Source organism: Heloderma suspectum, chromosome 13 (genome assembly GCF_057233095.1).
Source record: "Heloderma suspectum isolate Gila_16-S chromosome 13, 16-S_ref, whole genome shotgun sequence".
NCBI lineage: Eukaryota > Metazoa > Chordata > Lepidosauria > Squamata > Helodermatidae > Heloderma > Heloderma suspectum.
Window position 1 is genome coordinate 3,141,912 of NC_139470.1, and position 142,470 is coordinate 3,284,381.

General features: G+C 47.4%; 4 protein-coding genes across 13 annotated transcripts in view; 3 read left to right on the forward strand and 1 right to left on the reverse strand.

Moving 5' to 3' along the window:
• The first annotated feature begins 1,782 nt into the window (after positions 1-1,782).
• On the forward strand, positions 1,783-68,828 carry CORO1C (coronin 1C). Of its 10 annotated transcripts, none has more exons than XM_084819887.1 (11): positions 1,783-2,482; positions 33,648-33,847; positions 47,059-47,181; positions 56,674-56,803; positions 59,169-59,350; positions 59,859-59,978; positions 60,990-61,094; positions 64,560-64,705; positions 66,589-66,646; positions 66,755-67,000; positions 67,902-68,828. In XM_084819887.1, exons 1-11 carry the CDS (start codon positions 1,783-1,785, stop codon positions 68,019-68,021), a joined length of 2,130 nt encoding a protein of 709 aa, XP_084676013.1. In that variant the 3' UTR covers positions 68,022-68,828. The 10 variants fall into 10 exon arrangements, with proteins under 10 accessions (XP_084676013.1, XP_084676010.1, XP_084676006.1 ...); XM_084819884.1 differs by lacking the exon at positions 1,783-2,482 and adding an exon at positions 10,967-11,120; XM_084819880.1 differs by lacking the exon at positions 1,783-2,482 and adding an exon at positions 10,967-11,053.
• Positions 68,829-77,033: 8,205 nt separating this feature from the next.
• Positions 77,034-84,001, forward strand: SELPLG (selectin P ligand). Its single transcript, XM_084819888.1, has 2 exons — positions 77,034-77,286; positions 82,295-84,001. The coding sequence occupies exon 2, from the start codon at positions 82,301-82,303 to the stop codon at positions 83,771-83,773; it is 1,473 nt and encodes a 490-aa protein (XP_084676014.1). The 5' UTR covers positions 77,034-77,286; positions 82,295-82,300; the 3' UTR covers positions 83,774-84,001.
• A 33,885-nt stretch (positions 84,002-117,886) lies between these two features.
• On the forward strand, positions 117,887-131,186 carry TMEM119 (transmembrane protein 119). The gene is made up of 2 exons (XM_084820365.1): positions 117,887-118,030; positions 126,656-131,186. Exon 2 carries the CDS (start codon positions 126,666-126,668, stop codon positions 127,590-127,592), a length of 927 nt encoding a protein of 308 aa, XP_084676491.1. The 5' UTR covers positions 117,887-118,030; positions 126,656-126,665; the 3' UTR covers positions 127,593-131,186.
• Positions 131,187-138,520: 7,334 nt separating this feature from the next.
• The window catches only part of ISCU (iron-sulfur cluster assembly enzyme), a 4,657-nt gene continuing 707 nt past the window's right edge, over positions 138,521-142,470 (reverse strand). The window contains exons 2-5 of the mRNA XM_084819575.1: positions 141,467-141,580; positions 141,192-141,302; positions 139,943-140,021; positions 138,521-139,438 (exon numbers count right to left, since the gene is read on the reverse strand). Of these exons, the coding sequence (XP_084675701.1) occupies positions 139,341-139,438; positions 139,943-140,021; positions 141,192-141,302; positions 141,467-141,580 (402 nt within the window). The 3' untranslated portion in view covers positions 138,521-139,340. The remainder of the gene's footprint in view (positions 139,439-139,942; positions 140,022-141,191; positions 141,303-141,466; positions 141,581-142,470) is intronic.

Below are 142,470 nucleotides of genomic sequence, written 5' to 3' on the forward strand. Positions count from 1 at the left end.
CTGTGTGGAGGCTGATCTTTGGATCTTTAATCAAAATCACTCTTCATTTGGGGGAGATTTACAGGAGTTTATTATTACCAGAGCCTCGATCCAAAGGGGGGACTCTTTAACCCAACATTTCCAAATGCGCAGCATTTAAATAGGAGTTTGAATATGTGTGGTGTCTGTGAGGAATCTTAATTCCCAGAGCTCCTCTGTTTACCTGCGGAATGTTTTTGATGCCACAGTCATTCACTTAGCAATAACATATTCCTGCAATGTATCTCCAGCCCAAATCTCTCTCCCTCTGTCCCTCCCCCCGTCCCTCTCCCCACCACTTTGCCCTAGATGCCTTATTTTTCCTATGTACACTGGGAACCAGCCCAAGGTCCCAATATTAGGCTGTGCGCTGCACACTGTCTAAGGAAGGAGTGTTTGGGTAAAAGCGATTTGTGATGGGGGAGATTATCTTTAAAAGCAAAGCAAAACAAAACAAAACCCCAGTGGAAGGGGAGGACACTGGCTTTCAGTCTCTCCAAAAAGCCACAGAAGAAGGTCCAGTCTCCAATAAGCAGAGATACAACAATCTTGACCATAAATGACTGCAAAAGGCGGACTGTGAATCATCATTGCCAGGCTGGCCTCAAAAGGCAAAATCACTAGAAATTGCCAGAAAAGATTCTTGCAACCTGTTCCTGGGAAGGAAAAAGGAACTGGAGGGGGAAACGTGCTAGAATGTAATACATCCTTCCAGCAGAGGTCTGCAGTTACAAAACTGGGATTCGTTGGACTTTTGGATGTGGTTACTTCTGCTCAGGTGGGGAAAATCTGTGTAGTGCATTTTCTTTTAAAATATTTATGTATCCTGTCTTGATATTGAGATGGATGCTAGGACTCTTCTAGGGGTTGTCCATCCTTGATTTTTGTAATGTTAATAATATCACTGCTCATAAGCCCATGCTAAGAGGTTTCCAGGCTATTGGGTTTTTGTGTGTGTGCCCCCTCTCCTCACAATACGAATTATAAAAGGGAAAGTTGATGTGGAAGGTTCTGAACTGACTGACGTTTGGGGAACAGATTTCGTTTGGGTTCTTTGTCTGCACAGGACTTGGCCTAAGTGGTTTGGGCACTGCGCAGCTGATCATGGAAGCCGCCACGTGGCACCACTCGGGGTTTTTTCTCAACAGCAAAAGCATGACAAAAAGGAAAGACTCTCCTCACCCCAGAAAGACTTCCAAGATGAAATGTGATGACTATTTCTTGTCAACAGAAAATCAAATGGAGCACGAAGCTGCAGAGAGGAGCTGGCCTACGGATGGAGCTCATGGTGTTCATGTCTCCACAAAGAACTTACAAATGAGCAGAATAACAGGTGAGAGAGGCACAGCAGGGCAGCTGGCAGTGGCGGCACACTCTGAACAGTGCGCCGCCTCACGAGTACATGACAAGGGCCTGGAATGCCAAGTATCTTTGCAGGTGTTCCAGAGGCAGCGCTCGGAAGAAGCAGAAGGCAGGAAGGTGAGTGCTCTTTTGTACAGACTGGAGGAAACCAAACTCAGCATCACGACCCGAGAGGGAGAATTCCACCCATTTGACTTTCCAGAATCTGAAAGGAAAAGGGAAATGACAGAGCAGAATTGGCCAGTGGTTCAAATAAATAACTTTGGCCGTCAGGAAAGTTTTGAAAGGGAGGCTGCCGGTGGGAGCGCAGATATGATCAACACTTTCCAGGGGACACTGAGGAGACAGATAATGCGGTCGGACTCGGAGAGCAGTGTGGAGAATAGGCAAGTAAACAAGCTGATGTTGAACTCCCCCAGTGATGAAAACAAGGCCAGCGTCCTGAGCTGGCTGGGTGCTTCTGAGGAGCCAGGACATGGAGAGATGGACGTTCCCCCCGTACGAAGCAAGGAAGGATGGGGAGAACTGGTTGCGCTTCCAAACGGTCAAGGTGGAGGCTTGGGGCAGCTTGCTGAGTGTGCCTCTAGGTCTGCCAGAGCGCTGAACGGTTGCCACATTGTTCAGACTGGTGCAGAGGAAACGACGGAGGCGGCTGAGAGTGATAAGGTGGCCAAGGGCCTCGAGATAAAGGTGTCTACTGCTCTGAATCTTGCTTTGGCTTCTGGAGAGGCTGAAAAGAGTGACAGCCAATCCCCTGAGAGCGGAGAAGACCTTGGTGTCTGTGATGAGCTGGGATTCGATTCAAACAGCCAGGCAGGTTGCTTGCAAAGCCCTTGGACCGAAGCACAAGCAGCGGGGAGCTCCAAGCCCACGACAGTCATGGTGGTGACACTGCTACCCTCCTCTCATGATACCAAAGGAGGTGGCCCAAGTGAAACTACTGCACGAGAAGCTCCGGGAGAAGCAGAACGTCTGCTGCAAGAGCAAAGAAAGAGGGCGAAAAAACAAGAGGATGAAAAGGCCCTCAAAGTGGCAGATGTGAAGAAGACATTTGAGAAATGTAAGCCTGCATCGCGGAAGGCCGCAACACCTGCTAGAAAAGGTGAGCCAGGAGAGCTGGGACTGGTGCAGGATTGCCTGAGTTTATAGTGGTTGCTGAGAGTTTTTAACGTTTTTAGCAGCTGCCTTGATCCCAGAGCACACGAACACTGAGCAGGTAAGACAGTATCTTGTCTCTAGGTCAGCTAATTTCAAAATGCTGGATGCCAGCTATCGAGTTGCACAAAGCAATGCCGAAACAACAAAAAATAAAAAATGGATGCTGTTGTGTTGAAGTTTGTGTGTGCTTTGTGTGCAAAGATGACCATGAAGGAAAGCTTTAAAGTAATCTCTATAGGTTAAGTATCATGCAAACGAGAAAATAAACATGCCAATTCCAGTATTACCTTAGTACTAGTGGATGTTATTAGTACTAAAGTTCACAGGATCTAGTTACACTGTGGAACTTTCAATTGTGTTGAACTGGATGTGTGCAACTTTGCTCACTGCTTCCCTTCCCTTCCCTTCCCCTCCCCATCCCGCCAGCCCATCATAACTGCCATGGCTCTAAACCCAGATGAATACTTCAGCCAATGTTGTTTTATTCCTATTGGCACGTAACCAGAGCTCTCGGAGTCTCACGTACACAGAAAACATTTGTCCTACCCTTCTACATCCTTGCGTTGCTTGCAGAATGGTGGATCTACCAAGCTAGGCATTTTTACTTGCCTCAGGTGAGTAGCTAATTCCAACACTGCATCAGATTCCTTTGTTCCACGGTGTGACTTTAACATTGCGATTCTGGAAGGAGGTGGGTGAATTGTCTGCTTTCAACCTGGATTTTTCTTTCTAAAGCAATGGGCAACTTTTTGCTATTGCAACAGTCCCCAGAAGTGTAAACAGATATGTAACTGATATTCGACATCACATGATGAAGAGAGAGGTAGATTTGTAGCTAGGATGCTACAGATGGGCTTTGTTTGCAGATGTGTTGCATAAATCATACTGTTGCAATCAAGTAGATTTTTTCCCTCATAAAATAAATTATCATCTTAGGGCAGGGGTGGAGAACATGTGGCCCTCCAGATGTTGTTGGACTGCAACTCCCATAAGCCCTAGCCAGTATAGCCAATGGTGGGGAATGATGGGTGTTGCAGTCCAAGAACATGTGGAAGACCACAAGTTCCCCATCCTTATCTCAGGGAAAATGGAAATCCATTTTAATTTCAGTATTTAGCATTTTACAATGTTAATTAAAACAACACTTGGTTATCCCACGATTTGAAAAAGATGTCAACTTATTCCAGAAATGGTATACATCATGCCAGAAGAGATATTTTTTCAGTAGCATGTAGAGATGTGAAGGTCCGGGGGGGGGGGGGGACGGAAAACATCGGGGAAAATTTTTTTTCTCCCCCCCACCACTCCCGAGGACCGGTTTTTTTTTCTGAAAAATGGGAAAAGATGAGCAGCTTTGGATTATGAACTTATTTTTTTAGAATTTAAGAGAAAGTATTTATATATCGTTACTCAGCCTTTACTCTCCCCAAAATGATTTCTAAAAACTAGGTAATATGAACACTTTTATAGAAAGACTAGAGATGTAAGATGTCTGGAAATAAAGAAGCCATGGGGAAAATTATTTTTTTAATCCTCTCTGTCAGATTCCCAGCATAGTTAGTTCTTTCATTCCTTATTAAAATTATTGATCTAAAGTATATTTTACTGATAGACATTTATGCTCAGTTTCACAGCATGTGAACAGAGTCACCATTGTGCATTCTTGACAGCTTGGGTTTTGTTCTATAGAGTCTTGTGTTTCTGATGCTATAGCAGTCATTTATAGTCCTAATCTATTCAGACAATATTTTCTGATATTTCAATATTTCAACAATATTGAAAACAATATTTTCAAATGTACTGAGTTTACTCTTAGAAGTTTTAAAATATAATGATAATTTTATTAGCAAACTAAGGCATATCTAAAATAACATCAGGAACAGAAAGGCTGCTTGATGTTCCTAAAGCAGCTCTCCCCAACCTGGAGTCCCCCCAGATGTTTTGGACTACATTGCCCAGCATTCCTGACCATTGGCCATGCTGCCTGAGGCTGATGGGAGCTGAAGTCCAAAATATCTGGAGGCTACCATGTTGGGGAAGGTGGCCTTAAAGCAACAAAGTGACTTTAGATCTGTAAAGGGTGCTAAGAAAATAAGTATTGCTTATTTTTCAGTTTCCCCCAAATTTCCCATTTTTCCAAAAAATCCTGGAAAAAAGTTTTTTTCCCCATGGCCTCAACATTTCCAGAAATTTTACATCTCTAGTAGCATGGGATAAAACAGGATAGCACACACTGATACAAAAATTAACGAGGATAATTATTAATTTAATCTGCTGCCAGAAGAGATGGTGATCTCTTCTGGGGAGGGGAAGGGGGGGGGGAATCTGGAGAAGGACTTATCCAAAGGAGAATAATTATGTATCTGGATTAGAATCAAAGCCTTAGATGGTTTTGAAAGGGAATTAGACAAAGTCATGATGGGCTAGGCCTATTAATGGCTAATAGCCATGATGGCCATGTTTAGAAGAAGTATACGTCTGATGACCTGGTTCTGGGGGCAAACATGGGAGGGCCATTATCCTCATGCCCTGCTTTGGGAAATCTTCCCAGCAGTATCTGGCTGGCCACTCCTGTTGGAAACAGGATGCTAGGCTAGATTGACCTTTGGTTCAGAGAATAATGGCTTTAAGCAAGCTGTCTTCCAATGTCAGAGAGCGCGATGGTCTGGATTTGAGTATGTGATTACTGATAACCATAAATCCTTAACAGGATGAAACAGTCACTGATAGAGATGGTTATTTCGTATATATAAATGAAGGCTACAGTTCTCCTCTCATCTTCTAGTACTCCTTCTCCAAGCAGTGAAAACTGAATAGCCGTTTTGGCTTTTCAAGTCTGCACCATTGTAAATAACGGAGCCGTTCTGCAGAAATACAGAGGCCGAAAAAGATGCATGGCAGGTTCCTAGGAAAAGAAGGAGAGCAGGTGGATAAGTGCTGGATATAAACCCCATCTCCTAAATCAGCCTTCCCTGACCTGGTGCCCTCCAGATATGTTGGACTACATTGAGTGGGGGATGCTGGGTGTTGTAGTCCAACAAATCTGGAGGGCACCAGGTCAGGAAGGCTGCTTAGGAGATTGGGTTTATTTGGGATGGTGAGGCCTTATTTGTTATCCAGCCCTTCCTCCAATTGGCTAAGACACCCCACGCCAGGGGCTAGGTGGGTTTTCTCAGGCGGTCGGTCGTCTGCCCCAGCTCCAGGCCTGCTTAGCTTTGAAGACGAGATAGGATGACATTAGGTATCTTAAAGACATTCTCTGGGTCCCAGTCAGATTCCTTCTTCTTCTTCCTCTCCTAATTAATGTTCATGGCAACTTCCAGTCTGACCCCCAGGAATGCAAAGAACAGTGTGTGTGTGTGGGGGGGGGGGGCGGAATCTGGAGAAGGACTTATCCAAAGGAGAATAAATATGTATCTGGTTTTTTTTCCTGCCACTTTCTCCATTTGGGTGCTATGAATTTTTGGCAGCCAGTAAGAAGCAATGAAATGTCATTTCTGGACAGGCTGAATAAAACCTATTAAATCTGACAGAAGTACGATCTATTACAGAAATGATGGTGTTAATGTTAGATGTACATACACCTCAAACTCACTGAACTATTCATCACCTAAGGAAAATGTATGAACTGAGATATTATATTTTATTGATACCCTTGCTTGTCTTGTGTTCCTTATTCTCTGGCTATTCTCTGAGTTAATCACCTGTTACATCATATAAGGTCAAACAACAAAGAAGGACCCATCTGTTTCTTTAGCTAATTGCAGGTTTCTTTATTAGTGTCCCCATATACCATTGAGAACCCAGCCTTTTCAGGCTAAGTACAGAACATGGCTATAAAATAAGAAATAAATGGAAAGAAAATGCAGTTAATAAAATCAGTGCTCATTGGCAACATCATGTCTTGGTGTGTATCTTGACTTGATGTATAATAGGAAAGCCGGTTCCTGAGTTCCATCTCTTTGTCACATGGTAGCGTGACCAAGAAAGATAACTCAGGGAGGGATTATGCAAATAGGGTATCTCCAATGTCAATGGCTCCCTTCAAGTTCTGTGGAAGTAAACGAATACTGCAGTGTGTGTTTGCATGTGAACCTGTCCCATGACCAGCCCCCCCCACCCCCATCATGATGACAGATATTTTACTAGTACATGATATAAATATTATGACTAATAATCATTAATCACAAGTAGATTCCTGCCAACAACACCCCTTTTGAAGAACTGGATCCAAGCTCTCCAGTGGTTTTTCTTCATTTTCTAATTCTATAGCTCCTCTTCCTGGTCAAAAGTTGAATACAACAGCAGGTTGAGCCAAATATATTTCTTTCTTGCTATCGATTTCTTTAATATAAGAATATAAGAAGAGCTGTGCTGGATCAAAGACCTATCTACTCCAGCATTCTGTTCACATAGTGGCCAACCAGCTGCCCACAGGAAACCCACCAGAAGGACAGGAGTGCAATAACACTCTCCCACCCATGTTCCACAGCAACTGGTGTACTTAGGCATACTGCCTCTGATCCTGGAAGTAGCATAGAGCCATCAGGACTAGTAGCCATTGATAGCCTTATCCTCCATGAAGTTGTCTAAATCCCTTTTTAGAGCTGTCCAAGTTGGTGGCCACCACTAGATTTTGCGATGGTGCATTCCATAGTTTAACTATGTGCTGTGTGAAGAAGTCCTTCCTTTAAAACAACCTTACTATTCTATGTCAGTTCTATGAAACTGTCCTGGATCTCCCACCATTAAGCTTCATTGGATGATCCTTGGTTTTGGTATTATGAGAGGGAGAGAAAATGTCTCACTCTCCACTTTCTCCACACCATGCATAATTTAATATACCTCTATCACGCCCACCCTTATTCTCCTTTTTTTTCCCCCCTAAGCTTAACAGCCCCAAACATTGCAACCTTTCCTCAGAAGACGTTGCTCCAGCCCCTTGAACTTTTTGGTGACCCTGTTCTGCACCTTTCCCTGCACCTACAATATCCTTTTTGAGGTGCAACAGTCAGAACTGTACACAGTAGTATTCAAAATGTTATATCAAAAACATTATATATCAAAAGCTGGTGTAGTCCGTGTCAGAGCTGGATCCCTTTTAGGGCCAAGTTGTGTTCACTTCTATTATCCCCGGGTCATAAGCAGTGTGGGAAAATGAGGCAGACATATTAAATCACTATTAAATTGCCCTCTCTGGGGTTCGACAAAAATGGCTCTCCACTATAATTAGATGTCAGCACTTGGCATCCTGATAAGAATATGGAAGAGCATTGTGGCAAGGGACCATGATGCTGTTATCCAAAACACACCTGCTTTCACCTAGCTGCAACATCTAGGGCCCATTTTCTGAGATGCAATGCTATTTGTAATAAAAACAATATTCTATACTTTAAAATGGCTCTCAACTATAATTAGATGTCAGCATTTAGCCTCCTGCTAAGAATACGGAAGAGGATTGTGCCTTAAATAGCTGATCTCACCACACCAACTGAAAACTGGTCCCCTTCCCCCCCTTTAGAACATATTTAGTAGTCAGAAAATTCAAGAACCTCCCCACTCCCAGCCAACTGATATGTTTAAGGCAAATTCATCCTTGATGCTGGCGTGTTGACATTTGTTGTTAATTGCTGGACAGCAGATCCCTGCAAAAGCAATATGTACCTGCCTTTGACTCAAGTGCAAAGGGTTTACAACTGTACCAAAAGGAAATCACACCTGAACAGATGTGGCTCGCGTGTCCTGCTTTTGGGCTCCCCATGGGAGCACTTGGTTGGCCACTGTGCAAACAGCTTGCTGGACTAGAGAGGCTTTGGTGTGGTCCCATACGCCTCTTCATATGTCCTTATGCAAGTAAAAGGGTCCGTGTTCAATCTCTATCATCTCTAGTTGTTTTTTTAAAGGATCTTTGGTAGCAGGGCTAGCTAGGAACCCTGTCCCAGACTTTGGAGAGCCAATGCCAGTCAGTCATAGCTGGCTGGGGATAATGGATGTTGTAGTCCAACACATCTGGAGGGCAGCAGCCTGGGGAAGGCTGTAGTAGATCATACTGGGCTAGGAAGACCAATGCTCTGACATCATATCAAATAACTTCATATATTCCATAGGTTTACATGACCTTCCTTTTCAAAAGCAGGCCGCTGATAAAACATTCAAAACATGGGACTATTGGATAGCAGTGAATGACTGCCGTCTTTCAGCCTGCAAATAAAAGTAGTAATGAAAAGCCTGGACACAATAATGACTTGGAGGGGCTAGTGATCTGATGCAATCTATGGCAGCTCATGTGGACAGCAGTTGCTTACTGCCCCCTAAAGTGCCAATAGTACAGAAACAAGGTCGCCTGGGCCCAGGGTCTTCAAAAGACCACTTTCTCCCGTACGAAGATGCCCATGTAGTAAAATCATCATCTGGCGACCGGCTTTGAGTCCCTCCACCTTCGGAGGAGAGGGGGGCTGCCTGTCCAGGCAGGGCTTTTTCTGTGGTGGTGCCGCCACAGTGGAATGTTGTCCTCAAACATGACTGCCTGGAGCCATCTTGGATATAGCTCAAGGACGAAAACTTTCATTTTGCCCCAGCCCGCAAAGCCGTTAATGCCAGCTGGCTTTTTGGATGATATCTGTTGTAACACTGCTGCTTTTCTGTTGTGGTATTTGTATAATATTTTTAGTTTATTATTATTGGTATTGTGTATGTGTCCATCCCACTTTTATTATGGAAGCTACCTCAGATCTCAATAGGATGGAAAAGTGGGGTATGTACATATATAAGAACGGTAGACTAACAACAGATAATTTAAAATATATACATTTAGAGCTAAATGTTTCAGCTTCCGCCCTCATCAGTAGCCGTGACGTTAAATGGACGCCAGGATTCGCAGTTTGGAATGCTGGCAGATGACAGCTCCTGAGGAGAAAGAACAGAGGTAGGACGGGCATTATGCTTATGAATTGACCTCCAGATTAAGGCCGTTTGGACTAAGAGTTCTGAGTCTGTAGATCCAGAAGTTTTCCCTTTTGTCAAGCATGTCTGTGTCCTTTGCTCAGTTGGATGCAATTGTAGATCAGAGAGACTGCATGCAGCTGAGCTGAAATGTCTTGCAATAGGGCTGTTCTAGTTTTGGGGTAGGAATTGCCGATTTGTGGTTATGGAATCTTGTTCTTAGGTCTGTTGTAGTTTTCCCTGCATGCTACATACGAGATCCTTTTTTCTTTTCTTTTTTACAGTCAATTAAATAAATCACATTAGTGGAAGTGCATGTCACCCATTGTTTAATGCAGTAAGTTTTGTTAGTAACTGAGCTCCTAAAAGTAGTGGTTTCTTGGAGGTTACTGCAGCCATGCAGTCCGCTGACTTACAGTGGTGTGATCCTGGGTTGCAAATATCTTCCAGTGCAGCTTTAACCATTTAGGCAAATTGGGTGGTTTTCTGAATAGGACCCATGATGGAGAATTAATGGCTTCTGTTAAACGAGCAGGGTAGGATATGATGGGGTAACCATCTTTCATTTTCTGGTAGTTATTACGGTCAGCAGGATGATAGTCCTCTAACTTCTAGAGTCAGCCTTTGCTTCATAAAGGAAGGCGTCCCTGGATATTACGGATGCTTGGCGGATACTGTTGCTTCGCTGTCATGCCACTTTACACCCACCCTCCTCTCGCTCTGAACGTGCTTTACACCCACCCTCCTCTCGCTCTGAACGTGCTTTACACCCACCCTCCTCTCGCTCTGAACGTGCATGTACTCCACGCCCACCGCCAGCTGTCCACTTTTTGGTGCCAGGGTAGGGCCGTCCTGTACTCCCAGGCATTTAATGGCACAGGAGGGGGCATTTATGCCGGGTGCTTGAACAGGTCTAGCATTTTATCTCAGCCGTTTTTGGCTGTTCAAATCGCTTTTACGTTTTGCATATTTAAATTTTTGAGCTGCCTTGGGCGGTACTGAAATGAGAGCAACAGACTGCAGTTCTGCAGGGAACGTGTGAATCGAGGACACGACGGCTGCGCGTGTCAGGGGCGAACAGGTGCCGCCGGCCCAGGCGCCAGCGCGCGCCTCACAGTCGCCTCACAGGTGTCGAGCGCGCGAGCGGGGGCGCTCCTGAGGGGGGCTGGTCGCGCTGGCGGAGCCGCCGACGCCTGGAAGCCTATCGCCTCGCGCGCCGCTCTGGGCCCCCCCTTTCTCTTCCCTTCGGCGAGCGGATTGGGTGCCTTCGGTCCCGCGCTGGGATGCGATTGGCTGTTTCCCTCCCCCTGTCACTCCTCGTTCAATCTCCGCCTCGAGCGGGGAGGGGGAGAGGGAAAGGGGTTGGGCGGGGGGGGAGGAGGGGACCACCAGAGAGCATAGGGCGCGGTCCCGGGGGGCGGGGCTTGGGCCTTCCTGGCCCCGCCCCCGCCCCCTGGCGGCCGGTCGGTGCGCGTGTCAGCCAGTCAGTCAGAATCGGGCGGCGGCGGCGGCTCCGCGGGGCTGAGGGGAAAGCAGAGGCGCGCGGGGCGGCGGCGGCGGCGGGCGAGCTGAGGTGACGTGCTGACGAGAGGCGTGCGAGCGTGTCCGCGCGAGGGGCTGCGGCTGGGGACTGGGAGCAGGTGGGGAGCGGGGAGGGGGCGCGGGCACCGGGCGGGAGCGGAGGGAGCCGGGGGCGGGGCGTGCGGGGTCGCGGTCGGGCCGCCGCGGTCGTCGCCGGCAGCCGCGTCGCCCCTACGCTGCCGTGGATGTTCCCTGCTCGCCCCCGCTGTTCGTCTGCTTGCGCGCTTTCCCGCGCCGGTGTCATCGCTGCAGGCCCGCCGGCCCGCTCAAGCGGGGGCGCGCGCGGCCACGCACGCCCCCGCGGGCGCGGGCAGCCTGCCCCGGGACGCCGGACGCCGCCTCGAGGAGCGCGCGGGGACGGCGCCGGCCGGCCGGCCGGCCGATGCGTCGCGCGGGACCCGTAGCGGCTCGCTCTGGTCGTGGCTGCGTTTTGGAAGCGCGCCTTCTGAGCCTGCCTCCCTCTGCGCGGCGACGCGCCCCGTGCGTGTGCCTGTGTGGATATATAACGCGGATACGGGGTGGGAAGGTAACGTCGGGATGCCAGGTTTTGAAGCCGCGCGTGTGGGGGGGGGGCGGCGGGCGGGGGGAGAAGCAGGAGATGGGGGGCTTACAAGTAATGTTCGAATAATTCAGCACTTGGCTCCAAGAAAGAGCTCTCAAAGCAGCCTGTGCCAAAACATTGTCAAATAAGAGGGCTTAAAAGGGCAAGCGTGTATCGTTTAATGCGGAGAGGACGTGTGTGCGCGTGTGCGTGTCTGTGTAGAATTGGGGTGGAGGGAAGAAGGGGTAGGATTTGGGGTGGAGGGCTGGGGGGGGCTCCAGATGTGGGTGGGTGAGTGTAGGATGAGCACTTTAGTACAGCTTGGGGAGGTTGGGGGGGATGTCGTGGTGAGGGCATGTGAAGTTTGGGGGAACTGGGAAAGGTGGGCATGGGGTGCATATGGGGTGGGCATGGGGGACAGTTGCAAAGGAGAGTTGGGGGTGCCTGTGATTAATTGAGTTAGGGGGCTAATGATAGAGGAAGCATATGGGACAAATCACATATGTTATGTCCAGGCGGTCCAGAAACTGATAGTGGGTTGTGGGGGCATGCCAGCTTGTGGGGAGGAATTGGAAAAGGGGGGGTGTCCACCCAGATGGAGATAAAAGACGGGAGTTATGTGCTTTGTGTGTGGGGGTGTCTGTCAGCAGGGTGGAGTTTAGAATTGGGTGTTGATGAGAGAGGAGGGACCTGGGTGTGCTGCTCATCGGGTGCAGGTAATGGAGGAAGGCAGGGCGCGGCTAGGTTCTGGAGAGAGGCCACATGCGCTTTATGACAGGCTGGCTACCGAGCTGAGTGCAGGTGCTTGGGTGCAGATTGGATTGAGAGTGAAGGGAGGGCGGGCGGCAATTCATTGGGGCCGCAGGAGTAGGTGGTGTATCACGGTGATATGAGAGAGAGAGAGAGAGAGAGAGATAGGAGGTGTTGCATATGGGAAAAGGAATGCTCTGGGGAGATTGTCTGGCTGGGAAAGCCGTGTGTGTGTTTATGAGTGTGTGTGTGTATGAGAGCGTGTGATTTTTATAGCTTTTTAATTAGTAAAGAGCTGGTCACGGGGAAATGACGATGGCAGAAGGGAAGTGAAAACAGATTTTAGGAAAAGGAGTGCTGGAAATTGCTTGATGACGCTTGTTTCCTGTTGGTCTCAGAGCCCTGCTAAAAAAGGAGACTGTCACATACTGCTCCGTGGCCCTGAAGAGGCTTGCAATAGGGGAGGATTTTTTTTAAAAGTCTCTTTCAAATGTTTAATTGAACAATACAGCAGAATCTTTTCCCCATGGGAAGGGGAGGAGCATGTCACAATGCCTTCAGTCGATGTACAACACATCCTGTTGCGGAGGTGGACTAGGCAGCCGCGTCTGTTCTTCACAAAAGGAGGAGGAAAGAAGGGCATCTTTTGGGGAGAGGAAGGACTGTGAGATGCGAACTGGAATATTTTCTCTCCCCCTCCCTCTCCCTGCTAGAAGGAACCTGGCCTCTTTCCTCTGCATTTTACACAGATGCCTCTTGTGTGTCACAGGTGGTTTAGGAAGCATCCAGCATTGCACATTTCACATCTGAGGAATAATGTGGGTACTTCTGTGTGGGATGGAATACAATCCTTTTGTTCTTCAAATTGTGTACAGGAGGGAGCTGTTAGTTCCATACAGTGTGTGTGTGTCATCCAGCCAAAATGCCTCTCTTGGGGATGATGTGTAGTATATTGGGGTGGGGGTGGGGGAAGGATGACTAAGGCTAGACTTACTAGGGTGTAAGCCCCATAGATTTCAGTGGGGCTTCTAAGCGTGCATATGATTGTGTTGGAAAGCCTAAGTATGTTACATTTGTGCATATTCTTCCCCTGTTAACTTTATTGATTTTATTACTCACATTTATATACTGCATTCCTTAGAGGTATCAAAGTGGTGCCTCTGTCTTTATCCCTTTTCCCCTCTCCCTTCCTCCTCTTTCCCACCTGTCAGCATTTCGTTTATAAGGTCCTCAGAGTAGGGACCTGTTTTACTTTACCTTGTGCGCTATTCATTGATGGTGCTAATTAACAACTAATGCCAATAAACTTCTCTTACAAATCTTAAGACAGCAGATGGGTGTCCAAACTCATAAAACCTCAGCTGATTACCATTTCTGAGCAAAATGACGTTCCCTTGTCGCATGGAACAATGCACTGCTGTGGCAAAGCTGGAGAAAATGAGAACAAAAAGCTACAGTTGGCTAGAAATAGAAATAAAACTGACCGATGTAGTTTAGTTAGTTCTCATAATTAGTTATTTTGCAAAAGTTGAGGTAAGGCTGCTCTGCATATACAAGCAATGCTAAAGGCATCACTTATTCGCTTTGTGTGCGTATGTCTTTCTCTAATTAGTCCAGAAATACTGTGGTAACCATATGGTGATGTGTTTTGTAAGAGCCCTTCCACATGAAGGGTGTTCTTCGGTTGTGACCGGCATGGCATCTGTGCACAGCCCGTCCTGTTTCCTCTTTCCACCCTTGTGGCCACTGCCAGGCACCCAAGCTTTGTGGGTGTTGCATTCCCACTAATGGTAGCACAAGAAATGGCATACAACATTGTATCTTATTTTCCTTAGGCTGCTTTCCCCACTTTTGGCTGCATGCTAAGGCAGGATCATTCTGCTGCCTGTGTGAAGAAGAATCAGTTGATTGGGTGAGATTTTGTAGGCGGAGTACAAAGGTGGTTAGAGGTGGAATATGGGGCTGTTGGAAACTGACCAAGTAACAGCCCCTGGTAATAAGCATGTCAATGTCCTAGTTGTTACTTCCGTTGAAAGAAAAACAGTAAATAAATTAGATGGACATAGATGGGATTAGTTTCTTTTCATTTGTGATGTTAAACACAGGTTGCTATAACTTGCTGACATTAATTTGCGACTGTTGATGTTCCGTATTTACTAAAGGTTGTGTTTACAGTAGTAAAAGGTTAAGCGCAGTCACTTGACAATAAGGTTCAGCACCTCCCCCCACTCTCTTACACAAAGGGCTGCATGTTTGTTTTCCTGCTGTGCTAAGTAATCGTAACCTTTCATTGGCTGTCCGTAGACTTGAAGTTAGCTGTAATCAGCGTTTGTGTTTCTTTGTATGTGCTGCATTGGGATTGTTCTGTCTTCTGATACCTTTTCAAACATCACTGGATTTTTCAAGTTGAATCTTCATGCTTATTGCATCTGTCATGTCTGGGATGTGCTCCAAGCACGAGGCAAAGAGCGGATGTAACTCTGATGAAAAGGAAGGCCTGGAAAGCTAATATTGTATCTTAGTGATGTCGGCTGGAAGAGAAGGAGGGACAAATGATGCTTAATAATTGCATATTTATTGCATGTATCTTAAAATTGAACATATTAATAATCACTTCATTAAATGGCTCACTTGAGTGTGACGTGTCAGTTTGGTCCACTACAGTTGTTTGAAGCTTTGTTTTAAAGCATGCTTTAAATTATCTTGTATGTCTGTTTACTTAAAAAATTAACCCATTTAACCTTTGATTGGCTTGGAACATCCTACTGTGTACTGCTCCTTAGAGAAGTTGGATATACATGTACCACATGGTGAGCCTACTGCAGCCTTCCCGGATTTTGTTTTGGACTTCTACTCCCATCAACCCCAGCCAGCCTGGCCATTGGCTAGGAATCCTAGGAGTTGAAGCCCAAAATATCTGGAGGGCATCATTTTGAGGTAGAATGGCCTTGGGAGTTCTACCCAGAATCCCCCATACCTTTCTGGAATGCTCAGTTGTAAGGCTCATGTGTCCACTGCAAATACAGACCAACAGAAAACGAGATTGCATGTTGTGACTTTCACCAAAGAATCCTGGAAAGTGTAGATTTTATGAAGGTGCAAGAATTCTTTGTTCTAAATCCTAGATCTCCATCACAGAACTACAGTTCACAGGGTTATTTGAAGAGGAATAGCTTTGAAACCCATCCCATTTGATCTTATTTAAATAGGTCGACATCAGATGGTAGGGTTATCTTGTTACTATTTTCTTGGTGAAGATTGAGTTCGGTGAGAGATCTCTTGATACAGTTAAATTTCCTTGTCAGAACAAGCGTGTCTGAGTATACAAGGATAGCACATCCAAAGCAAATGCTATGTAGTATGCAGAGAAGATGAAGGGGAATACATTTTTTGTGTGCTGGATAAACAAATGATATCGAAAACTTGAGCTGAAATAGAAACTTCTGTATTTGAGACTTGCTTCAGAAAGAGCTATGCTTGAGTTCAGCAAGATCAGTATCTTTGTTAGGATGAGGGGCCACCAAGGAGGACAAATGAGAATGTCATTATTCTTTGTACAGCACCAGATTTTAAAAGAAGTCACCTGAGGGAGGGAAATTTGTCTAAATTAAGATTTGAAATGGGGTTAGTTTTGCAATTTGTAACTTGCCTGTTTGTGTTTAATGAACTACAAAGCCTGCTTGTCTCATCTGTATGATAACATGCACTGGGTATGTGTGCTGTCATTGGAGGGAGTTGATGTAGCACTTCTATAGGAAGCATTCCAGTCTGTGTGGGCAGAGGATGCATCTGGTCAGAATGTGGCTGGAGCATCTTTTGGTTGGCCCTTGGTATCCTGTGATTAAAAGAACCATGAGTATTCAATCTGAGAATTGCTGGGGACTGTCTTAATCTCTTGTAGTGTAATTAGCTTTCCTTTTCCCTCATCACCTTAACCCCCCATCCCATAATTCCATTTAAAAAGCAATGGCAATGAAATTAAAATAATGCTAGCAGAAGCCTTAAACCAATTAAAATGGGAGTATAATTGGGTGTCTGTTGAAGGGAATTATGAGCCCTCAGATGGAATCTTCTGGTGCTTGAGAAGAATTAGCTTCTTAATGTGCATGGTTGTGCTTAAAACAGCAACAGCAAAACACCATGCCATTCAGACATCACTAACGAGCACCAAGGCTCCAAATATCTCTGGGGGAAACTGATCCACTTTCTTCTAAACAGTACTACAGTGTCAAGGCTGAGCCTTAGGCAGTGCCCTGGGATGAACATTTCATAACTAGTCTGTAGAGAGTATGAAGTGATCCATTCCCCCATCTACCAAATCTCACCATTCATGTATTGGCACCATTAGTTATGTGGCGTCTTGGCTCTTGCAGGAAATTGAAAATGGGCCTTGCGTATGTTCCTGTTCCTGACATTGATAAACTCGACAGATTATAGTGAATGCAATTAATGCTACTGGAGATTAGCAAGAGATAAGTGGTTCAGAGCATGCACACACGGAGTGTGTTTGTGTGTGTTCAGTCCCAAGGGTGTCAAGATGGACTGTCAGTTTATTCACTAGTCTTGGACATAGAAGTATTTTCTTGAACTGAAGAATCAGTTGTGGGGTCTAAAGTAGCATGATAAGCTTTACCTTTCTTTGTTCACTTGAATATCTCATTGATACAAAGAAATACTTTTAATAATAGAAAATGGCAATGATCATAAAAATAATTCATTCTGTAATGGCTTTGATTGAAAAAGGCCAACATCATTACTGGGGTGGGGTGTAATACCAGGGGCCATTGCTACTTCCAGATTGTGAATTTATAGCTTTTGATGGTATTCATAGCATTATATTTCATCAGAGTTTGTTTTCATTTACAAATAGCTCTCAAAATACACCTGTTTTAAGTTTATATTTGGGCTAATGGAAGTAGAGAAACTTGTACAATACCTGGCTGCAGAGTTATTTGACAGGGGTAGGAATATTTCATTTATTTATTGCTTTAAAAGCCTATCCTACCTTCAGAGCAACTTATGAACAGTTAAGATCATGTAAAAACACCAACAATAATTAGAATTAATGGACAAGCCAAATATTAATATTTCTAATTAAAATTATTTTAAGAGAACAGCACCATCATAGGCTAAAAAGTAGAGCTAAAATGCAGTTGATATTAAATGTTTTTGAGAACAGGCCAGACTTTGATGGGTGCCCCATTGAAGAAAGAGCCAAAGAAATTTGTCTGGGGAGGGAATTCTGCAGCTGGGGCACTGTGATAGAGGAGATCTCTCTGGTAGCCGCCAACATGACCTCTCTTGATGGGGGCATTTGTAAAATGACTTGTATTATGATCTTAATTGACAGGCAGGTTTGTACAGGAGAAGGTGGTCCTTCAGATGCCCTGGTTGTAGACCAGGGGTGTGGAACCTTTTTCAGCCTGAGGCCGAATTGGTTCTGGGCAAGTGTGTTGGGAGCTGTATGCTGGCTGTGGCTGTACTGCAGAGTGGACAAGGCCACCCCGCTGTTGGCATGTGGCCCCACTGTGATTACCCAGACCCATTCATACACTCACACATATGCACACTCACATTCCCTCTGTAGATAAAAAGGAAAGCATGCAAAACACATATTGTGCGACAAGGAGATCAAGACTTGGTTGTAAGAATGAAATAACAGTGTAAATAATACTTCACTTAGTTGTAAAATGACATTGTTAAGTGATCAGATTTGCACCATTGTTTAGGAAATATATGAAGAAGTATCAGTGGAAATCTTGATTTAAATCACTTATTTAAATCTCCGTGATATAAATCGATCTGCCCTGCTTAGACTTGATTCTTGATTCATGGTTAAAACAGTGCCACCTTGCTTGAGCAAGCTCCTATTGGCCTGAGTTCAATAACCACACAGAGCTTTAAATTGCCAGCCTTGAAGCAGTAGAGAAATAGTAACCTTGATGCACTGCAGAATATCATTGTGCTCAAAAGGCAGGGACAGCTCACAGCCCATCTCTAAAATTTGACTGTGTCTGTACACAACACAAGTCCTAGGTGCACACTGAGCAATCTACCCTTTAGATTGCCCATGAAGAGGGGTTTTTTTGTTTGGTTTTGCTGTATACATTGAATATACTATGGATAACCCAAAATTATGCATGGTGTGAAGAAAGTGGATAGGGAGACATTTTTCTCCCTCTCTCATAATACTAGAACCCAGTGGGGTCATCTTATGAAGCTGATTGGTGGGACATTCAGGACAGATAAAACAAAGGACTTTTTCACACAGCACATAGTTAAACTATGGAAACTGCTACTACAAGATGTAGTGATGGCCACCAGTTTGGATAGCTTTAAAAGGGGATTAGACAACTTCATGGAGAACAAGGCTATCCGTGGCTACTAGTCCTGATGTCTGTATGCTGCTTCCAGTATCAGAGGCACAGTGGTGCTGGGGGACACAACTGGGAGGGTGCCATTGCACTCATGTCCTGCTTGTGTGTTTATTACAGGCAGCTGGTTGGCTACTGTGTGAACAGAAAGTTTGACTAGATGGCCCTTTGGTCTGATTCAGCATGGCTCTTAGTTTCTTACGCAATAACTCAGTTAGAAAGGAGGGGCGGGGGAGATTGTTGTCTTTTGCACTGGTAAGGTGTAAGCTGATGTTAAGGGTTTATAGGGAAGAGACTAAGGCTACATAATTAGATGTTTATTTCTTCAGGGTCAAAGTGCTTTATTTGTTGGCAGGTTTTTATCTTTGTTGCGGATTTTATATTTGTTGAAGTAAGTTGGGCCATATAGTTAATTGCTCATGTGCTTTCTTTAAGCAGTCAAGTAAGCTTAATATTAGCGACACTGATCATTTTTCAAGCAAAGCACTATTAAAAGTTTGAGAGTTACTAATCAAAATCTATATCTGCAGTATTACCAGAAAACTAAATGATGCATTAAGAACTGTACCTGACCATTTAAGAAGACTTCAGTGTACTGTTTACAATCTGCCAGGATTGCGAGCCCAGCCCCATTCCTTTTATTGGGTTTAGGTTGGCAGAAGGAGCTCTTGGGGATTTTTGTGTAGTATTTTACACAAATTGGAAATTTGGGCTCAGTTCCTTTTCTTTGCCATAGTTCCTGATCTTGAGAGACTCCTTTCATTTCATGCCACAGCACCATGGTAGAGCAATTTGGAGTGATATCTGAATCTAGCTGTGGCTCAGTTCAGATATCACGCTAAACCATGGTTTGCACTACCCACAGTTGAAAGCCAAACCAGGAATTTAATCAGGAAACCAGCTTCTTGTCTGCTTTTGTCTTCCATCAGCTTAGCTGACCGGTCCCTGGAGACCAGCGCACCATGGTTTGGCATGATTTCTGAATTGAGTCTGTTTTGCTGCTAACTCTCACTGGAGATGCACATGGAGAAATGTCTGACTCCCCCTCCTTGCCCATTCACCTCATAACTGTCCATTTGCCAAGGACCAGTGCAGCTTTGTTCTGCGCAGTGTTTCCCCCATTCTTATGGACATATTTTTACTTATTTTCTTGGAGTTTGGTAATTGAATAAAAAAGTCTGATTACCTTGTTCTGAATAAAAGGGGTGAGGGAACATGGGGGGGGTATATAGGAAGTGCTTGTAAGTGCTGTCTAGAAAAAAGGTTGCATATGCACCGTTCTCATCTAGCAACCTACGTGTCGTTGGTTAGGGACAAGTCTGAGACTCTTTCCTCTGCACTGTTGCTTGAAGAGCCTTCTTGTGTTTCATTGCCCTCTGACCTCACTGCTTACGATCTCCCCCACTACCCCATGTGGATGTGTACCTGGAACTAAGGGGAATGCTTTATGCATCTGATGACATGGACACTAGTCTAATAAAGCTTATGCCATAATAAATTTATTATCTTTAAGGTGCCACAAGACTCCTTGTTTTTGCTGTAACACAGACTAACACAGCTGCCCCTCTTGAAATAGTTCACTTAGGGTGCAATCCTATGCATGTTTAGACAGAGAAAAGGCCTACAACTCCCAGCATTCCCCAGCATTCTCTGTCTAAACATGCATAGGATTGTGCCCTTAAGTGCTTTATTTCTTAATTTGAAGAGCCCTGAAGTAAAAGCGGTCACCTGCCTTCACACCTATGTTTGTGAAATAACTGCCACCGTATATCAATCTTTTTCTTACTTGAAGAATGCATTCGCTTTGGTTTCTAAAATATGTAGAGGAGCCTTTATAATCAAAGCAAATGTACATCAAATAAGTGATGTCTCCCCCCCCCCCCGACTTTACATCTCGTAAGTGTACTTATTCTTACACTGATCAGTGCTCAAATTGCATGGGCAACATACACTTTAGGTTAACTATAGTGCTCTTCAGTAGCTCAGAATAGTGACTCTTGGATGAAAAGGGATAAAGCTTGAAGATAAAGAACATCTGTATAAGAGAGGAAGTGTGGTTGACCTTGAAAGCATTTGTTAAAACAGATGTTGGAGAGGCTGTAATTGGTACCACAAGTGGGGGATTTGAAGAAAAATTAACAGATTGAAACATCTAGATGTCAGTTTTTGGTTCTCCATTACTTGTTGCATGTTATGGCAGCAGGGCAGGAAACTGATGCTCCTGTTGGAAATTTGTGTGCTAGTTTGCAGTGGCAAGTCTGGAGAAATATATATTCTGTGAGGGTTACACAATTATAACTGTCTAAAAACGTTTACTAGCCTTGTGCAATTATCTTGAGCCATCGTGGTTTATGACTAGGGGCCATAGCTCAAGGGTAGAGTACCCATTTTGCATGGGACGTTACAGAGGGTTCCAGGTTAAATCCTTGGCATCTCTAGTTAAAAGGACCAAGTAGCAGGTTGTGTCAAAGACCCTCTGCCTCTTATACATTGTGTTGCAAGTCATCAGTAAACCATATTTCATAGCCTCTGAATTTTAAGGACTGTTGCCTCTTCTTTTGAGTTGAGTCTTCAGTAGATTGGGCGAGAGATTGTGGAGCTGAATTTTCTCTGAAACATATTAAGCATGTGTTAAGAATTGTTATGCCATTTCAACTCAGCCTCTAGTTGCTCTTATTTTGTTTGGTTTTGGTAGAACTCAGTTTTCAGGGCTGGGAAAATCCAGGCAGTTTAAACAGCTCTCATGCTAGTGTTTAAAAATATTTATTTGTATCGCAATGGGTGTGAGTTTTTCATGCTTAATATTGGCATCAGAATCTGCATATAGCTCCCTACCTAGCCTCAGACTTAATTTCCTATCATATTGACTGGATCATATTGAGTGACAATAGAAACTGATGTTGATGAGTCCTGAGCACAAAGGTTGGTACATGTTCATTTTAGTACATATATCTTGGCATATAAAGAGCCAATATTTCATATTTGTTTTCTAAGGGGCATATGTTTACTAAAATGTGTTGGAGGTGGGGAATAGCTATTTATCCTGCCTCACTGCTATGGTTACGATGATTAATGTGGAAATGATGAAATGTTAAAGCTTGGGCTTAATAAGCTGGTCTGATATCAAACTGGATCTGCTAGAGTAGGAAACCATTTCCCATACCTGCTGTCTTCTGAAATGTTTTTAGTGCATCTCATCAGGAGAATAGATGAGAGCTTAATGCATGGCAGAATGATATAAAATAATAGTATGGCATGGTCGTTAAAAATATATTTAGAAGAGGCTTCCTAATGGCATTGAAAGAGCAAAAACAAGCCAGTAAGAGACTGAAACAGATCTTTCTGCTTTATTAACCTTGTTGCACTGATAAGAAGACTAGGCCATCAGAAAAGAAATGCAGAAAAAGGCATTTTATCTGCATACCTGTCCTGTCTCTTGCTTTGAATTCTGGGATTGTTTTTTTTTTAATCTTGGCAGGATTGCTGGGGTGAGTTGTATGTGGGGAGGGAGAACTGGATTCTGACCTTCCTTCTGTGTGAGTTACTGTCACAGAAGACATGAGATCGGAGTTCCAATCCTGAGTCTTTGCTTACTGTGTTGGCGGCGGCAGCAGCTGCTGTTTCGGAAGCAACAAGCCACTATGTCCCTTGGGATGCAAGTAGCACTTTCTTTTTCTCCAGCAACCCCTGCTTCTAAATCTCAAAGCTGCCTGGGCTTTTAAGAAGTTAGACTAATTCCAATATAAAACATAAGGGTCTTTCTCTTTGCCTCATTTTAGGAAGGAGTCAATATTTTGTTTCCTCTGAATAGACATCATGGTTTCACCTTTACTGATAAAAATATAGCTTTCATTGTCGCATCACCCACCCCCTCTTTTTGTAAGCAGCTGTTTGGGTCAGAAAAATGTTACTTCTAAACACAATAAGTGTAAAATATAGCATATGCTTGAACAATGTGCAGTTAATCTGTAGGGCTCTCATCTCTGCTTTCCATATTGTTTGCATAATCCTAAAATGGTTTGCGTGTATTCTGGATTGTGAAACTTGCAGATTTCTGTTTTTCAATGACAGCAAAAGAAAGCAAACACACAATAGCCTGCATTATTGTCTCTCATTTGTGTCCATTGAAAACTTGGGACCAAGAATTTTGCAGAAATGTGGTAGCTGTTTTCGGTTCATGCTTTTAAGCTACACATTTAACAAGTTTCAGAAGACGGATCTTATTTTCTATTCGTTATTGTCTCCTTTAAGGTTTAGGTAAACATGACAACTGATTTAAACCAGTTACCCTGTCCTCTCTAGGTAGTCATTTTAAAGCAACCGAATCTTCAAGAATTCATATCAGGCTGTATGTGAGATGTGTGGTTGACTAAAAACAAACAACCCAGCCCAAATTCAAGGATGTGGGAACCTACCAAGAAAATGAGATTCCATTGGGAAAGTCTGGTCCTGAACACTCATTGGCAAATTGGAAATGCTTCAAGCTTTAGCCAATGGGCTGTAAGATAGCCTTTATTGGCCAGTTCACATACTTATCTATGGGAGTTCAGTATTTTTGCATAATGATTTTTTAACATAAGCCTCTAAGAGAGCAATTCTGTGGCCCCTAGGCAGCATAGCGGGGGATTGGATACTTTGGATTCCTGGATTCTAGGTTGGAGACAGTGCTAGGACCTGGGAGTCCGAGCTCGCCGCCCCCTTGCATCCAGTGCAGAGAACCGTGCTGGCTGCCACCATGAGGTGTGAGCAGAGGTGAGCTTGTAGAGGAGGGAAGAGGGGTGTGCCAGTGGGCGGGGAGGGGACTGGGGAAGCCGAGATACAAGCTATCCCCAGCCTTCATCAGCCTCCTTCTCTCCCCCCCTCCCACACACTTCAGCTAGATGGCTGTTTTTGCCCGCCTAGCTAAATTGCAGGGCGGGAAGTGCGCGCCTCCTGCTCTGCTTTGGATACTCATAAGCCTCTGAGTTTGGAGGCTTACCAATATCAAGGGTGGATCCAATAGGATTGTGCCCTGAATCAGTATAAATCATAGCAGCCTCAATGGCTTGTGGTTACACTTCTTAAGAGCAAGACGTGTGCCATACATGGATTCAATGGAGTTGGAAGTGCCTCTTCAGAAGCAGCAATATGTGCTTTGTTTAACCTTTAAAAAAAGTTGAGCGTATTTCTCATGATATGATGTTGCATGGGAGATAAAACACTAGTTTTGCTGCTAGCTGATGGAGGCGAGGTCCTCTCTGCGTAATATATTTATGCCAGTAGCTGTTGACGGTGAAAATTTTCATTCTTAAGCTTGCAGACCTACTCTACACGTAAAAGGAGCTAAAATTTGAAGTGGGGTGATCTTTCCCAATCTCTAGATTCTCATAACAAGGCAAATCCTTGTTAAATCTCAAGTGCCTGTGCACAACAATATTTAGCAAACAGTTAAATGCTTGTTCTCAAACAGTAACCCTTCTGAATGTTGGGATGTGTGTGTGAGATTTTTTGTTGAGATCACTGTTGCTGGTTGTGTTAATAATGAAATGGTTTGTCTTTGGAACTTTAAATTACAAGATGTAGGAAGATTTTGTTATTAGGAGCACCTCCAGCAACACCAGACAGGCCGCTTAACAAGATCAGCCTCGGATGGCCTTCTCTCTGTCCCATCAGCCAGGACAGCTAGACTGGTGGGGACGAGGGAAAGGGCCTTTTCTGTGGTGGCCCCCACTCTGTGGAACTCCCTCCCTAAGGAACTCTGTCATGCCCCCTCTTTAATGAGCTTCCGCCGTGCATTAAAAACATGGTTGTTCAGGCAGGCTTTTGGGGTGGGTTAGGGTATTTTAGAAAATGTTTTTATTGTAGAATTTTATTGTTTTAAACTGTTTTATTATATGTTGTACATCGACCAGAGTGGCTGGGTGACCAGCCAGATGGGCAATTAATAAATTTAATAAATAAATAAAATAAAATAAATCAGCAAGAAAGGTTTGGATTTTGTTCTGTTGCATAACTCTTGTGTAATTCTAAGATGCTCACTTCCTCTGTGATAATTGCATAATATGAGAGGCCTGGTGAGATGGAGCATGGCTTAACCCAATGGATAAAAATAGATGATTTTAATAATAATATTTTTAATCACATTTCTTGATTTAAAGCAGAATACTAAGTTTCCATTAAATAGTAACTAGGCTAACCTTAAATAATCTGAATATAAACAATTAGTCCTATGGATAGTCTTTAAATCTAATCACTGCCTCTACCAAATACATTGAGTTAAAGGAGGCTTTTTAATGTAAATGAAGAGCCAGTTTGATTGTTTTCTTAAGAGTAGGGCTGAGCCAAGTCAGAGTGAAGCAGGACTGAGCAACAGTGTCCAGTGCTCAGGTCCCTGTATTCCCATACTTAACCTCAAAAACTTTCATGACTTCTAGCAGTAAGAAAGACCCTACTTGGGAATATTTTAAAGACGTCCCTTCTGCAGGTATAAAAGGAAAGCATGCAAAATGTATACAATGCCAGAAGGAGATGGAAGGCCTCATTGTAAGGCTGAAACAACAGTCTAAATAATTCTCTACTTAGCTATAAATTGACATGGTTTAGTAGTCAGATTTGCATCATCGTTTAGGAAATATATGAAGAACTATTGATGAGAAACTTGATTTAAAACAATTAAAGATTTAAATCTTTAAAGTGAGCTTCAGCTATTGGGTGGTATAGAATGTAATAAATAAATATCTTATTTAAATCAGCCTTTTTTCTTGCGGATTAATTAAAGATTTAAATCACCATGAGTTAAATCAGTTCATTCTACTGAGAGCCCTTAACATCAACTTGTTCACTAAGGAACCACTGCATGTTGCAGAGGATTCTGGGGCATGTTATATGACAGAAAACTCAGTTCATGAAAGGCCTGACCCAGGTCTGTTGGGTCTCCCCATTATTCCGTGTGAACTTTGTACACCACCATTGTACATGGCATGTGAAGATACTGTAAGGTGTTCTTCAGGAAATCCTTATCATATTGTTGAGAAACCCAGGGCTCCCTGGGAACACAGTTCAGACATTGTTATCTTACATTCCTGACCACTGGCCATGCTGGCTGGGGCTGATGGGAGTTGAAATCCAAAACATCTGGAGGGTACCAGTTTGGGCAACCCATCCATGCAGAAAGGCACTTTTCCTTTTTCTGTCAGCTTCTTTTATGCTGATAACATGAATTGCCATAGCAAATGAACTAGAAACTGTTCTTGTGTATATCTGGAAGTGGGATGTTGCAGCAGCCGCAGAACCTCCCAGACTTCTCCTTTTGGGGAATTTGGTTGGTTTTTGAAGTGTTGCATCATCATATCTTCCAATGTTTTAGCCTGACGATAACAGACACTCCTGTTAATGCACCTGATGACCCATGATGTGGTATTGAGCGAGCAAGATGTTCCCTGGGAGTTTAGTTCACACTCTTAGGGAGTCTGAAACAATATTTTCAAACACCTTGACATTTAGGTAGGCCAAAGTGCCACATAGGACTGCATCATGCAAGACTGAGAGGGCCCAACTGCACTGCAAAGATGTTGTAGCAAAGTATTGTTTTACTGTGTCAAGTTTGATGAGCTTCCGCTGGGCTTTAAAAACCTGGCTATTCAGGAGGGCATTTGGGGTGGGTTAGGTTTTTTTAGAGTAGTGTTGTTTTGTTATGTTTTGTTCAGTTGATTATGTAAATTTGTTATTGGTATTGTATGCCACCTAGAGTGACTGGCCAGATGGGTGGCTAATAAATCTAATAAATAAATAAAGTTGATGTGTAATTTGGATTGTTCAAAACGTTGCTCAAGGTGAGATATAGATTTTGAGCTATCTGTTTGTTTTTACTGTCTGGCCTTCTGTAAGGATCTCATCTCCATGGGCTAAGCAGGATTTTTGCTCTTATGGTGGCTTTTCCGGTAAGTGTTCCCTAGCAGGATGTGTTTCCTCTTGCATAAACAGGTTGAAACCCCTTCAAGCTACAGAAGTACATCTGCTTGCCTCTTTATGCTGTCCTCATAAACAGGAAAATGGGCCAACTCTGAATACTTTTATTTTTTTGGTGACTGATTAGAACATTAGTACTTCCTTAAATATTCAATTAAGACAATCCTCCAAATATAATTTGGAAGACTGGGAACATTCTATGGACTGGCATTGGCTCTCCTCCCCTCTCATCTATGGCTTTCTTCCTCCTTTTCTAGGTTGCTCTTGCCATAGTTTGCCATGATGTCCAAGTTGGGCCAACTATGTTTGGCTCTAACTTCCAAACAATGATTTTCAAACTCACTTCAAATAATGGCTTGGAGGTTAGTGACAACCACGGTCCTCCCAATTTGGCTATCAGTGGAAAAGTCTTGTTAGAACATCCCAGAAATAGAGGAGGGAGCATGTGTCCATGGCATGTTCCTGATTCTCTAAACCAGGGCCTCTGCCTGTGAAATTGAAATGAGTTGATTTGGTGGAAGTGGCAATTCAACTAATGACACCGGAGAGCATTTTCACACACATGTGACTTTATTTGAATTTGTGATGTGAATGTAAAACTTGTATTGGTCAGAACACTGATTTTCTTGACAGTAGGTGTAAGCATTGCCAAGCTGTAAACGCACTTGCTTCCTCCAGTCAGGGCTGGTTTCTAGAAGCATTTACTGCCAGTATCCTTCACCACTGTACATTATTAAAACTCCACTACAGCATATGCTGTAGTGATGTTCTATATTAAAATTGTAGAAATACTCTGAGATTCACTTTCTTGTTTTTAAATATTTCAGAGTAAACATGGGCTGGTTGCAAAACTCCTGTTATTAAAGTAGGCCTGCACAACTTGTGACTCAGGACACCAAACCCAGCCCACCAGATGTGTGTGCTTCACACTGATGCCACCCCCCTTTGCTGTTGGCAGCAAAAGCAGGAGGTTTATTGAGAGTGCACCATATGTTGCTAGTGGGAAGGGTGTGTGTCAGAGTTGTGTGGGCCTGCGTGACAGTGTTCTCCATTTTGCCTGATGAAAAAATCTTTCTCCTGTTGCTTTATCAGTAGTGCAGTTGGTGCAATAAAAATCATGTCTGCTTTGTATCTCTTATTAGGTTAAGCTATGATGCTGTATGAACAAAGGGTGCTTGGATTTCCTTTTACCTTCTTACCAAACAGTGGTTGAGGGAACATTAGCCACATTGTGGATTTATGAGGCTGCAGGGCAGCTCATATTTGCTGACGGTCCAAACCACTTGTCCCAAATAGGAAGGGCCTTAAGCTGTGTCATTCCTCCATTTCTTCCTCCTCCTCAAAAAAACTCCCCCTAGCACAGGTAACCATTGCAGGTTCCTTCTGTCCTGCTGATCCAGATAGCAGTGAGCAAACCTTGGTGAAAGAGAGCCAGTGGCACGTTGCAGCCAGCTGGCTCCCCCACCCCCTTCTTTACCACAATGGGGGAGGGATGTGTTCTTGCAACATGAAAACCTACTTAGGTTAGAAAATTGTCTTCAGGGCTTCAAATGGAGGCAGAGAAGCCTCTCGCATTCAGGCACGAGGTAACCCTTGTTTAATTTTTCATCTGAATGCTTCATTGGACGTGCTTCAGGGGATCCATCACTCCTGCTTTTTCATAACTAGAGCCTGCATGTTTCTTCTGCCTGCTCTCCACTTCCCCCACACCTCTTTTGTTCTGAAAGGGAGCCAGATCAAAATGGCTCTGATCCAAAGCCAAGAATCACTCCCTTGGCTGTGGAAATGAAGGCTTAGAGAGGCTGTTGAGCATGTGTGTGTTCATCTTGCATAGTTTCTGTTGAGAATGATTCAGCAGCATAGCAGGGCAGCCTAGCAAGGTAAGTGTGTGTTTGTGGCAGGGGGGAGCAAAAATTAATAGGAATTTTACTAGTAATTTTAAATTTTCCTCCCCATTATTAGAAATGACTCCTTCTCGACTATCCCACCTCTAAGACCACTTGCCTTATAAGGGCATCAGGTTAGAGATGTGTATGAAGAAGTTCACCTTAATTCTCTCACGTGTTGAGATTAGTGAAGCTGGTCAAGAGCATTTTCCTTTTGAGTGCCAGAGCATTTATTTTCCTCCCCCACCCCCTCTCACAGTGAATTTAGATAGAGTGTCAGTATGAAGATTTGGACTCACTAGTGTGGGACTACTTCATTTCGGACTTGCTCGTTTTAGAACATCGGATTTATATAGCTTTTGGCTAACCTTGTGGGAGGAAATCTAACCAGTGGATGTTCTTGCAAAGCTGCTGTGAAAGTCTACTGGCCCAAGTGCAGGTTCTGCCTTGCCTATCTTATCATGATGACAAAACAAATACACAGATGACTCACCACAGACCAGGCAGCCCGAACTAGAAGGGGGGGGGGTGTTGCTGCCGAGAACAGCACCTGTCACGCGGGTGTGTGGGAAGTAGTTGAACGGAATGGGTGCAATTCCCCAACCTTCCCCAACTGCAGCTCCCATCATTTCCAATGGCCATGCTAGTTGGGCATGATGAGAGTTGCAGTCCAACACATCTAGAGGGCACCCCGTTGGGGGAGGCTGCTTGTAGTGCTTTGCTGTTGCAACACCATGGAGCTATTGGATAACACCCTTTCACTTCCCCATTCCTCTCCTCTTCTGGGTGAGTAATTTGGAGATCACAGACTAGGGTTCTCACTATATGTGAATTGAGCTGAGGCTGGGAAACCTGTTATTTCAAAATGTTTGTTAAATGTTGAAAAATACCTGGAGGAGAAATAAACAACAAGACAGCAAATAATCCTATATACGCTTATCTGGTAGGCTCAGTGAGACTTCTGAGTAGACATGTATACAGTTAATCCTTCTGTGTATCTTGAAATACGTTCCTAAGAGAATCCCAAGCAGATGACTTGGGGGAATGATAGAGACCTGAACATTTCTAATCCGTAACCCAAGACCATGGATGGGATATGATCTGGCCATATCTACAGTGCAAATGTCAGTTTAACTGTCATTACTCCCTCCACTCTTTAGAACATAACAGCCATTCTGGATCAGACCAAAGGCCTATCTTGTCCAGCATTCTGTTCCCAGAGTGGCCAACCAAATGCCCGTGGGAAGCCTCCAAGCAGGACAGGAGCGCAACAACACTTGGGAATTGTAGGTGCGGTCAGGATGCCAAGATTTTAGTATTCCCTTACAGAACTTCGGTTCCTAAGGTTCTGTGGGGAGAGGGAATATTTATGATTCCTTTAAATCCCTCCTCAAAACCTGCCTTTTAAAAAGAAAAAACCTTTGGCACAACTCCTTGGTCCCCACACCCTACTTCAGGGGTAGGCAACCTGGTGCTCTCCAGATGTTTTGGGCTACAACTCCCATCAGCCTCAGCTAGAAGGCCAATGGTAAGGGATTATAGGAGTTTGTAATTCAAAACAGCTGGAGGGCTCCAGGTTGCCTTCTCCTGTATGTGCGACTGAAATAAATGATGGTTCTTCCCCTGCTTAGCCTTGTCTTCTCCTTCCTTGCCAACCTCTGCCCTGCTCTGTCAAATTTCTAGAGTGTAAATTCCTCAGGACAGGCAACCTGTCCTCGTTATACTTTGTAAACCACCATGCATGTTGTACTATTTGAAGAATAAGAAGAAGAAAGTCAACCATCATCCCTTTAACCTGTAGTCTTGATATGCTCTTTGGCTCCTGGCCTTGAGGTAGGATATCTTGTATCTCAAGTTTCCATCCCTAGGAGATGTGGGAGATTTTGTCATTCTGAAAATCTCGAAGGAAGGATATTCCACACCCTCCACAGTCACTTTATTCAACTCCTCTCTTATTTAAACAGCAACAACATGATGATGTCTGAGGCAGAAATTGCCAGGCACTTTGTGCACAGATTAGTAATGTGGTAGCCCTGTTTGAAGAGAAATGTGGCCTACTATCTTTTACTAGTCTTGCTGTTGATAAATGCTTTTTTTTTTTTTTTTAACTAACGAGCCATCTGGGCTGCTGCTTGTAAAAATATAAAAATCTCACTAATGCAATTTAGAAAAGCATGTCACCACTGGCTTGCTTAAGACTCTTGGAATAAGATAGATGGAGTCTTTCACCTCTGGATCATTGTCTTGAACTCTCTTAAGGTCACTGCTAAATGAATGTCATTACCATTTGACAGCTGTTTGGCTTGTCCGGAAGCAGCTGGTGGTCTCCTTACTATTCCCAGGTGAACAGATGTCTGTACTGCAGATGCCCCAGCTCTGTGATTTGCACCCTTGTTATCAGTCTCCACAAAAAGACCAGAGTCTCAAGTCCTTATCCTCTCTGCAGGGCATTGTTTGTGTAGGTCATCGTTTTTGCAGGTTTAGGAAGTTTTTGCTGAGGCAGTTTCTTCTATGGATTGAAAAGCTGTCTCCATTGTTGTTAGCCTGGTAGCTTAAACAACTTCTTACTGTTTCATGTTAATGTTCCAGTTTCTCTGTGTGTGTAATGCAGCCTTCCCCAACCTTTTGCCCTCCAGATGTGTTGGACTGCAACTCCCATCATTCCTTGCCAGCATGGCCAACACATCTGGAGGGTACCGGTTGGAGAAGGCAGGTGCAATATCTATATCTTTTAGGTTTTCAGACTTCAAATCAAAGCTAGTTACTAGGCAGAGCTAGGCAAAGCTAGCACTCCTTAGAAGCCTTGGTCCTTCTAAATCACCTCTGTGTCACTACCAAGAACATTGAGATTTTGCTGGTAGCCAGCAAAACTGTAATGCTTTTAAAGCATTTTCTTTATTTATAATGCAACAGGTGCTAAGGATGACCTTTGTGATCCAGCATTTCCATGGATCTGTGCCCTCTTTTTGCCTTGAACAACATGTTCGTTTAGTTGATTCACATTCTTAACTATAGATGTGCAGGTCATTAACTTTAAAAAATGGGTCACCTTAAAGGTTATCTTTGGGTACATGCACACGATGCACTAGAAATTGAAAAGTGGGATCTGTGTATTAAACAGACTTCCCTTCTCCTTGTTTGCAAGCAGATTTGTGCGTAATGGTGCACCCCTGAGTTTGAGAGATCTAACATTTGATTCTGTTTTTCCCTAACCATTGTATTTATGGTCTTGTGCTTAGGTTTTTGTTTGTTTTTGCTTGGAATTTGGTGAAATCCTAGTAGGTAATCAGAAGAAATGGGGCCGCGGTGGCTTAGTGGTTAAGACGCTGAACTGCAGACTGGAAGGTCGGCAGGTCAGCAGTTCGAGACCCGAGTGCTGCGTGACGGAGTGAGCTCCTGTCTTCAGTCCCAGCTTCTGCCAACCTAGCAGTTCGAAAGCAAGAAATTGCAAGTAGATAAATAGGTACCGCCTTGGCGGGAAAGGTAACAGCGTTCCGTGCACCTCGGTGTTCAGTCATGCCAACCACATGACCACGGAAGCGTCTTCGGACAGCGCTGGCTCTTCGGCTTAGAAACGGGGATGAGCACCGCACCCTAGAGTCGGACACGACTGGTTGGGGACACCTTTACCTTTAATCAGAAGAAAGGCGTTCCAGTAGTTAAGGTCTTCAGTAGGATTGATATACTAGTCAATTGTTGGTCAAATATTGTCCAGTCGGTTGACCACCTTTTTGACTATGGCAGCCTTCCAATACATCTGGGTGCCCTCCAGATGTGTTGGACTACAATTTCCATCATCCCCAGCTGGCATGGCAGGCACCAGATTGGGGAAAGGTGAACTACAGTCAAATGGTCCATGGAGCTGTGATCCTGGTGATTCTTGAATAATTAGCCTACTGCCTCTTTCGCACAACTGTCTTTCAAAAACCAGCATTTAAAAAAGTAAATGCTGTTACTTTGCTTCAATGTCACTTTTAAAAAAATAAGTGTAGGGTGATCTGGATGTTCCAGGATAAAAACCAAAGAGAAGAACTGTTTAGTGAACCACTTGTACTTTCAGCAACCTTAGATAACATTACGTCAGAATAATTTAATACAATGTTTTACTTTCACTATTTCATAATAAGTTAACTAATTTGTTGTAATTAGCATAGGTATCAGACCTGCTGATGATTAGATTATCTGTTCATTCTGGTAAAGCTTTACAAATAGTTGACCATTATTTGACACAATTTATTTTTATTTAATTTGTACCCTGCCTTTCCACCAAGCAAATGGAACAATCATAGGAACGAAAACATTTTAAAAAGTAAAAACTTGATTAAAACACGAATAAAAGAAATACAGTAAAAACACAGTTAAAAACATGACACCTGTATTTGACCAGACAATTGAGCATCTTTTTTTAATTAGTCAAATGCTCAGTCTTGCTCCTTGATGGTTATTTTGGGCAGTACGTTTTTTGGCAATGTTTCTGTTTCTGACGAGATTTTGGACAATCATGTTCTGGATTTGGGCCTCTTAGATAATAAACTTTCCTTCTCAGGAAAGTTTATTATCTCCCAGGTTGGAGAGAACATATTAAGCATATATTTGACATCCTTCATGTACACTTTCTGTACAGTTCATGTTTCTACTGTAGTAAAGCAGATATTGCAAGATTCTGAAACAAATGAATTGATTTTGGAAAACAAGGCTGCAAGCAACAGTGCACTTATTCCAGATTAATACTTTGGGGCGGGGTGTACACTCAAAAATATATATTCTGCTTGATTCGCCCAGTACTGAGCTCTCAGTGATTGTAAGCCATTCGCTAAACTACAATGAACTCAGAAAATCAAATACGACAATTTTTAAAGAACAAAACAGTTAAATCGCAAAGTTAGAGGAATGGGTTATGGATTTGTTATTAGAACTGTTCCAGTTGCAAAGGGCCCAACGTTTGGTATTTAGAAACATATTGATAAAAATGGACTTTCTCTTGGCAGTGTAGCAAAAGAGGAGTTCTCCGGGCTGTGTTAGTAGGGGAAATCTGAGCAACAGTAAGCTATGCTGGTGTTCTGAATTTCCTATTCTCTTCTTTTGCAGAAACAATGAGACGAGTGGTACGACAGAGCAAGTTTCGGCACGTCTTTGGTCAGGCGGTGAAAAATGACCAGTGTTACGATGACATTAGAGTTTCCCGTGTTACGTGGGATAGTTCTTTTTGTGCAGTCAATCCCAAATTTGTTGCAATAATAATAGAGGCAAGTGGTGGTGGTGCATTCCTGGTTCTGCCATTACACAAGGTAAGTGTGTTTTCTAAAACAGTGTTTAACATGGTCCTTTAGTATTGCTCTGTCCAGTTACAATGTTGTCTGTTCCCTTCAGAATTAAAAAAAATCCAGTAAGTAGAAACATAGGTCGCTTGGCTACTTGAATTCAATTCTGTTGCTGCTGGCATTGCATTAGGAAGGAACATAGGAAGCTGCCTTATACCGAGCGAGACCATTAGGCCATCTAGCCCAGTACTGTCGAAACTGACTAGTAGCTTTCAGGCAGGAGTTTTTCCAGCAGTACCTGGAGAGGTCAGGGCTCAAACCTAGAACCTTCTGCATGCAAAGCAGGGGCTCTTTCATGGAGCCACAGTCCAAAGGACCCATTGTTTACAGTCATTTTGTATCTAATTACTGTCAGCCTGGGTTGTGATTTCAGGAAAACAATAAACACCTCCAGACCGTTTTGGAAGAGAGACCTCTTGGTTTTCTAAGTGGGCGGCTCTCATCCTTCGCTTGTTGAAATCGTGTTATCCTTCTGCAAAAATTTGTGCATTGTCCTAAAGTGCAACTCCATAATCCCTGACCATTGGCCATGGTGGCTGGGCTTATGGAAGTTGTAGTCCAAGACATCTAGAGGGCACCAGGTTGCCTACCCCCATCCTAGATGTATTATTTCACCTCTACTACAGAAAATGAGAATAGCCCTGTTCATGCAACCACCAGGTAATGGCGAACACATATGTGAGGAAATGGAATCAGGGGCAGGCCCTGCCCCTGCCTTAGGCAGTTTCAGCTGTTTGTGTGAACAGAATGTGCATGCATTGCCTTGTCTGTCTGTGCAGTTGGCAAACCTGCTTCTTGTGGACGTGTTTTGTGTGGAGTTTGAATTCAGAAGCTGGACTGAAATGAATTACAGTCTTTTTGTAAGGGAATAGGAAGTAAAAGGCACTTACTTAATTAATTTTGAGGATTTGTATCTTGTATGTCTGCAAACTGGGTTTAGCACTTCTGCAAACCGTGGGGTATCCCCGAAGCCTTGTGATGCCTCCCTCCTGTGTATGAACAGTGCAACAGCACTCACGGCCTGAACATCTGAAATAGAATGAATGATGACTGTCAAGGGAATAGGTTAGGTAACTTGAGTATTTTATACCCAAGGCCTTTCAAGATGGTAAATATCTAACCCTGATCCAACACCATGTTGTTTGTAGTAGTTATTTGTAGTACGTGCTAAGCAAAAAGGTCAAGCAGTGCTTGAGGGTGCATCTCCTGCAGCAAGAGACCACACTGCACAGATGTGGTTCCTCAGGAAAGACAAAAGGATTTCAAGTAGTCCTAGCCTTTTTGAATGTACCAGTTCAGATCCCAGCCTAGCAGGCACACTTCTTTCTGTGTGGGTCCTCTTAAATTATGGGCACTTTATGCTGAAGCCCCAGTGGCCTTTGCCAGGAATCTCTTCTTGCTTTAGTTGGCTGCTCCTACCTCAAGCAGATATGGCACACTTAAGTGGCTCTGTGCATAGCTGCCTAAAAAAGCTCTTGAGGTTGAAAGGGGCTGTCAAGGCCAAATAAATATATCGGATTTTGGGAAATGGCTCTGCACAGCACCTGTCTGAAATAGGATGCTGCTGTGAAGGCTTCCGTAATGCCCCTTGTGTTGAACGAGGATGGGTGAGAGAGCCAGGAGCAAGATGCATCAGGTGCTGGAGTAATGGCCTGCCAGAAATCTTGTTGTTGCACAGGCTGCTTCCTTCCATACGGCTTGCAAATTGAATGGCTCTTTTGTTTTCTCCCTGTGAACATTTTTACTGAGTCCTATCCCTGGTAGCAGAAACGGTAACAAGGAGCACAACCCTGCATGGAAGCCCAGACAATGTACCTAGTGGGTGGGTACTTTTGCCTATGCTTTGTGACCCTGATGTTGCCTTGGCAGACGAAGGCCTATTTCCCACCTCCTACATCCCAGTTTATTTATTTTTAAAAATGAGCTGCTGTGTGTGTGTGTGTGTGTGTGTGTGTGTGTGAGAGAGAATGCATGAGTGTGTGTGCGCACGCGCCTTCATCCCTGCCTCCACAGCGGCTGCTGCAGCATTTTCACTGATATGTCTAACAGCAGCCCTCACTGCAGGGCTCTGACAGTGGTTTTTACCATATATGGCCATTACAGCTCTTTGGGTTGGGAGCCGTCCTGAATAATTTCCACCCTTCGCTTTGATTGGCCACTTTGAGCCCGGAGAATGGTGGGATAGGAGCTTTACTGTAAAAAGGGAGAAGCAGCTTTGAGTCAAGTGGAAAGGATGGTTAACTCTTTGCTCCCTGGATTGTGTCAGCCATGCATGTGTCAGCTGAACCTTTCTTGGTTTCTTGTGTGTGTGAACGACTGGAAGGTTTAAATAATTCTCATACGGTTATCTTGGTGGACTTCCCATGCTGAATCTCTTGGCAGCGCTGGCTGAAATGTACTATGTATGGAATTAAAAAACAGTGGAAAAACCAGTGCTGCTAAAGCATCTCTGCTTGATTCTTGGCTCTGTGCCCTTTACAGGAAGGGAGGGAGGGATGTGCCATACGCCTGGGATGGCAGAAATCTCGGATCAGTAAATCACTTTGCATGTCTCTTTTTTCTTTTATCGCACTGAACAATATTTTTAGAATTCCCTCCCTTTTTAATGCAACATAAGGGTAAATAGGGAGCTTTGGAAAAATACTTAGGGCTAACCCCAAAATTGCAGCACTGCTGAGAGCTCCCCACCCCAAGACTGAGAATTCCTCCGGAACAATATATTTGTGGAGACTTGCAGTGATGTACATTGTCTGAATGCCAACAAAAGCACCACAGTAAATGGAACTGTGGGTGCATGAGGGCTCACCTGTTCTCTTTATGCCACCCTCTTCCCCTCAGCAGCGTGCAGTGACTCAAAGTGGGTTGCCAAGTTCTGCTGAGATCAGGGCATGTGGCGGCGGGTGGGGGGGGGCTTTCGGTACGGTAGTGATTCTTTGGAATCTTAATGTTGGCCATGCTCTTGTAAAAACAAGATGGAACTTTGGCTGGGGTGGGGTGGGGGTACTCTTGAAGGTCCCTGGGAATATTTGGAAGCTTGAATCAGAGGCTTACACTACTTTTCCTGTTCAGCCAGATGTTGTGAATAAAACTGGAAAGTTTCTTGTGTTTTTCCTGTTAGCAGCGCAGGCTTTCATGCAGTGAGCCTAGTTCTTTTATAGCCAACATCCCCAACCTGGTGCTCACCAGATGTATTGGACTACTACTCTCATTGGCCATGCTGGCTGGGAATGATGGTGCTTGCAGTCCAAATCATCTTGAGAGCACCAGGTTGGGGAAGGCTGTTTTAGAACATGTGTGTGACTGCACTCATTTTGAACTTCCCTTGCGCAGTGCTGCAGGAGTTGGTTGGAGGTATATCAAAAATGAAAAGTCCTCTATTTCTAGAGGGCTAGTAAATATGAACAGCAGATGACACGGTAAACCTTGTTTTTGACCCCACCACTTCAGACTGCAGGTAGGAAGCTAGGTTGGATATTTCTACAGAAAGAAAAAATCAGGCATGTAGAATTCTAGCTTGTCAAGCAGAAGTTTGGGCTAGATGTTGGGGAGCACTGTGTTAATTTTCTATGTGTAGGGAATCATTTTGTTTACAGAAGTGTTCATTCACATGTGAGGCCTCACCTGCACATCAAAGTGGTACAGTCAAGAAACGGGTTTACCTCCTGAGAGAACTAGGCCTCAGGAACATAAGAGAAGCCCTGTTGGACCCAGAACAAAGTTCCAACTAATCCAGCCTCCTGCTTCCCACAGTGGCTAACCAAATGCCTCTGGGAAGCCAAGGATCAGGGGTGCAGAACCTCTTTCAGCCCCAGGGCCAAATCCCATTTCTGAGAAGCTCCCAGGGGCCACATTCCAGTGATGGGTGAAGCTGAAGGCAAAACGGGTGGGGCCAACATAACAAAAGACCAGCCTCCTTTAGCTTGACACTCTTGCTGCTAGTAACAAGGCATTTCAACCTTTTAGAATGGGGGGAAAACTGCACAGAAGCCGGGGAACCACCAAACAACTGGTGATTGGGGGAAAGGGGGGGGGATGGCCTTCTGGGGAGCTCCAGAGGGGTGGGTGTGGCCCCCCTGGGAGGGCCTGAGGTTCTCCCCCCTGCCAAGAGCAAGACGTGAGTGCAGCAGCCCGCTGCCAACATTGCACTCCAGCTACTGGTATTCAGAGGCAGGATGACGCTGAACATGGCTTGCTGGGGAGCGACCGCAGGAGTGGGCTGTTGCTTTTGTGTGCCGCTTGTGAGTGTCCTGGAGGTTCTTTGGTTCTGTGATTCTGAGCACAACATGGTGCTTGGCTGGTACCTCTCTTAAAGCTGGATTTTCCTGTGTACGCCTCTTCCTTGTACACTTACGGATAGGATGTTTGCCAGAAATTCACCAGTCACTGAAATAAAAAGGACTGCGAGCACTTTCTTCTTCTTGCCTTAAATGTTCTTCTGTAAATCCAGATTCTTTGTTTTTTGGGCCAGTTTCTTATTAATTCCTTAACTTCATATCCTTTCAGAGGATGCTGTCTCCGGACTCATAGGGACCAAAGCAAGGAATTGGGGGCAGTTTCTACCCTTCTCCTCTTGTGTTGTTCTATCACAGTTATGGGCTGTTTGTATAATAAGTTCACTAGCTCCAGGGAATTTTAGGATGTCCTTATCATTGCTGTCCAAAACATTTTCCTTCAAATAAAAAGAAAACGCATGTTCATGCTTGGTTCTTCTTTAAGGCAACATTATTTGTTGTTTTGTAACAACACAGGGCATGCTTTGCTGTTTGTGGTTTTGGCCAAACGGTTCCTCCCTTGCATAAAGTTCAGTTTGGATTCTCTCCTGTTGTAGTTCATGTTGCCCCGTTTCAGAAGGGCCAGCTAGCATTTATCTACAAAGTGTATGCAAGCAATTTCATGTTGCCAGGGGTGGGGGGGATCATACCAGGACTTGCTTTTTCCCACTCTTCAAGTGTTCCTTCTGCACAATCTGCTATATAGCTTCTAAAGCAACCTTCCCCAGCCTGGTGCCCTCCAGCTGTGTTGGGCTGCAACTCCCATAATTCCCAGTCAGCATGGCCATGCTGGCTGGGTATGGTGGAGTTGCTGTCCAACACATCTGAAGGGCACCAGGTTGGGGAAGCTGCTCTAAAAGTATATGTTATATCTTTCCACTTGACTGACAGGTTGGCATATTATATGTATGGGAATGTTTCTGCAGTTGGATCAGTATAGTCTGTGTGAAGCCTCATCATCTTTCCCTGAATCTCTCCCCTGAATCCTTTTTTGAACTTAGCTGTATGTGTGTGTCTGCAAGAAGCCTTGACAGCAAATCTCTTGACATTCTTCCTGTGGTTTAGGTGGGGTGCTAACAGCAGTACCTCACTCACTTTTCCGCTTTTGAGGGACTGTCAGCACTTCCGCTCATAAACCTTGCCTATGAAAATGTTGGTTTTAGTTTGAAACATGGCATGGAAATTTGAAGTTTGGGAGCAAAAATGTTCTTCCTTTTTGGAAACTGCAGTATTTATTTTGCTGGGGAGGGACCAGAATTGGAAACTGCCTCTTTTGCTCTCTCCTTACAGCCGAATCTCTGCTGGCCAAATATGTCATGTCTGTATTGAGAACAGTGTGGAAGCAACTGTGAGTGTTAGGTCTTAGGAGAGAAACAAGAGGAGCTGTTTCTGCCAATCTGTGGACACTTTGGCATGGAGTGAGGCTGTGATTAATTGGATAGGCCTAGCGCCAGTAAATGGGCAATCTACCAACCTGGAATTATCACCAGAACATCACGTTTCTTGTCCCATCCCTTTTGTATTCATGAGGAATTTGGTGAGACAGTGCAGTCTTGAAAAGCTAGTCCTAGGATCTGCTAAGTAGCCAATTTTGTGATGCAAAGTTAATTTAGCGGAAATGATTAACATGTTCTGTTTTTGTGATCTTCCATTTGAGATATATAAAAATAAATAAGAATACATTAAAATTTGACTGGGAAGCAACTTTGACCTCTCCCCCAGTTGTTACCACCTTTGTATTAGTAGAGTACAGGTGGGTGTCTCTTTGGCCACTTTGGGCAGCCTTGACTGCAGCTGCCCCTAATCCCTCTTGCCAGGCTGGCACTCAGCAGTTCAGGCAGGGTGGGGTGGGGGAGAGCAGGATTATGATGGGGAGGAGGCATGTGGGAATGACCCTTCCTATGCACCTTCCTCCCCATGTAATTTGCACTCTCCCCCAGCAGGCTGGGAGGAGACCAGTTGTGATTGCCGTGTGTAAGAGAGAGGGGTGAGAGGGGAAGGAGGTATGTGTATTTGAGAGCAGGGTGGGGGCAAGGGGGAAGGCTGTTTGTGCGTTGGAGAGTGAGGGGGTGGGTTCGCCAAAAGAAAAACACACACCTTGTACTCCAACCAAGCATTTGCAATCACTATGCCTAGATCACCAGAGATCCCCTGACAGGGAAGGAAAGACTGCCTATACAACCTGCGGCTACATAAGGACCATCAGAAACTAGTTTGGGAGCCAGGGACTGCCTAAACTGGTGTTTAGAAGGGATTTTGAGATAAGTTCCCTTGTGAGCAAGAGGATGTCTCAAACCACTCCAATGATTCGTGGGCAGTAAAAAAAAGCGTACTCCAGTACAACCAAAGGACTCCACTTCTTCTTGTTTCAACAAGAAATGCAGGCTAGGTACTCTTATGCTAGATTTTGGCATCCCCCCCCCACCCAATCAGGACACAGTAGTTGCAGGAAGCTGCTGTTCGCTAGCTGAAATGCAGCAGCTGTGCCAAGTGCTGAATTTCTTGCTCTGGCTAGCAGTTGGCCATTTGTTTTGCTCTGTCTGTATCCTTCTGTCACAGCTCTAATTTTGCGGTGGATTTCTGTGCATTGCTACAGATTTTCCAGAGCAGATAGTCCATGGAAACTTCTATCATTACAGAGCCTTTTGTGCTTGTACCCAGCACTTATCTCTGTTCAGCTGTAAGCACATGGCACGAAGCAATGAAGTCATCCAGCTGCTGCATTTCTGGTCCCCCGGTGGGAAGAGATATAGACCTTGTTACTGCTACAAGCTGCACAGGCCTGTTAATACTCCTCATTGCTTTCCAAAGAACCTTAAAGCATAACTTAATTATCCACAAGTTGCCCTCCCCTGATACAGAACATGATCTAAGAGGTGTGGTTTGCACACAAAATATCTCTCCCTGAGGCTTGCACGGTAGTGTTCTCGCACCTGCCTATTACTACATGACTCCCAACAATACTAGGCACTGACCTGGCTTGCACAATCACTGCAGCCACAGTAGGTTGTGGCACCTGCAGGTGCCAGGTTGCCAATCTAAAATCCTGGTGCCACCACTTGTTGTCCAAATCAGGCTAGGGTGGCTTGTGGTGGTTAACAAACCACCCCAGAATCCTACAACAGGGCATGGGTTCTGGGTAGTTTGTTAACCACCCCATTAACCACCTCTATAAGCTGCCCTTGCTGGGTTTGGGCGACACAAAAAGCTGTGCCTGGTGAGGGTAGTTATATGAATTAGCTAGCACACAATCAGCACACGTGTGGTGGTTAATAAGCCACCATGGTTTGACACAGTGGCCCCTGTGATTGTGTGAACAGGGCCATTGTGTCATGGCCATGCTCTGAACAGCACCACCTTCACTGTTAATTAATTTTTGCTACCCTATTCCCCATTCCTACATTTCCATGAGAAGTGATATAAAACACACAATTTTATACATACATAAATATGCATACTCCTCTCTTCTCTCACATCCCTCTCTCTCTTTCTCTCTCAGCATTTCCCCATAAACCTCCTTAATCTGTCAGCCACCACCATTGCAGTTTAATGGGCCTACAGAGCAAAATCTGGCTTTGACCATCTTCTTGGACAGTAGCTGTTCACGTTCCAACCAGTTGCTCTGATAGAACTTGAACTCTACTATCTTACACATTACCGAGCATATTCTGTGACTTCTGATGAAAGATGCAGGCTTTGTGTCTCCACTACAACTTAAACACTGTACACGTTTTAGAAATCTTTTGGTGATGGTGCTGCTGCTGTGATATATTTCCCCTTTGGGGAATGGCATGATTTCCTTATCTTAACAAGGGTTAGTCATAGAGAGCTTGGCCAGCTTGCTGGATGACTAATGGCCATTTGTCATGGTCTGACTCCGCAGTGCAGTCTTCATAAGCCCAGTGCCTGGGGTATGAACCATCTGGTGCTGGTAGATGTGGGTGTGCTGTAGGTGCAGCAGGTCTTGTGGAATGATAAGCAGTGACTGAAGGATGTCATGCCCTCAAGGAAAAACTGTGCTTGTCTGAAAGAGAGGGCTTAATTTGCATTTCATACCCCTTCCTTGTGATCTGGTTTCCTTCCTCTGCTCCCTCCTTCTAAAGATACACATAGTGGAATGCGCAAGTTGATGCCACTTCCTTATTTTCAGCTGAGAGGATAACAAAAATTTCTGAGGAAGTTGCTTTCTGAACTAAATTAATCTAAGAATTATTTTCCTGTAATCAACTGCCTCTTCCTAGCAGAGAGACAGGGTCAGTCATGGTGGAAAACTGCATCAGTTTCTTCAGTCCATCGCATCAGAACTCCTATGGAAATCTATTTTGGCCTGTATGACTTCATTAAGTTGCCTTATTTGGTAAACGTTAAGCCTTCTGACTGGAATGGTTTGTATAAAAAGCTTTCTCTATGCACCTTTTACAATTTACCTACCTGGGCCAATTTTTTGTGTGCGCATTTGCCATAAATCTACATCTTGTTGCAATCTCCTTGTTTATTTTGGTGTTCATTGCTCATCCCTAAATGTTAATGGATTTTTAACAAGGGGATTGAGTGCTGCCTCAGGGCTACTGCCAAGTTCATTTTAGTCATGCAACAACACTTAATCTGAATGAAAACAATTCTAACTCTTATGTTCAGATTTTGTGCCATGGTGGAATATATTGGAATATTCCAGTATATAATCATTGTCTCTCAGTTAAGGATTGTTTTAAAAAGAATATTTAGTACATCTCACTCTTAGTAGCTGTTCTTGTACTACAGATGTTGATTTTTTATTGTCACTGTTTATTGACCTCGACGTCGATTGCTGTAAAGTGCCCAATCTACTTTTAGGTACTTAAGATATATATTTAACGTGGTTTATAGGCTCAACTCTGTATGTTAAAAAACCAAAGCCTTTAACGTTTTTCCATGATGCATATTGTCTAAACTGGTGCCATCTTGCTGCTTCTTACTAGCCACAGTGAGCAGTAGAGCCAGAATTGGATTTTAGGATCTCTTCTGTCCCCACATCTCTTCTGCCAGTATGCTTTATCCTGTGCACTTGGCCACATGGGATCTTCCTTTTCTTTAGAGTAACTGTCCCCAACTTGGTGCCCTCCAGATGTTTTGGACTACACCTCCCAGCATTCGAGACCATTAGTCATGCTGGCTTGTGCAGAGAGAGTTGAAGGCACCAGGTTGGGGAAGGCTATTTTAGAGGAACTCCACAGTATAGCGCAGGGGTGGGCAAGTTGTGGCCCTCCCATCATCCCTCACATTGGTTGTGCTGGCCAAGGCTGATGGGAGTTGTAGGCCAAAACATCTGTAAGACTACAAGGTGTCCACCCCTGTTATACGGAATAGTCTTGGCAGAAGGGAATGTGTGGCACTGATGAATCCTTCTGTTTAAATGAGGAGCTCCATGGCTTTTCCTCCCTTCCCTCTCCCTTTTCTTTGTTAGCAATAACCATGGTTTACTATGATGTTTGAGCAACTTCTAATCCTTCTAACCATAGTTTGCTCTCGAAGCATTTAAAGCCAGACTCTAACCCTGATTTCGTTCTTTGCTTTGAGAGAAAACTGCAGTTAGCAGTATTTTGCTTCAGGTGTCACACTAACTAGGAAAAGGAAGAGGGATTTTGTACAGGCAGAGCAAGGGGCATGCTATGTGTGTGTATGGTGGTAGTGGCACGATCATGATCTGTTTTGATCTGGGAGATGTGATGTGGGAGATGATGTCTAAACTGGACAACAGACCAGGATTTGATTTCACATGGCCCCAAAAGCCTAAAATATGGTGGGAGTTTGGGCACATGGTGAAGTGTGGTTGTAAGAATGCTTCATTTCATGCATGAGTCCCAACTGCATTCATTGCAGGGTGACATTTTTACTCACTTTGGGAAGCCTTTGTGGTGGGAAACTTGGTAGCTGACTTCCATTTTTTATGTCTGCCATTCCTGTCCCTCTTCAATTCTGATTAGCTTGTGCAGGTTTTAATCAGGTCAGTGACGAAAGAAAAGGGCTCAGGAAGAGCTCCTGCCAGTCTGAGATTGGTGATGCTAATGAAGCAGGAAGAACTTCATTTTAATTCTGAAGTTGTTTACCAACTACCAAGCTTGCAATAAGTAGTCATTATATGTAAATGGAACACTCTCTCGGGTACATCCCAAACTGAGAGACAATTACTGCAAGAGCCCAGGTGGTTATATTTGATTTTTCTCTTAGAGTACAAAAGGGTGGTGAGGTAATGATATCAAGAGAGAGATAATTGCAGGTCTTTTTCTTAGCAAATGAATTACCATTTTAGGTAACTTAAACATATATTTCATTTCATTTATTTCATTTCTATACCGCCCAATAGCCAAAGCTCTCTGGGCGATTCACAAAAATTACAGCGCCAAAATACAGCATAATATATTCCAGTCATTTTGCACAATCTGTTGAGCGAGATTTAACACTCAGCTGTTTGTTTGCAAACTTGGAGTTGAGCCTTTATCTTGATCATGCAGATAGAATCATAGAATAGTAGTAGGGTTGGGCCTACAAGGCCATCGTATAAATAAACAAAGCCATGCATAAACTTGCAAACATCAAAGATATTTGCAAGTTTAGTATGTATGTATGCACCAACTAATTTTTTCTTCCCAGTCAGAATCCTGATTGGGCAATCCAAGATATGCCTTAATATGTCAGTGTTGGCCCTCCGAACACAGCTGATCTATTTGGTCTCAATTCTTAGGGTATTTCTTTAGGCTACTTTTTAAAAAATGGTCAGGTGTATTCATTTGAGAGACTGGATTTTTTTATGAGCACCTCATTATGTCCATTTTAAACTGTTTAGATTTAAGCTTTAGGTGTGATGGTAATTCCCCACACCCACCCCAGATGCATTCGCTATTGAAGACATTGCATTTTGCTTTTGGCATAGATAGAATGCACACTATCCCCCTCAGTTAAGATGTGCACCAGTCTTAGGTGAGTTACATGCAAACTGACTGGCACAATGGTGTGCAGTCCTCTTCCTCAGTATGCACTCCACAGACTATCACATCAAGCCCTCTGAATCTTTTGTCTCTTTGCTCCTCTGTCCCTGAACCATTTTCTGCCTTTCAGTCACTAACAGTCCCCAGTTCTGCCCAAGGTCTTTCCTTACGGTCTTGTGCGTATGAACATAGAAGCACATGCTGCTTTGCCCCACCATTGACCAGGGAATCACATGGTTGTTTCTTAAAGGTGGTGGTAACTGTCTAGAAGCTTGAGCTTGCCAAGGCTGACAGTTTAGCTTTCCAGATAATGGCTGAAATAGCATCTTCCTGTTGGGGCCATCCTTCCAGTCAGGTTCCATCCTGCAGCCACTCAGATACACAGTGTAGTCTGGGAGGAAAGGGATTAGTCCCTCCCTTGCCAATTCTCACCCTCCTAAGGTAAACTCCAGGTGACTGCCCTTTTCCTGGGGCCCATCCTACGTATGTGAACCTGCACCCATCAGTCAGTAGGGTTGCTGTTGTCAATCAGGATCACCCCAATCAAACAGCATAAAGCTAGACATAACACCCATTTTAAGTTGCTGCTCTTTTTCCATCTTTTACCAACAAGAGCTTTTTTGGTTGCAAAAAGGGACCTGGATGTAAGCCTGTTGGCCCTGGTAGGTTATGTAGCATGGATCGAAGGTAGATCAGCATCTTGGTCTTTAGTTTTTGTTACCTCATCTTACTGTGCATACTCACTGCTTCCTGTCACTAACCTGTTTCTATCTTTAACAAACTTAACTTAATTGAGCTATCATTCTGGGTTTGGATTCCTATCTATACCTTCAAGGGTCAGTTTGTTCCCACCATGCTGTCTAAACTGTCTGGATTATGCTTCACTGAGTTAGTCCTAGAGGGAAGAGAAGGCAGGGTAATCACTTGGGCAGTAGAGACTGGGAGCATATCTGGCTGCCTTCCTACTCCCATGTAAACACCCTGAGAGCTGGAGGAAGCCTGCTCACCTCGGCTTGGGTTACTTGGAGCAGAGGTGCCAGAGAAGGGAGAGGATAAGAGGGGGAGTTGCGTGTCCAGTGAGCTACCTTGGAAGGCTGGTGCTGGACTGGCTGTCCACCACTGTGACAGTAACAGTGGGCTTATCTTGCGGTCAGAGGTTGTAGGTAACCACCTGTCCATCTGCTTGCAGCCGCCACATGATATGCTTCTAAGTGGCTGCTACATGTTTCCCAGCTATGAAGAAAAGATGTCTCTCCATTAAGCGTCTGTTCAGCTCTATAAAGATTGTTCTTTGTTGTTGCTGCATCTCATAGTCCTTTAGGACTTGTCCCACCCCCCCACCCCCCATTTTGACAAGCAGGTCTAAGGTCAATCAGTCTGCAAGAGCTAATGGCTATCACCATTTCTAAAACCTTATGTACAGTGAACTTTGATTTGGAAAAACTAGCCTCCCAGGAATTAGCAGTGTAATAATAGAATGCATGATCCAGGCTTCAGGCAGCATAAGGAGCAAAGAGTAGCTCTGGAAAGCCAGCCATAGATGTTTGTGTCTAGAAAAGATAGACATGAGGAGTGTGCCTAAAGTTCATTGAATGGGGTGCAGCTACACTTTTCTTGAAGAAGCACGGTGAACTAGAAATTAATTATCTTTGGGGAGACACTGGTTAAAGGTGTTTCTGGCACCACACCTGCACAGGCCTCTAAATGTTTTGGGGGGCAACCGTAGCTCAGTGAAGGAGCACATGCTTTGCATGCAGGAAGTCCCAGGTTCAATCACCCGCAGCATCTCCAGTTAAAAGGATCCAGTAGTAGGTGATGTGCAAGACTTTTCTCTGACTGAGACGCTGGAGAGCTGCCGCCTCTTACATTTTGTGTTTTGAGTGTGTGCCCCAATTCTGTCTTTGTCCTGTACATTACAGTGCTTCCTTCTCTCCCTCCTCAGACAGGTAGAATTGACAAATCCTACCCCACCGTATGTGGCCATACAGGACCAGTGCTGGACATAGACTGGTGTCCTCATAATGATCATGTCATTGCCAGCGGCTCGGAAGACTGTACTGTTATGGTGAGTTGATACGTTAAGCATCTCAGAAAGTTGTTTCTTCACTTGAAAAGCAGTAAGTAGTGCTGCAGTGAGTTTTAAGTGGCAGCTAGAAATTTTTTCTGCCTTAAAATAACCCCCCCATCACCACTATGTCCCAATTTATGGTATGCTGAACGACAAAGTATTGCTTGCATTATTACAGCATGCTCTATATACTCTGTGCTTATTGCATACCTGGAGTGAGTAACTCTTACACTGGAGAGAAAGTTTGACTTCACAACAATCTAAACTTCACACAATCTAAATATGCTATTTTATTTCCTGTGTCTATAAATTGAATGAAAGCCATGCTGACAAGATAGGTGCGTTTTAATTTTAAATGTCTTTCTTCTGCTGTGTATCTTGCCTTAACTCACAGAATTCTCACATTCCAACTTAAAAGGCATTATGTGCATCATCTGTAGAAGCAGGGCACATGTCCCCTGTTAGTAATAATGCTTGGGCTCTAAGTGGCTTGTGCTCCTAGATGACCTAAGGCTGTTGAAGATCATGGCTTCATTAATGCTTGTTTCTCGCACAAAGTGTGCAAGACTATCAGCCAACTTCTAAAGGGTTTTCAATGTTACTCCATAAATGTTCTTGGACTGTGGCTTGCATTTTTCACTGTGACAGTGCGAGTGACCAATAACAGATGAACTTGTTTGGTTGGCCTGATTTGAGTCCTGTGTGTACCTCAAAAATATAATATAGGAAATTGTCCCTAAGGGTGCAGTCCTATGGCCCTTAGACAGTGTCTGAGGGGCCATAAGATTGTTAAGAGTCCCCGCTCCGAGATGGAGGAAAGAACCGTACCAACTGGCCTCTGAGGTTGGGAACTCAACCTTGGAGAGGGGGGAAAGGGGGTATTTTGGTGGGTGGGGAGGGGAGGAGACTGGAGAGGCCAGGATAGAGTTATCCTGAGCCTCTGCCAGCCTCCTTCCTTCCCCTTCTGAAACGCCATTGCTAGATGGGGGAGGGGTGAAGCCCTTCTGAAGCGTCTAGTGAAAAGTGCAGGGCGGTGCGGGGAGGGTGCGAAGATCGCTTCTGCTGCTCCTCCTGCCCTTCTTGGATGATGGAAGCCTACGCGTTCAGGGGCTTATGATCATCGAGGGCGCAGTCAATAGGATTGTGCCCTGAGGTACTTTTGTGTGTTTCGTAGTGTCAAAGTCTATTTTGTATCAGGTCAAATAAGTTCATTCCTGTGTGTTGCATCAGTCAATCCATCATGACTTTTGGATTTCTTTTCTGTCCCATGGGGCCTTATCCCACACCATCCCTTGTGATCTCAGTCTTGGGAAGACATGAAAACATTAACAAAATGTACTGTATTCCCACTTTATTAAAACAAAAACAAAAACACACATTTGGGTTTTCAGAGTTCACCACTAAACTGGTGCGCTAAAGGATGCTGGAATGTTCTATAAGAAACCATAATTCAGCCGGCACGTGAAATGGAATGAATGCCATCTGAAACATAAACACCAGGAGGTTTGGCAGAGCTTAACTTGGGCTTCTTGACAGAGAGATATCTTTGCCTTCAATCCAAACTGCATGGAGAAACTTGCGTGGCATTGGAACGGGTGACTTTTGAACAAAGATCTGCAGAGCTGAATCACAGAGCAATTGTAGTGATGACTGATGTTCTGATGAGTTTAGGAAAAAGTGTCTAAAGTAGGAATCACAAATTGGCAGCTCCATGTCTTCCCCCCAGATGGGTATCATGTGTGCACACGTGCACACACACACACACACACACACATGTTTGCCAGGTCAGAGGAAAGAGGAAATGTGGGAGGTAGTGGTGGCTGTGGCCCTGTGGCTTGTGGTCTCCTCGCTTTGGAGAGAACTGGGTCCACCACTGCCTCAGGGAAGCCCTCCAATAAAACTAGTTGCTGTCCAGGGGTGTAGAGTGACTGAGACTGCATACAGATGATGTACATAACCTGAGCAACGAGTTAGGAAAGTGCATCTCTTCTATTTTGTATACAGGTACAGCCCTTTTTTTCTGTGATTGACCCCAGGAGAAACCAGTTTTTCCTGTTGGCAGCAGAAATTGGCAGTGCTGAGCTCTGATTGGTTGGTCCATATGATGTCACTTCTGCCCACCCCTTCTAAGAGCATTTTTTACATTAAAAAGTTGATTTTTAACCAAATAATTTTTATTTGGTTACATTATTTGAGCTAAATTATTTTTAACCAAGTAAGATGCTGAATGAATGTTCAAGTGAGTTTTTCAGATTTCTTCTTAAGTGGACAGCCCGCTTGAAGCTGACAGGTGGGGGGTGCTAAGGTGAGGTGGGCAGACTAGCCACTTCCTGGTTAGGACGTCTGTTCGATGGTTTGCTGAGGTGGGAGCAAGCCAGGCTCATCAGGCTGTGGGAGGGAAAAGAGCAGTGAGCCCTCCTTTCAAGCCTAGCGCATTTAGCACGTGCCCCTTTCTATTCCCTCCAGGCTAAACTGTATGTTGCATACAGCTGTGAGTTTTATTCCCCTGATGTGTTTTTAACTGGGAAGCAGCCTTGGAGGCTGCAGTTAAGAGTGCAAGAGTATCATGGGGGGAACAGCTACCTAACTATGTGCTCAAAATGTTCCTCTTTCACTTTGTCAAGGGGGGACCAGTGGACCCGATAGGAAGTAATGCAGATGGGGAAGGTCATCTTGAGCTGAAAAACAGCACTAAGAGAGGCTGAAGCCGTCCCTTTCCCCTGCTGCTCTTCTGCTCTCAATTGCCCCCTTCAAGCTGCTTGTCAATTTTTCGAACAGCAACTCAGAACTGCCTGTGAAAGATGCACAACTAGGAGTAGTCAGTGGGTAAGGCCATACTCTGCTGTGCCCTTGTCCCCAGAGGTGAGCACTCTTGAAGGTGCAGGGGCTTTCTTTGTTGTGGCACCCACCCTAAGGAATTCATTATCCTGAGACATTCTCCAGGTCTCTCTGCTTTGCCAGGGCAAAGCATTTTTATTTTAAAAGGCCCTCCTAAATATGCTGGTGGTAACTGGTTTTGGACATAGTTCTACTTATATCCTGCTCTTATATGGGGCTCCTAGTATCCTCTCATCCAGGTTTATAATCAAGTCCATGCCTGCTTGCCTTCGGCAGTGTTCCCAGGCCATTTGCTGGACTATGCTGCTGTTTGTTTTTAAGGGGTGTGTGGTGTTGAATTTTTTTAAAGAGAGTAGATCAGCCTTCCCCAACCTGGTGCCCTCCAGCTGTTCGGGACTATAGCTCCCAGCATTCCTGACTATGCTGATGGGGGTTGATGGGAATTGAAGTCCAAAACATCTGGAGGGTGCCACATTGAGGAAGGCTGGGAGAGAGACTTGCAGATTTTTAATAAATGCACAAAGCCCTTCTTATATTTTTGCGAGGCAGAGGTGAGCAGTCCACCCCGTTGGCTTCTTTCTTGCTTAACTTCCAGAGAGAGGCCTGCTCTAAAGTGCTGCCATGTGGCCTCCCAGTCCGGATGCTCACTTTGAAGAATGGTTTTCTCATGCCAGCAAATGAGGAACTGCTTAAAAATGTGGATTCTTCAGAACCTTTTGAGTGACGGTAATGTACTGCAGGTTTCGTCTTATTCGGCTGAAGAACATCGGATTGTATTAGGGTTTTGTAGAGGATGCCAAGTGGCTCTCCTCAAACGGGAGGAATTAATTTCAGCCCGAGTCTGTCTGTCTGTGTTTCGAAGAAGGTGAATTGCTGCTTTGCTTGGACATCACAGCCCTACAAAAAGCCAAAGGTTGGATTGGCAAAGAAGTCAATGATGCTGTTGGCCATGGGTTGCTCAGCAAGCCCTTGACGTTCCAGGCAGACACTTGATGCTGATGATGCTGGTGTTCCAAGCAAGTCCTTGATGGCCCACAGTTTCATCCTGGTGCATGGATGTCAAGGTGATGGATAGGCATAGTATAAGACTTGGTTGGAGTAGAAAAGAGAGCAACCTCCCCACGAGACTGGAAATTATTTTCCGTTTTGACCAAGCCCCACTGTGGAGGTGTATCCTTAAGCTGGTAAACTCATTGTGGGCTCTGGAACAAAACTTGGTGCACACTCTTGAGATAATGGGAAAGCCAGGAGAGAGGTGAAAGAAGCAGCGCCGGGGGTGGGGGTGGGGACTGTTTAAACAGGGCTGAGTTCTGAGGCTGGACTCACCATAGCTCAGGCCTGCATTGTGCATGTGCAGAGAGCACTTCCCTTGGCGCTCAATTAACTGCAGCCCTTTTCCTACACCGTTGGACTTAGGGACCAGACTCCAAGATCAGAGGATGCAGCTTCTCTTCAGCTTTGGAACTTGTCTTTGTAGAAATTAACAGTTGGAATGCTTCTCCCCATGTGGCTGCCTTTGTCTTTTTTAGAGGCTGTTGTGCCAGATGTTGGTGCTTCTCCCCGTTCCTTGTGAACACTCATCAGATATGTTGATTTAGGAAAGAAATAGTGGAAAATACTGAAGTGATGTCTTGGATGAAAACAGCTGCCTCCTGGTTTTACCCTCTTATATCACTCTGTATTGGCCTTCCTCAATCTGGTGCCTTCCAGATGTGTTGGGCTGTAACTCCCATCATTCCCAGCTAGTATCATTTAGCAGATCAACCCCTGCATGCATGCTACAGCCTCCATCATTTGCTTCCTTCCTCTCTGATTTCATCTTGCAGAGAAGAAAGGTGATGCATTGCCCTGTTAAGGAGTGAATTGGCTGGCTCAGTGAGGAGCAAAGTTGGACTTTTGGGGGGCACTGTTTAATAAAGTAATTAGGGCTGCTGTTTCTCTAATCTCCAGAGGGTTGTGTGCATCAGCCAATGCTCTTTGTCAAGATCCCCCCATCCTCAGGTCTCTTACCTGCTTTCAGCATCTGTCATCTGTAGCTTGATTTTTTTTTCCTGAGTCGCTTTTTTTGCATGTTCCTCTCCCTGGCTAGAACTCAAGCTTTGGCTTTCACACCAGTAGCAAGTTGTACCTTCTGCACTCCCCAGGGAAATGCTTCTCCCAGCGAAACTGGCGTCTGAACGCAAGTACAGATTGGGCTCATGTCCAGATTTTTGTTGTAACACCGGTCAGGGAGAGCAAACATGGATTATGTCACTTGTTTGGTCAAAAGTGACCGGGGGTGGCTTTGAGGGAAAATAGGCAATAATTTACAACATTTCTTTGTTGCTCATCTGAAATATTCAAGAACTGGAACAGAATGGGACTGCTGTCAATTAGGGATGTCCGTTGCTGGGAAATCCAGTTCTTTTTTGGAGTGACAGAGTTCCTTGGCATGTGTGAATCGCTTTGCATCTGCGAGTTGAGCGCGGGCTGTTCCTTGAGCTCCAGGAACTTTTTTGCACTGGGGCGGGGGGTTCTGCTATTTGTGCAAATTTCTGAGCAATTTGCGTCTGAATTTCTGCAAAATCGCACATATTCAACCATAATATTCAACCATGGGGTGGGTTAGGGTATTTTAGAAAATGTTTTTATTGTAGAACTTTATTGTTTTAAACTGTTTTTATTGTATGTTGTACATCGCCCAGAGTGGCTGGGTGACCAGCCAGATGGGCGATTAATAAATTTAATAATAAAATAAAAATAAATAAATAATCTGCACAAATTCGGTTGTAATTTGCACACATTGCTCCGAAATGTGTGTAAATTGTAGAACCCCCCCCAAATGCACAAAATTACAGGAACATCCACAAACTGGCCTGACTCACTGTAGATTGAGTCGGGCGCCACAGCAGAAACCGAAACAAAATTGGGGGGAGGTGAGCCTAGGAAAACCTGTCTAACTCCAACATCCTATCAGTAGAAACCCATGGCAGAGTCATGCTTCTTGGAATGAATATCTTTGGGGTTCTGTAAATTCTTGGTACCCAGATTTTGAACATCCCTCAAATCAAGGAACTTTTCTGTGGGCAGAGGACTTTGAGAGTTGGCCCAAGGTGCTTTCCATCTTACAAAAGTAAGGCTAGTGGAGATAAGTTATGTTATAGCACCCTTATTTTGCATAAAGTAGAGATGTTTGACCGATTACATGAATGCTTGACTCTTTTTGGTGTGTTAAGCATACAAGCTTATGCATGTGTTCTCAGTGCATGTACCTGGAGTGAAATAATTGCATGGGCATTTACCTCTTATGCAATCTTTATTCTTGTCATTCTTTCGCCAGTCAGCAGAACAGCAATGCCTGTTCTCCTTGAATATATTCGTGAGGCTCTCTGAGCCAAACCCTCAGAATGTGTCCATCAAAGAAGTTCATACTGGTGCTAGATAAGCTCTGTCATCATGCAGCTTGCTGGTGTCCTGTGGGGGGGGGGAAGAGGAGGAGCTTGGTCTGCAATTTGACCTTTTTTTTGGCACCAAAGCTGGATAGTTTTGAAGTCGGTGGCCCTTCCCACTGGTGGCACTGCCCAGTGCTGGAGACTTCTGGGGCAGATAAGAGAGTTACAACCAGGATGAGTTTACTGTAGTGCAGCAGTTAGAGAGGTCTGTAGGCTAAGCCTTCCAAGGGAATAAAGGGCGTCTCTGGGCCATTTCATTCATTCATTCATTCATTTACTTACTTACTTATTTCATTTCTATACTGCCCCATAGCCAAAACTCTCTGGGTGGTTTACAAAGGTTAAATATACACCGCCGCTCCTCAGGCCATACTTGGAGCACAAACAATTTTACATAGTCTCCTATCCTCCATAGACATTCTCCAGGCCTGCCTTGTCCTCTGCGTGTGAAGGCTCCCACTGCTATTCCCTTGTCTGATCTTTGTGCTACTCCTTCATGATCCTCAGTGTGTGTGGATGCACACACCCCATTACCTGGAAAAGTCTTCTTGTATTGTGCTCTCTTTCCCCCCTTTCTCTCTCACTCACTCATTAGCTCCAGTCCAATTAAACAGCTCTGTTCATGTTAAAGGCTTGAAGTTTGTCCTTTTGTTGCAGGCCGCATGGCTGCCTTAATGTAGTCAGTCTTGTGTTGATAAAACTGTAAGGCACTGGGAGGGTGGCGGGGCGGGGATGTTTTTTATATAGAATGACTGGTGCAGAAGTACACGGGAGGGCTTTGTTTTTCATGAAGGGCCTGTACCTGCTCCAGAGCTGTGTGGGTGCCTGCATTTAATCCGCTGGCAATTGTTTATAGCTCCCTGACTGCAAGAAGGTCTAAGTTGGTGCTTTGGGCTCTATTACTCCAGCATAGAAAGTTAACAGGACAGCTCTGGAAATGGTGACTTATGAATAGGAGCCTGTAGCTTTGCACTAGGAATTAGATACTGGATTCTGTTGCATTGGGGTTGAGCTTAGATATCATTGATGTAGGTAGGCATGCTGGAGGCTTTTAAGAAGTCGGGGCATTGCTATGTCTGCCATGGCCTGCTCTGTGCTCTCTGCAGAGAGTGGTAGTGCATGAGATGATGCTTGTTGTCCACTGATGGTGCTTGCCATTCATTTTTATTTATTTTTTTGTATGCTAGGTTATGCACCTGTTTGCTGACTGGAACCTGGGCCAATGCTCACTTGTTACCAGTGCCCTAATTCACAGAATTAGGGCTGGTCCCCACAATCATTTCTGGCTCATTTTGGATGTGATTAACGTTGTTCCGTGGTAGTCTTGCCTCATGATGATGGTGTGACATTACTACACTTCTCTAACTCTTGCTCGACCCCATTCTTTTGTTTTAGATTTTCCAGGGAATTGCAATTGCAAACACTGAAACCATCATGCATCCGATGAAGTGGACTTTAGTCCGCAAAAGCTTATGCCATTATAAACCTGTTAGTCTTCAATGTGTGAGAAGACTTTTTGCTGTTTGGTTTGCTGCAGCAGACTAACATGGCTATCCCTCTGGAAACTGAAGCAGTCACAAGATTCACCACAAGCAAGAAACATGGAGCACACATAGTTTTGTTTTGTTTTTTACAAAAAAAACCCCTTGCATGTCATAGTGTGGTGACATTTTAAATAATTTTAAGTTGGGGGAAGCTGTCAAATTTCTAGCTGCCTGAATGACCAGAATCACCTGTGACTTTCCCTAGCCCTGCTCCTTATAAGATGGTTGCTTAGTGGACTTTACTGGGCAAAGTAAGCCTATTTGAAGTGGGACCATTGGGGGTTATTCTCAAATGACCTCCTTAGCTTTGAACGTTGCCTCAAACTTTTCAGTGGGCATGGTCTCTCAAGAGGAGAGAAGTGGAGATGGGTGTTAACATGCATTGCCTCTAATGACCAGACTTCATGAGGTAATGTCGGGTTGCTTTTGCAGGTGAATTGCCAGCGCCTGTGATATTCCTTCACCAGAAGCAGACAATAGGAGGACGGACAGCATAGAAGCATGTCGTCACTTTGCTGCCATCTGCTGGTGGATAATTATGCTTCCGCCTGCACTTGACCCCCCTCCCGCCAATATAAGTCAGCTCTGGTTCAGAAGCTATGATTGGCCACTGATGACTCATGCAGAAGGTTCACAGGAGATACCTCCTTTCTAGCCTAGCTCTCCTTGAAAATGCCATAAACCTGATACTGGGATTAAAAGACTGTTTGGTGTGTGCCTGTAATGGGGGTGGGGCTGAAGGTTTGTTATCTAGGCCAATGGGAATATAAGGGAATGCATAGATCCTGGGGTGGTGAATGGGGGGGGGGGGGATTGAGGCTTTCTGTAGTCCTTACCGGGTGCATGCTGCCCTTGCTGATGCCTTCTGCCTCCGGAAGCACCGAATGCCACCGGAGATAAAACAAACAAACAAATGAGATCTTGCATTTGACCAAATCATTAAGGGCTCTCTTGTCTTCAAGCATTGCAGCCACACCCTCTTCAGCTAAGAAAGAAAACCCTAACATGGGTACTCAGTGTGTGACAGTCTTGCACACCTTGAGCTGCTCCCAAGCTGGACGTGGCCACCTGCTTGTGTTATGGCCTGGCAGGTGTTTGGCACCCCTACTGTGAGCACAGAGCTAGGCAGGCAGCAAAAACAGGGTGTTTTATGCATGGCAGTCAGTTCGGCAGGTCACAAGTTCTGCAGACCCTGTGTAGGATGAGGTTTGATGAGCAACAGACCAGTTGCAATTATGTGTGTAATAGGAGAAAATTCCCTGTTCATCGCACAGTGCAAAAATTAGATGTGCTTTCCTGTCACAGGCCAGCAAGCAGAAAATGGCTGTTTTTGGAGAGGTTTGGCTGACTTTGTGTCATGCTGTTGAGATGTTTCACAGGGAGCACATCACTGGGATGTTGACATTTAGTATACAATAAAGAGCCCTTAATTGCATGCCTGAGCTGTTTGCTGCTAGATTGTTCAGGATGAAATGGGGCTGTGTGTAGCGGGTGAGAGGCAGATGGCTACTCAAGCAGTCAGCAAGGAGACGTAACCATCACCCACTTCATTGGCATGTCACCTTGGCAAAGCTCCAACAGGATTATCAAAACGAATGTGTGACTTGTCCAGCATTTGGACATGGACAGCAGTATCTCAGTAACCTGTGTGTTGATTTCCCCCCGACTCTTTGCAGGTCTGGCAGATCCCAGAGAATGGGCTCACGCTCTCCCTGACAGAGCCAGTGGTCATCCTAGAAGGCCACTCTAAAAGGGTGGGCATCGTGGCCTGGCACCCCACTGCGCGCAACGTGCTGCTAAGTGCAGGTAGGCCATGGACCCCTGGGGAATGGGCTCCATTCACTAGTCCCAGTTCTTTGGCCTTTGCTTCTTGAAGAGCCAAAACTCCTACAAAGCAGTCAGAAATGGAAACATTCCTGCGATCACAAAAGGTCTCAAATGGCACCATCATGAGTTGAGAAAATGCACTGCAAAAAAACTATTTGCTCGTCTTTTGATATACTTGGTCATTTTTCTAGTGCCAAGTAATAAGTCGCTTTTCAAGTAAATATGTAAGAGGAAGACAACCGGGTAACAGAGAACAGAATAAAAGTGTCTCTGATTGGCAATAGTGGATTGCAGGGGTGGGCAGCTTGTGGCCCTCCCGATGTTTTGGCCTACAACTCCCATCAGCCCTAGCCAGCGTAGTCAACGGTGAAGGATGATGGGAGTTGGAGGCTAAAACATCTGGAGGGCCATAAGTTGCCCACCCCTGTTGTATTGGCTAAGAGTGAGCTGGATTCAAATCTTGCCTCAGCTGTGAACCACTTGGAGGCCTTAGGCAGTCTCTCCCCCCCCCCCCCCGCGTGTAGATAATTGTGATGCATTTTGACTGCTGAAAAGTGCTGTAGGATTCTAAATATTATTGCCACTACCAGAAATGTGCCTGAATATGCACAGCTCTGGAAAGTGGTGACGTCATGTAACCAGTTAAATTGCACAGAAGGTGTGCGAGGTTCAGTTTCTTGAGGGTTGTGCCTTGTGTTTCTGTGTAATGTGTCTGAGCAACCAATTGGGAATCTCTCCTTGGAAAATTTACATGCCTTTTCAGTTGTCTCTCTTTTCCTTCGGTACTCTGCTCATTCATTTATGCTCCTTTTATCCCCTAATAAGCTTCTAATCTTCATTAAGTTCTCCTAAAGCTACTTACGCTTTTAAAATCTTCCTTTTTTATTCTTATATCCTAAACTAGCACCTGTCAGAAGGCACAGTGATCCCCCCACTGCCCCAGTTCTGTTCCAAGCTTTCACTATTAAATATCAGTAGTAGATTTGTAGGAGGGAAATTTTCCTAAACACACAAGTGCCCAGGTTGAACAAAATATGCAAGAGCAAAGATATTGGAGACAGTAATAATTCCTTCATTAGCTTTCTGTGTGAAGAACCCATTAACGTTCTAGTTTATTAGGCTGTGCCTGTCCACTTCATTATTGTCATGATGGTGTTCTTTATTGCTCCATTTAGGTTGGCTTTAGATTATGCAAGCTAGTAACAGCTTTGCTTGATGAAATAATTCTTTAAAACCTGAACACTTGCATGCTTCTATACTAATATACATTGGCACAGTAAAGCAGGGGTGGGCAACTTGTAGCCCTCCAGATGTTTTGGCCTGTAATTCCCATCATCCCTAGCCAGCATAGCCAGTGGTGAGGAGTGTTGAGAGTTGTAGACCAAAACATCTGGATGGCCACAAGTTGGCCACCCCTGTAGTAAACGGTGCCATTTTTACTACTTCTGTGTCTCAAACAGATTCATAAGCTACTGCATTTTTATTTATTGTGTTTATGCCACCTTTCAGAGCAGAACCCATCCAATGTGGCTTACAAAAGATGACTAAAACCATAAAGCTGTGTTTAAAACACAAATAAAACAAACCAGTTACAAAACCTAAAAACCATAGCAGTTTTAAGCAGTTTTAAATTCAGCACTTTTAACAGAACACAGTTTGAAACGAATACATTCTTAAGGTTTGTTTAAAAAACTAACAAAGATGGAGCCATACATACATCTTTTCCAGGAGAGTTCCACAGATATGGGGCCGTTACTGAAAAGTCCCTGTCTCAACTGCCTAATGGATCTTGACATTAGGCCTGCAAGTAGGGTTTCAGATGGTGATTTTAAGGCCTGGGCAGCTATGGGTAAGGGTGGTCCTTCAAAAGACCTGGTCCCAAACTGTTTAGGGCGTTATTAAACTATACTCCTTTATGCCCACAGATGTCACCCCCAACACAGCTAACAATCAAAAGATTAAAACAAAAGCTATGAAATAACAATCAAAATAAGAAAACAACAACGGCACAGCAGACATAAAACAGCACAACTGAAGACAGCCTAAACTACATAAAAAGAGAGAACATGATTCAATTGCTGATGACAAAAAGCACATGTTTTCATTTGGCATCTGAACAGGGGGGTGAGGTGGGGGACTGGCAGACAAGCCTCCAGGGAAAAAGAGTCCCATCATGTCCTCCTGCTTTCTCTTGTTTCTGGTTGTTAGAAAGTTCTGTATTCCATTATCTGCTGTCCATCTAGAGAGGGCTGGAAGGAGGCGTTTTGATGTTGTAGGCAAGCAAAAGATATTAGCAGGTGGACATTTACTGTAAACACAGGAAGCCAAGTGTATTCTCCTTCAGGTTGTGACAATGCCATCATCATCTGGAATGTGGGGACAGGTGAACCCCTCATCAACCTGGATGACATGCATCAGGACATGATTTACAACGTGAGCTGGAACTGGAATGGCAGCCTCATCTGCACAGCTTCTAAAGACAAGAAAGTTCGAGTGATTGACCCCAGGAAACAAGAAATCGTTGCTGTGAGTATTTGCTGCACCACAGAATCAATGGGATCTCTTTGCAGCTGGTGCTTCTGTGAAAGTCTTTGCCAAAGAGGTTCTGCTGCTCCTTTTTTCTCTTAAAAGCCACGTTCATTGCATACCAGAAAGCTGTGACACATAGCTGTGTTTTAAAATTTCATTTTATATTATACCCCTCTTTTCTTCTTCAAAGAAAACTCAGAGCAGTTGCATGTCAGTTGTGATTTCATCAAGGTTTGGGGCCTAGATTTTATGTTCTATACTGCATATAATACTCATTTGTCCAAGGTTTGTCTGCCGTAGCCACACATGTGGGCTGGGTGTAGGAGTCTTATGACAAGGCTGTGGGCAAGTTCCTCAATGTGCATGTAGAGTTGGGCACTATGCATCATGGTTTGCTGCCTAAAAAAGGACCTCATGGCTTGTTCTGCAACATCTGGGAAGCTTTTACTACGTTTGACAGCTGGAGTTTGACAGACTATTTCTTACTCCCTTTCCTCTCCCCCAGGAGAAAGAGAAAGCACATGAGGGAGCACGACCAATGAGGGCCATCTTCCTCTCTGACGGGAATGTCTTCACCACTGGCTTTAGCCGCATGAGTGAAAGGCAGCTTGCACTCTGGAATCCTGTAAGTGCTTGTGCTCCCACTGTGTGCATTTGCCATTGTCGAAGAGCTCTGTGGTGGTGGATGGGAAGCCATCCCAAAAACATGTCTTTTTACTCTTCGGTCCTGTCCATTTCTTGATGCTTCCTCAGGAAATGAACTCTTCATACTTCAGGTTTATTTAGTACGAAATCCTCCATAGCTGCCCTTCATAGCCTGGACCCTGAGCACTTCAGGCTGCAGACAGAGAATCATTCTTCAGAGAACTGAAGGCCATTTTGGAACAGGGGCCGCTGCTCGTGGCGTGTACGCTCATCCAACTTTAATACCTCTCTATACAGGTTTGGCAGGCTTTTGTATTGTCTCAAAAACCTGCAAAACCGGTTTGACCGGAGGGACAAAAATAAATATTTGTATGCTATGGAAAGCAATACCTTTTCAAACTATTTTCAGCTCCCTTAAACATTTTTGTCTGTTTCCAGTCTTGGAGGTTGCTTGCTTCAATGTGTCTCATCATGATCCTGAACAAATTCTGTGAAGTATTAAGAACACATAGAGATACATTTTTATTAGGTTCCCTATGTTTCTGGACCTCCCTTCTCCAGAGTCTGGACACAGTCGTAGCCCAAGCCTATTTTGTAGGCAGCAAAATATTTTTCTATAGGGGTGTGTATTTCATGGTCGGCATTCAGCAAATATGGGTTATTTAATAAAACAAAACCTTGTTCTTAATAACCTGTTGAATGTATTGAGTCTCCAGGACTGGGTAGGCTATTGCTTCAAACACGGCACTGCAGTGTTTCCCTTGAATCTTGGCCTTTGACTGCATACATTCTTTTGGAAGGAATTTTTGGATGTATTCAGTACGCTTTTTTCCCCCCATTGTCTTGCTTTAGAAGATAAGCAGTTGGGCAATTTTGTCTGGTTTGAGAGAAGAATCTTCCCTTTCTTCAGCAGAGCAGGCAGGGCATTTTAGATTAGCTGAGTCACAGTATCCATCTCTTTAAAATATAAGATGTTGTTTTGTCTTTGCAGAAAAATATGGAAGAGCCCATCGCCCTCCATGAAATGGACACCAGCAATGGTGTGTTGCTGCCCTTCTACGACCCAGACACCAACATCATTTACTTATGTGGAAAGGTAGGGAGCTGCTGCAGTGCTGACTGGAATCATTTCATGCCAGGGCACACCATGAAAACGCTGCCTGCAAAACTTGCTATGGCCAGTGTTCCTTCTCTTTGTTTCCAGGGGTGTTAAGAAAACAAAACAAATGTGCCCTTCCCTTCCACCCCAGAAAATAGAGAATTTAGAGGTTCATATCATAAGTTATTCATGATAAATGCAGCAAGAGAATACAGAAATTAATCCACTTCTACTTGAAATAGTTTTTCAAATCATCTGTTTGCAAGATTCTCAGGATGATTATAGAAATTTAAATACATATTCATTTATTTGTTTACAAATATTTATACCTTGTTCTTCAGTTTGAAAAAGACTCCTAGAGTAGCTAACAATTAGAACCAACAACACGTTTAGCACAACAAAACAATAGAATGTAACAGAATGTTAACAATACTGGAAGACGTTAAAACTGTTCAAAACCCCCATATTGACAAGATGAAACAATATCAGAACATCTAAAATGCCTGGGCAAAACAAAAGCTCTTCACCTGGCACCAAACAGATAGCACCAGGTGAGTGTCTCTGGGGAGGGAATTCCAAAGCCAAGGCACCACCATCAAAAAGGCCCCATCTCAGGGCACCTGACCTGTCTTCCTCAGATGGTGATGGAACCTGAAGAAGGGACTCCAAAGTCCACATTTAGACCACTGTAATCCAACACAGTGTTATGCTTACAGAATGGGTCATGAAAGTTTGGAAAATTGCAGAACTGCCAGAACTAACAGAGGTTCTAAGACTGAGCGACGGCAAACAAAAAAATGGGAAATGTAATATTAGCTCATCTCCTTTCATTTATTTTATGAAATCAAGATACAATTTTGATATTAAGGGTTTTCCCATATTGTATTTATTTATTTACAATATTTATATACTGCTCTACATTAGAAGATTTCAGAGTGGTGAACAACGAAGATAAAATAATAAAATACCAGGTTAAAACAGTTAAAACATTTTTTTTTAAAAGACAAATTCCAATAAGGTCGAAAGTAATAACAGCGACTGGTCATGCAAGGAAGGCCTCCCGAAATAACAATATTGTAATATTTTATATGATAGTTATTTAGATTCATTTTAATTTTTTAGTATGTGTTATGTATATTGTTACTTTTTTTCTTAGTGGTTGCATGCAGTTCATATTATGTTCACTATTAGATGAATAACATGTAATCTATATAAATAATAGAGCTGTTAAAACCAAAAATAATATGTTTAAGCAGGGCAAATGTTTTTAAGTTGCCTTTTAAAGTTTGCTTTCAAGTGGGATGGAAAAGAGGCAGAATTTAGCTACCTGATGTTGGTCAGAGTTGCAAATGAGTATTGAAAGAGGGGACCATTCCAGACTAGCGATTTAGTAATGACAACACCTAAGTAGCAGCTGATTCCTCCTCTCCAGAGTGATGGTTCATCCAAGTCTGCCCAGCACCACACCCACAGTTGCTCCCTTTGCCAGCCTCCAGTCCTCCTCTCCTCTGTCTCCCTCACTTTACATGTGAACGGTAGCCAAAATGCCATGAGTGCCTGATACTTAGTAATGTGTAAGCTGAACAACACAGCATGGCGAAGCCAAGGTTTCCCAGTCGCAGGAGCTGCCAGACCTGCAGCTCATTCCGTAGCCTCCTGATAAAAGGCTACATTTACATATAAAAGGAGTATTAAAATTATAGGTTAACATGGAACCTATTAAAGATCAGAGAACCCAACAATCGGCCATGTTTTTCTTCCTTTCTTTGAGTTGATTTTGTTGTCCGCAACATGGGCTTATGGAAATAATAGCTGAGTAATACAGTGTCTTTGGATTCTTTTTTTTAAAGTTTCTAAGGATGGAAGCAAATGAAAGATGAGACTTTCATACCAGATGGGGCAGAATAAGCAATTAAAACTGATCTGGGGTTCCCGTGTTTATCCCCTAACATGCCTATGTTCAGCTCCGGGGGGGGGGGGGGGGGAGCTTGCACAGGAGAAACTTCTAGTGGGTTTGTGCTGCTGTGGAGGCTGTTTGCCCGGCTGCTCTTGATGCAGGAAATGCTGGTGTTCCGACACTGAATGGCCTAAATCCATAGCTAGAAACATGCCAGGACTGTGGCTGCCTGGGCCGTGAAAGAAATGCTGCTAGCACCCAGGAATTCAAGATGGTTTTCTGGCTCTCTCTCAGTCCGTGATTTGGGTATTTTAAAAACAACAGTGTCACTGCTAAGATTCACACACTGTTTGTGAATAACCCTTTTTTATTTATTTCTTTTCAATGGGTGTGGGGCTGGATTACTTCCCACATCACTTTGACTACCCCCGCAGGGCACCACCCAAATAATCTGGCCTGGCTGCGTGCTGTAATGCTTTGGATCTGTTCTAGACAAAGGCCTGTTGGGCTGATCAATGGAAGTACTTTGGTCAGGGGAAATGACCCATGAAACGTGCTGTCACCCCGCAGGGGCTGTGTTTCTTGATGCTTCGGTCCTTTTTATGGGATACCTGTTAAAGGTCAAACTCCCAGTAGGAGAACGTGATGGCTGCCCTTCCTGCTTGGAAACTGGGTTGGGACTATATGAAGGAGCTCAAGGGCTGCAGCTAACTTGTGGGTTTTGATGGATAGAGTGAAGTTTTTCTCCCTCTCTCCTAATACTAGATCTGTGGGTCATCTAATGAAGCTGGGCAGTAGATTCAGGGCAGGCAAAAGAAAGGGCTGATTCATACAGCATCTAATTAAGTTAGGTGCCACAAGTGTGGTTGGTGATGGCCACTGACTTGAGATGGCTTTCAAAGGGGATTAGACACATCCAAGGTGTTCTGATGGCATGGGGCCGCAGTATGCGCAGGCAGTTTGCCGCTGGGTGCCGGTGGCCGAGCAGCGTCAACAGATTGGCTGGGCTCGTGCCCTCGTGCCCTGCCTGTGGGCTGCCCGGAAGCCTCTGTTTGGCCACGGTGGGAAGAAGCAGAATGCTGGGCTAGCTAGACCCATGGCCCGATCCAGCAAGGTGGTTCGTGGTTGGACTTATTTCACGTTGGGGATTTTGTGAATGTGGCAGAGGAGAGCAAGAGTGGATTCAGAGAGCGCAGAAAATCGGTTCATCCAAATTCGTGTTGCTTGTTTGTTTAGTACATTTCTGAATGCCCCTCCGTTCGGTGAGTGCTTAACAAGGTGATTTGAAATAAAGTCATAAAAACAACAAAATGCAGCCGTTCCAAACGGGCACTAAAAGAGAACTGCTAAAGTACATGCATTGCGATACACCAGGGGACCTTCCAGCGTCAGAAGAGCAGCCTCCATCAGCCAAAGCTCGGCACGACAGGGTGGTTTTTGTCCACCCCGCATTGCCCTGCGCCTGCGCATGGGCACGCTCCGAATGAGGAAGCGCCCAGGCATGCTTAGCAAGCGGGATGTCTGTGGCGCCGTCATTCGCCTCCCTCACCCCTCCTGTCCTCCAGGGCGATAGCAGCATTCGCTACTTCGAGATCACGGATGAGTCCCCATACGTGCACTACCTCAACACCTTCAGCAGCAAAGAGCCGCAGCGAGGGATGGGCTTCATGCCGAAGAGGGGCTTGGATGTGAACAAGTGTGAGATTGCCAGGTAACGAGAGAGGCCGGGAGTGTCTGAGCCTTCCATGGAACCCCAAACCACCCAAACTGGTGCGTGGTCGTGGGACCTGTGCTGGTGGCATCCCAGGATTCCATGTGGGGGCTGGGGCTGGACCAGTCCATCTAAACTGGGGATGGAGAACACGTGGCCATTTTGTTGGACTCGAACTCCCATCATTCCTCACCACTGGCTGTGTTGGGTAGGGCTGATGGGAGTTGCAGGCCAACACCATCTGGAAGACCAGATATTCCCCATCACCATGCTGAACTGTTCCAAATGATGTAGGGACGGAAGAAAAGCCAGTGTGGTGGAGTGTTGGCCTGGGACTGGGGAGGTTTGGGTTTTGGTTCCCACTCAGCCATGAAGCTCACCGGGGGGCACTGGGCCAGTCACTGACTCACAGCCTAACCCTACCTCTCAGGGTTGTCGTGAGGATAAAATGGGGAGGAGGAGAACCATGTACACTGTTTGGGCTCCTTGGAGGAAAGGGGGGTTATAAATGTAACAAATGAATAATAAGATTTTGAAAAGGAATCTGAGTGTCTCAAGGCGACACTGGACATAAGAGTAACTTTACTGGATCAGAACAGTAATTTGCTTACTTATTCTTAATATCCTTTCTCTGACAAAGACTTACGGAACTGCTGATATTTATCTCTCTCTTACTCCCTCTCCTGCCCTTTTTTTTTTTATACTGTATTTTATGGTCCTGTTCCACTTGTCAACTATATACTCTTTGTGGAAAATATCCTTTTTTGTTCATTTTTAAAGTGCACTTCAGTTTCACCAAGTGCCCCCACCCTAATTTGGGTATTGTATGTCATAATGAGCACATGCTTTCTATTATTTCCCACCCAGTCTTGCATTTCATATCCCCACTGATACATCTCTTTTTGTTTTCTCTTTAAACCACTCTAGTCCTCCTCCCTGACTCTCCACCCACCCACCCACCCCTGGCACTACCTCTTTACTCTATTTTTATTCTTTTGCATATCGTGAATTCGGCCCGGGGAGATTCAGTATTTGAGAGGGGGCAGGGTCTGTAGTTGTGCCAGTTTCGTGATGCATGAAAATATTGTGCAAGATTTTTAAGAATGCTCCCTATGTTTAAGGGAGGCAATAGTAGAAGAATGATAAATGGAGTGCAGTGTGAGAGTTAAGCAAAGCAGTCCTTGAGGTCATGTAGGGCAGGCCGAAGTGGTCTTTTTCCTTTGTCTTAGGCCCACATGCTGACATTTTCAATAACTCATCTGTCATTAGGGAAATGCTTGTGTGCAGAGGTAATGCAACAAAGGCCTTTGTTTCCATGTTATGCCTTGGGGAGGAAGATCCTGCCCAGCCGCCTCCTCTGACTGTGTCCTTTTGGTTAAGGCTTTCTCTCCAAGCTCCTTAACAATAAAGCCTTCTCTACACCAGGCTTTTTATCCTGCAACTTTACCCAGGCTTCTGCTTCCAGGTTGTTTGTGGGATTAAGCTCAGCCCTTTACATGTACTTCCCTCTTTTTTCCCTGGGGATTTCCTTTATTTGCAATTTCTATATGTTTAATTACACAGCCACTGGATGGTGCTGTGGTATAGCTGTGGCTATAGTGCAACTTGGTAATTACCCAGAGAGATTCAAATCGCCATTTTTTAAATAGAGCATTTTCCCTGTTGCAAATATAGCTGCGGAAATGGTCACAAAACACAGGACATGAGGTTGACGACATCATGTAAAGGTGCAAACTTCTGTGAGTAAGCAATTTTGATCGCAGGATAAAAGCCTTGTGTAGAGAAGCCCTAAGTCATTTTGAGGCCTGCCGGGGAGCGGGGGATTAAGCCAAGTCTCAATTTTGAGGTGAGCATGTTCTTTTTGTTTTTGTTTCCATTTGAAGATTCTTCAAACTTCATGAGCGAAAGTGTGAGCCCATTATCATGACTGTCCCTCGGAAGGTGAGTGTTTGCAACCCTTGAGGCATGCGATTCGACATGATGTAGGGATTTCCACCGCAGGACACATTTACCAATTTGGTCATTGTGTTTCCTTGCCACCCCTTGCAGTCTGACCTTTTCCAAGATGATCTGTATCCAGATACAGCTGGGCCAGAAGCGGCTCTGGAAGCCGAGGAGTGGTTTGAGGGAAAGAATGCTGACCCCATTCTCATCTCCTTGAAGCATGGATACATTCCAGGCAAAAACAGGGATCTCAAGGTGGTCAAGAAGAACATATTGGACAACAAGCCAGCTGCAAACAAGAAAAGCGATCTCATCAGTGCCCCAAAGAAAGCAGCGGACACCTCAAGCACTGTGAGCAAAACTTAAGTCACTAGACCTTGGTGTGTGGGCTCTGAAATTCACCCATTCTCCCACCTGCACGGCCGCTCATATGTGGAGAAGGAATTCCATCGTGGGCCAATGCTGCACGTTCTGCTCACTTGTTGGTCTTCCCGGCGTCATGCATGTTTCAGAGTTGTGGGTTCCTTATATGGTGACACGCATCTTATAGCAAACATGATTGTTGGGCAAAAGCAGCTCCCTGTCTCTTCTGTGCACGGGGGGAGATCATAGTGCAGTGGCAGACACACACTTGGCAAGGGGAAGGTCTTGGGTTCAACCCACTAGGGAGCTCCTTCTATAAGCACCAGGTAGCAGGCCAGAGACCCCGCCCACCAGAGTAGACCAGCCTTCCCCAGCCGTAGCTCAGTGGCAGAGCCCCTGCTTTGCAGGCAGAAGGTCCCAGGTTCAATCCCCGGGGTCTCCAGGTAGGGCTGGAAAAACTGCTGCCTGAAACCCTGGGGAGCCATTGCTGCCAGTCAGTATCGACAATACTGGGCTTAGATGGACCAGTGGTCTGAATCAGTGTAAGGCAGCTTCTGATGTTCCTAACCAGGCACCCTGCAGGTGTGTTGGACTCCAGCTCACAGCACATGCTGGCTGGGGGATGCTGGGAGCTGTAGTCCCATACAACTGGAGGGTGCCAGGTTGGGGAATACTGGAGTAGACGTTACTGGGCTCAATGAGCCAATAGTCTGCCGTGGTATGAGCTAACCTCCTGTGTTCCATGCTGAAATCACATCCCCTTCTGACGAGGCTGGATAGATTCCTTGCGACCCAGCACTGGCTCGGTGAGGGCACAAGTGACAATGTGGGACAGCTGCTTCCCATTATTATTCCATTATTCATGGCTTTCCCTTTCTCTTTCTTCCAGCAAAACGAAGCCAAATTGGATGAAATTTTGAAAGAGCTCAAATCTCTAAAAGACATAATCACCCATCAAGACGAGCGCATTTCCAAGTTAGAACAGCAGATGGCGAAGATTGCAGTCTGAGAGCCAAGCGGGGGTGGGGGGGCGGAAGGAAGGAAAGAAGGAAAGAAAGAAGGAAGGAAGGAAGGAAGGAAGGAAGGAAGGAAGCAGAACTCGAGCTGTGAGCCGCTGGGGGAAGAAGGCACTGCTGTTTGGGAGGACATTTCCATCTTCCAGCGCTGGACCAGCACATGGCCACTTTGGGCGCTGTGCCGGCTGGAGCTTTCTCCTCCTAAATTCACGAGTGCCAGCAGAAGCTGCAGAAGTTTCGAAGCCAATCCTTTTTAGTGAGAAATCCTGTTTCCTGATGTTTTAGTGACCGTGTGGCCATTTTAAAACTGCTGCTGTTTCAACTGGTTTCCACTCATTTATTAATTGATTTCAAAGCCAGTCATTCCGCCTCTCCAGTGAGGAGCCAAGATAATCGATTGAACTTCCTAGGATTTGGGACCAAAAATATTGGTTTTTAAAGATACTTCTTTTTTTTACTTTAAGGTTGCCAAAATCCAAAAATAACCCTCCCCCTTTACCATTTTGCAGTATTTTATGTTTTTAATCTAAAGGAACATCACTCTATGTGTATTTGTGCCATTCAGAGAACAAAAGAGTTTTGTGACAGCCTTTCTATCTTTGAACAGTTGAAGCGGGAGTCCTACTGCCATGTCTGAAAGACCCAACCTGAAAATAGTTTCAGCTCGCTGATTTCTTACAAATGCATCCTGATCCCCTCATCTCCGTTGGTTCCCTCTTCACCACCCCCACCCCAATTTTTACTATCGTAGGGATTGAGTGTTTTTCCAATGCTGCATATTGAAGTCTGTGTTGCCATTATTCAAACCTATGTTGTTTTAATCTTAATAGTGTCAAAAACTGGCATATTGTGGTTGCTGATTTCTGAGTCTTATGTTTTTCTGCAGACATTTGTTCCATTGATCATTCTGATACAGAAGCTATTTGAGATTATTCTCTCCCCCACCTGCCCACCCCCATCCTCTGTGTTTATAGCTCTCATAGCTGTGTCAGAGCACTGGTGTTCTTCATACTAGTCACTTAAGATTTCTTGGGGTTTTTTAAAGGATCTCTTCTGCTACTTAAGAAAGTCCAGGTACAGTTTTATTGTCAAATGGCAAGAACAGCAGCCGGACATCCACTTGATCTTGGCAATGCAAGCAAGAAGGCCTCCTTGATTGTCAAGGATTGCCACAGCCTGGAGGCAGTTCAGCGGGGAGTCAGCCTGTGAGCAGCTTGAGAGAGCGTGCTTAGACTTGAGGGGCCATGCCAGGTGGGACCCTGCTGGCTTCTTGAATCATTGGACCACTCCCCAGCAGTCTTCAATCAGTGCTGCACACAGCCTAGTAAAAAAGTCCACAAAAGTTAGTAGCTGGAGGCTGGGAGAGGAGGAACGGAGAGTTCCTTCCCTCTTCCACCAGCCTATGCTGGCCTTGGAGGAGGGGGCTTCCGTCCTCTGGCAGCTCTTGGTTTTTCTGCTGGGTGCAGAGGAGGGACTGAGTGCTATGTCCCTCCTCCAACAGCCCTGCTCACTCACCTGTATGTGCTCCCTTGTTGCCTCCAGCTGCCAGGCAAGTGCTTAACTGCAAGGCCGTGATGGAGTGCAGCAGAGATCAGGGGCCCTCGTTTGAGACACTCACTCCCTACCTTCCATTGATTGATATCTGTCGTCGTTGCTCTTGTAACATCCACTACAATCACATTCCATCTGTAGCAGACAAACCCCTCAACATTGCCCCCTGCACCCAGGCCTGCAAATGCTACTGGATTCTCCCTTGCCCCTCAAAGGAGTTCCTTAGTATTTGCACAGAACTAACCCCTGGCCTCATCAGGTCTTTGCTGCAGGCCATGTACCAAAGGATATCTGTGCTACTGAGGAAGGTGGGTTTTATGTCCAAACCAGTTCCCCGGCTGGTATCTCCTGTGAGAGGACTCAGAAGTCAGAAGAGGGCCTCCTGGTATGGATGAGTGAAGTCTTCTGTTCCTTTTTCTTCCCTGCTGTGTTCTGTAACGCCCGGCACACATGAGGTTTCTTCATGCCAGACAAATGTAGCCCAGTGCCAGAGGCAAAGCTCAGGTGCGTTTGCCAAATGTTACATCCAGGGGCCCTCCGCCTGCGTAGCTGTGCAGCCTGGATGCTTGTAGTGTCTGAAGCGCCATTGTTCAGTGAGGGAAAGAAAGGGTAGGGAAAGGAAGCACGAGGGCAGTGCCAAACACTGCAGCAGCAGCAAACCATCAGAATGGAACTGGACTCTTCAACTTTTATGAAATAGTAAAATGCCTGACACGTTTCAGTAAAGACCTTGCTCATGGGCACGAGAGTCTGATTTTTTTTTTCTGAAGGCAATATTATGCCACCGTGATAGTGAAGTTCCTTATTGAAACGTATCAGCCATTTTATAAGGGCATTTAGCTAGCTTGCTGTTTCATAAATTAACTTTTCTGGTACCATTTTAAGATTTTACCTCCCTTTTTGCCTCTGGACCAGCAGGGATCAGCATAGTCTGCCCTCCAAGTCCACCCCCGTGGCTCTGAAGTGTTGCAGGTGACCGGAATCACCTGAACAATCCTGTGTCTGGAAGAACAGTAGACCAGTTGGAAAGGCTTTTTGTTATGAGAGGTTTGAGTAGTGTACACCCCCCCCCCCCCCGCCAATTTAGCCAACTGCTGCACTGCTTCATTTGGCATAATAAAAAAATGCGCGATGGTCTTCGGTAGATCAGCTAGAATTTTTAAGGGGGTCAATTTTGTTTTTTTAAATTGCATGTTTGGAGCTTATCAATAAGAATGCTATGCTCTGGGAAGAATGTTAGATGCCTTTTTGGGAAATTATACCATTTCGACAGTTAAGTGAATTCTTGCTAGGAATGTGCTGACTGGACAGTGTATGTGCACCGTATAACAGGACTAGAGATTCATAAAGCAGGAATTTCTGTAAGCTGTAAGTGGAAAAGCTCCAGAACAATTTGGTTCATATTGATGGAAGGGAACGTGTAGACACAGTGGTTCTGGGGCACCAGGTGGTTGTGTTGGGATGTGCCAGGTCGCAAATGAAGGTGTGGAATTTTCAAAAGGAACAGCGGAGCTCAGCCCCTGTCTTCCCCAGAGTGATTACCTTGTCAGTCTGTACATGTTGCTTCTGTGTTAATGTTCTTGGGGATATTTTTGCATTTAATCAGCAAGGGTATGGGGGTGAGGGACGTAAGATATTTTTCTTCCAAAATGCCAGCCAGATTTAATAACGCTCCAGTTTTCCTCTGCCCCAACAGTACTGACCTTTCCTTAGGGTGATTTTTGTTTGTTTTTGAAGGAGAGGCGGGAGGAAAAAGGCCCCACTTGGATGTCTAGTTTGTAGCTTGGGTTTTATTTAAAAGAACAGATAGTGCCTGATCAGGCTCAGGGGGAGCCAGTGCCTGCAGCTTCTTGCAAGCTGTGACGTCCCCCACGAGATCCAGCAACAAGTATTCGAGAGATGCACTCTTATAGAGCGCCCATAGTGTTCTGTCCAACTATTTGCTTCCGGTTTCAGAGATTAAAAAAACCATTGATTACAAAAAAACCCCAACCCTCGAAACCTCATTCTTTTCTGTGGTGGACTCTTATTTTCTTACGAAAACACAGACACATCTGGGCATAGCCCAGGGGTTGGCTGGATGTGGGCTGCACAAGTCACTTTGAAATAGGCGGGAGTGATGTGAGAGCACAGGGGCCTTTGCTTCCACAGCCCAGGCTGGAAGTGGTCATTGTGGTGCATGCATGGTTAAGAACATAAGGAGAGCCCCATTGGATCGTCCAAAGGCCTCTGGGAAGCCCTCATGCAGAACAGGACGGCCACTGGAGGGTATGATGGCGATGTGTTATCTCCAATATCAGAGGTAATATGCCTGTGTATACCAGTTGCTGGGGAGCACGAGTGGGAGGGGGCTGTTCCATTCATGTCCCATTTGTGGGCTTCCCATGGACAGCTAGTGGGCCACTGTGGGAACAGAATGCTGGACTAGACAACTCTGATGTTATTAAGCCTCTCCTGTTACAGCTTGCAAGCAGCTGGTCTCCAGGAAGAAGCTGCCTCTGAGCCTGGAGGTTTTATCCATTTGTCTAATCCAGGTATGGGAGGATGTGTGGCCCTCCAGCTCCTGCTGGGCTACATCTCCCATCTCACCATTGGCTGTGCTGGCTGGGGCTGCTGGGATTTGGGAGCCCAAAAACATCTGGAGAGCCACAGTTTTTCCAGCCCTGGTCTAATCCATGATGGATAAAGGAGTAAGCGCGGTCTCCCTGTTTGCGCAGCGTTCGGTAAAACATTGTGTGATGTGATGTGTTCACAGTCTTGTCCCGAGCTTCCCTTTTCCCACAGTTGGCAGCCAACTTAAGTGTCATTGCCATGCTGGCTGGGGTCATGGGAATTGTAGTCCAAACTCATCTGGAGGGCGTCAGGTTGGGGAAGGCTACTAGATGTTACTGGGGGAGGAGGGGGGCTGCTGCTGCTGCTTTTGACTGGGGACCACGCTTGCTCTGTAATCTTTGATTCCAGCACAGATATGTCGTCTCGATCCCAAATGTACAAAAACTGGGTCTCAAAGTGCTGGGCAAGGTGGCTGTTTGGTTGAAAAGGCCCATGAATCAAGCAGTCAAAATCCATGTCTAGGTTATTTCACACACACTGCGCCACCTTCAGCTTTGAGAAATGGTGACCTAGAGACTTCGAATCAAGGCTGACCTTTTCCACGGTTGGTGAGAGCTCCCTAACTTTAAAAACAACAGTCCCGGAAGACTCGCATGATCCACCACCAAGTCATTGTCAGAATAGTAGCCTCATACTTCAGGAAAATGGACCTACAGTAGCCTTCCCCAATCTGCTGCTCTCCAGATGTGTGGAACTCCATAAACCCCCTGTCAGCTCCAGGGACCCTCATAAGGAGTGTGTTGCTGCAGGATTATTATTATTAATAATTACATTTCTATGCCACACATAGCCAAAGATCCCTGGGCAGTTCACAGAAGGTAAAACATTAAATGCAATTTAAAAATTGCATTTTAAAATTTAAAAGATGTTTACATGAAAGCACACAGGCAATATACACAAACAGCATATAACTAAAAACTTTGAACAGTCAGTCATTGCTAAAGACACATCCAGGACCGATCAAAACTCCTCATGTGCTACCAAATGCCTGGGAAAAGAGAGAGGTCTTAACCTGGCACTGAAAAGATAACGTTGGTGCAGGTGGACCTCATCAGGGATCTCGTTCCACAAAGGGGGGGGGCACCACTGGGAAGGCCCTCTCCCTCGTTGCCACCTTCGAAGCTTCCCTCAGAGGAGGCACTCGGAGGAGGACCTTGGATGCTGAACTTAGAGTACGGGTAGGTTCATTTCGGGAGAGGCTGCCGCCACGTATTGTGGTCTCAAGCCATGTAGGGCTTTATAGGTTAGAAGCAGCACCATGAATTGAGTTCGGAAGCATATAGGCAGTGCAAGCGGGTCAGTGTCGGCCTTATATGTGCGTACCTTCTAGTCCCCGTGTCAAGGGCTCCTTGGAGGCCTCTCTCAGTCTCATCCAGTAGCCAAGTCCAGACACAGACAAAGGGATTCTTTTCAAAGCTTTATTCCTCTTTTACAACTTAACAACTCTACTGTTAGCAACTACATATGAGCAGCAAAGTACCTATGCCCTAAGTTGAAACAGTTGGTCCCCGTTTGAAAAAGAATGACTGGCAGACCCTGAACTTATGGGCTAGGGAGAGTCCCTCCCCTTTTCCCTTGGATCCTCTGGGCGCAACTGTTGTTTGCACACCAACCGGCCGCGCCCTCCATTTGGCGCCGCTCTCTGCGTCGGCGTCGCGCGTCCATCAAGTCTACTTCCCGCACTCTGTCACTCCCAGGACTGCTATCTAAGCTAGGAATGCCGGTGGGAGGAATCTCTGTCAGCTGTTGGCCCTGGGAAAGAGGAGCGCACTCCTCTTCCTCAGAATCAGAACTTCTCTGGGATTCTATGGGCTCAGTGTCCACCCTGACACCCCGTTATCAGTCTGGCCTCTGCATTTTGCACGAGCTGCAGCTTCTGAACCGTCTTCAAAGGCAGCCCCACGGAGAGCGCATTGCAGTAATCTAACTTGGAGGTTACCAGTCCATAGATAACTGAAGCCAGGTTATCCCTGTCCAGATAGGGGCATAGCTGGGCCACCAGCCAAAGTTGGTAGAAGGCACTCCGTGCCACTACATTTATGGCCTAGTCAGTTGAATAGAGACTGATCTCCATCGAGGAATTAATGCAACATAGAGTTCGTCGAATTGCCTATGGCCTGCTGATCCTTGGCCTGTTATACCATCCTTTGTATTTCAATTCACATGGCACAAAAACTCAGCTCCACATACTAGTTATAAAACTAATTCTGACTAGCATGCCTATTTACTTTCACTTTATTGCAATGAACAGCATCTATGCAACCAATTGGATACTTAAACCCTGCTTTCTCAGTGTCGTTCTCTTGCATGTTGCAGTGCCACTGGTCAGGGCTGGTGGTCCAGAGACCTGCAGAGGAGTCCTTGTATGGCTTTGGGCAGCCCCAGGGAGAGGTCCGTCTTTGCCTGAGCAACGGACACCTATTGGAATCCTAGTGGCCCCTTGTTTCGTTTGGTCCTCCTAGGGGCAGGAACTGCAGTACTGCTCTGCTACCATCTCCGGTGGTGGAGCTGTGGAGTCGCTGACAACAGGCCAAGAGGGCCACCGTGGCACAGGGAATAAGGTGCCTGAACCTCTCAGCTGGAGCTCCCAGTTTGTAACCAGTATATTGCACCCTTGGGCATGCAGAACTTTTGCTTAGAGGGTTGTCTTGTGATCCAGTTACTTATTTCTTTGATGAAATTATTTCCCCTACTTCTGGATTCTCTCTTTGTCTCTCTCTCCCTGAAGAGGCTCTGCCACATTGTCTGACCCGCGCCCCCCCAGTAAGCCTAGTTGGATTGTAAATCCAGTTAACATCAATCCTTCCATCTCTCAAGCAATGCTTAGCCCTAGTAAAGTGAGCTTCTTGTGCCAAATCCTTGAGCTCCCCTTGTAAGCACAGCAGAGCAGATGAAGGCCCTCATTGCTGAGACAGAAAACTGAGGTTCTCTTCTTCAAGACCACTTCCCAAGCTGTGTTCTACGCAGGAGTGTTTCTGGAGCAGCTGTCCATGGTAGAACTTTAACCCGGGACTGAAAGTCCTAGCAGAAAACCCAATATGGCGGTTTTTATCTTTCAGATTTCATATTCCCAATTCCAAGGGTTCCTTACATCAGCCTTCCCCAACCTGGTGCCCTTAGATGTTTTGGACTTTGACTCACAGCAGTCCTGATAATTAGCCATTCTGGCTGAGGGATGCTGGAAGTTGGAAGTCCAAAACATCTGGACAGAACCAAGCTGAGGGCGGCTGCAATACACTTAAGCAGACCTGTTTAACAGCAAGGGGGGTTTGTTTTATTTTTAAAAGCAATTTTCAAAGTCGTGCTAAGATGTCTTCATTTAAGCATATAGCATGAATATTTTTTTTACAATATTTAAGTAAAAAAAAAGTTCTAGTGGAAATCTTAAAAGATTGACTTCTTTTTTTAAAAGGAAATAAATATGCTGCCAAAATGGCACTGGCTGGAAAGTTAATAGTGAAGGCATGCCCAAGTTTAGAGCAGCTTTCCACAACCTGATGCTTGCCAGATATATTGGACTACAACTCCCATAATCCTCAGTCAGGAACAGCTCCAGGATGGCGGATATGAGCATTTGCTGAAGTCCCCACCCCCACCCCAAGACTGAAAAAGGGTTCCCACGGTGCTTGTCTCACTGTTGCCTCATGTAAACGAAGCAGTTGTTCTAGCATGCACAGAACCCACAGTTCCTCGGGAAATGTGTGGGGCAGCCTTTCCCAACCTGCCTGGGGATGATGGGAACTGCAGTTGAACACAACGCCCTGACTAGCTGAAACGCCACCGTGCATGTCAAAAATTTGAAAAGACAGAAGACTGGCACCAAGATTATCTGCATGCAGAAAAATTGCACGGTTTCCATTCTTTCCGAAAGCGTTGGATTTTGTGAGACACAAAAGCCACAGAGCAAATGCGGCAGAACATTCTGGCAACAGCACCAGTGGCAATTCCTAAACATCCACCAGGGAAGGACCCAGAGAGAGAGAGAGAGAGAGAGAGACATCAGGGTTTGGCCCTTGAAGAGTTCTCTCTGCCCCCACCCTCCGGGTCTCCCAGGTCATCCATTTGCAGAAACAAACGAGAAAGGAAGTGACATCGAAGGAGTTGTGAAATATGTTCCTGTAAGTCCTGTGGTCCAGCGCTTGATGCTCTTGCAAACAGCGCCTGTGGACATGACGAAGAGACCAGGGTGGAGGCAAAGCGTGGGTTGTTTTGGTGGTTGAGCAGCGCTGCACACCCATTTGTGAACTGCCCAGAGAGCTCCAGCTATTGGGCAGTGTAGAAATGTAATACATACAACTTCCTATTACTTGCCTATGGGTGTGTGCGTGTGTGTGTGTCTGGTTCCTATCCTCCCTGGGCATCTGGGGAGCCCTGCTGGAGAGGATTTTCCCTCATCAGTGGGGACATTGTGGAAGTGTGCTGTGCCAAGTCGATAGAGTGCTTGCCCCAGGAGCTGCGATGCCAGGTTAAGTCCCTTCCGCCATCAGAAGCCGCACTGAGATCATCAGTAGCCTTGGAGCCCCTCTGGGAATAGCCGCCAGAATGTTCAACTTTTTCCGGTTTCTTAATCTGTACCCCAGAAGGTGATGAGCTCGTTTTGAATAGCCATGTAGCATCTGGATCAACGTGGCGAGCTCTGCGTGGCATGGCCCTCACTGGGAGATGCTCCTGGGCTGGCCATGGAGCTTGTCCTCATTGAGCGTTAACATTTTTCTTTTCTTTTGAAGCTCAACTCCCAGAGCAATTAAGGGCCGATTCTACAGTGTGCATATATGTTCAATTGAATGAACAGAGACGAGTCCTGACTGGTCCCCTTGCCTTCTTTTGTGGGGGAGACAAGTTCAGAACTTCTTTAAAATTAATGATAATACCAAACCACCAGCCTGAAGGCTAGCCTGTTCAGATTTCCTGAGCAAAGCAATTCGGCGCCCCCGTAGCCACACCTCGTCTCATCTGTATATGCTCACTCACACAGTCTCTCCCACAAGAGGAAGCAGCATCATGTGTATTCTCCAAAACCACCAGAACTCTTCCGATTTTGCTTTTTCTTCTCATGCTGCCCAGCTGTAGGTTTCCTGTTTTGTCCAGTACCAGGTAAGACAAAGTTGGGTGTGCGCGTGTGTGTGTATCTAGGGGTCTCCTTCTCTTTTTTCGGAGCTGGCAGCCATGGTCCAAGAGGCGTTTGCTAAGCACAGCATCACCCCTGTGCAAGCACCGCTCTGTGTCACTGTGAACAAAGGCCATCCCACATCACCCGCAAAGATGTGCTGTTGGGCTGAAGTCTGCTCCCTCTCACCCACTTGTTGACTTTCTCATGGGCTGTATGCAGTCTTTAAAGTGTGTGTGTGTGCTGCTGTTTTAAAGACATGTTTCTCCTGGCAGGAGTCCTGTGCATTTAAACGGTAATTGGACCTGTAGGAAATAATCCAAAAAATAATCAGGTTTTGGTAGAAACCAATAAAATAAATACATTTCCAGAGGCAAAAGTCTCTCTGGTGGCCATTCTTTCCATGTGCTCGTGAGCTTCCTAGAGGTTTGTGGGTAGTTGGCTGTGAAAAATGGGATGCTCCTGCACTAAATTGTTCTTTCAGTTGCAGCTTTAGGCTAGTTTGAGTCTTGGCACTTCTTTTTGACTTCATGAAGCTGGACAGTTCAAGGACTGCAAAGAGCTCATTGTTGAGGTTAGGGATATACTAACTCATCGGGTCCTGTGCCACATGCCGCTTGCTGGACCCCCACTGGCCACCCACCCCCTGCTCACCGCATGGTCTGCGGTTGCCCAATCTCTCGCTAAGCCACCATTTTATGTAAGAATGGCAGCCTGGCCTTTTTCGTAAATCCCCATTTATGTAAATGACGGCTGCAAAGCAGCCATTTACGTAAGATTACAGGCATAAATGGATCGTTTATGTTTATAATCTTGTGTAAATGGCCTCTTTACAGCCTCCATTTGCATAAATGGGGATTTTTGAAAAAGGCTGGGCCGCCATTTTTATGTAAAATGGTGGCTTGATGGACCAGTGGGGACTGCTGCATTTGCCGGACTTGGCTCGTGCCATGGTCCGTGGACTGGAGTCCGGGAGGCTGAGCAGAGGGGAGTCTGCTGGACTCCACCCCGCCCCCCGGACTCCTGCAACATCCCTATTTGAGGTTGTATTCCCTCTGAAGGAGGAGGTGTGTAGTTTGGGGGGTGCTCCTGGATCCATCTTTGTCACTAGAGGCCCAGGTGGCCTCCTCAGTGGCCCAGTGTTGCCTGAGGGGCAGTTCGGCTTCCTTTGGAGGCAGTCAATTTCCCCAAGAAAACGAGTCACGCTCAGGCTTGGTCCCACACACTTTTATTGTTGCAAACAGTCCAGCAAGCGGCTAATGCCGAAAACAAAGCTGGCCCCGGGCAATGCCCAAGGCAATGCATTTATAGGCTATACAGACAAAGCCCCTTCCTCAGATTGGCTAATGCACTTCATGGTATATTGCTTCTGTTACGTACAAATAAGGCAATAGGTGACTCACTCAAAACTTTGTCCCTTCCCCTTAGCAACCAAGTCTAAGAATGTACTAGATTAAGTAAAAGCAGTTCTTTGTTGACCAGGGGTCTAAGAATACACTAGGATAAACAAAAGTGATTCTTGCTGACCAAATGTCTAAGAATGTGCTAGCAAAGCAATCCTTGCTGACCACCTTAGTTGATGTATTAATTCCCAGCTCAGCTAATGCATCACCAGAGAGGCCATTGCCAACGTTGGGTGGTACGGCAACTATGCCTGTGGATGGGATCGCCTGGGCACAGTGATCTCTGCACTGGCAACCTCACGATTAGACTACTACAATGAGTTCTATATGGGGCTACCCTTGTGCGTGGTTCAGAAGCTCAAGCTGCAGCTAGTGCAGAATGCAGCAGCCGGGGCGCTCACTGGGACACCCAGCTCTGCTCGCACAAGACCTGTGTTAAACGAACGGCACTGGCTGCCTATCAGCTACCGAGCCACGTACGAGGTTATGTTATTGTCCTATAAAGCCTAAACCACTTGGGATCAGGATACCTAGCAGGCCACCTTCCCTTATACGTACCCAGGCAACCTTCAGGACCGTCCGAGGAGGCCTTGCTGGTCATTCCAAAACAAACAGAATGTCACCATGAAGTCTCCTGACGGTGGGCCTTCTCCGTAGTGGCGCCCAAAGCCTCCCTCACGCAGTTTGGGAGGCAAAAAATGTGGCATCTTTTGAACACCCCCTGAAAACACACCTCTTCACATAGGCTTTCCCTGGGCTGTGAGTAAATTAATCATGCTGCTCCATTTTACTGCTCCTTGAATTGTTTTTTTTTTTACTGTAGGTGGAAGTGTTTTTAGTGCTGTGATTTTCATATTGTATTTCAATGTATTTTAATATTGTGAACCACTGAGGGACTTTATTATATTCAGCAGTATATAAGTGCCACAAGTAAACCAACCAACCGGGCACCCTCCAGATGTGTTTGGACTACAAACAGGCTGGGGAAGGTTGATCTGGAAGAACTGGTGCAGGCTGCTTCTCCAAGAGTGTGACCCTCTAAAGTTTTGCTGCTGTCACTTTTTACTGCTTTTGCTGTCCTCCAGCTTCTGGCTCTTTTTGATGACCAAAGGTTTCTTTCTCCCTAACGTGACTCCACCCTCGCTGACCCCTGAGCCTGGAACTCCATCCCCAAACATGTACCTGGTTGCTCTCTCCCCCTTCAGATTCTTCCTCCAAACTGCCCCTTTTGGCAGGGGAGTGGAAGCCTTTGGCTTCCAACCCCTAAGCTTTTCTTCCCACCTTTAATCCAATTTAAATACCAAGAACAGAATTTGCTCACACCCATCCTTGTTTTTCTCCTTCCTCTCCTCCTGATATCATTGTCAATCCAAGAATGTAGGGTCCTTGCGGGCAGGGACCTATCAACTAGTCTTGCTCATGAAACTATACAGCTCACCAAATACACTGATGGTGCTGTATGAAATTTAACTTATTTCCCTCTTAGCCTCCCATATCCTCTTTTTAAATAAGCCACCTAAAACTCCCTTGCTTTCGGGCTGGGCTCAGTGACATGAGGAAGATAAGCATCTGTGGCATGTGCTCTGCCCATCCGGCATTGTGCACTTGATCTACACAGGAAATAGCTCAGAAGGGGCTGCCCAACAGGCAAGGTTCTTGTCCACTTCTAGGCAGGCTGTGGAAATCATAAGCCTAAAACTTAAGCAACACAGAGCTTTGCCTTGTGGCCTCTTAAAACCTAACAGATTTGCTGTTGCTCAAACTCATGACAATAACCTTGTTAGTCTCTGAGGTGCAACAAGACTCTGGGTTTTGGAGTGGCCGGAATGACCCTGGAAAATAATTCATGGTTGCATTACAGAGTGTCATGGAAATGGAAGAATCCCTGTTATATCAAGTCAGACCATTGGCACACCTAGCCCAGTGCTTATTAATTTTAATTTAATACCGCTCCACTGACAAATGCCCTTGGGGTGGTATTGCAATCATAAAAGCCCCAAATAACAAAATAGCAGCCGCTACAATATACAACAACCTTAAAAAGATCAGAAAGCCAGAAATAAAGTTAATAACCAAAGCAACAGATTAAAGATTCTGTGCCTGCTGGAAGAGGAAGATGTTAGCCTGGTGCCTAAATGTGCACAGAGAAGATGCCAGGCAGATGTTCCTGGGAAGGGCCTTCCACAAACAGGGGCCACGACAGAGAAGGCTCTTTCCTTGGTAGCCTCCCCTTGCACCGTGGTGGTCGGCGGCACCCAGAGAACAGCTTCCAGAGGTGATCCTGAGAGTACTGCCCGAAGTTTAGACTCTGAACCAGTCTTTCCCAACCTGGCGCCCCCCAGACCAGTGGGACTTGGTGGCTCAGATGTCAGTGGGTGGTGAAGCTGTTCCAGGACCTTGGATAGTGCCAGACCTTGGAGTTCTGACTGGTTCTGACTGAAACCCAGAGCGGATTCACTGCCCCAGTGACCTCGGAGCCACTGGCTTCCCCTGCCCAAGACTACAACGCCCATGATGGCAGCTCTCTGGCTGACGCTTTCCAGGGTTTCAGATGGGTTCCTTTCCCAGACATACCTAGAGATCCCTGGGACTGGACCTGGAACTTTCTGCATGCAAAGCAGGGACTCTACCACTAAACGATGGTCCTTCCCTATTGGTACCAGTAATCTGAATCAGGTAGGACAGCTCCGTTTTGTGTGGTAAAACTATTATCCAAGATGGACCTCCTCTTGAACCGAAGTGTATGCAAAATATCCTGACCAGAAAACTGCTAGGGAATGCAAGATACAATGCCAACCCTTATTTTGACCAAGGCCTACTGACACAAAGCTGGAAATCAAGGGAAGACAACCCCTGAGCATGTACAGAATGCATTTTACTTAACACTGAGTAGCCCCCACCAGCCCATATGCATCTGGGATTTGGGAGAATGAGGGCTGGGCCAAGAGGACACAGCTTCCAGAAAGTATTTCAAAATACCTTGGGCAGAACATGCTGCTAGACCTCATGAAAATGGGTTCTCTACTATGCTTGTTTAATAATAATGATTCATATAATGACATCGGTGTGCATGGCACCTTACAGAGCCCAAGAGGACTGGTCCCTGCTGCATGGAGCTTACAATCTACACAGGACATAACCGAGGAAGGGGAGGGAAGTGGAGGGAGGGGTTACATAGGGAGGCAATATGTTGTGGTTTCATTTGCATGTGCTTAGATTTATTGACAGGCTGAATTACAGGTGGGCACGGGAACTAGCAGGTGATGCCCAAGGCTTCATGGGAAAGGTGGGTTTTGAGGAGAGCTTTGAAAGAAGTACCAGATGGCATCATACAGGTGTTCTTCATAGGTGGAACTGAAGGACAGGATATTAAAAATGATGGATTAATTAATTAAAAGTAAGCCAGGATTTTAGGGATGGTGGTGGGGGGGCACAACACCCCCTGCTTCTGCCTTAAATGTACCATCCCTTCTCCCTTCTCATACTTAACCTCCTGGCAGCTATTTTGAGATACAGGAGGAAGCACATGAGGAAGGGAACATGTGGGGTGAGACCTGTGGACAAATATTAACGTGTGTACCTTTCCCTCCAGGCACAAATGGCTTCACGCTGGCTCTTGCTGTTGACAGTTCTCTTGAGCCTCCTCCTAGCTGCCAGTTACAAGCTCCCAACCCAAAATCTCCTTGGTCAAGATGGTGCCAGTCAGGAGGATGTGGGGGCCACCGATACTTCCACCACAGAATGGCCATGGCTGGACAAGGAATCCACTCCATCCGCTGAGACTCTGGACAACTCCAGTGTTTCCACAGCAAACCTTGCTGGTGGGGAAGACATGGGGGCACACAGGGGCCCTGCCAAAATGGACGCTCTGCCAGCTGCCCCACAAAGGTGGGAGTGGAAGGTGACAGGAAATGGAGGCCATGAATCCCCTCAGTTACCCCGCAGAAAGAGGCAGGCTGCTGCGGAGAAATCCACGTCTGTGGGAATGGCTTCCAAAGGCAAAATCGCTGGACCTTCTTCTGATGTCCCAGCAGCTTCAAACACCCTTGAGAGGACGATCTCCCCAGACGTTGCTGCCACAGCAGTTGCCCACTTAAACGCCACAGAGCTCATGAGTGGACTGATCTCCAGTGAAACAATGGGTGCCAAAGATGGACGCCATCTTGCTGCCAAAGCGGGCGCAGATGTGTTTCAAGGCTCTTCAGAAACAGGGAGTGTTTCACCGACCACTGAACAGTGGCCATGGCTGGATGATGTATCCTCTCCATCCTCTGAGACTTCTGTCGACCACGCTGATGTTTCCACGGTGACCCTGAGGCCTGGCTTCGACACTACTAGGCCTGGCGTCGGAGCGAAGGGAAAGGTTGCTTTTCCTCTCAGAACAGCTCCTGCTACTTCCACCACAGAATGGCCGTGGCTGGACGAGGAATCCACTCCATCTGCTGAGACTTCAGACAACTCCAGTGTTTCCACAGCAACCCTGAGCCATGGCGTCGATGCTGGCCTCAGAGCAAAGGGAAAGGCTAGTCTTCCTCACAAAACAGCCACGGCTACTTCCACCACAGAATGGCCATGGCTGGATGATGAATCCACTCCATCCTCTGAGCCTTCCGACAACTCCAGTGTTTCCACAGCAACCCCGAGGCGTGGCTTTGGCATAGCTCCGCCTGTCCTCAGCAGAAAGGGAAAAGGTGGTTTTCCTCTCACAACAGCCGCGGCTACAACCACCACTGCCCAGGCAACTCCTCCCTCAGGGGTATCTCCCGGCAGCACCACCCCCTTGGTTGGGCAGTGTTTGCTGGCCATCTTCCTCTTGGCCCTGGTCGCTGGCATCTTCATTGTGATCACAGCTGTGCTGGCCACCATGCTCTGGCACCAGAAACGGGCCTACAAAATGAACCAGCAGAACCACACAGAGATGGTGTGCATTTCATCCTTGTTGGCTGCGGAAGAGGCGGAGGAGGCCGCTGGGAAGGGCTCCCAAGTTAAAAGGGTGAGGATGTTGCGGGAGAACGGATCGGAGGCAGAGATGGACAACTTGACTCTGAACAGTTTCTTACAGGAGCACTGACTCACGCTCTCGTCCTCCGCCTCGGGCTTCTCTCTGGCCCGCTCAGATGGTCTCTTTCTAGAACCTCCAAATGAGTGTCTAATTCAAAGCACCTTTGTGTAGAACACGGTCCGTTCCAGCATTATGTTTAAAATACATCCACATTATATCTAATTGGCAGCACCGCTGCACAGAGAAAGGCATAATTCTGTAGCCTGTCTAAATTAATGAACAAATTGACATCTTTTCTCTCATTTTGCGTTATTTGGTTTGCTCGCCATGGGGAAGGAGCTGTGTAGAGCAGCTGGGTCCTTCCCTACCCTGCCCTCCGCCACTGAAAATCTTGTTCAACCACCCCTCTGACTCCTGAAGGTTTCAGCAGCCTTAGCCCATGCCCTTTCAGGTCTCTTTTTTTTAAAAAAACCATCATGCCTAGAACATTGCTTTTAAGACAACAACAATGAAAAGTCGGATTCCCCCAAGATCAGACACAGCCCAAGAAGTTGTATGTAACCAAAAACATTAGATTTGTCAGCAAATCGGATTGCAGACAAGGAAATAAACAGGACAAAATGGTTCTAACCAGTGGACGCTGGTGGCTCCCATGTCAGTGGGGCGGTAAATCTGCTCTAGGTTTCAGGCAGAACCAGTCAGAACTCTGAAGGAGCCATCCAAGGTGTGGAGCATGATGAAGATGCAGAGCACCTTGGATAGCTAGCTCCTTTAGGGTTCTGACTGAAACCTGGAGTGGATTCACTGCTCCAGTAACGTCGGAGCCACCACCAGGCTCCCCTGGTAATGGCTTTATATCTCTGTCCTAGGTGATATAGTCGGCAGGTAGGTTATACCTTATGTGGCTGCAGGGGATCCATAATGGTAGGCAGTCGGTTTGAGTCCAAATCAAAAGTCTCTCAGCACAAGATGCAATGTGGAATCCAGGAAAGAGAATCTATTCTAATTCCAGCTGAGGACCCCTTATCGAAAGACTCCTGGTGCTTCCAGGCCGAGGGGTCCCGGCGCTAAGTAGTCAGAAGGCACTGTGCAGCTGTTCTGTCCTTCCATCTTTAGAAGATGTTTCACGGTAAGAAAAACGATAGGAGAAGCAGTGGAAAAATATGGGAGGGTTACAAATGGACGATGGTGACATCTTGATCACACACACAAACATGAAATGCTGAGAATGACGCAGGATGATTGCACAATAAAAACCTCATCTGGAAGTACTCCAAGCTGTCTATGTATAGAAACTTGCCTGCAGACCTGACCCCACATGGCGTGATGTGCTTTAGGGAGGGCCCCACGCTTTAGGGTCTAGCGCTGTGCATGTTTCTGGTGAAAAACAAAGGTCAACCAACTGTAGTAACTTTTATCCCCGGAGGGACAAACGGAGGGAGGCCGCGTCACTTGGATACAGACACGGAGATTATGTATATAACCCTTTTCTGTTTAATCTAATGTATTCCCTAAGTCTTCTTGATACCTATGAAATACTAAATACTAGAAACGTGAGCCCTTTAAAACAAATTAAAGCCGAACTTCCCAGGAAGCTGAATTCTTTGCCCAGGGCCAGATTTGCGTGTGTTCTGTGCTCCAGTGTCATTCCAGCAAATTCATACAACTTGAATATATCCAACTGGGACAGGACAACCTGTCAAGGCCCATGGTAGGGGCACATTTCATGTGGCCACTCAATGAACCAGCAAGCAATATTTTGCAGAGAGAGGCTTTCAGAGGGGAAAAAAAAGTGTTTGCCAAATTCTGCTCTCTGCTTTGCTATTGCCCCCAAATCTACTCCTTCATTCTTTTAAAATTTCAGTTATAAATTGGACAGTTAAACATACAGAAGGGCAAAGATGTAGGCTTGCATTTTTTTCCAAAGGAACAGTGAAATCAACAGGGCTGGCCCTATCGTAAAGCAGAGTGAGGCGGCCGCTTTGGGCAGTGGATGCTGGGAGCCAGCCCTGGAAATCTAGAGAAAGCTGGGCCAATTTGGTATCCCCCCCCCCCCGTTGTGTTTACAGCCTCATATTTGGTTGGATTGGTAAAATGTGTGTGTGTGTGTGTGTGTGAGAGAGAGAGAGAGAGAGCGCTTTCTGATCTTGGGATAATTTGGGAAGGGGGTTCCCGAAAGCAATGCATATTCAACGTGATTAAATATCTTGAAATATACAAGTGGTTGTACATTAGCATCCGGCTGGCCACTGTTGGAAGCAGGCTACTAGACTAGGCCGACCATGGGTCAGATCCAGTTGAGGCCATTTTTATGAGCTCCCCCATTCCCTGCTGGCCGAACAGGATGTGCTCCTTGTGGGCGGCTTGGCTTGGTGCTTGCTCACATCTCCATTCTGGGCTTTCTGTTCTCTGTCCAACTCTTGGTACAGAACTGGAAGGGGAACAAGGAGGTGAGCAACGAAGAAGCCCCAACCGCACTGGAACCTGGGGGCAGAAATGAAACCGGGGTCTCGCCTTGCTGGCGGAGTAAAATGAATGAGCGGCCTTCTCCATCTGGCCATCACGGTCTCTCCTTCCCTTTGTCTCCCACACCCTTTCTTGTCTCCACTCTCTGCTGCTGCTGTTCTTTGCCTTGTCTCCTTTTCAGAGGAAGGTGCCTTCTACCAGGTCGGTTCATTTGTCCATCTAGTCCGGTATTATCTCTCCAGCCTTCCCCAACCTGGTGCCCTCCAGATGTGTTGGACTACAATCCCCAGAATCCCCCAGCCAGCTCTGACTGGCCGGGGTTCTGCTACTGAATTGCCGTACCCTTCCCTCCCCTTCCTCCTCCTCAGTGTTCTTCTGTTCCCTTCTTGTCTTTCCTCCCCTGTTTTTTGTTATCGCCTTTCTCTTTTCCTTCCTCGCGTGCTGTAGCCTCATGACGGGTTCTGTCTGCTTGCAGCGATGGCAGCTACGGAGCCCTCCACATCGCTTCCTCAGACGGCCTCCGTGAAGGCAGCGCTCGGGTCGGGGCCTGGTGCATCGCCAAGGTTACTGATGCGTCTGTTCGTCTGTTGATCGACCGCACTTTTAAACTGCCCGGCAGGCACAACGCAGTGCAAGCATGAAAACAAAACAAAACAGAAATTACAAACAGCGCAGAATAGAAACCTAGGCAAAACCAGCAGCAAAGAATAAAGCCATCACGACGTCATCAAGCCAAATTAAAACCACCCGCAGAAGGGAGTACTACAAGCACTAGTCTAGAACCCGTCCTGAAGATGTGATGTCATTCGCTTCAGTTATGGGTGGAAGGGGAGCAGAAGAAGAACTCTGCTGGATCAGACGAAAGGCCCAGTCATCCTCTTTCCTGCTGCAACCGCCCAGACGCCTCTGGGAGACCGACAGGCCTACAGGGAGCAGCCCTCTCCCACAGTTGCACCCAAGGCCCGCGCCACGGGTCTGCCTAGTTGGGCACCTGCCGAGGCCCCCACCCCTGCAGGGCCCACTGACGAGAGCCCCTGGAGCCGCTCCTCCTCTCCCCTATTGCAACCTGCTTCTCCATCCGCCTCTCGCTCTGGCCCAGGGAGCGGTGCTGGTGAGGAGGAGCAGCAGCAGATGCCGCGGCCTCCTTGCGCGCTGCTTCCCTGCCTGCCAGCCAGCCAGCGGCAGCCGCACCGGGAGAGAGGGGCAGCAGCAACAGGAGCGAGTGAGGAGCATCCACTGCCCAAAGCGGCCGCCTCACTCTGCTTTACGATAGGGCCAGCCCTGTTGATTTCACTGTTCCTTTGGAAAAAAATGCAAGCCTACATCTTTGCCCTTCTGTATGTTTAACTGTCCAATTTATAACTGAAATTTTAAAAGAATGAAGGAGTAGATTTGGGGGCAATAGCAAAGCAGAGAGTGAGGGGAGGAGGTGGACCCCCGAGGGAGGGGCCGTCCTGCGCCTTCAGGCTGCGAGTGGCCCCCAAAGGGCCCTCAGCGGGCCTGGCGTTAATTCAGCGCTTAATTTCTCAAGAAAGGAAAAGGGCCTGACGCAAGCGCCATTAGCGTTCACGCACACGGAGACTGGCTGGGATGGGGAATATTATGGGACATCTGTCAACAAAAGTATGAAACAATACTCTAGAAAATGCTGTACCTACTCTGGATACACTATTTTATTTATTTATTGAAAACATTTGTATCCCGCCCAATGTCATTAAGCTCCCAGGGCGGTGTACAGATAAGATCAATTTAATCAGGATAAAACTGCTCTGTATTGTATAAAACAATAAATAATTTAAACAGCTAAAAGCATATTAAACCTTTAAACAAGCTAATACCAATTAAATTCTGAAGCCATAAAGCAGTTAAAACAGCGTGCTACTCTAGGGAATGCATTTAGCCCTCAGAGGCTCTGGTGAAAAGCCCTGCTTGGACTGGGTGCCGAAAGGAGACCGACGAGCGCGTCAGTCGGGCCTCCAAGGGCCTCTTGCACGAGCCAAGATGTCAGCCACAACATTAGGGGCTCGTTTACTTGCTCATCTTCTGACGTGATGCACACTTGAGAGCCCTCCAAAACCCGGCACTAGCACTAGTTGTACTCCCCCAATAATTGATATAATGCAGAGGTAGGCTTCCTCTGAAGCTGGAGGTTTTGCTTAGCTATCATGCTACTGTTGCTTGTCCTTCAAGAGGAAGGAGGAGAAAGGAGAGAGCTGTGACTGGTGTCCACACACCTCTCAAAGCCGTTTTGAGTGTGCAAGGAGATCTCAGCTTCCCAGGATCAGCAGTTTTTTGGAAGCGGACCCTCAACCACAGGTGCAAGTCAATTTTTGTTGGTTGCTCTTTTCTTTCCTGCTTGCGTTCTCGGCAGCGTCAGCAGAGGAAGGGCCATCTTTCGGCAGCTTGCAACGGAAGTGAGTTGAGTCACAGAGACCTTTATCTGATGAGAAACTGGAAAGGAAACAAATAGCTCAAACCAGCGCACAGGAACATCTCCAGGGCTTGTGGTTGAGCACCCGGGGCCTGGTTCTGTGTCTGTGAAAGCCCCACCCCTTGGCAGCGGCATCTCCATCGCTTTCTATCAGGAGGGCCATGAGGCAAAAAGGCCCCTTGGATTCTGTTTGTTTCTTAAGCCCATCCCAAAGCACACACACCATCACGCTCCTTTGATCTCCATGTCCACGAGCTTTCTGTACAAATTACTGCTTCTTCTGAGCCAAGGAAATTCTGCAACCAGAATGATTCATAATGCCAGCAAATTTGCAATACTGAAGCTTGCAGCTCATGTTCTTAGGTTTCTTGAAGAGACCTGATTTTTTTTTTTCTGGGTGAGTACTGGAGGGAACTGATGGGAACAAAATCTGTCAAGGTTTGAGGATACAGGAGTTTTGAAGGCAAAGTTCCCAATACCATCAGTGGTAAAGAAAATGTTAGTTTTTAAGATCCCACAGCACTCTGGTTTTTAGCTAAAGCAATAAACCAGCCGGGGGGGGGGGGATTTGTCAGTTGCCAAACAGGAGGGCAGAAGGGGGCACCGGTTTGCTTAAAATTAGTCTCTGCTAATTTATGTGTATAGGATAAAATCCAACATAAGCCCTGCTTAAAGCAGACCCACTGAAGTCACGAGTCCCATTCATTGCAACAGGTCTACTCTATAGACCCTATATCGACCCTCTATAGATGCAAGCTTAGAAATAATTATTGTAATTTAAATAGAACTACATCTCACCCTAGTGGGGGGAACGGTGTGACCTGTGTGCCTTGCTCAGTCTGCTGTCCGGGGGCTGTTGAGGGGCAGCTTCAAGGCCCTTTCGCTCTCCCTTTGGATGGTTCTTTATCTTCAAACTGGCCTTGGGCTGGACAGACGTTTAAATAAAACACACCTTCAAAATACAGGACAGTCCTCTGACCGCCCTTCAAACAGAGGACCGGCTTCTGTGAAAGAGGACACAGGGCTACCCTACAGCCTTTCCCAACCTGGTGTCCTCCAGATGTGTTGGACTGCAACTCCCATGATTCCCAGCCAGCAGGGGATAACTGCAATGAACCATTTCCCCGGTTCTTTTTTCCAGGGGAGAGGCAAAACAGAGCTGTGTTGCCAAGCCCACGCCACTGATCAGTAGGACCGGGGCTTGCAGGGTTGAGGCACTGGGACTTTTTGATCAGCAGGGCCACCTGCTGATGTCATCTGCTGGCCCCTTCAGGTTTCCTGTTCCTCTGAACATATCTACTGCAAATCTCTCAGTAGCTGTAGGGAAATGGATTTTCCCAGCAACAATACCTCACTGTGAGCTGTCCCTGTTGTAAAGCAAAGAATTTTGGGGTGGCTTGGTCTCAAATGGGGATTTAAGACCCATTTGCTTTACCAGAGACTTGCTCCAGGTGGAGGTGAAAGCTGCCAGAACTGGTTTGTTGATCTGGATCGGCAGCGCTGCCAGCGTTTTTGGACCCTCTGTGGGGATGTGGCTATGGGACTGTCATGAGGAGTGCCTGCACTCCCAAATTTACCACCACATCACTGCTAGTGCTACTGGTGATCGGGAAGGGCCACTGCTGAGTGGAAAAGCACCCGCTTTCCACGCAGGAGGTCCCCGGTTTGAACCCTGGCATTTCCAGATCAAGTTGGGGGAGGCTCTGGTCTGAAACCGGGGAGAGCGGCGGGCAGCCAGTGTAGCGCCTAAGAAGACGACTTAGTGCAAGGCAGCTTCTTACGTCCTTTTAGCACCCCTCAACTTAAAAACAAACAGCCACTTGGTTCCTCCCCATGGCACCGTCATGAACCACATTAATGCAGTGATCATTTGATGCTCATCTATAAATAGTGATGCTGCTCATTGCCCACAAGAGGGAGCTCAGAAACCAGGAGCATTGCAAGCGCAAGAACCCTGGAACCTTTCCTGTGGCACGGAGTTTTGAATCTTCAAACCCAGTGTGCACGGGTGTGTGTGTGCGCGCGCGCATGGCTGCCGAGCTCTCAATATGCCCCATTTTGGCCTTTGGTGGTGCCCAGAAACTGGGCCAAATACTCCACTTCTGTTGTCTGATTGTGGTGGGGTTTTACTTCTTTTTATTCTTGTTTCATGATTGTATTTCATTGGATTTTATAGTACATGTTTATTGTTCACTGCCCTGACATCTTTTCATGAAGGGCAGTTTATAAAGATCCCAATAAATGCATAAAGAATGGCTCCTGGAAGTAGGGAGATGCCAGGAAATAAACTTGGAACCTTCTCCGTGCAAAGCAGGTGGGCGTCCGCTGAGCTGGCCTGGCCCACCTCCTGGGTCTTCTACCCTCCCACATCCTGGGAAGTTTCTGAGGTGGGATACAGCAGCCTTCCTAAGCTTGGCGCCCTCCAGATGCTTTGGACTTCAACTCCCCTCAGCCCTAGTCAGCATGGCCAATGGTCACGACAGCTAGGGGTTGTCATCCAAAACCTCTAGGCTTGGGAAGGGTGGCACGGAGGAATTAGAGAATGCTCGATCCCTCACTTCGGGTGCTTCCAGGTGAGGTTTTTATTCTGCAATCACCCTCCCTCATTCACAGAATTTTATGGGGGGTCCAGATGTCGCCACTGTCCATTTGTAACCCTCCGCTCCATCTTCTGTCTTCTTATTATGAAAGAAAAGACAGAATGGCTGCACAATGCACTTTGCGCTAGGAGCTCTCCATCTGGAAGCAGGCTTGCAGCAAATCTGGAGGCAGGGTTGCATCTTTGCCAGTGCCAACAGGTCTTCCAGGGATCCCCGCACACTGTGCAAATTCCTGCATGATGCCCTTTGAGGCTTCTGGGCCCTGGTGTTCTGGGCATCATCTCAGAACAGCAGATGTTTCTCAGATAAGCATGGCTTTGAGAAGCTGCATGGTTCTTGTAGGGTGGCTACGTGTCCTGTTTTACAGGCCTCCTTGGAAGGCCTGTCCTGTCCAAATCTGGTTTAAAGACAGCTGTCAGCTGTGGTTCATCACCAGTTAGCATCTGGGCAGCAGACTGAACAGGCGGGTTTGCAGGAACCTGGTCTTCTGCACTATGGTGAGACTACTGGATTTAAAATATAATTATTATTTCTCTATTTCCATCTATACCTATAAATTAGCCCATGCATACTTTATGCAAATCTTCTTTGGTCCTCTTCTTGCGTGATGCATTTCCACTTCTTTGGCGATCCATAATCGTGGAGGGACCCCAGCCATGCTGGAAAATGCTTTAACGAAGACTGGAAATGAAGTGTTCTGAAAGGTTTCTGAGAATCTGCGAGGTTAGAAGGGTAGAGAAAAGACCCATCGTATCCTTTCCCTAAATATTCATCGTTATTACAAGATCAAGATTTGCATTTGGAACCCAGTTTCTGCCTCTTTGCAAAAGAGATCTCATCCAGCCACGTATTCTGTGCGTTTCCTTGGCCTGAGCTGTGGGGCTTATATCTCCTTACATTTTCTGTGGCTGATTTATTCCAGGGCTGTGATTCAAACCAGATGTTCTTTGTTTTAGCTGGAACCCAAACTAAGCCTCCATCAACAGCACAGAGCGGACTTTTTTTTTAAAGCGATAGTAGAAGTTTGAGATTTTGTCTCGTGTATCAGTGTTGTCTCTGGCAAAGGGCTGGAGTGCCCCTTTAAGGAACTGCTGGGGCTACGGGTGGTGGGAAAGCATGAAAGTTTAGCAAAAGTTTCCTTCGCTGCACAGAGGCCGTGCAAATTCAAAACAATGATACAGGGTCATTGAATACTGAGATCCTTTTTAAAAAGAAGACATTTGTTTTACATTTGTATTTTGAGTGTTCTCCTATATATAATCATACAAATACACATTTTTAAAAAGAAAGTATTACAAGTTCAACATTTCCCTTGGCATACCCTCTGAATGGCAAAAGTGTCCCAATCCCAAAATATTAAGGGGTAGAACTGGAAAGAGAAATTATTAGAGCAGAAAACATATATTATCAATGAATGAATATATACATATGTATGCGTGCATGCATGCAGAAGTTGGTGTGAAGTTGCAAAACCTTACACACACCCATGTCCATCCAGTTGCAGCTTTTTAATTATTTCCATGAAAGTTAGTGCCTGCAATCAGACCCAGGGTCCATCCAGGCCAGCGTTCTGTTCACACAATGGTCAACCAGTTGCCCACGGGAAACCCACAAGCAAGACAAGAGCGCCCTCCCGCCCATGTTCCCCAGTAACTGGTGCTTGCTGCCTCTGGTTCTGGAGGCAGCACAGAGCCAGCAGGACTAGTAGCCATTGGTAACCATCTCCTCCAGGAATGTGTCTAGCCCCCTTTTAAAGCCATCCAAGTTGGTGGCCATCACCACATTTTGTGGAAGCGAATCCCATAGTTTAACTACGGGCTATGTGAAGAAGCCCTTCCGTTTCTCCGTCCTGAGTCTCCCACCATCAGCTTCATGGGAGGACCCCACTGCGTTCTAGCATTATGACAAAGATCCTGGTGCTAGGTTAGCCAATTAACACATGTAGTGTGATTAAAAAAACCCCATTTATCTTGATTCAAGCCTCTGGCGATAGAATTGAACCTGTCGCTGACTCTAACTCAGCCATCTCCTGCTCTCATCTGCTTCTGAAGTTTCCTTGCTCCACAAGGGCCCCTTTAAGGCCGGTGACTGAGTGTCCCGGGAGGGTGAAGCGTTCCACACTGGGTTTTGGATACTGCCTTCTCTGAAGTCAGATTTGTGTCCACTTATTCTCCTTCCTAGGGACTGGCCTCTTTTCCCTCTGTAGAATGCGGAAGGGCACTGCTGATGGAAGAAGGCGCACGTCGCATCTGAAGATGAGCAAGTAAATGAACCCTTAATACTGTGGCTGACGACATTAGGTCGTGCAAGAATGTTTCCAGAGTAGGAGCAGCGTTTTCTAGAGTATTGTTTCGTACTTGTGTTGACAGATGTCCCGTGATATCCCCCGTCCCAGGCAGTCTGTTCATGCGTGTGCGTGAACGCTAATGGCGCTTGCGACAGGCCCTTTTCCTTTCTTGAGAAATTAAGCGCTGAATTAACGCCAGGCCCGCTGAGGGCCCTTTGGGGGCCACTCGCAGCCTGAAGGCGCAGGACGGCCCCTCCCTCGGGGGTCCACCTCCTCCCCGCCGCCTCACTCGCTCCTGTTGCTGCTGCCCCTCTCTCCCGGCGCGGCTGCCGCTGGCTGGCTGGCTGGCAGGCAGGGAAGCAGCGCTCAAGGAGGCCATGGCATCTGCTGCTGCTCCTCCTCACCAGCACCGCTCCCTGGGCCAGAGCGAGAGGCGGGTGGAGAAGCAGGTTGCAACGGGGGAGAGGAGGAGCGGCTCCAGGGGCTCTTGTCAGTGGGCTCTGCAAGGGTGGGGCCCCTTGCAGCTGCCCAACCATGCCTACCTTTGATGCCAGCCCTGGTTGCTATATCTGATTGGACCTTTTAAGTTATGATCTGCGTATGTTAGTATCTCTTTAAATAGGCACTAACCTGCATGCTCCACATTCAGAGTATCTGAAGGATCGCCTCCTCCCATATGTGCCTGCCCAGACCCTAAGGTCCTCCTCAGCGGTCCTCCTCCAGGAGCTCCCGCCAAAGGAAGTGAGGCAGGCGGCTACCAGGAGGAGGGCCTTTTTTGCTATGGCACCCCAGCTGTGGAATGAGCTCCCTGGAGAGGTTTGCTTGGCACCTACATTGTACTCCGGTGCTAAGTGAAGACCTTTTTATTCTCCCAGGATTTTAGCATTTTAGCTTCCTAATCTTTCAGCTCTGGTGTTTTAAATCTGTATCTTAAATCTCTGCATTGCTGCTAGGTTTTATTCTGGTTGTACTGTTATACTGTGGTTTTAAGCTTTCATATTTTATATTGTTTTATGCTGTGGTTTTAATTCTTGTGAGCTGCCCAGAGAGCTGCGGCTATTGGGTGGTATAGAAGTGAAATAAATTAAGAAATACTAAATAAATACCATGTCAGACCCTCGAATTTCTCCCCCAGTGCTAACCCTTTGAAATCCCGGCATGCAGAGAGCTTGTCGAGCAAGCTGGCCCCTCCCGATGTCAACCTTGAGCTGCGATGGGCCATTTCAGAGTGCCTCTGATGTTTGCAGGAGCAGGGGGTTGAGTTAGGGGTTCTCTGAAAGAGGCCTTGGTGAGAGATTTGGCCCCCAATGCAACGGAACATCTGCGCCATTTTCCCCCGGAGACAAATTGCAACGCCTTGACTGTGGCCCTTTCAGCATCGCTGTGTTCCTGCATTCTTCCTGTGTTTTGAATTTTTTCCATGTGAGTTTAATATGCTCCTGCCTGTCCTCCTCTGGCGAATGCAAACGTTGAGCAACAAAATGAATCAGTATCTGCAAAGCCTTTCCAGCCACAGGCCGGTTAGCTCATTAACTGGAGGGATCCGGGGGACGGCGTGGCTCTGCCCACGGCAGTCTTCCTCAGCTGCAAATTCAAAAATCAAAGTGGAGAAACTCCAGATGTGAGCTGCAGCGGCTTGGGCTCCTGCTGGGGGGCGGGGGCTGGGAGGAACTCTGCTTAATTTGCACATAATTTCTAAGTTGGGGTGGAAACTTCAAAGCCAGAGGCCTGGTCCCCACATGTGGGCTTGGTCGTTTGGGGCTCTGATCCTGCCAAGAGGAATCCATGTCATCTTGCTTTAGTCTCCCCTTAACCTGATTCCGCCTTTCAAATGGTGCTTAACTGGAGAGGTCTGGGAGCACAAACCTGCCCGGGCTTTGTGGGCACTGCCTCCCCTCATCCCAGAGGTGCAGCGCGCAGCTCTTGTCCATGGTGGAAGCCCTTTGTACATAGCTAAAATCTCTTGCTTCAGAGTTTAAAATTTTAATTTCTAGATCCTCCCGTGGTGCATGAGTTGTCAGGAAGTTGGTCTTTGAGAGGCACACGTGGGCTTTATTTCCTGTGCTTCCTGGTTGGGTTAATTTCTCAAAGAGCTTTTCTACACAAGGCATTTATTATGCGCTCATCATTCCCTGCTCAGAGTTGCTTACAAGTTCTTTAGACAATGTTGTGTCCCTCCATTTTAACCTCTGTTTTTAAACAGCACTCTTGGCAGGTTGTTTTAGAGCAGGAAAAATGTGGTATCTGTGAAAGAGAAAGGAAACACTATTCTGCTATACCTTAGTGACACCTAGCGCTTATGTAGCGGAAAAGGAGGAAAGGAAACGCTCTCTGTGCAGTGCTTGGATCTCAGTTCTGCAGCGAAACCAAAAGTAGATACAGGGATTAACAGCCTCATGTAGAAAAGCTTGTGGTGTGTCCATGATTTTCTGTCCAGCATGAAATGTGGACCTGGCTTCAAATGCTAGCATATGGCTTTTTACCAAGTCAGGTCACTAGATCCAGCTTGAACTGGATTATCTGCTCTGATGAGGAGGGGCTCTCCAGGGTCTCAGGGAGCCTGGTTCAGCCCCCCGTCAGTAGCCACGGATGCAGACAAAACACACTTGAGTGGCGGGTTAGGAACAGACTTTATTGGAGATATAACAAACTTCCATCTCGAGGTCAGTTGGCTGAGGTCAGCCCCACGGTCAGCGTCCCTTGCAGGAGGAGGAAGGAAGAAGATGGGAGAGGAGAGGGAGGAAACAAGGAAAAGGTGGACGAGATCCCCTCCCACCTTACTCGGGTACATATTAAAGCTTCAAGTTCAGGTTAAGTGACTCCTGGCCTTTGTTCCTCCAACCCCCACGTGAGGGTTAGGGTCCCCAAGCCCTGCCGCTTGAGACCCCATTTAAGCTGGAGATGTCATGCATTGATCCTGGGGCATGAAAATATATGCTTGACTGTGAAGCCTCAAATCCACGAATTTCATGGGCGGTCTCGTGCCAGTCACTGAGTCTCGGCCTCGCCTGCCTGGCAGCGCTGTTGTGTAAGGCTAAAATGGAAAAATACAGCCCTGTGTAGCAGGACCAGTGTCGAGGGCAGGCATGGTTGGGTGCTTGCTGAGAGCCCCCGCCCCCGCAGGGGCCCACCGACCAGAGCCCCCTGGAGCTGCTCCGCCTCCTCCCCATTGCGACCTTCGCCTGCCCCTTGCTCTGGCCCAGGCAACGGGGGCGGGGGGGAGGAGCTGGAGCAAGAGACGCGGCCACCTTGCTCCCTGCGCGCTGCCTGCCAAGCAAGCCCATGGCAGCAAAGCTGCGAAAGCAGAGGAGGAGGAGGAGCGAGAGCAGCGGGCGACAATGGGGCTGAGCAGGTCGCTTCGCTGGGGAAGGGTGTTTTGCCCAAGGGCCCACAAAACCCTGGGGCCGGGGCAGACGTGGCGCGCCCTGGCTCTGAATTAAGGCAGGATGACTCTTTTGGGCATAGTGCTTAATTCCCAAGAGGACAGCTGCAGAGAACTGAACCCCCCCCCCCACGCAAGGGCTCCGCTTTTTGGCCAACTACCTTTGTCAACAGCAGCCAGGGCCCATTCACGAGATCTAACTTTCAGTGCGTTCAACGAATTCAATCCGTTGTTTCCCTGTCAAATGTTGCTTTTATTTTCGAGATGTTCAGAGTAAAGGTGTGGAACGTTTTTCAGCCTGAGGGCCAAATTCAGTTTTGGAGAAACTTTCGGGGGTGACATTCCAGTGGTGGGCGGGACCAAGTCAGAGGGGGTGTGGCCAAAGGCAAAGGGGCGGGGCCAAATGCAAGCGTATTTGAGCCACCTGTCTTCGGAGAGGCATTTCAACGTTTTGGAATGGGGACAAACTGCACGAAAGCTGGGAAAACACCAAGCCTGTCCAGGGGAGAAGGGGGGGCCAGAAAAATGCAGCGTGGCCATATGGGGAAACTTGGAGGGCAGGATTTGGCCCATGGTGCTGAGGCTCTATTTCAAAGCAACGCCATGGCCTTCTCCCCAGGAGCTGTCCTTTGCGGTCGTGGGTCGCTTTTTAACCCCCTGCACCCCGGTCCTCGTTTCTGTCCACATGAAAAGGTTGCTCGTGGCTCTGTAATGACAGCCCCTGCTGGGGACGGCTGTTCTGGGGGCAGGGAGACGCCCGCGAGCGGCTTTTTTTTTTTTTAATGGCCGACGTGTTTCCACAATTAAAGCACCCGGAGCCAAAAAGCACACACATCAGAGGCATTCCTGCTGCTCTGGAGGCCGGGGCCTGGCTCCTTTTAGACTCCATCGAAATAGCAGAGGCTCCCATTTCTCCAGCCATCCGAGCTGATGCGAAAACCCAGCTTCCAAAGATAGAAGCAGGCCGGGACAGGGAAGCTGCTCCGTGCAAACGGCGGCTTTTGATTACTTGGCATCCGCAGGAGAGCCTCCCTCCCTCCCTCCCTCGCTCTCTCTTTGGGTCTTTTTAACTCTCTCGTGTTCTGGAGGGCGGAAGGGGTGTGTGTGTGTGTGGGGAGGTGGGAATGATCCTCTGCTTAAAAGGTAGAACTGCCAAAATGATGACTTCCCCTTTCCCCCTGGGTCAGGTCAGGTCTGTGCATACTTGGGCGTCATTGTTCTTTTTCAAGCAGTGCTGACTCCGATTCTCTGGCTTGCGTAAATTGTGTGCATTCTGCCCTGCTTTCCTGAAAGGAACACTGTCTGCTAGTCTCCCCTAAGCTGATGTGTGACACTGCAACTCCCATCATCCCTAGTCATGGCACAAGTGTGGTGGTACACCTCTCAGATCCCGCACCAGGCAGGATCCCGCACCAGGCGGCACAACTCTCAGATCCAGCATCTGGCAATGGGATTGCATCCTCCACCACCCCTGAAGGCAGCAGGCTAGCTCAGGGGGCACAGGGCTGCAGCTCTCTTCTCCAGCACCTTGCTGCCGCCTCCCAGCATCTGCCGCCTGAGGCAATGCCTCACTCTGCCTTATAGTAGGGCCAGCCCTGCCTCACTCTGCTATTGCCTCACTCTGCCTTATGGAGAGACTGGCCTTGTGGTAGGATGGGCCCTCTGTTCTTCAGCCCCTTGCTGCCGCCTCCCAGCATCTGCCGCCTGAGGTAACTGCCACACACTGCCTTATGGTAGGAATGGCCCTGAGTGCAGGATTCACATTTTTGCTCCACCATGAAAACACACTGGGTGATCTTGGCCCCCTCCCGCTCTCTCCCTCTCTTTCCCAGTCAGCCTTACCTCACGTGGTCTGTTGTGAGGAAAAAATGGGATTACTCCTGTGCGGACTCCACCCCGAGCTCCTCAGAGGAAGGGTGGGATAAAATGTAATAGATTAAAACACACACACACACACAGCTTTGTCTCCAGCTTTGTCTCCAGTTTCACCTGGCCTGGACCCTGCTGAGTCCCCAAACTTCTACCCCCCCTCCACTTCCCTGCCGCCCACAGTTAATGCTGCCACCAGCTCAGTTGTCACAGCAATGGCCTCGTATCCGCACATTAATAAACCAGACGTTGGCACCAGGCAGGCAGTAACTGCTTGGAAATTTAAAAAAAGAGATTGGGAAAAGAGTTCATGTTTCATTCTGGACAGTTTCCCTTTTTACGAGGGCAACTTTATTTTACTTTTTGTTAAAAAATGGGTGGGCAGCTTGTGTCTCTCCAGATGTTGTTGGACTGCAGCTGCCATCAGGCCTGTTTGCCAGCATAGCCAGTGGTGAAGGATGATGGGTGGTGCAGTCCAATGGCATCTGCAGGGGGACAGTTTCCCACCCCCTATTTAAACCCTCCGCTCCATGTGTGAACTGCGCCAGCGACTGAGAGACGGAACCCGTCACAGTGTCGCAAAAGGCCTTGTGAGTTATGGCATGTGCGACGTCTTCTTGGGGGGGGGGTGCCTGGAGGTGGTGGGTCGGCTTGACTCCCTGTGGTGTGCAGAGGAGCCTGCTAGAAGGGTGAAAATCAAGGGTGTTCCTAGGCCTGGATCCATGGGGCCTCAGCCCGACTCGATTTTCCAGGGCCCCGAATCTATTCCCCAGAACCTTGCATGTCTATTGGTGCCAACAGGGTCCCCCCCCCCCAGCTTAACTGCCACCCAGGGGGCAATTTTCAAGGGGGATTGCAGCCAGGGAGGGAAGGGTTAACTCCCCTCCCCTTCCCACATGCCGCAACACTGCTCTTCCCCTGCTTCTTCCCTTGCATGTCAGTTCAGCTGAGGGGAAACCTTTTTTTCCACTGGGTCAGGGTAAAATGTGATTGAAGACCTTATTTTGAGATGGTTTGGATGAGAAAGGAATTGGCTGGCTTTCCGTCCTGTGGAATTTAAATACTTCCCCATACTTGTTTCTAAATTTGCTGATACAGATATCAATTAGTGTATGCGGATCCTTGTTCTAGGGGCCCCGGTGCTCTGCAGCGCCTAGCAACGCCCCTGCCGAAACCCCCCACTTGTCTCCACGGTACGGCAAAAGTCAAGATGCGTGCCAGTGTCTGGGCAGAGGCCTCTTGAGGCGGAGTGGCTGCTGGCAACTCGGCACGCTCCGGCCCTTGTGTGCCCATGCGCATGGCTGGCGCAAAGATCTGGCAGCACATGGCAGCACAAGGAGGTTGCAGTCCGGGGCTTTGCCAGCCTGATCTGCGTTGCTGGGCAGTTGGTGAAAAAGGGGAGCTCAGGGAAGCGAAGCGGCCGCTCCTCCTTCCGGCGTTGGGCTGGCGTTGGGCCGGTCCAGCAACCAAGGAAAAGGGCTTTTGAAATTGCTGTGCTCCCTCCCTCCCTTTTCTGGTGCTATCGGGTTGGGAGCTCTTGCCATTCTGGGAGGTTTCCATGCAACCATGAAGGGCCCAGTTTTCCCCTGACATTTACCTCCAGTGCCTGGTACCCAGAGTCTCCTGCCTTTGGTTCCGTTTGCAGCTATCCTGGCTAAATAAACCGCTGCTTTTTTAGAGGGACTGTGAGGTTATTCAGTCCTTTTGTGGGAAGAATTGCCTTGCCTGTATCGGACCGAGAGAACCCGTCAATTCCAGCACGGCGGCCCTAGGCCTCCTCTGGGGAAATGCGCAAGCCTCCTCTCCTACCTGTTCCAACTGGTACCAGTACTCTGCAAGATAGACTGGTTCTGAGCACAAAGGATCCATTGAGCTGTCATGTCGACCAGCTGCTTAGCTGAACATCTCCTCCACAAATTTGTCTAACCCTAGCCGCCATCGTCCCCCTCCCCACAAATCTCTTGCGGCAAGGGATGCTAGGAGGTAATCATTTGTTGCCTGACGAAGGGCTTCCTCTTGCTTCCCTGAGCAACATTACTGAGTTGCAGTATGGGGGCGAGGGGAATCTCAGTCTCTCTCCACACGCACACACACACTTAATCCTTTTATGAACCTCCACCCTTTCCCTGCTTTAGCTGCCATCCCTTAAACCAGGGGTGGGCAACATGTGGCCCGTGGGCCGGATAAGGCCCTCCATGGGCTGTTGTTGTTGTTTTGGTTGGCCCCGGCTGGCTCCCCTGCCACTGCTACCAGCCTGGCCACCGCACTGCCAGATTCCCACGGATTCTGCTGGAAAACAAGGATGGCAGCTCTTTGGTGGCCTGGGGCAGGGGAAATGCAATTCTACTGGGAATTCGGCTTCAACTACAAAGCCCCAACCCCGTTTTCACCTTTCCTTGTGGGGTAGTTGCCCCTCCCACCCTCGGTCGCTCTGCTTGCCCTCTGGGTGGGGCCACGACTAGCCCCCGCCGTTTTAAAAGAGCGGAGAATAAACATGTGGTCGGTGCCTTCTAAACAGTTATGTCCGGCTGCAGCAGCTGTTTTGCTTCAACAGCAACAACTGCCCAGCCATTGTGCACTGGGGGGTGGGGGAGTTTGATCCTTTCTGCAAAAGGCTTTAGGAGCAAGGGGGGGGGGGTTTGAGGCAAGAGGCTCCCCTTTGCTGAACGGAGCTGTTTGCAGGATCCTTGCTGGGCTTGGAAATAACAGAGCTGCGTGTCCTGGATCATTAAGTACCAGCTCACTTCTGAGTCGCCAAAAAGGAGGACAAAAGGCGACACAGATTTGCAGAATATGGGCATGATCATTTATGCGTATTGATGCAAATTTAGATACCATTTTTGTAATTTAAACAGAAATACAGGACACCTCACCATGGACTTTGCTGCAGAACTTTTTTCCTCTGGTACTGGCTAGTGTGTGCATGGGCAGAATACCGATTCCCTGCCTGAGTTTTAGGACAACGGTTCTCCCCAAATGATGCAAACTCAGAAACTGGACTGCAAACCCTTGGTTTTCCTCCTCTGATCCCTGCTGGCTAAACAAGACTCCCGCTAATGACGGGAGTCTAGATGCGGTTGGAGAACGGCGCGTCATGTGTCGCATGTGGCAAATTTCAACCCAGGCTTCAGAGTTAGTTCTGCTGATTTGTTGCTGGAGTGTTCGGACCTAGAAAGATTGGTCTTGAATGCTGTGGGTGGGAGGAAGTGTCCGCATTTTGAACCTGTGCAAATCAGCTCTGCCTTCCAGCCTTCAAGAGGTCAAGGGATGGGGCTTAAGTCATTTGAATGCCAAGGTTATCTTCCAAATGACATATGGACTAGAACCTTGTGGCCCAAAATGTGCTTGGCTACTAGTTCAATATGTGAGTGTAGATCAGCCTCCCCCAACCTGGTGCTCTCCAAATGTGTCGGACCTCAGCTCCCATCAGCCCCAGCCAGCAAGGCCAATGCTCAGGAATCCTGGAAGTTATGGTCCAAAAAACCTGGAAGGCATCAGCTGGGGAAGGCCGCTGAATGAGGCCATTTCCTACGTCCTACGAAGGATGGGGTCCCTTGCTTCACCAGTGCAGGATTGCACAACAGATTAATAATGCGATCAGTTACAACAGGGGTGGGCAACCTTCTGGTGCCAGCCAGATGTTTTGGACTACATCTCCCGTCTGCCCCAGCCAGCTTGGCGAACAGTTAGGGATTGTGGGCATCGTAGTCCAAGGCATCTGAAGGGCGCCATGTTGCCTATCCCTGAATGATAAGATGGAGCTATTCTGATAAAGTTTGTTCTGCTTTTTGCCCCCTTGGGAGGGATGGGCAGAAACATTGTCCTCCACCGATTGTTTTTGGCTGGCAGAGTCAAGCTATCAGTGGCTTTTGCAGACAGCGCTGCGGATTTCCAGATAAACGTCCCGGAGCCTTCTCTCGAAGACAAAGCAACTCAAGGCTACTTTGCAGACCCAACAGTCCCTCCCCTCCTCTGGCTGCAGAGAGATCTGGCCGCAGTCCCTTCTGCAGGGGAAGTGAGGGCAGCCCGCAGGGTTGTGCATGTCCAGTGCCGACTCCAGACTTTTGAGGGCCCTTAGCAAGACCCCTCCATGGGCCCCTCCGTCGGGGAGGCCGCCTTCCCAGCCCACAGTCACCCGCGGCTCTTGCTGCTCCTCCTCGTCCTCGCGTAGCTGGCTCCCCCTTGCTTGAGAGGCAGAGAGCCAGGGAGCCCGCAGGCCGGGGCCTCTGCTGCTCCTCCCCGTCCCCACCACCATTGCCTGGGCCGGAGCGAGAGGCAGGTGAACAAGCAGGTTGCAGCAGTGAAGAGGAGGAAGTCCAGGGGGCTCTTGTCAGTGGGCCCCTTCCGGAGTGTGGGCCCTTGGCAGGTGCCTGACCATACCGAGCCTCGACACCGGCTCGGTGTGCATCCTGCGGTATCTCAGACGTGGAATCAGGGACATTTGTGTACTTGTAACATCCCTCTTCTCATGTCCAGGATCACCAGCAAGCACACGCTTCATTGCACGTTGGTACAGAATCTTCGCCGCTTGCTGGTTGCTACTACTCCATCTCTGAGAGCAGTCAGGTTTGCAGGTGTGAGGGACAGGACCTTTTCTGCAGTGGCCCCAACCTCTCTAGAGCAGTGCTGCAGAACCCCCTGCCCACGGGCATAATCCGGCCTGCAGAGTCTCCTGGGGTGTCTCCTGACCTCTGAGCCCTGTCATCTGGAGGAATCACCCCTGGAGGACAAGCCCCAGGCAAGCTATCATCGCTCCCTATCCTCTCTTGCAAGGCGGGTCGTGAGCATAACATGGGATAACCCGTCGATGTGTCATCTGCAGCTCCTGGGTGGAAGGGCTGGAGACCAATGTGACCGGCACTGAACATTTCCTGTCTTTCTCTGGGCATTAGATTTGGATTCCCATCATCCACAGCCAGCATGCTGTGGTCTGACATGTCTGGAGGGCGCTGAATTGGGGAAGACTATTCTAAAACATCCAACTAAGGACTATTCTCCTTCCCCCCCACTCACTTTTGCGATGGAGGGATCCATAAGAGTAAGGCGTGCTTTCCTCCTCCGCCATCGGTGCGGTGCCTTTGGTGGCCCTGGGCTGGGCTGGGCTATGTGCTAAGGAGCTGCGTCGTTTCTCTCCAGGGAGCTCATTTGTCTACTTCGCCAGGCTTGCTCCAGAAAGCCAGCTGCAGCCTTTTCACGGCAAGCGGTGCCGCACCCGCCACGAACTGCTGGCGGCTTCCCACGAACGGGAAGCGCAGCGAGCCTCAGCGAATCGCGTTATACGGCCCCAATTGTTTTTTTAAGGGACGCCGCTGAGAACTCTGCCGCTGCAGGGAAACGCTTGCTTGCCTGGAGCCGCGGGCAGGGCTTCCTGGGTCAAACCACAATGTGGGAGTCTGCACCGAGGCCCGCGTCGAGGGTCGGCATGGTTGGGCACATGTTGGGGGCCCACACCCCAGCGGGGGCCCGCTGACCAGAGCCCCCCAGTCCTGCTCCTCCTCTTCACCGTTGCAACTGTCTTCGTCGCTGGCCTCTCGCTCTGGCCCAGACAATGGCGGTGGCGAGTGGGAGGAGCGGGAGATGCCGCGGCCACCTGGCTCTGCTTGTCAAGCAAGCGAGCGGTAGCACTGATGAGACAGAGGAGGAGGAGGAGCAGAAGCAGCCGGTAAAAGGCCCCGTGCAAAGTTTTCCAACTGGGATCTGTGTAATACCGGCACAGAATCCCAGCTTCCTGCTAACCTTGGCTTTCATTTTGTTTTTGTTTCTAAACAAGCTTCTAGTCCTCGTGGCTGGAAAGATCATCCTTGAAAGCAGTTTGGCAATGCCAGGTGAAGTTTTAGAAGCCAAATGAGTGGCTAAATGGTCTCCCTAATAGTTGTGTGTGGAACTCTGGTACCCTGCGAAGCAATCTGGACCTCTTTGGGATTAGTTAAAAGTACTGGGAGATGGTAAAAAAAGAGAGCAGATTGATTGACTGAAGGATGCAAAACAAGAGAGGTGATATAGTTATCCCCAAAGTCCACAGGTCGCAGAGTTCCCCCTTTTTTGCTGCAGGGTTGGACTGCTTGGATGCCATTCATTGTTTTAAAGGGCCGTAGAACTGCCCCTGGCTTATGGAAAGAGCAGCGTTCTTGGCTTCCAAATTCCCTCCGCCCGACACAGTCTGGGACAACCTCCATAAATCTTTGCAGAAGTCAGGAATTGGCTGACTCTTGCTGTGTACTTGCTGACCCAGCAAAAACCTCCATTCGGGGGGGGGGGGGGCAAATTACAAGCCGCGCCAGGCCAGCGTTTTGCCAAATTGCAAGCTAGCGTGGTCCTGAAGCGTTCTCGCAGAGCTGCAGGCTGCGGCCCCGTGCGCCACAGAGCTAAATTACAGGGGCCGGGCGCCCTGCCTTGCCCAAGCAGGCCGCCTGGCAGGCGGAACTGTCACCCTGATTCCTGGCCCTGGGAGGCTCCCGTGTGTGGGCCAGCGGGAGCTCCAGGGAGGGGTGGCCGGAGCTGGGCCAAGGCAGTTTCCATGCTTGGGCAGGCAGTGAAAAAAAAGCCCCCCCCACAGCACTTGGCAGATGTGGCCATCAGGACTACGGCTGGGCTATTTTTTGTTTCAGCAAAGCCTTTGTGCTTTCTGAGCAGACCCAGGGCTTTGTACGAGAGAAGGGCCCGTTGCTCAGTGGTTAGAGCCAGTGCCCGCTCCAGTTTTTGGGCCACTCTTGGGCAAGACCCCTTCCATCTTGCCTCAGTGAATCTGCCTTCTCTCCACCAGTATCACCAGCTCTTGCTTTCCTCCCCTTTCTCCTCATTGGTCCCACTTGCTCGCCAGGCAAGCAGAGAGTTGGGGAGTATCTCCTCCTCCTCGCCACCACCGTTCCCTGACCCAGAGCAAGAAGCAGGTAAACCAGCAGGTCACAGTGGGGAAGAGGAGGAGCAGCTCCTCCTCCTGTCAGCAGGGCCCTGCTGGGGTCTGGGCCCTTGGCAGGTGCCTGACCATGCCTCCCCTTGATGCCGGCCCCGGACAGAGCCCCTGCTTCACATGTAGAAGGTCCCCAGTTCAATCGCTGGCATCTCCAGCTAAAGGGAGCGGTTGCGAACGATGGCAGACCCCTCTCTCTGCCGTGGGGAGCTGCTGCCAGTTGGGGTGTGCAATGCTGGCTTACATGGACTGCGTGGGATGCTAGAAAGCCGCTTATACAGAAGCCCTGTAACAGAGCAAGGGTTTTGCACGCAGAATCTGGCGGCTCTACTTCAAGCAGCCCTGCGAGAGCTGGTGGGATTGAGCTCAGGGGACTCAGCCCTTGCAAGGCAGCTCTTATGTCTGATCTGCACCCAGTGGTAATGCGGGTGGGCGGGTGCACCCCCCCGCCTTTATTTTTTTGTTTCAACCCTGACCTGAATGTGCTTGTGTGACTGACCAAGTTATGCATCGGGGTGAACAAACCTGTTGATTCTGGTTTCTCTTTTTCTCATTTTTCCAGGCTCAGGTTTGATTCATCCTGAACTTTGACAGTTTTCTCAGTCTTAAGTCTGGGATTGTCCCAAACTTTCAGAATGTTTTAAAATAATTTGCGCATGAAAATTCATTTGCACTCTGTCCGCATTTCTCGGAATACATGCATTTTTGTATGCAACGTTGCCTAATTTAACACACTTTTTTTGCCAGCAGTTTTCCTAGTGTAATGCCTTTTTGAACATTATTCTCACTAATGTACATGGTTTTGTGTGCACTTTTCCTTAATATGCACATTTTTGTACATAGTTTTTGATTGGAGGGCTCCACTGCAAAATTCAGAGAAATGCGAATTTCGATGGCTAACGGAATTATGGTTTGTGTGTTGGTTTGAAAGTGCAAAATTAGGTGAGTTCATGTTAAAATGCAAACTGAATGAATTTCTGGCCCATTCCTACTTGTGCAAGGCCTCCACGAAGGGCCAAGAGAGCAGCTGGCATTTGGGGTGGGTTAGGGTTTTTTAGAGCAGCGTTGTTTCGTTATGTTGTTTTGTTCAGTCAGTTATGTAAATTCGTTGTATTTTGTGTTATTAGTATTGTACGCCGCCTAGAGTGGCCGGGTAGCGGGCCAGATGTGCGGTTAATAAATGTAATAAATAAATAAATAAATAAGGTTGCCACCAAACAGCGGATAGACAGTGAAGGCAGTCAACTCCAGATGCCGCCCAGCCTCCTTTCCCTAAGACAACACGTTCTGTCCTGGTGCCCACGCGTACCCAAGATGTGCCAATGCAATGTATTTGTGGCCACACTGGAGGAGGTCTGTGTGACCCAGGATCAAATCCATTCCTGGCCACAAACCTCACTGGGTGACCCTGGTCCAGTCACAGAGTGGCGATCGTGAGGATAAATTGAAGGGGTTATTATGAGCACTGAGCTAAAAGCAATAAAAGTTGGCCATATTTTGCAATGACAAGAAAATGACATATATCAGCTCCAGTCAAAGTAAGCAGAATTAATTAAAACCAATCCATCATAACAGGAGCAGGTCACTTGATATCTTTGACCAGTCCAGTTTGGGCCAGATGATGCAAGCTTCTACATTCTACAGAACTCTTTGTCCTCCCTGATTGTGTCTGAGAAAAAGCTCTGTGAAGCTCCAAAGCTTGCATACTCCTACCCCTGCAGTTCCCAAGCAGCATGAGCTACAATGGACCTGGCACTGTGGCAGGACACAGAACTAAGCTAAATAATGTTAGAAACTTATAAGGCATTGTAACTGAGCTTATTTAAGGCAAATGGCTGTATGAACCAGCCATAAGGTTTTTGCCTATTTATAAGAGTGGTATAGATAGCATAACCTAGATATAGGATGAGATAGCTAGAAGAACCAAAATTTAGTAGGCCTGATAAAAGATTGGTTCTGTGGGCCTAGTTTGAGCCAGAGTGAATTCTGGGAAGTGCTTCTTTGGATGGCAGAGCCATCTTTTGACTTTGAAAAAGAGAGAAGTTTATGGGGAAAAACTTGTGGTTAATGCACCTTTTTTAGATACATTGCTGCAACCGCAGGGTACAGAGACAGGATGCTTAAGGAGAAGTTGGAGACTTTTTTGGGTTTCTCTGGAATTAGCTAAGATGTCAGTAATGTAAGAGGGAGGCACTTAAATTCAGAGTAAGGGGCTTAAATGAAGCTAGACCACCTCATAATTACCAATCAGTAAGCATAAGGCAGAATGGTTACCAAGTTTGGTATTAAACACAGGGCTGCCATCAGACGTAAAGGAAGTTCTACCTGATGGGTGAGGACCTGCCTTCTATCCAAACCCCAAGAATACTCCTTTTTCTTGGAGACAAGGCAAGGACAGAGCGTCTGCTGGCAGATTTGTTGTAAGTCTAACGCTTTTCTTTCTGTTCCTGTATTAAGTGTGAAAGGTGTGCGTGCGTGCTACTTTTTCCTAATAAAAGCATTCTATTTTATTTCAAACTGTTGTTTCTGTATGGGGAAATCAGTGCACCGCAGCATCAAGGCAGTCCCTTCTCCTAGCCTGCGCCAAGTTTTAGTAGACAGGAAATGGGAGCCTGTCATGAATTCTAAACTGAAGGCTTGTACAAACCCCAATTTCCCAACAATAATTTGAGGCTCTTGTGAGCCTAGAGAGAAGAGGCCGCCCGCCACATCTCTGTGTGATTCACCACCAGGCTCGACTCCTTCCAGCCAGCCTCTGCTGTTGGGGTAGGTATTTTTTTTGGCCGCATTTCTGTATTGCATGTGTGTGGCTCATGCCTCCTCTGCCTTTTGAGGAGGTTGACCGCTGGGTCTCTGAGGCAGGAGGCATCCGTGTGCCAGTGACATTCAGAGATTCTGTAGCAGGACTGCTTGGATCAACAAGATAAAGTGGATCATAAGGTAAAGCGCTAGTAATAAAATTATGGATACCCGTAACACACATTTAATGAACTGAATTATCTTTATTGCTAAACGTGATAAGCCATCACAATTTGATATACTGAAAATAAAATACAAATAGGACACTAAGCTAAAATGGAATACTGTAAAAATAGTAAGATAAAGTACAGTAAAAATGGTAAACAGAAATACAAGAGTATATAAAAATGCACCATCACATTGACATGGTTGAAAAGCTCTGCAACACACATTTAACATCATACCTAAGTTGTCATAAGTGATCAACATCACCAAATAAATACCAGTATCAATAAATACTGCTGATAAATACTATACCAATCTAAAAACAGCAAAACACAACATGTGGTTAAACAATAACTTATACTTCCAGTTACACACACACACACACACACACACCCATACCTAACAAATTGATATATCTTAGTTGTCTAAGAGAAATGTTTAATCCTCATTCTTGCACATGCTAGTAGGAGCTATACTTACATGCTAGTAAGAGCATGTAGCTATAGGAGCATGTAGCTATACCTACATGCTAGTAGGAGTGGACCCTCTGGGATTCCGAATATGGCTGTCCGGCGTTTCCCAGAAGGCCTCGCGCCTTGCCCCTAACTGCCAATCATTTGGTGGTTTCCCAGCTTTTGCCCAGTTTTCCCCATTCTACAAGGTTGAACTGCCTCTCCTAAGGCTCCCTTACTGGCAGTAAAAGCTTTAAGCTACAGTGTTGTTGTTCAGTCGTCCAGTCGTGTCCGACTCTTCGTGACCCCATGGACCACAGCACGCCAGGCCTTCCTGTCCTGCGCTCTCTCCCGGAGCGTGCTCAAGTCCATATTCATTGCATCCGTGATGCTATCTAGCCATCTCATCCTCCGCCGTCCCCTTCTCCTTTTGCCTTCAGTCTTTCCCAGAATCAGGGTCTTTTCCAGAGAGTTTTCTCTTCGCATTAGGTGGCCAAAATATTTGAGCTTCAGCTTCAGTATCTGTGCTTCCAATGAGCACTCAGGGTTGATTTCCTTTAGGATTGACTGATTGGACCTCCTTGCAGTCCAGGGGACTCGTAAGAGTCTTCTCCAGCACCACAGTTCGAAAGCATCAATTCTTCGGCGCTCAGCCTTCCTTATAGTCCAGCTCTCACAGCCATACGTTGCTACTGGGAAAACCACAGCTTTGATTAGACGGACCTTTGTCGGCAAGGTGATGTCTCTGCTTCTTACTATGCTGTCTAGGTTTGCCATAGCTTTCCTCCCAAGGAGCAAGCGTCTTTTAATTTCATGGCTACAGTCACCATCTGCGGTGATCTTGGAGCCCAAGAAAGTAAAATCTGTCACTGCTTCCATTTCTTCCCCTTCTATATGCCAGGAAGTGACAGGGCCAGATGCCATGATCTTCGTTTTTTTAATGTTGAGTTTCAAACCAGCTTTTGCACTCTCCTCTTTCACCCTCCACAAGAGGCTCTTGAGATCCTCTTCGCTTTCTGCCATTAGGGTGGTATCATCTGCATATTGGAGGTTGTTGATAATTCTCCCGGCAATCTTAATTCCGACCTCTGATTCATCCAACCCAGCATTTCTCATGATGTACTCTGCATATAAGTTAAATAAGCAGGGTGACAATATGCAGCCTTGTCGTACTCCTTTCCCAATTTTGAACCACTCGGTTGTTCCATGTCTGGTTCTGACTGTTGCTTCTTGACCCTCGTACAGATTTCTCAGGAGACAGGTAAGGCGGTCTGGTACTCCCATCACTTTAAGAATTTGCCACAGTTTGTTGTGATCCACACAATCAAAGGCTTTAGCATAGTCAATGAAGCAGAAATAGACATTTTTCTGGAATTCTCTTGCTTTCTCCATGATGCAGCGAATGTTGGCGATTTGATCTCTAGTTCCTCTGCCTCTTCGAAACCCAGCTTGTACTTCCGGTAGTTCTTGGTTCGCATACTGCTGAAGCCTAGCTTGTAGGATTTTGAGCATCACCTTGCTGGCATGTGAAATGAGCGCAATCGTGCGGTAGTTTGAACACTCTTTGGCGTTGCCCTTCTTTGGAATTGGAATGTAAACTGACCTTTTCCAGTCTTGCGGCCATTGTTGAGTGTTCCAAATTTGTTGACATATTGAATGCAGCACTTTAACAGCATCATCTTTTAGGATTTTAAATAGCTCAGCTGGAATACTGTCATCTCCGCTAGCTTTGTTGTTACTAATGCTTCCTAAGGCCCACTTGACTTCACTCTCGAGGATGTCCGGCTCAAGTTCAGTGACCACACTCTCATGGCTATCAGGGACATTAAGATCTTTCCTGTATAGTTCTTCTGTGTGTTCTTTCCACCTCTTCTTAATCTCATCTGCATCTGTTAGGTCCCTGCCTTCTTTGTCCTTTATCATGCCCGTCTTTGCAAAAACGTTCCCTTGAGATCTCCGATTTTCTTGAAGAGATCTCTAGTCTTTCCCATTCTGTTGTTTTCTTCGATTTCTTTGCATTGTTCATTTCAGAAGGCCTTCTTGTCTCTCCTTGCTATTCTCTGGAACTCTGCATTCAGTTGGATATATCTTCCCCTTTCTCCCTTGCTTTTCGCTTCCCTTCTTTCCTCAGCTACTTGTAAAGCCTCATCAGACAGCCACTTTGCTTTCTTGCATTTCTTTTTCTTGGGGATGGATTGAGTTGCTGCCTCCTGAACAATGTTACAGACCTCCGTCCATAGTTCCTCAGGCACTCTGTCTATCAGGTCTAATCCCTGAAATCTATTCCTCACCTCCACTGTATATTCATAAGGGATATGATTTAGGTCATACCTGAATGGTTTAGTGGCTTTCCCCACGTTCTTCAATTTAAGCCGAAATTTTGCAAGAAGCAGCTCATGATCTGAGCCACAGTCAGCTCCAGGTCTTGTTTTGACTGACTGTATGGAGCTTCTCCATCTTTGGCTGCAAAGGACATAATCAATCTGATTTCGATATTGACCATCTGGTGATGTCCATGTGTAGAGTCATCTCTTGTGCTGTTGGAAAAGAGTGTTTGCTATGATCAGCGTGTTCTCTTGGCAAAACTCTAGTAGCTTTTGTCCTGCTTCATTTTGTACACCAAGGCCATGCTTGCCTGTTATCCCGGTGATTTCTTGACTTCCTACTTTAGCATTCCAATCCCCTATGATGAAGAGGACCTCTTTTTTTGGTGTTAGTTCTAGAAGGTGTTGTAGGTCTTCATAGAACCTCAGCTTCTTTGGCCTCAGTGGTTGGGGCATAGCCTTGAATTACGGTGATGTTGAATGGTTTGCCTTGGATTCGTACTGAGATCATTCTATCATTTTTGAGATTGTACCCCAGTACTGCTTTTCCCACCCTTTTGTTGCCTATGAGTGCTACTCCATTTCTTCTAAGGGATTCTTGCCCACAATAGTAGATATGATGGTCACCTGAATTAAATTCGCCCATGCCTGTCCATTTTAGTTCGCTGATTCCCAAGATGTTGATGTTCAATCTTGCCATCTCATGTTTGACCACCTCCAGCTTACCTTGATTCATTGATCTGACATTCCAGGTTCCTAAACAATATTGTTCTTTACAGCATCGGATTTTCTTTTCACCACCAGACACATCCACAGCTGAGTGTCCTTTCGGCTTTGGCCCGGCCGCTTCACTCTTTCTGGCGCTACTTGGAAATACCCTCTGCTCTTCCTCAGTAGTATATTGGACACCTTCCGACCTGAGGGGCTCATTTATTTATTTATTTATTTATTATTATATTTATTAATCGCCCATCTGGCTGGTCACCCAGCCACTCTGGGCGATGTACAACATACAATAAAACAGTTTAAAACAATAAAATTCTACCATAAAAACATTTTCTAAAATACCCTAACACACCCCAAATGCCTGCCTGAACAACAGCGTTTTTAATGCACGACGGAAGCTCATTAAAGAGGGGGCATGACGGAGTTCCCTAGGGAGGGAGTTCCACAGAGTGGGGGCCACCACAGAAAAGGCCCTCTCCCTCGTCCCCACCAGTCTAGCTGTCCTGGCTGATGGGACAGAGGGAAGGCCATCCGAGGCTGATCTTGTTAAGTGGCCTGTCTGGTGCTGCTGGAGGCGCTCCTTAAGATAGGCTGGGCCGGAACCATATAGGGTTTTAAAGGTCAAAACCAACACCTTGAATTTGGCCCGGAAAACAACTGGTAACCAGTGCAACTCCTTCAGCACTGGAGTGATGTGATCTCGCTGGCGGCTGCCTTTAATCAGGCGAGCCGCTGCGTTCTGTACCAGCTGCAGCTTCCGAACCGTCTTCAAGGGTAACCCCACGTAGAGCACATTACAGTAGTCTAAACTAGAGGAGACCAGGGCATGTACTACTGATGGGAGCAGATGGTCGGGAAGGAAGGGGCGCAGCCGCCATATCAGATGGAGTTGATACAGCACTGTCCGGCTCACAGCTGACACCTGAGCCTCCATGGACAGCTGGGAGTCCAAAATGACCCCCAGGCTGCGGACCTGGTCTTTCAAGGGTAGCCGTACCCCATTCAACACCAGGTCAACATCCCCCAGCCTCCTCTTGTCTCCCACCAAAAGTACCTCGGTCTTGTCAGGGTTCAGCTTATTCCTCCCCATCCAGCCACTCACCGTCTCTAGACATTTGGACAGGGATTCTATGGCCAACCTTGGTGAAGATTTGAATGAGAGGTAGAGCTGTGTGTCATCCGCATATTGATGACACTGCACCCCAAACCTCCTGAAGATAGCTCCCAGCGGCTTCACATAGATGTTAAATAGCATCGGGAAGAGGATGGAACCCTGTGGCACCCAAGTGGCCACGGGTCCGAAACCTCCTTTCCCAGTGCTACCCTCTGGTACCTGCCGGAGAGGAAGGACCGGAACCACCGCAATACGGTGTCTCCAATGCCCAACCCCTCCAGGCGGTCCAGGAGGATACCATGGTCAACAGTATCAAAAGCCGCTGAGAGGCTGAGGAGAACAAGGAAGGAGCATTCACCCCTATCCACAGCCCTCCTCATATCATCTACCAAGGCGACCAAGGCCGTTTCTGTCCCATGCCCAAGTCTGAAGCCCGACTGAAATGGGTCTAGATAATCAGTTTCTTCCAAGTGTGCCTTCAACTGCACCGCCACCACCTGCTCAATCACCTTGCCCCAAAATGGCAGATTTGAGACTGGGCGAAAGTTGTTCAGAACTTGAGGATCCAAGGAGGGCTTCTTTAAGAGTGGTCTTATCACTGCCTCCTTGAGGGCTGATGGCATCACTCCCTCCTCAAGGGAGGCGTTCACCACCGCCCTGATCCCCTCACCCAGTCTCTCTCTGCAGCCCATAATGAGCCAAGATGGGCAAGGATCAAGTAAGCAGGTGGTTGGCCTTACAGATGAAAGCACCTTGTCCACTTCATCAGGAGGAAGAAGCTGGAACCGATCCCACAAAACCGGTTTGCCACAGGCCGCCTCTTGCTCACTAACTGTATCCACAGCGTGCAGAGTAACACACCTAATCTGATCAATTTTATCTGCAAGTGCCTTGCCAAGGCCTCACAGGAGGCCTTAGAATGCTCCAGTGGTTCCGGAGCCACAGGACCGACCAGGCTCCGGACCACTTGGAACAGCTCATCTTCTGGCGTCATCTCTTTTAGCCTTGTGATACGTTCCATCGGGTTTTCTTGGCAAGAATGGGCCAATGGCAAGAGTGGGTTGCCATTTCTTCTCCAGTGGACCACATTTTGTCAGAACTCTCTGCCATGACCTGTCCGTCTTGGGTGGCCCTGCACGGCATAGCTTATGGCTTCACTGAGTTACGCAAGCCCCTTCACCACAACAAGGCAGTGATCCATGAAAGGGTTAAGCTATAGTAAGCTGGTATTTTTTGTATTTTGGGCTCCACCTCTTTTGCCTTTGGCCCTGTCCAGCACTGGACTGTGGCCCCCAAGAGCTTCTCTGAAAAGGAAACCAGCCCTCGGGTGGGAAAAGGTTCTGCACCCCGAGCTACATGGTCTGCTCATGTTACCCCCGTCCTGCATGCTTTGCACGGCCTACTGTTTCCAGGCTCAGTTTAAAGTTCTGTTTTGGACATTTAAAGCCCTAAACTTGGGGGTGGGGGAGACATTTTGTGCGGTCCCCAGTGCCATCCAGTTCTCTGGATGCTGTGAAACGACTCCAGCTTTCTGGGAATTGCTTCTCCTTCTCCTGTGCGTGTGTGTCTGTGTGTGCACATACACGGATGTATGGAAACGAGAAGCAGAGAATGGATGGGTGGCACAGAAAGAGATATAGTGCTGCATTTGCCACCCACCTTTGGCTCTGGCTCCGCCCACCTTTGCCTCAGGCCCTGGCCAACTTTTTCCATGGGCCAACGGTGCATCATAGGAAAAAAAAGCTCCTTTATCTTGCCCTAAATGTCATCTGAAGGGCTGCCTACACCTCTTTGAATCTGCCTGGCTGCTACAATCAGCCTCAGTGTCACACACAAGGCTAAAATTCTGCATCCTTACTGGGGCTTCCGCTACCGGATTTTTTGCAGGATTAAGATCAGCTCCTGTACACGGGCAGACATCAGGGAGTTCCTTTCTCGGCAAGTTCTAGATGTTTCATTTTACAGCCACTAGATGGCACCACGGTTATCACGAAACTGCACAGTTACACACAGCCAATATATTGGATTAATGTTCCTTATCAGGTTATCTCCGATCTTTTTAAAAGCAAGATAAAGGTCAGAAAGCACAGGACATGCCCTGGAGGTTGATGACATCATGTAAAGGACCCACAAACTTCTGGGAGTGACCAATCACGAGTGTGCTATAAAAACCTCATGTAGAATGCTCTCAGACGCTCTGCTCTCTGGCCTGCCACTAAAAAAGATCAGGCTAGCATGTACCAAGGATGGGGGCTTTATTGGTGGTAGCCCTACACCTATGGAATGCCCATCCTCGAGCACTTTGTCAACTTTCTGATGGCTTTCAGACAGACCCTGAAGAGTTTTAAAAATTTCACCAAGCCTTTGTTTTGTATTTTTTTTTTTTAAACTGGTTCATTCTGTTTTCACAGCTGCTGTCCTATACACTTTGTAGGGATTCTAATATTTGCTTTGCCTTGTGTGGGCTTCATCCCAAAATTTAAAGTGGGTGGGGGCCACACAGCCTGCAGCTGTGGCCACATTCAGCCTATGAGCTGCGAATTGGGCACCCCTGTCTTGAAAGGTGGCATATAAAGATAATTAATCATTCTAAAATGAAAGCTCTCTGGTATAAGAGTGAAGCATGCCTGAATTTCAACCCAGAAAAGAACAACCCGGGAAGTGGCTGTCCTGGGCCAGGACCACGATAGCGCTGACCTCCTTGGCAGGCCCTCTCCTTTCTGCTCAACCCACGTCTGTCCGGCTTGGCATCTCTCTCGTCATCTCCCGCCATGCTGCCTTTTCCACCCGGCATTGGCCCCGTGGCAGAGGGCGCCGTGGGGGCGGGCTGCTTTCCCGTTTCCCAGGCTGCTGGCTGGCCTCGCCTGCGGGTGGGATCTGCCTGCTTGCTAGTTCCTGCGCCCCCCACAACACTCAACATGTTAGGCGCATCGGTTGCCTTAATCTCTCTTGGGGCTCTGTGCTCTGTCCCACAAACAGGGGGGAGGGGTTATATCAGCCTCCCACGACCTTGTCCTTCCAGAAGTGTTGGACTACAATCCCCATCTTCCCCAGCCACCATGGCCATTGCTGTAGCACCCTCCCCCCCAGTGCTTCCACCGATGCTGCCCTTTCACAGTTATGCCATGCTTCCTGGTCCATACAGTACTGTGGTTCCCGTTAGGCACCGGGGCAGGCAGCTTGTGCCTCTCCAGATGTTCTTGGACTGCAACCCCCATCAGCCCTAGCCAGCATAGGCAATGGTCCAAGAACATCTGGAGAGACACAAGTTGCCCACCCCTGTATTAAAGGGTCGGCGGCGGGGGGTTGGGTGCTGGTGTTTCCTTCCCTTTTGAAAAGCAAAATGCAGAAACTCTTGCAAAGACTTTCCTGATCCCCCCCCCCCCGCATTTTATTCTTGTTTCTCGTGGGAAATGGTGCATTTGTTGTTGCTGTAGGATTGCGAGAACTTTGATGTGATGTGATTGCAATATATTTATGAGGCCGAAAAGGCATTTGGGGAGATCTCTTTTCTTTTCTTTTCAAGCCCTGAATGCTTGTTCACCTGCCTTCGGTCATTCTTCCTTCTGCCCTGTTCTCTGGTCTGTAAGGGACACGGAGGGAAGCGGTGAGGGTCCAGATTTCACCTGCAAGGTCAAATTATGTTTCTCTCAAGAATACATAATGATAACCGCAGGTCTGCGTATCTGTGTGTGCCTGTTGTCCAGTAGAATGGTTCACTGGTGCTTCTGGAAACTCACTCATTCAAAGGAAAGAGAGGGATTATTTTTAATTTTAGGGTGTGACCCTATGCATGTTTAGACAGGGAAAAGCAGTTGTAGGACTCTTTCTGGCCAAAGCATGCAATACGATTGAGCCCTAATTGTCTGACATCCTCTTATTTGCCAAAACCCCTTGGGCCTTGCCTCCCACTGAAATGATGCCTCAGTCTTCTCTTCATTTGCTTGACTTTTTCCTCTGGCTTCCCCTTCCTTTTGCTGCTCTCCTTGTGTGGGAAATTAATAATTATAGTAATAATAGTGCTGCAGGGCAGGGACCCGCGCTATGCACGTTGAAGATGCAGCAACACATACGGAGAATAAACAACGCTCCTCTCAAGTGCCAGATTATGGGGCTGTGCTGACTCATCAGTAAAGAGAACGGAACTCTGTACATGCCCTGATGCACTCATTTCCTATGAGGGGAGGAAGTGATTAGGCGAACCGTTTCAGTGTCCTTAAACTATAAAAAACTCCTCCCCCCATCCCATCCCTTCCAGCCTCATCCCTGGTCTTTAACGCAGTTTTAAGCTGAGACGGCGTGGCCTGTAACATGGGCCCGCCCGTGCCCTGGAATTGCGCGCCCGGTGAAAAAGGGGGTTAAAGCAGGGGCGATGTCAACTGGGGGGAAGTTAAAAAGAGGAGGAGGAGGAGAGGAGGAAACAATTCCCCCCACCCCCACCCAAGCCACCAACCCCCTGTCGCCCCCCCCGCCCAGATCGGTCGCCTAGATCAAGGAGCGCGCTCAACTGCGGCGGGGCGCGCCCCCGCCCGCCCGGGGCCCCCGCCGCGCCCCGCCCGCGCAGCCTGGGGGCGGCTCCCGGAGCACGCCGGCGGGGCGGGGGCGCCACGGGCCTCGCCCGCCCCGTCCCACCCCGCACGCGGCCAGCCGCGGCGGCAGACGAGCGCCGTGCAGCGCCGGCAGAGGCTGCCGAGAGCGGGCGCGCGGCTGCACCCGGCGCCCACCGACCGCGCTCGCCCGGCGCTTGCCCCGCAGGACGGCCGGCCGGGCTCCGGCGCCGCGCCGCGCCCCGCGCCCGCCGGTGAGTAGCGCCACGCGGGGCCCGCGCCCGCCGCCCCCTCCGGCTCGCCGCGGCTGCGCGGCGCTTCCTCCGGCGCCGCTCCGCCGCGGGCCCCTTGCGCGCCGGGCTCGTGCCCCCGGGCAGCGACCTGGGGCCCGGCCCTCCGCCCTTCCGAGCGGGCGGCCGCCGCGTGCGCCGGGCTGCAGCGCCCGTCGCCCCGAGCCCGCTCGTGGGCTGACCCGCGCCGCGGGCGACACGTCCCGGCGCTCCCGGCTGCCGCCCGGGGATGCCTGGGCGCGCCTCCTCCTGGGCAGCCGCGCCCGGGCCCGGAGAGCCCCTGCCCCGCTCCCGGCGCCGGGGCGTCTGCGCTCTGCGCGGGCTCAGAGGCGTTGCCGCGGCCACGCCTGAGCCTCGGCCCGGGCTGCAGCCCGGCGTCCGGCGCCGCCTCGCCGGCCGGGGCGCGGGGGCGCTCGCGCGACCCTCCGGCGTCTGGGAGAAGCAGTGGGGCGTCACGGGCGGGCCCCGATGTCTGGGCAGGCCCCCGCCGCACCTTTTTTCTCGCCCTTCTCTCATTGGGAACTTGCGGCAAAGTCCGCAGCCGAGGCGTGGTTGCGCTGGCCTCGTGCCGCCGTGTAGCCACAGATGCTCGTGTGGCCGCTCCCCCAGTCTGGGCTGGCGGGCTGGCTGGCTCTCCCGGCATTGGGCGTATAGGTTTTGAAAAACGATGGCCACTCTCTTGCACAGAGCAACTCCCCCCTGAGCTTCCAGGTCCGTGCTGAAAGTTGCCAATGTGTGTCAGGCATACGGCGCACGTGGGCATGGCCTGCCGGTATCCCCGCTGCCTGCCTGAGCCCTGCTCCATCCATCGGCCTGCGTTGATTGCCCTGCACATAGCTGAGTTCCACTCGCCTGTGGCGAGCCAGCCCCATGGATGTGCAACTTGTGCTTTCCTGTTCTGGTCCTATTTTCCCCTGCCTCTGTGTTGCGCTGTCTGCTCCATCCAGAGCTCAAATTACAGGGGGGCAGGGACCCAGAGGGGAGTAGGACCCCCTAACCTTTTCTAATAGTAACCCATTGGCTGCTGGTTGTACAAGGCTGGGTGAGGGGGGACGCTGACAAATTGCCTAAAATTGGGTGGAGTCAGGGGACGGCTCTACCTTTCTCCTCACAATCTGAGCAGCGGCCTCATCTGTGCTGTTGTTGTTCAGTCGTGTCCAAAACAACCCAAGTGGTCACTTGAGTCGGTCGTGTTGGCGGTGCCAGTGAGCCATGACTCCAGACTTGCTCCCTGCAATTCCTGGTGACCCACGGCTCTGGCTGCTTGTGTAGCTCTTTAAAGAGTGTTTTCTCTCTGTCTTTTGCACAGTGGCCCCAGGTGGCTTAAAAGAAGGACACAAAAATACAGAAATAACACAGATGCAGATAAACCATCAGAATTAAAAACAACCACAACACAGAGGCAGCAGCAGAGAAAACAAGAAAAGGGAGCCAATAAAGCCAGCAGTCACCAAAACAAAATGAAATGAAATAAAAGCAACAGATACTGCTAAAAGCCAGAAAAAAGCGTGCGAGGGTTGCCATCCTGCCCAGGGGGGACACGTGTGTTGTGCTGTGCAAGCAGACTTTGGGGGCCAGCCTTGTCCAGTGTTATCCACCACTCCCCAGCATTTAATTCTATAACTGAAGCTTCACTGACAGTTGTGTGCAGTGGAGGCTGGTGGTGCCAATGTCTGTGGGGCGTCGAATCTGTTCTGGGTTCTGACTGAAACCCGGAGAGGATGCAACGCCCCACTGACATTGGAGCCACCAGCTCCCACTGGTTGTGTGCCTCTTGTTCGGGTTTTTTTTAGAGACTTCCAAGGAAGGGGGCTGTACTCTCCCTCACTAAGGCCGCGTATCGTCCCGCTGAGGCTCTTGGACTTGCCACAGTGCCCTTTCTCTGCAGAGCCCAAACGGACCGAGCGTGGGCAGAGTGCATCTTGCTCCCATCTGACTGGCCACAACTGTGGCAAGTCAGAGGTAAGGGCCGTGGCTCAGTGGTGGAGCCCTTAGTCTGCCTGTAGAAGGTCCCAGGTTCAGTCTCTGGTGTCTCCAGGTAGAGCTGGAAAAATCCCCGACTGAAACCCTGAAGAACTGGGTAGCCAGCCAGATGGGTGGCTAATAAACAAGAGCTCCTGCCTCAGTCAACAGTACTGAGTGTGCTGACTCAGTATAAGGCGACTTCCGCTTTCCCTATGAAATGCACTCTGTGCATGCTCTGTTGCTATTTTTCATGTTGTCAGGCTGTGCCTTGGCCTTGAAAATGGATGCAAACTCTTGCTTGTCTCTTGGTCCTAGGACTACTGGGTGCTTCCAGATGTGGCTTTTCTTCTGCAATCACCCTGCCTCATGCACAGAATTTTATGGGGGCGGGACAGATGATATCATGTTCCATTTGTAGCCTTCCCGCATTTTCCTGCCGCTCCTTCCATCTTATCCTTCACCAGAAAAGAAATCTGTTAAGGAGGAGAACACAGAATAGCGACATAGTGCCTTTTGATTGTAAGGACTGCGAGCCCTCCGTCTGGAAACGTTCATGTTGTTGGTCGATTTATCTTGGCATTTGTTGTTGTTAGGGTTAGTTGGTTGCTTTTTCCCAGCTATTGTTTGTTTGTTTGTTTGTTTTAAAGTTGCTGCTTTAGAAATTATTACGAATCATACATTTGGCTCAAACAAAGTCACAATATTATTCGGTGGATCGGCTGTTTTATAAGTGTGGCTTGGGTGACTCTTCTGGAGACCTGTGTGTATGTGTAAAGTACGACAACACTCAAATTAAAATAAAATGGAATTAGAGATTGTATTAGGTCCATGTTCTGCAGCTGGTTATCTGGGAAGGCTTGTTCTGAGACCAGAGCAAGGTCTGGACTCTTGATTTAATTACCAGTTGATTTGTTCCTGCCCAGAGGAGATGGATACTTCTCGGGTTACACACACAGCTTTTAAAACTAGAGTGGATTTAGGGAATAAGTTATGCTTCCAGGGAGAAGGAAGAGGGCGGGGGAGTATATGCATTCTGAGTTTGGAGAATTTGGCGTGTGTGCAGAGTCACTGGGATAGGGAGAGAGGCTGCAGGCGTCACACGTATATGATTGATTCATTTACTGGGATTTTTATTCCGTCGATCCAGGGGCTTAAAGGAGGTTGCAAGAAACATACCACTCCACCACTGTTCACAGCCTATCCATAAAACATCACAATAAAACCAGTACGGCGCCATTTAGCAAAAACAGACAGGCACCAAAAAGACGACCTTCCCTTTACTTCTGGCCAGCAGAGAAGCCCTGAATTTGACTGCGGGGAGACATGATAGAGGGGTACAAAGTTATGCATGGGGCGGAGGATGTGGAGAGGGAGACGTTTTTCTCCCTCTCTCATAATGCTAGAATGCAGCGGGGTCCTCCCATGAAGCTGATTGGTGGGAGGCCCAGGACGGGCAAAAGGGAGGGCTTCTTCACACCGCGCGGAGTTGAGCTGTGGAATTCGCTACCACAAATGTAGTGATGGCCACCAATTTGGATGGCTTTGAAAGGGGGTTAGACACATTCCTGGAGAATAAGACTTTTGATGGGTACTAGTCTTGATGGCTCTATACTACCTCCAGTATGAGGCAGTATGCCTGTGTACCCAGTTGCTGGGGAACATGGGCAGGAGGGTGCTGTTGCACTCATGTCCTGCTTGTGGGTTTCCCGTGGGGAGCTAGTTGGCCCGTGGGGCGGCAGGTGTGTCTGTAGACAGCCATGTGTATTATTACACAACTAACATTTCTCCCCCCTGCCCCGTTCCAGAGCCATTCTGTGCTTTACAGCTCCTTCTCCATACCTGATATGTTAGAACAACAAAACTGTCTGCCAACCCTGATTAAAAAATAAAATAAAATACATTGAGCATGTGCAGTTTTGCATTTTAAACTCACTGAAATCATAGTGCTGTCATGGCAACAGGAGTAAAATGGAATTTGCTTCTGCCGCCTTGATGCTACTCTCTTGGTGGTCATTTGGGGCCCCCCGTGGGCTGCGGGGCCCCGGATGTCAGCCCCGAAAACCAGTCCTAACGGCAGCACTGATCTCTCTTCCATTCTGGGTTTCCAGATCTCTTGCTCTTTGCAGGGAGGGTTTGCAGTGCTCGTTTGTGTACATAAATGTGTCGCATCCATTGACTTGATTAGATTATTGCATTTGGGGCTGGGGGGGGGAGGATAGAGAGACTGGCAGAGGGAACGCAATTTTGCAGGGCTTGAGTTCTCTCTTGCCACAGCCTGAGAAGGTTCCATCAGGCACCCTTCAAGGGTGGGGTGAAACCATTTCCTTCCCAGGGGTGGATTGGTACATGAGTAAGAGACTGCCTAGATTTTGTTGATTAGGAGCTAAATTACTATGGAGGTGGGAGGAGAGAAGGAGAGAGAAATTCTTCTCTAAAATTATCATCTGCTGGCGTGATGGCTGGAATGTTTGGGGATGTTTCTTTCCACTGGAAACCTAAAGGCATCTCTCATTAAGAAAACACACCCATATATAGACTTCAAAGATCTGCATAAGTTTTTTTTTAATTTAGATGAAAGGAAACTTCCTTTTTAAGTTCTTGGAGGAAATCTCCATGTGAGGAGGCCGTGTACCCCTTGAGTGCCAGATGCTGAGGGAAAGCAACCAGGGTGTGCATGTCTTCCCTTCATGCCTCACTTATGAGTTTCCCAGAGACATCTTGGCTGTCCTCTGTTGGAAACAGGATGCTGGGCGGCTAGATGGACTCTTGGTCTGGTCCAGCCGGGTTGCTCATCTGGAAGTTTTATGCACTATCAGATGTTTTATCCAGACATTTCTGGCTATTCCAGTTGCAGGGAAATCCAGATGGTCAAACTGCACCCCGGGTTTGAGGCAGCAGTTTTACAGGAAGTCTCCAAATCTGAGCACATTGGACTTGGGTGGAAGAGAGGAGCTGGTCTCAAATGCAGCCCCTTTGAGCGGGAACATCTGGACTTGGGAAAAGATTGCTTAAACGGCTCTGGAAAGGGCAGGGCATGTTCAGGGAAGAAAACTCAGGAGAGAACGTGTTAGTCTCAGAGCATGTGCAGAGATGCTTCCTCCCTGTCAGGCCACCACTTGGGTAGGGCTTTGAGGGCAGAAGGTGGGCCTTCTGAGAAGGCGAAAAGCCCTCTTCTGTTTCCCAAATTAAGAAGTGGATGTGTACGATGGGCAGCATCTTTTGAACCTCTGTTTAGATCTACCGACACATCGCACAGCTGCTAAAGTAAACCTTGAGGTGGATCAGCTGGGCCTGCGTGCCTGGGCCTGCGTGCCTGGGCCTGCTGTGTTTGGTCCATGGAACAGTTTCCGATGTAAACCTCGAATCGCAGGAATTTCCTCGGCAGCCAGCCGCGGTTTGTTCCGGCCAGAATCTGGTTGCTTACACCTGATCAGTCCCAGCAGTTCTGGAGATCAACTAAAACTGCTAAGCTGGTGAGTCCTGGACTCTGTGCCCTGTTCAGTGAATTAATTGTCAATCACAAGCTGAATATGAGCCAGCCATGGGATGTGGCTGCAAAAAAGGCAAATGCTATTTTGGGCTGCATTAATAGAAGCATCGCTTCCAAATCCCGGGAAGTACTAGTTCCCCTCTACCCAGCACTGGTTAGGCCTCATCTGGAGTACTGTGTCCAGTTCTGGGCACCACACTTTAAGAAGGATGCAGACAAGCTGGAGAGGGTTCAGAGGAGGGCAACAAAGATGATCAGGGGACTGGAAACAAGGCCCAATGAAGAGAGACTGAAAGAACTGGGCATGTTTAGCCTTGAGAAGAGAAGACTGAGGGGAGATAGGATAGCGCTCTTCAAGTACTTGAAAGGTTGTCACAGAGAGGAAGGCCAGGATCTCTTCTCGATCATCCCAGAGTGCAGGACACGGAATAATGGGCTCAAGCTACAGGAAGCCAGATTCTGGCTGAACATCAGGAAAAACTTCCTGACTGTTAGAGCAACACGACAATGGGACCCGTTCCCTAGGGAGGCGGTCAAGACGAGGCTGGACAGCCATCTGTCGGGGATGCTCTGACTTGGATCCCTGCATTGAGCAGGGGGTTGGACTTGATGGCCTTCTAGGCCCCTTCCAACCCTACTATTCTAGGATTCTAGGATTCTAATTCCAGTCCTGACAAGCTCTCTGCAGGCTGAAGTCCTGTCCAGCCATCCATCAGCAGAGAGGATCTCTCCTCCTGAGGGGGTGTCATTTTGATCTCATCTCAGCCTCAGATTGTTGACTGGGTGTGATCAGCGATCGTTCAACCACTCCCAACTACAGAGGTGTACCAGGATCAGAACCTCCTTCAAAGGAGGCTGCCCGTTTCAACTCTGCATGAGTGGCTGTTCTAGGCTGATTCTCTGTATGAGTCACTGTTCCTATAGGAAGCAGCCTTATTACAGGCCAGACCATTTGTTCATCTAGCCCAGCAGAGTCTACTGTGATAGGCAGTGGACCTCTGCAGAGTCTCGGGAAGAGAAATACCCTTCCCGCCCTTGCCCCCAGAGGTTTGCTACCTGGAGATGCCAGGGATTGAACCCGGGACCTTCCGCAGGTGAAGCAGGGGCTCTGCCCAGGAGTTGTGCTTCCTTCTTAGGTCACTGACTCATACCATGAAACAGAGTGGCCCCCTCTTCAGGTGACAGCTCTTTCAGGGAATTCCTAGCCAAGAATAACCCCCTTTCAAGTGTTAGAGCAGCCCACTGGATGTGTTGGACTACAACTCCCATCATCTGCTTGAACTTCAGTGATGTTTGGTTGTTGTTGATTCACTCATGTATTACATTTCTATAGCTGAAGCTCTCTGGATGGTTTACAAAGATTAAAAATCATTAAAATACATTATACATAGCGTAAAAACCATTTACATACAAACATATAAAACAGACAGCTCCGGGAGAGAGCGGAGGACAGGAAGGCCTGGCGTGCTCTGGTCCATGGGGTCACGAGGAGTCGGACACGACTGAATGACTGAACAACAACAACACACAGAGACACACATATCTCTAAACAATTTTAAACAATCAACAATAACAAAAATCCAGGGCCCAATTTAAACATCATCATATGCTGTCAAATGCATGAAAGAAGAGGAAGGTCTTCACCTGGAGCTGAAAAGATAACAATGTTGGCGTCAGGTGGGCCTCGTTGGGGACATCATTCCAGAATTCAGGGGCCACCACCAAGGAGGCCCTCTCCCTTGTTGCTGCCTTCCGAGCCTCCCTCTGAGGATGTTGTTGTTTTGTTTTAAATCATAATGGGGAAATGAATATATAATAATCTGGCAATTGTGTGTGGAGATCGATTTTAAATTTGGTATTGGAGAAGATAGGGGGCGGGATTTGGTCATTAGGCAATAGGAGTGGGAGAAGAGGGTCGGGGTGACCTGCTTCTCATGCATGAACAGAGGGGACGGAGTGACTGCAGCCCCACCTCCAGCTGAGCCTGAAACTCCACCTTATCGTCAGCATCCATTTCCTTTGCTCAAATAATGGGGTGCACTTTGATGATATCCAAGACCCCGTTAGAGGTGGAGACGCATCAAAGCAGAGCCCCAGAATGTATTTTCAGTACATAAATCCATTTATTTATTTACTTACTTACTTACTTAACAATGCTTGTATACCGCTTCATATCTAGAACAGATTTGGGAGTGGTGAGCACAAGAATTAAAACGATAAAAGAATAAAAAAGATTAAAACACCACATTAAAATTATACTTGTTTAAAAGCGCAATGCTGAGAAAAACCATGACTGCCCAATTAAGGGATGCCTCCGGGAAGAGTGGTGTTTTCAGCAGGCGCCGGAAACAACGCAGTGTTGGTGCCTGCCTGACCTCTAGGGGCAGGGAGTTCCAAAGAAAGGGGGCCGCCACACTGAAGGCTCTTCTCCTGGTGGACTCCGGTCGGGCCATAGGTCCACGTGGAACCTCCAGGAGCAAGCCCTCCGATGACCTCAGTGACCAGGCAGGTTGGTAAGGGAGAAGGCGCTCTCTCAGGTATCCTGGTCGCAAGTTGTTTAGGGCTTTGTACACGAGTACTAAAACCTTAAACCTGGCCCAGTAGCGAATAGGCAGCCCTACGTGTGAATCATGGAGCATGTGAAGCAATTGGAACAGATAAGAGGGCCCCTGAGCATGTGCAAAGCACATCGCTGCTGACTGTAGCTAGCTGCCCGACCACTGGAAATGGGAGTGATCTTTACAGATCAGAGAACGTTACGTAGCTCAGGGGTGTGGAACGTCCTTCAGGCGGAGGGCCAAATTCCATTTTGGAGCAGCTCTCGGGGATGCATTGCGGTGGCGGTGGGGGCCAAAGGTGAAAAGGCTGGGTCAAAAAATATGAGCATATTGTAGCTGAAAGCTCTTCCTGCCCGTGATGGAGCCCTAGGAGAGGCATTTCAAGCTTTTAAAACGGGGGGAAAGCTACACAAAAGCCACGGAAGCACTGAACAATTGGAGGTTGAGGGAGCAGGGCGGGGCACGGTCCTCTGGGGAGCCCCACGGGGCCGGATTGTTCCCCACCCCGACAAAGCTCATGAGAAGTGTTACGGGTGCATGAATAACCAGTCCTTTTCCTGTGTGTGTGTTTTGCAGAGACCCACCTATGCGCCCCGCCACTGTCATGGCCACCACAACCAGGTTCTGCCTGCTCGTTGTCCTGATCGCTCCCTTGTGCGCCTCGAGGTCTGTTCCTAATCTGGCGCTGGATGACAACGGCGGCAGTGGAGATAGCGAGGGGGCTTCCTCCATCCCGCCCCCTGCCAGCATGACGCTGAGTGCGAATCCCACCTCGGACGAGATCCTCAGGAGCTCGGTGAATGGCACGTCAACCGCCTTCAGCATCTTGGATGGGATCATGGACTTCTTCCAGAAGTACATGCTGTTGATCGTCGTGGTGGGCGCTTTAGTCTTCATCTTCCTCTTCATCGTGTGCGCAGCTGTCATCGTCCGGCAGAAACACAAGGCCTCAGCTTACTACCCGTCGTCTTTCCCCAAGAAGAAATACGTGGATCAGAACGACAAGTCGGGCGGCGCCAAGGCCTTCAGCGAGGTCCCCGAGAAGCCTGCCGATACCAACCAGGAAGAACCGGTCGATTCCACCAAACAGTTGCAGGCTGACATCTTAGCTGCGGCGCAGAACCTGAAATCCCCAGCCAAGGCCGTCACGGCAAACGGGGAGAGGGCCGCGATAGAGGATGGGCCGACCAAAGGCGAGGAGGAGCGGGGAGTGAGAGCGGCAGGTGAGGGCGAAAAAGGAGAGGAAGGCATTTTGAAGGAGCCAGGCCGTCCGCAGGAAGAGGCTGAGCCGCCCCTGGAAAGGTCAGCTCCATTCGACTCGGGAGATGCTGAGATGAAAGAAGGCACTCCATCCGCCGCGGAGGGTCAGCAGGTAGAGGAAGCCGCCCCGCCTTCTCCAGAAGAGCTCAAGGAATCGCCAGGGACTGATCATTCCACTGCACAGATCTCAGGAAGCGAGGAGGAAGAATCGTGTCCCCCGCCGTCTCCCGAAGCTTGTGCCTCGGGAGACTAAAGACGGCACTGGCTTTTGGTTTACCATCGGTTGGCCGTGGTGTTGAAAGTTTATGACATGAAACCTATGATGGACTTTTTTTCTTTTTCTTTTTTTAATGGAGTGGGCAACGCAAGGCCACTCCGACCATTAGATAAGACAAATTGCCTCCCTCCGCTATAAAGAAGCCCCATTAGAAGTAGGATGCCCTGGTTTGACGTTAATGGACTGCTATTACCGTGTCTACTACCGTGTCATTACTTAGCTACATTTCATTTGAATATATATGGTACAAGCTGTCATTCAGGCCCTGTTCTGGATGTGCTCTTGGGCACTTCCTGTTCCAGGAACCATGGTACCAGGAGCCGAGGGTGACCAGCGAATGTACGGTTGTGCGCAGGCGTAGATAATGGCAGTGGTGAGCCGGCTGTGGAGGCCCTCTGTCGCACCTGGGGCACAGATTCCGTATTCTCACCCCGATCAAGCTCGAGGGAAACCCGTCTTGATTTTTGGCTGAACCTGAAGTTGCACAGTGCTGATTGGCCCGGCCTGTGTGTCAGCCATCAAGCCACTCTCCCCTTTTGGAACAAGGCTGTGTGCCATGCTGATTGGTCAGCCTTTGGGTCAATCAGAAAAACACCTCGCCCACCTATATTGGAGTATGGCTGGGCACAACTCAGTTTGGTCAGCCCTTGCGTCCAGGGTGAAACCCCTTCACCCACGCTTGGAGCACTTTTTCAAAGTTTTTTTTTTAAGTGTTATTTTTTAAAGTGCCAAACAAATTTTCAATGAGAGAACCACACAAGGTGCTTTAAAATGTAGTGGTGGATGGAAGAACCAGCATTCAATGCAAAACTGAGCATGCACGTCCTTTGAGGAGCAAAGAGGTGCGCACGTGTGTAGCACAGCTAAAGGATCTGCCTCTTCCACAGCCGGGTCTGTGCAAAGCCTCACATCTGAACAAGCTTTGTTAGCGGTCCTGATCAACAGTTTCAGCATCCTTGTGCGCCAGGACTGTGTGCTCACAGCCTGAGGACACTGTCAGTGGCCCTCTCCCACATGGCTGGACATCCCCCAAGTCTCCTGGATCAGGTCAGCTGCTAGTTCTGACATTTCAGTTGATGACAACATCACGGGACTGCCCCTCTGATCTCTCCTTGACATTTCTGCTTTAGATTTGGTTTTTAATGCAATTCCCACTCATGTGATGCACAAAACCCGCCTAATGCCCAGTTGGACCTCTGGATCCCACCGCTAACACCAACTAGCTTGTCTCCAAAACCCTTTTTGGTCTGGCTCCTGAAAGACCCCAACTTTGCATCCTCCAACACCTCGGTAGTGCTGAAGGCCTGAGATGAATGAGCACGCTGAAGTTATGTCCATGCGATTGGCACACTTGAAGAGCCACGGGCATCCAGACGTTGATATTATCACAGGTGTGTGTATGGGAGGGGGAAGAACCCAAGGGCACGGGCACATGGAAGAAGCGCACCAGAACTGGGCTTGTCCTGGCTTGAATCCTGAGTGATGTCTACCAACGAAGAACCTTCATATATTAGAATAATTCTGGATTTGAAATCTCTGCGGGGGGAAGAAACACCTCATACATATTTGGGATACTTAAACATCTTCCTAAAGTGTTGACAATATTTTCTGGACATATTATTATTATTATTTTCACTCTATGGGGGTGGGGTGGGTGATTTTTTAAACTAATTTTTATACTTTGTTGAAGGACTTCTCAGTGGCCTTACAGTTTCCAGATAGGATTCTGAGACATTTCCTTCTTTGGGCCAGTCGGGCAAGAAAGAGGAATATTTTCACAAGCATTACAGCTGGACCAAGTAACTCTTTATCCTGGATGTGACAAGCCTTGAAGAAGTTGGGAGGAGAATTGGGGTGGGGGTGGGGAAACACCCTCTGTTGTTTTGCTTGGCTTCTTCGTAAAGGTTCTGCTGATATTTATACCCGTGGCCATTCCTCATAACCTGGTTCTTCCAGGCAGATGATAGGGACAGGAGAGAAATTGCTCTCTGTAGCCTTAGACAACCAACATGTTTCTTGCAAACTCCTGCAAAGTGGGGGCCTCCATATGTGTTGGACTACAACTCCCATCACCCCCAGCCAGCATAGGGGAGGCTGGTTTATTGCAATCTCTTCTTTGAGGACTATTCTTAGGTGGGTGCAAGTGAATTTGTCCTGGCTGGCGGGAGCTGATTTTCTTCCATTGCTGCACATTGCCAGCCTCATGGAACTAGGTTGGCTCAAAGGGGTTCAGTGGACAGGGGGCTTTGCGGCCAACTTCCCCCTGCCTTTTAAAACTTTCTCCAGCCTGGCTCTCCGAGCAGCGTCAAGTGACTGGGTCTAGCCACCATTTTGATTTCCCACAATGCCGCTGACAGGGCATGTTGCTCCAGGGGGTTGTGGGAAATGTAAAATGGCTGCCACTGAGTCCTGCTGCCACTGTTGCTGCCAGCAGAGGAGGGGGCCCACCAGAAGGCACTCAGAGTTGGAGCCAGCCCTGACCGCAGACACATGGTGGTCCAACAAGCGCTGGGGGTGGGACAGCCTTCAGCCGACTTGCCCCCCCCTGGGGTGCCCTGGCATGACCACTGGGGGAAATAGCTGCCCGATGGGGAAGCAGAAGCAACCTGAGGGGTCAGAGGTCACCAGTGACAGAGCACATGAGTGGTTAAGGTCCAAGGGGTCAAGAGCTGTCAGGCCTCAGCCAGCACCCTCACAACTATCCCCATGCTGGGTCCCCCTAGATGTTTTAGACTAGTTCCCACCAGCCACAGCCAGCATGGCCAACAGTCAGGGATGATGGGAGTTGTATGGCAAAACCCTGGAGAGGTACAGGTTGGGACCTAGCCTAGTGAATTACCCGAGAGAAAGGTTTGTCTGAGAACCCCCTCAGGTAGCCATTTTCTTCGGTGGAAAAAATCACCATGAGATGAGTTTTCCATTCAACTGTCACGCGATAATATGTCTTTCATGGAGGAGAAGGCTATCAATGGCTACTAGTCCAGAGGGCTATGTGCCATCTCCAGGATCAGAGGCAGTATGCCTATGTACACCAGTTGCTGGGGAACATGGGTGGGAGGGAGGCTGCTGTTGCACTCATGTCTTGCCTGTAGGTTTCCCGTGGGCAGCTGGTTGGCCGCTGTGAACAGAATGCTGGACTAGATGGACCCTGGGTCTGATCCAGCAGGGCTCTTGGGATGTTCTTCTGAGAATGTCCCTCCTCATGTGGCTAAAACCACTTTTTTTTATAAAGAAAAGAATGGGGCCAGTTACCTCATGGAATGGGGGCACTTTCCTAAGAGAAGCAAAAGACCACTTAAACATGTCAGTCTGGAAGGGGGATGCCAAATTCAAATCAAGGCCATTCTCTTGGACTCTTCCATGGAAAATGTGACCCCAGGGCAACCAGTGCAGAGCAGCTGAGAACATCAAAACCCCACTGGCCCGAGTCGGAGCAGCTGACTGGAGAGAGTGAGAGAAAGATATGAAACAAAATTATTAGCCCTGCAATGCTTATATGCTCAGATCTTGCCAATTACTTTTTTAAAAAATGCCCTGGATTTGAAAAATAAAACAAAATTGCAGACTGGAATGTTCATTTGTTTTCACTTTCAACACCCCTTTAGCCCTTCAGTTACTAATATTTTTTTCCTCCCTGTGCAGGCATGTTCCATTTCATGATGTGTGTCTCTGAGCGTGCGTGTGTGTGTGTGTGTAAGTGTAGTAAACTACTTTTGAAACAGATGGACGTGTGCGTGTTTGCACAGCCATTCAAGGGGGCAAAAAAGGCAAACTACCCTGGGCTTCTGTAAATCTCCACCTAAATTAGCTGTCTGTCTGTCTGTCTCCCCCCACCCCACCCCACCCCGCAAAAGAATATTGAGCCAGAAAAGGTGCAGAAAAAGTCAAAGCATCCTGACTTAAACAGCATTCCATTTCTTGTGACTGAGATGGTGGCCAGCACCACATCACTGGATGGGACCCCTCCCTCTCCCATTGGTGAGAAAGGACTCTGGAATTGTTTACGAAGAACTCCAGTAAGAGGCAATTTGGGTTGTTCCCATGCAGAGTTGGTCCTTTATTCACCGTCTTGGCCAGCCTGCGGTCAGACGTCTGTTGATTCTCAGCTGCTTATCCGTCGCCACTGCTTTTGTGGGTCAGCTAGTGATTAAGGCGATACAGTGCTTGGTTAGCACAATCCAAAAAACTGTGCTTTGCAATTTTAAAAAAATGTGGCTTTTTTCTATAGCCAAATTATGGCTATCTAGTAGTCACGATGAAACCTCCACGTTCAGAAGCAGTATACCACTGAATTCCAGCTGCTCTTTGCATCTGACATCTCTGCTGGTGCATTTACCACTGTGCAACCCAACCATGAACCAACCCCCCCCCCCAATCCTTTTTAAGATCCAGAATTGTTTTTACTCCCTCCAGTTCCCTAAATAGTAACAGCAAGTTGGGTTCCCTCCCCTCCTTCCAGTGGGTCATCTTTCCCAGCGCCACGTCTGGAGAGAAAAAAAAAGCTGTCGTGAAATGTGTTTCCCTCTTGGGATTAAAAGAGGAAATAGCCAGCATACTTGTGCCAACAGGCAAACGCTGAGAGGCCCTAATGCCATTTTTTGGGGTGGCTTTTTTCCTGCCGGGCACTTTGGCTTCTCCACATGGTACTATTGCTCAAGGACAATGCATTTGCTTGGTGGGCTTTGTGAAATTCAGCTGCGAGGAGGAGAGCTTTCTGGCAGAGAGGCAGACAGAGGCTTAATTTTGTTTTTTACAGATATTACAGTGCTTCCAGTGTGGGCTCTAGGATTTTATTTATTTATTTATTACATTTCTATACCGCCCAATAGCCAAAGCTCTCTCATTGGGTCACAACAATTAAAACCATAAAATAAAAGATAAAATACAATATAAACATTTAAAGGTTTAAAACTACAGTATAAAATATAAATAATAACCAAACAGAACCTAGCTGCAGTGCAAAGATTTAAAATATAGTACCAGATTTAAAACAGAAACCAAAGAACTAAAATGCCTGGGAGAAAAAAGGGTCTTCACCTGGTGCCAAAGAGTGCAATGTAGGCACCAGGTGAGCCTCTCTAGGAAGTTCATTCTACAAAGACAGGTGACACAGCAGAAAAGGCCCTCTTCCGGGTAGCCACCTGCCTCACTTTCTTTGGTGGGGGCTCCCGGAGAAGGGCCGCTGATGCTGATCTTAGGGTCTGGGCTGGAGTATATGGGAGGATTTTGAGGGCCCTTGGCATGGCAGCCTCAGTGGCCTCCCTTAACTGGGAAAAATTGGGATACGCAAACTGAGCATTCTCTGGGGCTGTGCCTGATCTTGGATACCCTGCAAAGTCGAAATGGTTCCACGGCTAATGTGGTGGGCCCTCTGCTTGTCTTGGAACCCTAGCAAATGCCCAACTTTTCCAGTCTTGGGCGCTTCCTTCTGTCTTCCACACCTCAAGGACCTGTTCCCACATCAGTTTGTCTCTGCCAAAGCACCACTGTGTGTTGGCTGTGAGACTCCAGCACACTGCAGATGATTCCGGGAGATACTTCAGTCCTCACTGGGGACCCCCAGTCATTTTTGTTGGGCCCTCATGCCTACTGATAGGTTGTCTGGCCTCGAACATGCTCAGCAGCGCTCCCCTGCCACCATGCATCGACAGGGACAATGGATGCGGTGGACCAAAGAAACGGAGGAGGGACAATGCACACGAGGCCAAAGGACGGGAGGCAGTGTGTGGCACAGGAGGCATGGGGGGCGGGGAGCTGAGGGCTGGGCCATTGATGAGGCAAGCTGGCCAAGGCACTAGCCAGGTAGGAAAAACCAGACACAGGGCCAAGGCTAGAGAGAGGAAGGGCTGTTTGTGGACAGGACAGAGGGCAAAATTTCATGTGGGCACTCCTAGAACCTGCAGATGGCAAACGCTATCTTAATAAAGCCCTTCTCTCTCTCTCTCTCTCTCTTGCACAAGAGGGAATGCCTGTTTTCAAATAATGCTTGGTACGACAACACCCATGCTGTCTGAAAACAAAGAAAAGCATGCTCCCTGTTTCAGAATGGCTGGTTTCACCCAGGCACAAATGCCACAGGTAGGCATCAGTTAATCAACGAAAATCTATATGACGGATTGCTTAAAAGTCCTTTAACCGGGTTGCAGCCGCCCTAATATTTCTAAAGCATGTATAAATGTCACTTTGTTGAGCCTAGAAAACAAGGCATGCTATTCATTTGAAAGTGAATAAAAGTCAGTGCTTCCCTTGTTCCTTTTCACAATAACCACTTTCCCTAGAATTAAATGTCACATTTTCTTTCTTTCTCCTCTGCATCGCAACAGATCCTCTGGAAGCAGATGGCGTCCTTGTTCGCCTCCTCCCTTTTGTTAATAAACACCTGTGCCTGGATGGCATTGCGAGCGACTGGAATGTTCCTCCATCATCTTTTTTTCTGTTTTGCTTTGTCTTGAGCCAAAGTGCAGTTCTGAGCAAGGCCACATTTCAAGAAATGCCAGCCCCGACCTACTTTCGCTGCCGTTCTCCGATGTGTGTCAAGGCTCTCACTTAGGACGACAAGAGCGACCCGTTCCCAGCCGTGGAAATGTGCCAGCAGAACACACACACCGTGCTCCGTTGCAAGGTCAGTGCTCAACAAATGGGGGCGGCGGGGGAGGGGGGAAGGGTTATGGCTCGGCTGGTCAGTTGCTGCAATCGGTTGAGTCAAAAATGAGAACGATTGTGCAAGTGGGGTGTTCACTGTGTGAAATGTTCCTCACAAAGAGGAACATTTCATCAGTATTTATTTTCTTTATATCCCACCTTTCCACCTCAAAATGGTGCTCCAGGCAGCTAACAACAAAATCCAGATGAAAAACAAAATCTTAATTAAGACAGGAGCTTGAAGCTGGTTCCTTACGCAAAAAGGAGTCTCCACCTCTTAGGATGCATTGCCCCACTGACGTTGGCGCCATCGGCCTCCACTGGGGAAGGCACACACCGGGTCCCCAAGCAGCAGTCTGAAAGGTGCAGCCCAGACTGGGGGGGCGGGGAGGCCTCTTCTACATCCGCCTTGAGCCCTGCTTGAGCTGCCTTGACTGGATCTCCTATTGAAGAAGAACCAATCTCACTTTTGGAGTCTAAGCATCTCAACCCCTTCCATTGGAGGAGGGATCTGAGGCTCACACTGCACAGCTGTTGTTACCGACTGTGATGCTGCAGCAGCTGCAGAGCCATTTTGGTTGGAAACCTGAGCTGGCAAGAAATTATTTCCAGCACGCCACAGGCCTCCTCGGGCTAGCAACTGGCGCTCGGCAGTGGTGGGCAAGAATATTTGCATGTCACGCCCAAGCGACCAGTATTTCTTGCTTGCCACCGAGGGATAGGCAGAGCAGAGTTGCCAGGTGCTGTGGACAGGGGCTGGTTCACAGATATGGCCATTCCCGCCTGATTGCTCGACGCTGGATGGCTCACAACTGGATGTGTGAACTGGCTCCACCCAAAACAGATGAGTGGAAGCCGCCTGTAACACATCTGTTGCCGGCTGGCTTTTCAGATTGGATCAGACCAAAGGCCCATCTAGTCCAGCTTTTCGCCCCCCACAGAGATGCTGACTAGCAGGACATGAAGGCAACAGACCTCCCTGATAGTTCCTCAGTGGTACACTGCCTCTGCACAAAGTGCTTCTACGTATTCATCATGACTGGTGGCCACTGATAGACCTGTTCTCCATGAATTTGTCTAATCTGCTTTTAAATCCATCTAGGGCTGGGGTGGGTAGAAGGTAGATCTCCCCATGTTTTGGACTTCAGCTCCCAGAAGTCTCTGGCAGTATGGCCAACAGTTAGGAATGCTAGGTGTGGAAGTCTAGAACAACTAGAGATCTACTTTCTGACCACCCAGTCTAGGCGGATGGGCTTCACAAGACACTGGGGCAGTTAAGTTCCATACGCTAGTTCTGTGCTGCATGAAGGAGTACTTTCTTCTGCCTGTGCTGAATCTAGTGCCCATAAATGTCATTTGGCGACTCCAAATATCTCAAGGCAGAAAAGTTCACTGTCCCTTTCTCTGCACTACGCATGCGTTTATAAAACCTCTACCATGTTCCTCTGTTCCTCACTTAAAACAATTAAAAACCATTTGACCAACTAAAGAGATGCTCTTAATTAAACAGGCAGAGTACAGTTTTTAATACAAGTATGTAAAAAGTGGGCGGTCGTAGGTGCCATCTTAAGGGAGGGGCTTCATGCTGTGTAAGAGGCAGGGGAACGCTTCTTCTAAGAAGCATTCTAGTATGACGCAAGTATGCAAAGTCTAAAAACAAGTCACTCTTTTCTTCAGTCTTTTCCTACACGTTATTTTATGACAGGGAAGCAAACAGTGGATCCCCAAGCCGCCGGCTGAAACGCATAGCCCAGGAATGGCTGCCTCAGGCTAGGGCTTTGCTTGCCTGTACTGGGCCTGAAAAGCATGCAGCTGGGCGACCAGGGGCACCCACCCACTTCTCTCTCATGGCTGTTTCTCACAGCTCATTGCTTGATGGTGTCATCATGAGAACATACATGTATACATTCCACCTTTGCCTGAAGCGTGTTTTAAATGTGTCCGAGTCCCATGGTGCTTAGAACAAAGAAAAGCAGGAAGCTTTTGACCAGAGACTAGGTGAGCTGGATTGCAGGAAGGCTGGCCATACCGAAGGAAACAGGTTGCACAATGGGTATCAGCGGCCACTCGTCATGGCGGCGATGTGCAATCTTGAGTCAGAATGCCTCTGTGTACCAGTTGCTGGGGAACACACGTGGGTGGGTGCTGTTGGAGTCATGTCCTGCTTGTAGGTTTCCCACAGGCCCCTGGGTGAATAGAATGCTGGACTAGATGGATGCTGGACTAGATGGACCCCAGGTCTGATCCAGCAGGGCTCTTCTGATGTTCATGATCCCTCTGCTCTCTACAGCTGAAACTTTCAGTAATAACATTTAAAATTTCCATGAAGTGTTGTCCCCCTTCTCCATCTCTGCACTTCCAAAATGCCCGACTGATGTTTTTCTTCCCCAGAGACAAATATATATTCACAAGTCTTCCCTCACTATTGGTCTGCCGATTTTATTATTTTGCTAAATCATGAGGACTACTAGCTTTAAAAGGTGCAAAGCTGGCACTCCCTTGCACATGGTAGGAGTTTTCAGCTCTAAAAAGCTAAGTTTGCGCCAACCGAACTTAGCCATTAACAGTTGCTGAACCTGCCCTGGTCATAAGGCAGCCTTGGAGCCTGGAAGAGTAGTTCTGATCTGTCGCTATGCCAGAAGCCCACTGCAGCGTAAGACATCCCCAGATAAGCTTTTCCAGGCACCAGGAACCACATGCCTGAGAGGGTAAATGTTGCTGCGGAGACATCCTCCATGAAGGATTTTTATCTTCCCTTGGGAAGACTGGAATGTTCTGACGCCCTCTAGTGGAACTCGCTGCTTTTAAAGACTATTCAGAAGAGCCTGAGGCTACCAGATTTTGACTACCAGAGACTGGAGAGCAATGGCAGGTGCAGGGAGGGGGAGACTGTTGCCTTCCTGTACTGCAGTTAGAAGCAGGGCCTGCAACAGAACATTGCGGCTCCTCTTCTCCCCCATTTCCTCCTAGCTGGCTGTTCCAGTCTCCCTTCCCCCACCCCATTCCCCCCCACTGCCACTTGAAATTCTGTGGCAACAGAACATGCTATCCTCATTGACCTGTCCCCACCCCTTCAGGATTAATTTTTTTTTAAAAAGTTTGCATTTGCACAACCCTCAGAGTTCCTCCAAGCTAGCTGATACCATCCCCATTTCTCAGTGGCCTCTTTGGGGCTATAAACCTGTTGGCACTTACTACCTGAGTCTGCAATTGGGAGTCAGGTTGGACTTGATGATGGGTCCAGGGTCGGATCCAGTAGCACCCTTACATTGTGAGGTAAGCCAGTCATAATAGCCAGACATGCCCATGTTAACTGTCTCCCCCACTAAGAGATGCCATTATTTTGTTTCCAGTTTAAAAATGAGGTACCTCTCTCCCCCCCCCCCCCCCTCAGTCCTATGCAGGGTTAGGCAGGAGCAATTCCCACTGAGCTGAACAGACCTTACTCCTAAAAAAGTGTGTATAGGACTGCAGCATTACAGCCAAATCCTGTGTATATTTACTTATAAGTAGACCCTGCTGGGACACACGTGTGTACGGAATTGTTGCCTTAATGTTGGGATAGTTGGATTTGGCTGTTCAGCATTGGATGATGGGCCTGGCTCAGTACTGCTCCTTCTAGAAAGGTTTTGATATGAATTTGGTTTCTAAACTCTGCCAGGATTTGCTGGTGAGATACATGACGATTGACTTTTGGTTCCAGGTTGATATTTAATGCATTTTTTTTGTATTAAGACAAGACCTCTGAGTGTGGGGAAATGGATGTGTCTGCATACAAGGCTAAATCCCTGCAGCTGTGCCAACCTTGACCCCTCTTGCTTGCTCTCTCAGGCACCCCTCCGTCGACTGCTGAAAATCTAAAAATTATGAAGCAATTCAGGACATGGCTTAAGGCAACCTCCGTAGTCCTTAGTGCAGCCCTTCAGATGCATTGGACTACAACTCCCATCATGTCCCAGCCAGCATGAGCTAGACTACCTCTGAAGATAAAGTGAGAGCAGATACAAGACTGAGCCCTAACGCCCCAGCCACACATTTAGCAAACCGGTAGAGATGGCTAGTTAAGGGCCTGGCCTTTCAAGGGCACTGGGTACCTCTCTTGGGTTCCCAGGCGGGGTGTTTTTTTTTTTTTTTTAAAGAGAGTCATATGACAAGCCCCCAAAGGTGGGTGTGTAAGTAACTCCTTAAGCAGCAGGGAGCAAAAAGACCAAGTGTGAAATTAAAAGGCAATTCATTCATTATATATGGAGCACAGTCATATATTATCTCTGCATATATTTATATAGCATACGCTATACTTAAAATACATCTGAAACTTGTGCATAAACAGCTCGGTCAAGGCAAACGACAGTCCTTTCTTTAAAACCCAAACTTGGAAAGTAAGGAGCAGGAGATGGTTGCTTCTGTCTTGGCCTGCTGTTGGGGACAAGGTCCCTTCCCTCGATTTTAGGCTAGGAGAATGTGCTACCAACAGCACAAACACACAAACTACTATTGCCCGGCTGGAGAAACACAGCAAAAAGGCACAGCTGCTGCCTGTTTGGGTTATCTGTCTTTTAGCCCTGAAAACTCACTGATGCTCCATAGCATTTCCGTGCTGTTGGGGAGAATGCCACAAAACTGCTGGGTTGCAATACATCCCTGCCTGTACAGGAAAATCTTGCCTGAAGGGATGGTGGGGGTACTCACTGCAACCCCAAGGTAACTCAAACTGCCCAGCAGCAACCATTCCCTAGCAACCCTTGAGGCAACCCCTCCCTGCCCCCTACACACAAAGGCCCCAAATGATTACTTGCTAAAGATTAGGGAAATTCTCACACTGAAATCTCAAGACATTTTTCTCATTTCACACATGTGGAAACAAGGGAGAGAGAAAAGCTGGTGACAAAGAGCTCAAGGTGATGTTGCAGGAAGCCAAGTCGGCCCACTTGGATGTAAGACAGTCTGATATTGTGCGCATGCAATTAGTGCATTTTTCCAAAATGCACTAAGGTGGTGTATTGGCTCCTTACTGGAACTGTACCGAGTTACAACTGGAATGAAGCGGGGAGGCAGGCTTCCAGGTTTTGACACCAAGGCCTTCTATGCGCTGGTTGCATTTTTCTCTGCCTTGGAACTCTTCGGTCCCTGTTTCAACTTGTAGTCTGCTAAGGCAGCCTTGATGGCATCTTCTGCCAGCACTTGGGGGAGCAGGAAGGGAAAGAAAATAAGAGTAAAATGCTGAACTTGTTTAAGAAGTGGAAGTGAGACGAACAAACTGATTTTGAACACAGAGGACTCTGGAAGAAGAGCCAAAATTCTAGCAGGTCACACCCACAACTCTTCAGGTCATTTAACAAAAGCAAAAGATCAACTATCAGGGCACTACACACTCAAGACTCCTGGGTTTTGAGGGGCGTTCTTGTAGCCAGTTTAGAATATGGCAGCTTAGCATTGTAATGGCACTTGTGCACAAAGCATGTCACGAACATTCTCAGTGATCTTTATAACAGCCCTATAAACGTACATCAGTACTATTTTCATATTGCAAAAAGGGTTTTTTTAAATCCTCTTTGGTGTTCACCCACACACAGAGTTTGAGTTCTGGGGCCTTGAAAAGTTTTTATTTTCAACATCACATATGATAAGACAGAAGAGATCCAAAGAACTAATTGAGCAGCAACAGTCTACAAAAAGTTACTTACTGGAGCAGTGCAATTTTACTGGAGGAAGGCAGAGCTCTTTAGCAATGTCTGTGTTTCTGATCTTCAAGGCTTCATCAACCTGAAATATACAAGAATGCCAATTTAGTACTCCTGTTCCCAGCCAAGGGCTTCCATTGTAATTTCTTGTAAGCCCATTCCAAAAACACAAGTTCATTTTCCCTGTCCAAATGCCTGGAGACGGTGAGTGGCTGGATGGGGAGGAATAAGCTGAAGCTGAACCCTGACAAGACCGAGGTACTTTTGGTGGGAGACAAGAGGAGGCTAGGGGATGTTGACCCGGTGTTGAATGGGGTACGGCTACCCATGAAAGACCAGGTCCGCAGCCTGGGGGTCATTTTGGACTCCCAGCTGTCCATGGAGGCTCAGGTGTCAGCTGTGAGCCAGACAGCGCTGTATCAACTCCACCTGATACGGCGTAGTACATGCCCTGGTCTCCTCTCCTTTAGACTACTGTAATGCGCTCTACGTGGGGTTACCCTTGAGGACGGTTCGGAAGCTGCAGCTGGTACAGAACGCAGCGGCTCGCCTGATTACAGGCAGCCGCCGGCGAGATCACATCACTCCAGTGCTGAAGGAGTTGCACTGGTTACCAGTTGTTTTCCAGGCCAAATTCAAGGTGTTGGTTTTGACCTTTAAAACCCTATATGGTTCCGGCCCAGCCTATCTTAAGGAGCGCCTCCAGCAGCACCAGACAGGCCGCTTAACAAGATCAGCCTCGGATGGCCTTCTCTCTGTCCCATCAGCCAGGACAGCTAGACTAGTGGGGATGAGGGAGAGGGCCTTCTCTGTGGTGGCCCCCACTCTGTGGAACTCCCTCCCTAGGGAACTCCGTCATGCCCCCTCTTTAATGAGCTTCCGTCGTGCATTAAAAACATGGTTGTTCAGGCAGGCATTTGGGATGGGTTAGGGTATTTTAGAAAATGTTTTTATGGTAGAATTTTATTGTTTTAAACTGTTTTATTGTATGTTGTACATCGCCCAGAGTGGCTGGGTGACCAGCCAGATGGGCGATTAATAAAAATAATAAATAAATAAATTTTATGTAACCGGGAACCCGTAACTGACTTTCACATTATCACCATCTTAGGTCAACATGTGGAAGATTTACTTGTGGAAATCCACCCCGCCAACATTGTAAAGAGCTTTGTTCAAATGCCTTAGAAGGCAGAAAAAGCAGCAGCTAAGTCTCTCTAAATAAGACCAAACTCTAGAAACAGGCAGGACTTACCGTCTTCCCTTTCACCCACTCAGTAGCCAATGAACTTGAAGCAATTGCTGACCCGCAGCCAAACGTCTTAAACCTGGCATCAATTATTTTCCCATTTTCATCCACTTCAACCTGAGGGCATTTCGATAACATTAATTACCAAGCAATGCTTTTTTGGGGGTGGGGTTGAAAGAGATATTCATCATACTTACGACCACAAACAGGACAGACACGAACAGGCTGGAAGAGTTTTGTTGCACAGGAATCACTGGTGCCTTAAGGTCGCACTAACTTACTTGCAGTTTCATGACATCACCACAGGCTGGAGCCCCCACAAGACCAGTCCCAACATTCTTTGCGCTCTTATCCAGAGAACCGACATTCCTGGGGTTCTCATAGTGATCTACAACCTGGAATGGGAAATTCAAAGGCAAAGATTTGGCAGGCCTCTCAGGCAAAGGATATCAATGAATCCTTGGCAGGCTTAAAGAGAAAATGGTTAAGTTACACACACCCTCAGAGAGAGGAAGCATAAATGTCCAGAAAGTTACTCTGAAGTCCACCCCGAGGTCTTTTTGGTTCATGGAGGCTGGATGGCTTGATGACTGAAGTTTCTATAGTAGAAGTTAGAAGCAAAAAACCTCACGGTTTCCTGCTGTCTTAAGATTGTTCGGGAAGCAGACTAGACAAGTTAATAAAAGACTATTAGGAGTTATATGAAACTTCTCTTCAGAAGCAGTATCCCTTCCCCACTCCACCTAGTCCTAGAGGGGAAAGGCAAACAAGTATGTCCCCCAAGCTTTACTAATGAGCCCCTTAGAGAACAGCATTGATCTGTTCATGTCTATGACTGCCACCTACTGGAGACATTTCTTGATGGAAGCCTATACAATGAAATATATCCTCCAGCAGTGGATATCATGTATTGAACCTGTGTGCGTGGGGTGGGGTTAGATGTCTTCCAAGGCCCTCTCCAGTTCTTTGATTCATTGCCATTTGGTCCAATATCCTTTAAGAAACCCATAAGAAATGGCCATAATACTTCTCTCACTCTCACACAGAACAGGCATTACAGAGCCCAGCAACACACAACTGTATTTGGGAAGATATTTGAGGACAACACCAAGCCACGATGCTTAGCCAGTCAGTTGTGAGCCCTGTAGTTCACTTTCCTGTGGTACCTTTCCCATTATTATATCAGCCCTGTTCCTTCTACCACTCTCTTCCTTCCCTCCACACCACAGAGACTATACCCCAGCCAAAAGATCCCATGCCATTATCATCAATCTTTCTAAAGCCC

Bases quoted from the DNA above. Each gene is read 5' to 3' on its own strand.
- CORO1C (XM_084819887.1), top strand. From the start codon at position 1,783: ATGTTGAACTCCCCCAGTGATGAAAACAAGGCCAGCGTCCTGAGCTGG. The intron at 59,351-59,858 runs GTGAGTATTTGC...CCTCTCCCCCAG, and splicing joins GGAAACAAGAAATCGTTGCT to GAGAAAGAGAAAGCACATGA. The intron at 61,095-64,559 runs GTAGGGAGCTGC...CCTGTCCTCCAG, and splicing joins TCATTTACTTATGTGGAAAG to GGCGATAGCAGCATTCGCTA.
- SELPLG (XM_084819888.1), top strand. From the start codon at position 82,301: ATGGCTTCACGCTGGCTCTTGCTGTTGACAGTTCTCTTGAGCCTCCTC.
- TMEM119 (XM_084820365.1), top strand. From the start codon at position 126,666: ATGCGCCCCGCCACTGTCATGGCCACCACAACCAGGTTCTGCCTGCTC.